The sequence below is a fragment of the Nerophis lumbriciformis genome, linkage group LG22, assembly GCF_033978685.3.
Source record: "Nerophis lumbriciformis linkage group LG22, RoL_Nlum_v2.1, whole genome shotgun sequence".
NCBI classification, from domain to species: Eukaryota; Metazoa; Chordata; class Actinopteri; order Syngnathiformes; family Syngnathidae; genus Nerophis; species Nerophis lumbriciformis.
Genome location: NC_084569.2, coordinates 38,465,565 through 38,609,743, shown reverse-complemented (window position 1 = coordinate 38,609,743; position 144,179 = coordinate 38,465,565). Strand labels below are relative to the sequence as shown.

The 144,179-nt window shown below is 38.6% G+C and overlaps 1 protein-coding gene across 1 annotated transcript; it reads left to right on the top strand.

Moving 5' to 3' along the window:
- The first annotated feature begins 26,608 nt into the window (after positions 1-26,608).
- On the top strand, positions 26,609-108,708 carry pdgfbb (platelet-derived growth factor beta polypeptide b). Its single transcript, XM_061973357.1, has 8 exons — positions 26,609-26,865; positions 62,149-62,245; positions 69,405-69,458; positions 84,165-84,358; positions 87,195-87,377; positions 87,452-88,169; positions 103,498-103,649; positions 108,120-108,708. The coding sequence occupies exons 1-7, from the start codon at positions 26,800-26,802 to the stop codon at positions 103,629-103,631; spliced, it is 1,446 nt and encodes a 481-aa protein (XP_061829341.1). The 5' UTR covers positions 26,609-26,799; the 3' UTR covers positions 103,632-103,649; positions 108,120-108,708.
- Positions 108,709-144,179: the final 35,471 nt, after the last annotated feature.

The following is a 144,179-nucleotide window of genomic DNA, read 5'->3' as shown; positions in this document are numbered from 1 at the left end:
ATATATATATATATATATATATATATATATATATATATATATATATATATATATATATCAAATAAAACAAATGGCTTATTGATAAGCCATTTTTTATTTATTTATTTATTACAACGACAAACAAAACAAAACTGTCAGGGACAAGCCTGACAAAGCCATTTAAAAAAACAAAAAACGTTTTAATATTTATATGTATCATTATTCTCCTACTCACCTTTCTAGTAGAAGCCTCTCCTCTCTCACTTTCTGTGCTCCTCTGCCCTGACTCCTACAGGTCAATAGCGGTTGTGGAGTGATTATCATTATTATCTACTGATGATAGTCATATGTGAATGAGCTCAGCTCCTGTTCTCCTCCATGTGTAAAGTGAGAAACACAGCTGATGCTCCAGAAGGAAGTAACCCCAAAGATAGCAAATGGTAAAAAAAGAGTGCACATTTAACTTGATAAATAACCAGGACCTTCATGATGCATTTCAGGCTAACTAGCTAACTAAATAGCAGCATTGTTTTAGAGCGAGAATGTAACTTTTTGTCAAACACAGACCTGGTGTAAAGTGGAGCTAATACATTTTACTACAAGCAGTGATGAATACTTACTTTCTTGAAAAAGTTTCTTATGTCCATTTTGCGTTCATTCACGTTCTTGTTCTGCAGTGCTGTGTGCTAATGTGCTTCGTACACCTGCAGGACCGCAAGCAAGGTCGCAGAGAAAATGCGGACTGGATTTTGAGTGACGTGGGCATTTTCTATATGAACAAGTCCAAGGACCGCAAGCAAGATCGCGGAGAAAATGCGGACTGGATTTTGAGTGATGTGGGCATTTTCTATATGAACAAGTCCAAGGACCGCAAGCAAGATCGCAGAGAAAATGCGGACTGGATTTTGAGTGATGTGGGCATTTTCTATATGAACAAGTGGAATGGATTGGATACCGACGCACTAAAGTGGGCATTTTCTATATGAACAAGTCCAAGGACCGCAAGCAAGATCGCAGAGAAAATGCGGACTGGGTTTTGAGTGATGTGGGCATTTTCTATATGAACAAGTCCAAGGACCGCAAGCAAGATCGCAGAGAAAATGTGGACTGGATTTTGAGTGATGTGGGCATTTTCTATATGAACAAGTCCAAGGACCGCAAGCAAGATCGCAGAGAAAATGCGGACTGGATTTTGAGTGATGTGGGCATTTTCTATATGAACAAGTGGAATGGATTGGATACTGACGCACTAAAGGGGCTCTCTACCTTACCCTATGAAGTGAGGGTAAACTGAGTGAATAATCACAGGTTATATGATTATTTATTTAAACTCATATTCGGGCCACTTTATAATGAATATGTCGGCATGTATTTGTAAAAAAGAATGATATTAATAATAATAATAAATATAACACCAAATTATTTAGGGGGGCTTAAGAATATTTTAGGGGTGCTTGAGCCCCCCCTAAAATAGGCCTGACAACGCCAATGCCGGTATTAGTTCAGTACTGCGATACTAATGAATCATATTCGGTACTATACCGGTCCGCCCCCACCTAAATCACTAATCCTCGCCTCAATGGCGACAAATAAAGTAAGTTTCTTTCAAGTATCATTATCACTGCAGGACGAGGAATAGCTAAACATGCTTCACTACACACCGTAGCTCTCCGGTGTCAACATGTAAACAAACGCCATTGGTGGATCTACACCTAACATCCACTGTAATGATACCAAGTACAGTAGCGTATCTGGTCGATGCCACTATAATTACGTTGATATTTTTAGGCATCACATCTTCTTTTGTTTTTTTTTAAAATTTATATTATGTTTATAAACTCAGGAGATACCTCCCTGGACACATGAGGACTTTGAATATGACCAATGTATGATCCTGTAACTACTTGGTATCGAATTGATACCCAAATTTGTGGTATCGTCCAAAACACAACAGATTGCATATAATCTATAAACAAAATTACATTTTCAGAATAAGCATTTTAGAACTTCCCATATATGTTTTTAATGTTTTTTTGGCATCATTCAAGAATATAACTTTCTAAAGTTAAAAAAATGCCAAATAAATGTTTTTAAAGAAAGTAATACAAAGTGAATATCTATTTCTGGCCTTAAAAATAAACCTTTTTCCCAAGTACTATAATTAAATTCTATGGGGCTAAGGTCAGGGGAGTTGGCGGGCCAATTTAGAACAGAAATACCATGGTCCGTAAACCAGGCACGGGTAGATTTTGCGCTGTGTGCAGGCGCCAAGTCCTGTTGGAACTTGAAATCTCCATCTCCATAGAGCAGGTCAGCAGCAGGAAGCATGAAGTGCTCTAAAACTTGCTGGTAGACGGCTGCGTTGACCCTGGATCTCAGGAAACAGAGTGGACCGACACCAGCAGATGACATGGCACCCCAAACCATCACCCAACCATGCAAATTTTGCATTTCCTTTGGAAATCGAGGTCCCAGAGTCTGGAGGAAGACAGGAGAGGCACAGGATCCACGTTGCCTGAAGTCTAGTGTAAAGTTTCCACCATCAGTGATGGTTTGGGGTGCCATGTCATCTGCTGGTGTCGGTCCACTCTGTTTCCTGAGATCCAGGGTCAACGCAGCCGTCTACCAGCAAGTTTTAGAGCACTTCATGCTTCCTGCTGCTGACCTGCTCTATGGAGATGGAGATTTCAAGTTCCAACAGGACTTGGCGCCTGCACACAGCGCAAAATCTACCTGTGCTTGGTTTACGGACCATGGTATTTCTGTTCTAAATTGGCCCGCCAACTCCCCTGACCTTAGCCCCATAGAAAATCTGTGGGGTATTGTGAAAAGGAAGATGCAGAATGCCAGACCCAAAAACGCAGAAGAGTTGAAGGCCACTATCAGAGCAACCTGGGCTCTCATAACACCTGAGCAGTGCCAGAAACTCATCGACTCCATGCCACGCCGCATTAACGCAGTAATTGAGGCAAAAGGAGCTCCAACCAAGTATTGAGTATTGTACATGCTCATATTTTTCATTTTCATACTTTTCAGTTGGCCAACATTTCTAAAAATCCCTTTTTTGTATTAGCCTTAAGTAATATTCTAATTTTGTGACACACGGAATTTTGGATTTTCATTTGTTGCCACTTCAAATCATCAAAATTAAATGAAATAAACATTTGAATGCATCAGTCTGTGTGCAATGAATAAATATAATGTACAAGTTACACCTTTTGAATGCAATTACTGAAAGAAATCAAGTTTTTCAAAATATTCTAATTTACTGGCTTTTACCTGTGTGTATATATATATATATATATATATATATATATATATATATATATATGTATGTATATGTATGAAATACTGGACTTGGTGAATTCTAGCTGTCAATATACTCCTCCCCTCTTAACCACGCCCCCGCCGTCAACCACGCCCCACCTCCCGAAATCGGAGGTCTCAAGGTTGGCAAGTATGGGCTAGGAGACCCCGAGAGTAACAAGCGCTTGCCTTGTTGCCTTTCCATTAAGAACAATTAACTATTTTTTAGTATAAGTTTGCTGGTTTCAAGAAATGTAATGCCAAGCGCATATCATTATGTCAAGATAATGGCACTAGCATTTACTTCATTTAACAATATTTTTCAACATATTGAGCAAAAAGGTCCCTTTTTTTTCTACCAAGAAAAGTGCACTTGTTATTAGTGAGAATATACTTATTTTAAGGTATTTTTGGGTTCATTGAGGTTAGCTAATTAGGGACCGCAATGTCCCTTTGGGACAAAGGACCCTATTGTATTTATAAGGTTTTATTATTATTATTCCGCCGCCTATTTGAGCTGTAATTTGACCCCCTTAACATGCTTCAAAATTCACCATATTTGACACACACATCAGGACTGGTAAAAATTGCTATCTAATGAAAAAACCAAACCCCAAAAGGAAGAAAACACAGACAAAACTGCCTATAACTTCCAGTAGAAATGTCATAGCGACATGAAACAAAAACTTGTATGTAGGTCTTACTTAGACCTACATTTCATACACTAACATCCTTCAGCAAAAATCAACAGGAAGTTGGCAATTCTCCCTTCAAAACAAAAGTCATTTTTGCCTCTTTGAGCTACAATTTGACCCCTTTAACATGCTTCAAAACTCACCAAACTGGCCACACACATCAGGACTGGCAAAAATTGCTAATAAATCTAATAAAAAAACCCAACCCCAAAACTCAAAATTGCGCTCTAGCGCTCCCTAGGAAGAAAACACAGACAAAACTGCCTGTAACTTCCAGTAGGAATGTCTTAGAGACATTAAACAAACAGTTTTATGTACCGTATTTTCCGCACTATTAGCCGCACCTAAAAACCACAAATTTACTCAAAAGCTGACAGTGCGGCTTATAACCCGGTGCGCTTTATATATGGATTAATATTAAGATTCATTTTCATAAAGTTTCGGTCTCGCAACTACGGTAAACAGCCGCCATCTTTTTTCCCCGTAGAAGAGGAAGTGCTTCTTCTTCTACGCAAGCAACCGCCAAGGTAAGCACCCGCCCCCATAGAACAGGAAGCGCTTCTTCTTCTACTGTAAGCAACCACCCGCCCGCGTAGAAGAAGAAGAAGCGCGCGGATATTACGTTTCATTTCCTTTGTGTGTTTACATCTGTAAAGACCACAAAATGGCTCCTACTAAGCGACAGGTTTCCAAGACGCAATCTCTCCATCCGCACACGGACTACTATTTCACAGCAACTGCCTAAAGACTTTCAAGAAAAGCTGGCTACTTTCCGTGCATATTGTAAAAACAAGATAGCTGAAAAAAAGATCCGGCCAGAGAACATTATCAACATGGACGAGGTTCCACTGACTTTTGATATTCCTGTGAACCGCACTGTGGATACAACGGGAGCGCGTACGGTGAATATTCGCACCACAGGGAATGAGAAGTCATCCTTCACTGTGGTTCTAGCTTGCCATGCTAATGGCCAGAAACTTCCACCCATGGTGATATTCAAAAGGAAGACCTTGCCAAAAGAGACCTTTCCAGCCGGCGTCATCATAAAAGCTAACTCGAAAGGATGGATGGATGAAGAAAAGATGAGCGAGTGGTTAAGGTAAGTTTACGCGAAGAGGCCGGGTGGCTTTTTTCACGCAGCTCCGTCCATGTTGATATACGACTCCATGCGCGCCCACATCACGCTGGTTTTTAATATATTATTAAAGTTTGACTGACCTATCTGACTGTTTTTTTGACATTCCTTTAGCGCAGTTAGATGCGGCTTATAACACGGGGCGGCTTATAGGTGGACAAAGTTTTGAAATATGCCGTTCATTGAAGGCGCGGCTTATAACCCAGGGCGCCTTATGGTGCGGAAAATAAGGTAGGTCTTACTTAGACCTACATTTCATGAATTGACAACTTCCAGCAAAAATCAACAGGAAGTTTGCAATTCCCCTTTCAAAACAAAAGTTTTGTAAAAACAGTCATTTTTGCCTCTTTGAGCTACAATTTGACCCCTTTAACATGCTTCAAAACTCACCAAACTGGCCACACACATCAGGACTGGCAAAAATTGCGATCTAATAAAAAAAACCAACCCCAAAACTCAAAATTGCGCTCTAGCGCTCCCTAGCAATAAAACACAGACAAAACTGCTCCTAGGAAGAAAACACAGACAAAACTGCCTGCAACTTCCAGTAGGAATGTCTTAGAGACATGAAACAAACAGTTTTATATAGGTCTTACTTAGACCTACATTTCATGAATTGACAACTTCCAGCAAAAATCAACAGGAAGTTTGCAATTCCCCTTTCAAAACAAAAGTTTTGTAAAAACCGGTCACCTTTATTCAAAGATTATCTCCTCCCAGCACGTTTGTCGTGTCGGCTTCAAACTAGCACAGGAGAGAGATTGAACCCTTCTGATTAAAAATTGACGAAAGAGTTTTAATTACTGCTCCGGTTTGGATTTTATGTGCCGTCAAAGTCGATCCCGTCCATCGCTGCTTGCAGCTTTAATTTGACTTGTTTTGGAAAGTCTTGACAAGCCACATTTTCTTGTTCTATTGGCAGATCATTTTGCTTAGTTCAAATAAAATACCCCTAATTTTTGTTTTTTTTTCTCTTGTTTTTGACCACTAACTTTTTGCAGTGTATTAACTTACATGTTTTTTATGTGCTTAGTTTTACAGTCACTTCATTTGGAGGCAATCAATAAACAACCTCAACCTGGAAGGACTTTTTTTTACCTATCGGCCAAACGAAATACCCACATTCCTGGAGGGCGGAATACCCCTTAAAACCAAACCCCCGGAGTAAGGTTTGTAAGTGTGGCGTGACGTTCCCTCCTTAATATTTGAAATGTACTTCATTACATCCTCAATTGTGAGAGGAATAGCAGATGACAGAGGGTGTCACATGCAGGATGCAAGCCTGTAAACAGGAATCAGAGGGAGGAGGTTTCCACCAAGACAGCAACAACGCACATTTTTAGTACACCGTTTATAAATACACCCGCAGTCCTCTTTAAAGGGGAACATTATCACAATTTCAGAAGGGTTAAAACCATTAAAAATCAGTTCCCAGTGGCTTATTTTATTTTTCGAAGTTTTTTTCAAACTTTTACCCATCACGCAATATCCCTAAAAAAAAGCTTCAAAGTGCCTGATTTTAACCATCGTTATATACACCCGTCCATTTTCCTGTGACGTCACATAGTGATGCCAACACAAACAAACATGGCGGAAAGAACAGCAAGCTATAGCGACATTAGCTCGGATTCAGACTCGGATTTCAGCGGCTTAAGCGATTCAACAGATTACGCATGTATTGAAACGGATGGTTGTAGTGTGGAGGCAGGTAGCGAAAACGAAATTGAAGAAGAAACTGAAGCTATTGAGCCATATCGGTTTGAACCGTATGCAAGCGAAACCGACGAAAACGACACGACAGCCAGCGACACGGGAGAAAGCGAGGACGAATTCGGCGATTGCCTTCTAACCAACGATTGGTATGTGTTTGTTTGGCATTAAAGGAAACTAACAACTATGAACTAGGTTTACAGCATATGAAATACATTTGGCAACAACATGCACTTTGAGAGTGCAGACAGCCCAATTTTCATCAATTAATATATTCTGTAGACATACCCTCATGTCAGCAGGCCAGGGAAGCTAGGGTCGATATTCATCTCTTGATCATCTTCGGTGGCATAAGGGACGGTGTGAGCCAAGACATCCAGGGGGGTTTAGCTCGCTCGTCTGCGGGAACAAACTGCCGCCATTGCTTGCCGTGCTAGCGAGGTCCTTTGTCCCTGAATTGCTCACACACTCCGGCAGATTCAATGGGGGTCTGGCGGCAGATTTCTTTGACTTTATGGTTGGAAATGCATCTGCTTTGAGTGTCGCAGGATATCCACACATTCTTGCCATCTCTGTCGTAGCATAGCTTTCGTCGGTAAAGTGTGCGGAACAAACGTCCAATTTCTTGCCACTTTCACATCTTTGGGCCACTGGTGCAACTTGAATCCGTCCCTGTTCGTGTTGTTACACCCTCCGACAACAAACCGACGAGGCATGATGTCTCCAAGGTACGGAAAACAGTCGAAAAAAACGGAAAATAACAGAGCTGATTTGACTCGGTGTTTGAGAAAATGGCGGACTGCTTCCCGATTGCTCCGAGAGCGAATAATAGAAAGGCGTTTAATTCGCCAAAATTCACCCATTTAGAGTTCGGAAATCGGTTAAAAAAATATATGGTCTTTTTTCTGCAACATCAAGGTATATATTGACGCTTACATAGGTCTGGTGATAATGTTCCCCTTTAAATTTGATACTAAGATGTTTATTGAAAAACGATTTTTGTGCACTGTTTCAATGGATGTTTTGAGGACTTAAAATGGCTGCCAGTCATGTATTTCCACCATCGAAATATTTTTTTGGAAGAAGAATTGTTGATTGATGACTGTGGTGTTCTTAGTGTCATAGTGTGTGTAGTTAGTATGTTCCAATAGCAGCAGAAGTGCATTTTTTGGAGAGCTGTGTTATTTTTTTGTTTTGTGCCCAAGGGACTGATTTTATTTAAAACTATATTATTATTTATACACCTATAGTGATCACAGAGACAGGTTGTTTTTGTGTTACTGTATATATTTGTTTTTCTGAAAAATCCCACTTAATATACTTTGGGTAACAACAGTCAATATTTTTTTTTTTTTTTTTTTTAGGGGGTTAACAGTCAATATTTATTTATTTTTATTTTCTTTCTTACTTATAAAATAAAAGTGAGCTTTTGTTAAACCAAATATTGTGTTTTTTTTCCCACATACAACAACCTATCTTGATTCGGTAAGAGAATCGATAAGGAATCGGTTCGATAAGAGGGTTTGATAATGGGCTCGAACTCGATAATTTCTTATCAAACATCATTCCTAACTCTGATACATTTTTTTATTACTTAAAAGAAATCTGTTTTTTTTACTAGAATTCCAAAGTCTTGTGACGTCATCGCTCCGAGAGCGAATAATAGAAAGGCGTTTAATTCGCCAAAATTCACCCATTTAGAGTTCGGAAATCGGTTAAAAAAATATATGGTCTTTTTTCTGCAACATCAAGGTATATATTGACGCTTACATAGGTCTAGTGATAATGTTCCCCTTTAAGTCATCATTTTATCATTTAACCCTTGCCATACCCATCTACCACCTCCTCTCTCACGCTCACTTTTTCCTGTCGCTGATTGTTTGCACAAAATCAAATACAGGGTTTACCCCAAGTCTCTGGAGAGGAGGCTACGCCGGACAGTTGAACCTCGGATTCAGGAGGAACAGTGTGGTTTTCGTCTTGGTCGTGGAACTGTGGACCAGCTCTATACTCTGGGCAGGGTCCTTGAGGGTGCATGGGAGTTTGCCCAACCAGTCTACATGTGTTTTGTGGACTTGGAGAAGGCATTCGACCGTGTCCCTCGGGAAGTCCTGTGGGGAGTGCTCAGAGAGTATGGGGTATCGGACTGTCTGATTGTGGCAGTCCGCTCCCTGTATGATCAGTGTCAGAGCTTGGTCCGCATTGCCGGCAGTAAGTCGGACACGTTTCCAGTGAGGGTTGGACTCCGCCAAGGCTGCCCTTTGTCACCGATTCTGTTCATAACTTTTATGGACAGAATTTCTAGGCGCAGTCAAGGCGTTGAGGGGATCTGGTTTGGTGGCTGCAGGATTAGGTCACTGCTTTTTGCAGATGATGTGGTCCTGATGGCTTCATCTGGCCAAGATCTTCAGCTCTCACTGGATCGGTTCGCAGCCGAGTGTGAAGCGACTTGGATGAGAATCAGCACCTCCAAATCCGAGTCCATGGTTCTCGCCCGGAAAAGGGTGGAGTGCCATCTCCGGGTTGGGGAGGAGATCTTGCCCCAAGTGGAGGAGTTCAAGTACCTCGGAGTCTTGTTCACGAGTGATGGAAGAGTGGATCGTGAGATCGACAGGCGTCTTCAGTAACGGCGTCTTCAGTAATGCGGACGCTGTATCGATCCGTTGTGGTGAAGAAGGAGCTGAGCCGGAAGGCAAAGCTCCCAATTTACCGGTCGATCTACGTTCCCATCCTCACCTATGGTCATGAGCTTTGGGTTATGACCGAAAGGGTACAAGAGGCCGAAATGAGTTTCCTCCGCCTGGTGGCGGGGCTCTCCCTTAGAGATAGGGTGAGAAGCTCTGCCATCCGGGAGGAGCTCAAAGTAAAGCCGCTTCTCCTCCACATGGAGAGGAGCCAGATGAGGTGGTTCGGGCATCTGATCAGGATGCCACCCGAACGCCTCCCTAGGGAGGTGTTTAGGGCACGTCCGACCGGTAGGAGGCCGCGGGGAAGACCCAGGACACGTTGGGAAGACTATGTCTCCCGGCTGGCCTGGGAACGCCTCGGGTCCCACAGGAAGAGCTGGACGAAGTGGCTGGGGAGAGGGAAGTCTGGGCTTCCCTGTTTAGGCTGCTGCCCCCGCGACCTGACATCGGATAAGCGGAAGAAGATGGATGGATGGATGGATGGATACCTACTCAGTGGCCTAGTGGTTAGAGTGTCCGCCCTGAGATCGGTAGGTTGTGGGTTCAAACCCCGGCCGAGTCATACCAAAGACTATAAAAATGGGACCCATTACCTCCCTGCTTGGCACTCAGCATCAAGGGTTGGAATTGGGGGTTAAATCACCAAAAATGATTCCCGGGCGCGGCCACCGCTGCTGCCCACTGCTCCCCTCACCTCCCAGGGGGTGATCAAGGGTGATGGGTCAAATGCAGAGAATAATTTCGCCACACCTAGTGTGTGTGTGACAATCATTGGTACTTTAACTTTTAACTTATACCCCAAGTCTCGCCCAAAAGCCAGCTGGGATAGGCTCCTGCTAGAATATGAATATTTCAAGCCACTAGAAAAAAAAAATACTGCATAGTTTTCTGTGTGTAAAAAAGAATAAATCAGCCTCTGGTGTCTGCACCTGTAGCCAAAACTGTTTGGTCTTTGCATCCAAGGCCACAACATTCCTGCACTTGGACTTAAGAAACCATAGAAGGGTTGAGGTTGAAGAGTCTGAGTTAATTCCCTATGACGCCATTCGGTCTTCTTGATCCTCTCTTATCTCCACGGGTTAATTGTCCCCCGCTTCTCGCCTGCCGTCCACCTACGAGCAGGCTGGCACACAAGGAGGCTCCACAAACCCCAACAGGACACGTACAGTAGATTCCTGTTTTGCATCCTCCACACCAGACTTGGGAGGGAACTCAGCTGTGTCAAATTAACCAGCGGAGCCCTTTCGGCCGACGTGAAATCAAATGCCGTCGTTGTTCAATTGAAGATTGGTTCAGGGTGTCGTGACCTTCTCCGGATCTTTGAAAACCTCTTAAATATTTGGGCGAGCGCTGTCATTTGTCACTCACTTGCCGAGCACAGAGGAGTCCTCTGTCCTCGGGGATGATTGTCAGCTTGCGACGGCGTTTGTGTCAGCCGACGCAAGAAGTGTGTTGAACTTTCATCGAGTCTTTGTACGAACACACGAATGTACAGTATATTCCGATTAGGGCTGGGCGACATGGCCTTTTATTAATATCTCGATATTCCTAGGCCATGTCACGATACACCATATACAGGTAAAAGCCAGTAAATTAGAATATTTTGAAAAACTTGATTTATTTCAGTAATTGCATTCAAAAGATGTAACTTGTACATTATATTTATTCATTGCACACAGACTGATGCATTCAAATGTTTATTTCATTTAATTTTGATGATTTGAAGTGGCAACAAATGAAAATCCAAAATTCCGTGTGTCACAAAATTAGAATATTACTTAAGGCTAATACAAAAAAGGGATTTTTAGAAATGTTGGCCAACTGAAAAGTATGAAAATGAAAAATATGAGCATGTACAATACTCAATACTTGGTTGGAGCTCCTTTTGCCTCAATTACTGCGTTAATGCGGCGTGGCATGGAGTCGATGAGTTTCTGGCACTGCTCAGGTGTTATGAGAGCCCAGGTTGCTCTGATAGTGGCCTTCAACTCTTCTGCGTTTTTGGGTCTGGCATTCTGCATCTTCCTTTTCACAATACCCCACAGATTTTCTATGGGGCTAAGGTCAGGGGAGTTGGCGGGCCAATTTAGAACAGAAATACCATGGTCCGTAAACCAGGCACGGGTAGATTTTGCGCTTTGTGCAGGCGCCAAGTCCTGTTGGAACTTGAAATCTCCATCTCCATAGAGCAGGTCAGCAGCAGGAAGCATGAAGTGCTCTAAAACTTGCTGGTAGACGGCTGCGTTGACCCTGGATCTCAGGAAACAGAGTGGACCGACACCAGCAGATGACATGGCACCCCAAACCATCACTGATGGTGGAAACTTTACACTAGACTTCAGGCAACGTGGATCCCGTGCCTCTCCTGTCTTCCTCCAGACTCTGGGACCTCAATTTCCAAAGGAAATGCAAAATTTGCATGGTTGGGTGATGGTTTGGGGTGCCATGTCATCTGCTGGTGTCGGTCCACTCTGTTTCCTGAGATCCAGGGTCAACGCAGCCGTCTACCAGCAAGTTTTAGAGCACTTCATGCTTCCTGCTGCTGACCTGCTCTATGGAGATGGAGATTTCAAGTTCCAACAGGACTTGGCGCCTGCACACAGCGCAAAATCTACCCGTGCCTGGTTTACGGACCATGGTATTTCTGTTCTAAATTGGCCCGCCAACTCCCCTGACCTTAGCCCCATAGAAAATCTGTGGGGTATTGTGAAAAGGAAGATGCAGAATGCCAGACCCAAAAACGCAGAAGAGTTGAAGGCCACTATCAGAGCAACCTGGGCTCTCATAACACCTGAGCAGTGCCAGAAACTCATCGACTCCATGCCACGCCGCATTAACGCAGTAATTGAGGCAAAAGGAGCTCCAACCAAGTATTGAGTATTGTACATGCTCATATTTTTCATTTTCATACTTTTCAGTTGGCCAACATTTCTAAAAATCCCTTTTTTGTATTAGCCTTAAGTAATATTCTAATTTTGTGACACACGGAATTTTGGATTTTCATTTGTTGCCACTTCAAATCATCAAAATTAAATGAAATAAACATTTGAATGCATCAGTCTGTGTGCAATGAATAAATATAATGTACAAGTTACACCTTTTGAATGCAATTACTGAAATAAATCAAGTTTTTCAAAATATTCTAATTTACTGGCTTTTACCTGTATATGTGGATATTTTGCCTTAGCCTTGAATGAACACTTGATGCATATAATCACACTTTTTGTACAGAACGCCATTACAATTGTTTAAAAGAAATAAAGTGCACTTTTGTGCATGATGTCACACAAGATATTTCAATAACTGTCAAAAAAAATGAGCTGCATAATAGGAAATCAAATAGTGTATGTCCTTCGCTATGTGGTAGGTTCCTGCGGACGTTATCTCCTTCTGTTGTTGACTATTTTTTTCATACGGTGTTGATCTGGAAACAAACACTTTTAAACAGACAAGAAGCAAGGAACCATGCAGAGACAGAGTTCAATTTAGCTCATGAGGAGAATGCATGGAGCTGCACACTTAGTCACAGTCTCGCCCTACGCTCTAATTCTATTTATTCAGGAGTTCCCTGGTCAACATCACTGAGGCCGCCTCTAAAAGGAGTGGTCACATATATCAGTGGTCCACAACCACCAGGCCGCGGTCCGGTACCGGTCCGCAAACCGATTGGTACCGGGCTGCACAAGAAAAAAAAATTAAATAAAAAAATTTAAAAAATTTAAAATAAAATAAAATATTTGTTTTTATTACATCAACATAAAAAACACAATATATACATTATATATCAATATAGATCAATACAGTCTGCAGGGATACAGTACGTAAGCACACATAATTGTATTTCTTTATGACAAAAAAATAAAAATAAAATAAAAAAATACCATAACCCCCCCAATCAATCCAATCCAATCCACTTTATTTATATAGCACATTTAAACAACAAAATGTTTCCAAAGTGCTGCACAATAATATTAAACACAATTAAAAACAATATAAAATAAATATTGCAAAGGGTAAAACCAATTAAAACAGTAAATAGAAAGCAAAGTTTTAAAAACACAGAGGACAACAGAGGAGCACACAACTCACGTAGTGTTAAAAGCCAGAGAATAAAAGTGGGTCTTAAGACGAGACTTAAAACACTCCACTGTGGGAGCAGTTCGAATATGGAGGGGCAGAGTGTTCCAGTGCTTAGGGCCGACCACAGAGAAGGCCCTGTCTCCCCTGGTTTTAAGTCTCGTCTTGGACACCACGAGCTGGAGCTGGCTCTCGGACCTCAGAGCGCGCGCAGGATTGTAAGTTTGGATGAGGTCCGAGATATACTGAGGTGCCAGTCCATGTAAAGCTTTAAAAACAAACAGCAAGGTTTTAAAATCAATTCTAAAATGAACCGGTCCGCAGCTACAAAAAGGTTGGGGACCACCGACATATATCATGCAAAGCAGGTCCAGGATGCAACAATACGTGACGGAATGTGCTGGGGGCCTTGTGATTTCGCCTTGTCTCTGCTTCGTCTGCGTGCTGTCGTCTTATCTGCGTTGAGGTCCTTGAAGTCCTTTGCTGTTAGCGGGATGAAACAAAGATAACATCTGCGGCTGAGGCCACCCCTCAGACAGGAAGTTTTGTCCTTGCACAGATACAAAAGTCTAACTTGAGCACAATAGCTAATAACTATAGCAACGGACTTTAAGCATACTAAAGTTGTGTGATAATATATATACATGATTGCTTGGGCATTTTGTGGGTGTGGCACCGAACGGAGATGTTGACATGCGGAGTTTCGAGCACTCTTCATTCTCAAGCGGGTGACTTTTCAAAAGCTACAAATTAGCAGCGCTGCTACTTTTTGTAGCAACGCTTTTGCCGCATACTTAACATATTTCGGTTGTCTGTTCGACATATTCCCGCTTGAAGCCAAACCACCGCCCCAGAACGTCTCGTTAAAAACGACATACTAAATGTCTCTATTCAAGATGTAGCGCAAGCCCAGCAGAAAGGGCAGACGGCAGAAAGGAACAGTCTTGCTCTCTTTTTCCCACCAGTCACGCACTTACGGTTTTCACGATAATGGCTTGTTGCGTCCAACTGTGCTAACGATTTATTGATCTCCAGAAAACCCGACATGTTGAAAGAGCCATATTGGACCAAAAAATACAAAAAAACAAATCTGTTTGGAGCCTCAAAAAATTAAAAGTCTTATTTAAGTGTTATAATGAAGGCAACGCATTAGGTAAGTGTCTCAGAGGGTGAGATAACTCCTGGAAATTACTGGCTTAAAACTGCCAAAGGTAATAGATGTGTGTGTCCAAGTTAAAGAAAAGGACAGGCTGTCTTCTTCTAATGGATTTATTACAATCTTTGCAAGCTGGGAAAAGTTTGCTGTGGTCTGGAACAACATGGTAACGTTTGCTGTGGTCTGGAACAACATGGCACACAATCAGAAATGCAGCCAATATTACATACAGATAATGTGTCATGAGGCATGCAAATATAAATAATTAAATACACAGAGGACATTGTCAGGTTCAAACACCGAAGGGGGAGGTGGTCATAAATAGCTGTTGCACTCGGTCATAAACAGTTCAAAGAAAAGGTGCCTGGAGCTGCGTCAGGTCCTGCTTCCTCTCTGCTTTGTAGATCTCGGGTCAGGACAAGGTCTTCCTGTGGCTGTCAATAGATCAAGGAAACCGTTTGCCGGGACGAGACACGTGGTTGGAGTTGGAGCCAGGGAGAGACACACGCCCAGAGACAAACGTATATTGCTGGAAAGCAAGCCACCCCCGGGGGTTTATGCAATATAAAAATACGTTGTTCAAACTGTCTACCGGTCAGGAGAACCTACCACAGGAGGGAAACCTTCACAAGATATTTCTTGGCGGCTCACAATTACAATCTTTGCAAGCTGGGAAAAGTTTGCTGTGGTCTGGAACAACATGGTAACGTTTGCTGTGGTCTGGAACAACATGGCACACAATCAGAAATGCAGCCAATATTACATACAGATAATGTGTCATGAGGCATGCAAATATAAATAATTAAATACACAAAGGACATTGTCAGGTTCAAACACCAAAGGGCAGGTGGTCATAAATAGCTGTTGCACTCGGTCATAAACAGTTCAAAGAAAAGGTGCCTGGAGCCCAACAGTGGGCCCTATGGCTAAGAAACACTGCACTAAAGCAAGCGAGGTCGCCTTTTTGTCCCCCATTTGATCGGGAAATGTGCACATTTTACTGAAGAACATGTTCAAAACAAATTCAACTCAACAAATAATATTTATTTTCGTAATTTTATTAAAGAAGTCTCATGATTTTGTTATGCAACGGTCTGGCTCGACCGATTGGACGTCGCAAAGTCACCGTCATTGTTTGAAAAATGTTCCCTAAACACGAGTGACTATCAGAAGGTCACAGCTCTTAGAATAACCCCCGTGATATTTACACACACCTTTATGTTCCTGGTAATTAGAGTCAGTCTCCAGGAATAGATGCCACGTATAACACGGCAAACTAAATACTGCACAGGGTCCGGAGCCGCAAAAAGTTAAACTCCTTATGTAAGTCTTATGATGAAGGCAACACTTTAAGTAAGTGTCTCAGAGGGTGAGAAAACTCCTGGAAATCAATCAATCTTATTTATATAACCCTAAATCACAAGTGTCTCAAAGGGCTGCACAAGCCACAACGACATCCTCTGTACAGAGCCCACATAAGGGCAAGGAAAAACTCACAACCCAGTGGGACGTGGATGTGAATGACTATGAGAAACCTTGGAGAGGACCGCAGATGTGGGTGACCCCCCCCTCTAGGGGAGACCGGATGCAATGGACGTCGAGTGGGTCTGACATAATATTGTGAAAGTCCAGTCCGTAGTGGATCTAACATAGTAGTGAGAGTCCAGTCCATAGTGGATCTAACATAATAGTGAGAGTCCAGTCCATAGTGGATCTAACATAATAGTGAGAGTCCAGTTCATAGTGGATCTAACATAATAGTGAGAGTCCAGTCCATAGTGGATCTAACATAATAGTGTGAGAGTCCAGTCCATAGTGGATCTAACATAATAGTGAGAGTCCAGTCCATAGTGGATCTAACATAATAGTGTGAGAGTCCAGTCCATAGTGGATCTAACATAATAGTGTGAGAGTCCAGTCCATAGTGGATCTAACATAATAGTGTGAGAGTCCAGTCTATAGTAGATCTAACATAATAGTGAGAGAGTCCAGTCCATAATGGATCTAACATAATAGTGAGAGTCCAGTCCATAGTGGATCTAACATAATAGTGAGAGTCCAGTCCATAGTGGATCTAACATAATAGTGAGTCCAGTCCATAGTAGATCTAACATAATAGTGAGAGTCCAGTCCATAGTGGATCTAACATAATAGTAAGAGTCCAGTCCATAGTGGATCTAACATAATAGTAAGAGTCCAGTCCATAGTGGATCTAACATAATAGTGAGAGTCCAGTCCATAGTGGATCTAACATAATAGTGTGAGAGTCCAGTCCATAGTGGATCTAACATAATAGTAAGAGTCCAGTCCATAGTGGATCTAACATAATAGTAAGAGTCCAGTCCATAGTGGATCAAACATAATAGTGAGAGTCCAGTCCATAGTGGATCTAACATAATAGTGAGAGTCCAGTCCATAGTGGATCTAACATAATAGTGAGAGTCCAGTCCATAGTGGATCAAACATAATAGTGAGAGTCCAGTCCATAGTGGATCTAACATAATAGTGAGAGTCCAGTCCATAGTGGATCAAACATAATAGTGAGAGTCCAGTCCATAGTGGATCTAACATAATAGTGAGAGTCCAGTCCATAGTGGATCTAACATAATAGTGAGAGTCCAGTCCATAGTGGATCTAACATAATAGTGAGAGAGTCCAGTCCATAGTGGATCTAACATAATAGTAAGAGTCCAGTCCATAGTGGATCCAACATAATAGTAAGAGTCCAGTCCATAGTGGATCTAACATAATAGTAAGAGTTCAGTCCATAGTGGATCTAACATAATAGTAAGAGTCCAGTCCATAGTGGATCTAACATAATAGTAAGAGTCCAGTCCATAGTGGATCTAACATAATAGTAAGAGTCCAGTCCATAGTGGGGCCAGCAGGAGACCATCCCGAGCAGAGACGGGTCAGCAGCGCAGAGATGTCCCCAACCAAGGAAAAGGCGAGCGGTCCACCCCGGGTCCCGACTCTGGACAGCCAGCACTTCATCCATGGCCACCGGACCTGTGCCCCCCCCGACCCACACCCAACAAGGGAGAGGGGAGCAGAAGAGAAAAGAAAAGAAACGGCAGATCAACTGGTCTAAAAGGGGGTCTATTTAAAGGCTAGAGTATACAAATGAGTTTTAAGATGGGACTTAAATGCTTCTAAAATTAGCAGTGTTTGTCCTCCTACAAAAACATTATTAAAACAACAAATATATTTCCCCCCCATTTTTGAAAAAGCTCCAGGGAGCCACTCGGGCGATGCTAAAGAGCCGCATGCGGCTTGAGAGCCGTGGGTTGCTGACCCCTGCTATGAGGAAATAAAGGAAACAGAATTGTTCACTTAAGTTGGATTTTAGTCGCTCAGCTGTGCCTAATAAAGTGTCCAGCGAGTGTACCTGTGAAGTCCACGCTATCAAGGCGACTTTGAGTGAAGCCGTTCTGTGAGTTACGACCTAAAAGCCCCGCCGTCACATCTTTGATTTCAGACTTGAACAGGCCTGTTTATTAAGTTCAGTCACTTTCTTTCCCCCAACTCAATCAATCAAAGTTTACTTATATAGCCCTAAATCACGAGTGTCTCAAAGGGCTGCACAAGCCACAACGACATACTCGGCTCAGATCCCACATCAGGGCAAGGAAGAACTCAACCCAATGGGATGACAAAGAAACCTTGGAGGGGACCCTTCTCTGGGATTTTATTCCCAGTTTTGATCTCGGACGTCTGGTCCCTTACAGCATATACTAATATTCTATTGCTGTAAAGCAAACCATGAATAATAAAACATGTGTCCTTTATCATAGCTACACATATGACAAAAAACGCGTGAAAATCAGTGGTATTCAGTGAAGTATCCATCCATCCATCCATCTTCTTCCGCTTATCCGAGGTCGGGTCACGGGGGCAGCAGTCTAAGCAGGGAAGCCCAGACTTCCCTCTCCCCAGCCACTTCATCCAGCTCCTCCCGGGGGACCCCGAGGCGTTCCCAGGCCAGCCGGGAGACATAGTCTTCCCAACGTGTCCTGGGTCTTCCCCGCGGCCTCCTACCGGTCGGACGTGCCCTAAACACCTCCCTAGGGAGGCGTTCGGGTGGCATCCTGACCAGATGCCCGAACCACCTCATCTGGCTCCTCTCGATGTGGAGGAGCAGCTGCTTTACTTTGAGCTCCCCCCGGATGGCAGAGCTTCTCACCCTATCTCTAAGGGAGAGCCCCGCCACCCGGCGGAGGAAACTCATTTCGGCCGCTTGTACCCGTGATCTTGTCCTTTCGGTCATAACCCAAAGCTCATGACCATAGGTGAGGATGGGAACGTAGATCGACCGGTAAATTGAGAGCTTTGCCTTCCGGCTCAGCTCCTTCTTCACCACAACGGACCGATACAGCATCCGCATTACTGAAGACGCCGCACCGATCCGCCTGTCGATCTCACGATTCACTCTTCCCTCACTCGTGAACAAGACTCCGAGGTACTTGAACTCCTCCACTTGGGGCAAGATCTCCTCCCCAACCCGGAGATGGCACTCCACCCTTTTCCGGGCGAGAACCATGGACTCGGACTTGGAGGTGCTGATTCTCATCCCAGTCGCTTCACACTCGGCTGCGAACCGATCCAGTGAGAGCTGAAGAACCTGGCCAGATGAAGCCATCAGGACCACATCATCTGCAAAAAGCAGAGACCTAATCCTGCAGCCACCAAACCGGATCCCCTCAACGCCTTGACTGCGTCTAGAAATTCTGTCCATAAAAGTTATGAACAGAATCGGTGACAAAGGGCAGCCTTGGCGGAGTCCAACCCTCACTGGAAACGTGTCCGACCTACTGCCGGCAATGCGGACCAAGTTCTGACACTGATCATACAGGGAGCGGACTGCCACAATCAGACAGTCCGATACCCCATACTCTCTGAGCACTCCCCACAGGACTTCCCGAGGGACACGGTCGAATGCCTTCTCCAAGTCCACAAAACACATGTAGACTGGTTGGGCAAACTCCCATGCACCCTCAAGGACCCTGCCGAGAGCATAGAGCTGGTCCACAGTTCCACGACCAGGACGAAAACCACACTGTTCCTCCTGAATCCGAGGTTCGACTATCCGGCGTAGCCTCCTCTCCAGTACACCTGAATAGACCTTACCGGGAAGGCTGAGGAGTGTGATCCCACGATAGTTAGAACACACCCTCCGGTTCCCCTTCAGTGAAGTAAGATGAATGAAATGCGCTGACAGTTCATTGTTCCTGCCGAATGAATTGCACTGAGTGGAGCGGATCACCACTCCAAGATGGCGGCCCCGCGTCTCGTCAGCGCCAGTAGGCAGTAGCGCTCCATGCTGCGTACCCTTAGAAGATTTATATGGATGCAGACCCTGAATAGGGGACACATTTGTGTCTGCCGCGTTATTTTCACCCGGAAACGCGGAATTTCCGCGATTTCGACCATAGAAATGATCAAAATATACAGGAACCACACTAAAATCACATAGAAAGTGACCTTTTCCTCCATGGAAATGCCTCCCTTTACCTCAAAGAACTGCTCACCCCCAAATCCTCCACACGACACCTCCACTCCGGACAGGCTAACCTCCTCCAAACTCTGAGGACAAAGCTACAAACAATGGGAGACCGGGCTTTCTGCTCCGCCGCTCCCAGTCTGTGCAACGCTCTCCCTGACCACCTGAGGGCACCACAGACTGTGGATGCTTTTAAAAAAAGGTTTAAAAACCCTTCTTTTTAAAAACGCCTTTTTTTAAAAAATATATGCATACCTGTTACAGATGCTTTAAAATGTAATATCGGAAATTAATTAAATAAATTAATTAATATTCTGTTTCCTACATTATATATCAATACAGTCTGCAAGGGATACAGTCCGTAAGCACACATGATTGTGCGTGCTGCTGGTCCACTAATAGTACTAACCTTTAACACTTAATTTTACTCATTGTCATTAATTACTAGTTTCTATGTAACTGTTTTTATATTGTTTTACTTTCTTTTTTATTCAAGAAAATGTTTTTAATTTATTTATCTTATTTTATTTTATTTTATTTTTTTAAAAAAGGACCTTATCTTCACCATACCTGGTAATAATGTGTTAATTCCACGACTGTTTATATCGGTATCGGTTGATATCGGTATCGGTAATTAAAGAGTTGGACAATATCGGAATATCAGATTTCAGCAAAAAGCCATTATCGGACATCCCTAATACTAGTTTTAGCTATTTGGCTGTTCTAGTTTTTATTTATTTTTTATTATCTTTTAATTTTTGAATTGTTTTAATACACTGTAGCACTTTGAGGTTGTTTACTCAATGTAAAGTGCTTTTTTACAAATAAAATCTATTATTATAATTATTATTATTATTATTAAAAAGCGTAGACCAAAAGAGAATATTAAAACGCATTTTGTTTTATTACTTACTGTAAATAATGCCTTTTACCCCACCTTCCGGACAGGCTAACCTCCTCCAACCTCCGAGGACAAAGCTACAAGCAATGGGAGACCGGGCTTTCTGCTCCGCCGCTCCCAGTCTGTGGAACGCTCTCCCTGACCACCTGAGGGCACCACAGACTGTGGATACTTTTAAAAAAGGCTTAAAACCCCTTTTTTTTTTTTAAAAAAAAGCCTTTTTTTTGTATATGCATACAAGTTTTAGCTAATTGGCTGTTCTAGTTTTTATTTATATTTATTTTTTATTATCTTTTTATTTTTTAATACACTGTAGCACTTTGAGGTTGTTTACTCAATGTAAAGTGCTTTTTTACAAATAAAATCTATTATTATTATTATTTTTATCATTAAAAAGCGTAGACCAAAAGAGAATATTAAAAAAAGTATTTTGTTTTATTACTTCGTTTTTGAACAACTGTAAATAATGCCTTTTACCCCACCTTCCGGACAGGCTAACCTCCTCCAACCTCCGAGGACAAAGCTACAAACAATGGGAGACCGGGCTTTCTGCTCCGCCGCTCCCAGTCTGTGGAACGCTCTCCCTGACCACCTGAGGGCACCACAGACTGTGGATGCTTTTAAAAAAGGCTTAGAAACCCTTCTTTTTAAAAAAAAGCCTTGTTTTTTGTATATGCATACTAGTTTTAGCTAATTGGCTGTTCTAGTTTTTATTTTTATTTATTTTTTATTATCTTTTTATTTTTTAATACACTGTAGCACTTTGAGGTTGTTTACTCAATGTAAAGTGCTTTTTTTTACAAATAAAATCTATTATTATTATTATTATTATTAAAAAGCGTAGACCAAAAGAGAATATTAAAACGTATTTTGTTTTACTACTTCGTTTTTGAACAACTGTAAATAATGCCTTTTACCCCACCTTCCGGACAGGCTAACCTCCTCCAACCTCCGAGGACAAAGCTGAAAACAATGGGAGACCGGACTTTCTGCTACGCCGCTCCCAGTCTGTGGAACGCTCTCCCTGACCACCTGAGGGCACCACAGACTGCGGATGCTTTTAAAAAAAGGGTTAAAAACCCTTTAAAAAAAAAAAAAAAAATAAGCCTTTTTTTTTTGTATATGCATACTAGTTTTAGCTAATTGGCTGTTCTAGTTTTTATTTTTATTTATTTTTTTATTATCTTTTTATTTTTTAATACACTGTAGCACTTTGAGGTTGTTTACTCAATGTAAAGTGCTTTTTACAAATAAAATATATTATTATTATTATTATTATTAGAAAGCGTGGATCAAAAGAGAATATTAAAACGTATTTTGTTTTACTACTTTGTTTTTGAACAACTGTAAATAATGCCTTTTACCCCACCTTCCGGACAGGCTAACCTCCTCCAACCTCCGAGGACAAAGCTACAAACAATGAGAGACCGGACTTTCTGCTCCACCGCTCCCAGTCTGTGGAACGCTCTCCCTGACCACCTGAGGGCACCACAGACTGTGGATGCTTTTAAAAAAACGGTTAAAACCCCTTTTCTTTTTTTTTTTTAAAAAAAAGCCTTTTTTTTTGTATATGCATACTAGTTTCAGCTAATTGGCTGTTCTAGTTTTTATTTTTATTTATTTGTTATTATCTTTTTATTTTTTTAATACACTGTAGCACTTTGAGGTTGTTTACTCAATGTAAAGTGCTTTTTACAAATAAAATCTATTATTATAATTATTATTATTATTATTAAAAAGCGTAGACCAAAAGAGAATATTAAATAAAGTATTTTGTTTTATTACTTCGTTTTTGAACAACTGTAAATAATGCCTTTTACCCCACCTTCCGGACAGGCTAACCTCCTCCAACCTCCGAGGACAAAGCTACGAACAATGGGAGACCGGGCTTTCTGCTCCGCTGCTCCCAGTCTGTGGAACGCTCTCCCTGACCACCTGAGGGCACCACAGACTACGGATGCTTTTAAAAAAAGGGTTAAAAACCGTTTTTTTTTTTTTTTTAAAAAGCCTTTTTTTTTGTATATGCATACTAGTTTTAGCTAATTGGCTGTTCTAGTTTTTATTTTTATTTATTTGTTATTATCTTTTTATTTTTTTAATACACTGTAGCACTTTGAGGTTGTTTACTCAATGTAAAGTGCTTTTTTACAAATAAAATCTATTATTATTATTATTACTAGAAAGCGTAGATCAAAAGAGAATATTAACACGTATTTTGTTTTACTACTTCGTTTTTGAACAACTGTAAATAATGCCTTTTACCCCACCTTCCGGACAGACTAACCTCCTCCAACCTCCGAGGACAAAGCTACAAACAATGAGAGACCGGGCTTTCTGCTCTGCCGCTCCCAGTCTGTGGAACGCTCTCCCTGACCACCTGAGGGCACCACAGACTGTGGATGCTTTTAAAAAAGGCTTAGAAACCCTTCTTTTTAAAAAAAGCCTTGTTTTTTGTATATGCATACTAGTTTTAGCTAATTGGCTGTTCTAGTTTTTATTTTTATTTATTTTTTATTATCTTTTTATTTTTTAATACACTGTAGCACTTTGAGGTTGTTTACTCAATGTAAAGTGCTTTTTTTACAAATAAAATCTATTATTATTATTATTATTATTAAAAAGCGTAGACCAAAAGAGAATATTAAAACTTATTTTGTTTTACTACTTCGTTTTTGAACAACTGTAAATAATGCCTTTTACCCCACCTTCCGGACAGGCTAACCTCCTCCAACCTCCGAGGACAAAGCTACGAACAATGGGAGACCGGGCTTTCTGCTCCGCCGCTCCCAGTCTGTGGAACGCCCTCCCTGACCACCTGAGGGCACCACAGACTGTGGATACTTTTAAAAAAGGGTTAAAAACCCTTTTTTTTTTTTTAAAAACCCTTTTTTTGTATATGCATACTAGTTTTAGCTAATTGGCTGTTCTAGTTTTTATTTTTATTTATTTTTTATTATCTTTTTATTTTTTTAATACACTGTAGCACTTTGAGGTTGTTTACTCAATGTAACGTGCTTTTTTACAAATAAAATATATTATTATTATTATTATTATTAGAAAGCGTGGATCAAAAGAGAATATTAAAACGTATTTTGTTTTACTACTTCGTTTTTGAACAACTGTAAATAAATGATAAATAAATGATAAATGGGTTGTACTTGTATAGCGCTTTTCTACCTTCAAGGTACTCAAAGCGCTTTGACACTACTTCCACATTTACCCATTCACACACACATTCACACACTGATGGAGGGAGCTGCCATGCAAGGCGCTAACCAGCACCCATCAGGAGCAAGGGTGAAGTGTCTTGCTCAGGACACAACGGACACGACGAGGTTGGTACTAGGTGGGGATTGAACCAGGGACCCTCGGGTTGCGCACGGCCACTCTTCCACTGCGCCACGCCGTCACTTTTTTTCTTTTACAAATAAAATCTTTAATTATTATTATTATTAGAAAGCGTAGACCAAAAGAGAATATTAAAACGTATTTTGTTTTACTACTTCGTTTTTGAACCTGACCACCTGAGGGCACCACAGACTGTGGATGCTTTTAAAAAAGGGTTAAAAACCCTTTTTTTAAAAAAAAAAAAAAAAAAGCTTTTTTTGTATATGCATACTAGTTTTAGCTAATCGGCTGTTCTGGTTTTTATTTTTATTTATTTTTTATTATCTTTTTATTTTTTAATACATTGTTGCACTTTGAGGTTGTGCTTTTTACAAATAAAATCTATTATTATTATTATTATTATTAGAAAGCGTAAACCAAAAGAGAATATTAAAACGTATTTTGTTTTACTACTTCGTTTTTGAACCTGACCACCTGAGGGCACCACAGACTGTGGATGCTTTTAAAAAAGGGTTAAAAACCCTTTTTTTTTTTAAAAAAAAAAAGCTTTTTTTTGTATATGCATACTAGTTTTAGCTAATTGGCTGTTCTGGTTTTTATTTTTATTTATTTTTTTATTATCTTTTTATTTTTTAATACATTGTTGCACTTTGAGGTTGTGCTTTTTACAAATAAAATCTATTATTATTATTATTATTATTATTATTAGAAAGCGCAGACCAAAAGAGAATATTAAAACGTATTTTGTTTTATTAAGGTGAGGCACTGCCTCACCTTGCCTCCCCTGACAGCACGTCATTGCAAGCAGGGCCGGCCCGTGGCATAGGCCGTATAGGCAAATGCTAAGGGCGCCGTCCATCAGGGGGCGCCACGCCAGTTCCACAAATGTTGGAGAAAAAAAAAAAAAAGTTGGTACTATTATTTCTAAATACAAAAAATAATCCCACGTCAATTAAAATGCAAAGTAAAGCCTATTTAATAGAAATATTATTTGTTACAACATTACGCACCCCCCTCCCTTCCCGTATCATGACTCTTTTTGGACGTCACCACATCAAAAAATCAACACAAGATGTCAAAACGGCCAAAACTGTCAGGTGCCCAGGGAAGAAAAAAGAGTAAAGAAGAGGAGGAGAAACGAGAAAAGACAGAGGTAGCAGGTAGGTAACGTTAGCCTACATGAAATTATTTGTCTGTTACAGAATGTGATAGTAACCTGGCTTTTTAGCATTAAGCTAATGTTACATGATTCGGCAATTGCTAATCAATAAATAGCTAGTTCTGTTTTAACGTCGGGTTAATATTGTGGAGGGGGCTAAATTGTTATGGAAAATAATGATGTAACGTTCGGTAATTACAGTACTCCCACCTTACATTCCTCAGGGACATTTGTATTAGATCTTTTAAGCAGGTGTTTTTTGTTTACATTGTTATTGCCTTCTGGTTAGCTAATGTTTGCCCTGCAGGTAATAGTCACTTTTCCACCCATTAGGTATAGTTGTATGCCTAGTTGTTAAAGTGCACATCATTAATGTTAATTAAGCAATATGTATGTAAAAAATATTGTATTTCATATATTCATTTTTTATTTTTTGCATTCATTTATTTATTCATATTTTTTTTAATCTTGTTAACTATTCTGATTGTTAATTTGCTTTCTTTAAGTAAAAAAAAGGTCAAAGACAAAGCTATTCGGTTTCTTGTGAGTATATACACTTCACTGCCGATGTGGGGGGGGCGCCACCTAAAATCTTGCCTAGGGCGCCAGATTGGTTAGGTACTGATTGCAAGTACTGTAAAATGGAATTACCTTGCTTTACACTGAGGGTGTATTGCATCATCAGGTGCGTTTGTTTTAATTGTCTTTGCATCATTCTGCATATGATTGCCATTGGCGGGGCAGGAGCAGGAGGGGGCGGGAGAGAAAGAGTGCAGCAGCAGCAGCAGAGCAGCGCCTCCTCCTACTCGCACTGTGCTGCCTGGTCCGGACGCGCTCGCACTGCCGCCAACAACCAGGATGGGAACTCGGACCGGATCACTTTTGGCTCACTTTCAGTTCGGCGCTGCAGGACTTGGATGTTAAAATTGTTTTGGGAACTTTAGAGTCGGACGTGATTGAAGCTCACTCATATTTGTGGATTTAAAAAAAACAAACAAAAATATTTTCCGTAAAATAAAAAATAAAAAACCTGGACTGTGCACCGTCTTCCTCTCCCTCATCTTCATCCAGCGTGCGAGGACCGCGGGCCTCCGGAGCCTCCATAAATGCTCGGCCCGTCGCAGAGGCTCCAGGCTGGGCGGCAAGATGAGCTCCACCGTGCAGCTGCTGCTCGCGTTACTGGCGACGTGTGTGCGACTTGGCGCCGCCGAGGTGAGTTTGACACGCATGGCAACTTTTTTATTTTTATTATTATTATTATTATTTTTTATCTCCACTTGCACCATCACTGCAATCTCACTCCGGTGCTGCATATTAAACAATATATTTATTTTAGCTTCATAACACTCCTGTTTATGGTGCATCCAGGGCCGTTCCTAGCTAAATTGGGGCCCTATGTAGAATTATTAAGAACATTCTTCACACGTTTTTATGCAAAAAAAACCAACAAAAGAATAAAAACAGTGCAGGTGGGATAGGTACCCAGAGAGGGACAAGCGGTAGAAAAAATGGATGGATGGATTGAAGTTTTATGCATGTTTTGTTCTAAAATCAATCAATTAATTAATCAATGTTTATTTATATAGCCCTAAATCACAAGTGTCTCAAAGGGCTGCACAGCGCCCACATAAGGGCAAGGAAAAACTCACAACCCAGTGGGATGTCGATGAAAATTAAAGTTAAAGTGATTGTCACACACACACGAGGTGTGGTGAAATTTGTCCTCTGCATTTGACCCATCCCCTTGTTCACCCCCTTGGAGGTGAGGGGAGCAGTGAGCAGCAGCGGTGCAATCATTTTTGGTGATTTTACCCCCAATTCCAACCCTTGATAATGAGTGCCAAGCAGGGAGGTAATGGGTCCCATTTTTATAGTCTTTGGTATGACTCGGCCGGGGGTTTGAACTCACAACCTACCCATCTTAAGGCGCACACTCTAACCACTAGGCCACTGAGTAGTAATGACTATATGAGAAACCTTGGAGAGGACCGCAGATGTGGGTAACCTCACCCCCTTTAGGGGAGACATGGGAGGCAATGGATGTCGAGTGGGTCTGACATAATATTGTGAGAGTCCAGTCCATAGTGGATCTAAGATAATAGTGAGAGTCCAGTCCATAGTGGATCTAACATAATAGTGAGAGTCCAGTCCACAGTGGATCTAACATAATAGTGAAAGTCCAGTCCATAGTGGATCTAACATAATATTGTGAATGTCCAGTCCATAGTGGATCTAGCATAATATTGTGAAAGTCCAGTCCATAGTGGAACTAACAAAATAGTGTGAGAGTCCAGTCCATAGTGGATCTAACATAATAGTGAGAGTCCAGTCCATAGTGGATCTAACATAATAGTGTGAGAGTCCAGTCCATAGTGGATCTAACATAATAGAGTGAGAGTCCAGTCCATAGTGGATCTAACATAATAGTGAGAGTCCAGTCCATAGTGGATTCAACATAATAGTGAGAGTCCAGTCCATAGTGGATCTAACATAATAGTGTGAGAGTCCAGTCCATAGTGGATTCAACATAATAGTGAGAGTCCAGTCCATAGTGGATCTAACATAATAGTGTGAGAGTCCAGTCCATAGTGGATCAAACATAATAGTGTGAGAGTCCAGTCCATAGTGGATCTAACATAATAGTGTGAGAGTCCAGTCCAAAGTGGATCTAACATAATAGTGATAGTCCAGTCCATAGTGGATCAAACATAATAGTGAGAGTCCAGTCCATAATAGTGAGAGTCCAGTCCATAGTGGATCTAACATAATATTGTGAAAGTCCAGTCCATAGTGGATCTAACACAATAGTGAGAGTCCAGTCCATAGTGGATCTAACATAATAGTGAGAGTCCAGTCCATAGTGGATCTAACATAATAATGACAGTCCAGTCCATAGTGGATCCAACATAATAATGAGAGTCCAGTCCATAGTGGATCTAACATAATAATGAGAGTCCAGTCCATAGTGGATCTAACATAATAGTGAGAGTCCAGTCCATAGTGGATCTAACATAATAATGACAGTCCAGTCCATAGTGGATCCAACATAATAATGAGAGTCCAGTCCATAGTGGATCTAACATAATAATGAGAGTCCAGTCCATAGTGGATCTAACATAATAGTGTGAGAGTCCAGTCCATAGTGGATCTAACATAATAGTGAGAGTCCAGTCCATAGTGGATCTAACGTAATAGTGAGAGTCCAGTCCATAGTGGATCTAACATAGTAGTGAGAGTCCAGTCCATAGTGGATATAACATAATAATGACAGTCCAGTCCATAGTGGATCTAACATAATAGTGAGAGTCCAGTCCATAGTGGATCTAACAAAATAGTGTGAGAGTCCGGTCCATAGTGGATCTAACATAATAGTGAGAGTCCAGTCCATAGTGGATCCAACATAATAGTGAGAGTCCAGTCCATAGTGGATCTAACAAAATAGTGAGAGTCCAGTCCATAGTGGATCTAACATAATAGTGAAAGTCCAGTCCATAGTGGATCCAACATAATAGTGAGAGTCCAGTCCATAGTGGATCTAACATCATAGTGAGAGTCCAGTCCATAGTGGATCTAACATAATAGTGAGAGTCCAATCCATAGTGGATCTAACATAATAGTGAGAGTCCAGTCCATAGTGGATCTAACATGATAGTGAGAGTCCAGTCCATAGTGGATCTAACATAATAGTGAGAGTCCAGTCCATAGTGGATCTAACATAATGGTGAGAGTCCAGTCCATAGTGGATCTAACGTAATAGTGAGAGTCCAGTCCATATTGGATCTAACATAATAATGAGAGTCCAGTCCATATTGGATCTAGCATAATATTGTAAAAGTCCAGTCCATCGTGGATCTAACATAATAGTGAGAGTCTAGTCCATCGTGGATCTAACATAATAGTGAGAGTCTAGTCCATCGTGGATCTAACATAATAGTGGGAGTCCAGTCCATAGTGGATCTAACATAATAGAGTGAGAGTCCAGTCTATAGTGGATCTAACATAATAGTGAGAGTCCAGTCCATAGTGGATTCAACATAATAGTGAGAGAGTCCAGTCCATAGTGGATCTAACATAATAGAGTGAGAGTCCAGTCTATAGTGGATCTAACATAATAGTGAGAGTCCAGTCCATAGTGGATTCAACATAATAGTGAGAGAGTCCAGTCCATAGTGGATCTAACATAATAGTGAGAGTCCAGTCCATAGTGGGACCAGCAGGAGACCATCCCAGCGGAGACAGGTCAGCAGTGCACAGATGTCCCCAACCGATGCACAGGCGAGCGGTCCACCCCGGGTCCCGACTCTGGACAGCCAGCACTTCATCCATGGCCACCGGATCTGTGTCCTCCCTCTCCCTTGAGGAGAAAATGAATTCATGGGTTGGGGAGGAGACCCTGCCCCAAGTGGAGGAGTTCAAGTACCTGGGAGTCTTGTTCACGAGTGAGGGAAGAGTGGATGGTGAGATCGACAGGCGTATCGTTGCGGACGCTGTATTGATCCGTTGTGGTGAAGAAGGAGCTGAGCCGGAAGGCAAAGCTCTCAATTTACCGGTCGATCTACGTTCCCATCCTCACCTATGGTCATGAGCTTTGGGTTATGACCAGAGGTGGGTAGTAACGCGCTACATTTACTCCGTTACATCTACTTGAGTAACTTTTGGGATAAATTGTACTTCTAAGAGTAGTTTTAATGCAACATACTTTTACTTTTACTTAAGTATATTTATAGAGAAGAAACGCTACTTTTACTCCGCTACTTTTATCTACATTCAGCTCGCTACTCGCTACTAATTTTTATCGATCTGTTAATGCACGCTTTGTTTGTTTTGGTCTGTCAGACAGACTTTCAAAGTGCCTGCCTTACTGGTGACGTTTCACTTCGTTCCACCAATCAGATGCAGTCACTGGTGACGTTGGACCAATCAAACAGAGCCAGGTGGTCACATGACCTGACTTAAACAAGTTGAAAAACTTATTGGGGTGTTACCATTTAGTGGTCAATTGTACGGAATATGTACTGTACTGTGCAATCTACTAATAAAAGTTCCAATCAATCAATCAAAAGTGTGAAGGAAAAAAGATACTTGTTTTATTTCAACCGTACCGTCAAAAGCCTCAAGACTGACCGCACATGAGGACGTTCCTGTCTTCACAATAAAAGTGCCGCGCCATCGCGCCTGCGCTTTCAAAACAAGAGTCTCCGAAAGCCAGCGTAAACAAGCCAGCAAGCTACGGAGTTTGACGCCAATGTATTTCTTGTAAAGTGTATAAAAACGAATATGGAAGCTGGACAAATAAGATGCCAAAAACCCACCACTTTCATGTGGTATTAGACAGAAAGGAGGAACTTTTCTTCTCCTCCATTTGAAAACGAGGACGTTATCATCACTACTGTCTGATTACAATCAACGCAAGTCATCAGAATCAGGTAATACACCAACTTATATTCTTGTCTTCATGAAAGAAAGGAATCTATATGTGTTAAACATGCATGTATATTCATTAAAACACCTTTAACATGTAAACAAAAACAGCAAAATAAATACTTATAAATTATATACTGTATATATCAATGTATATGTATGTATGTATATATATATGTATGTATGTATATATATATATATATATATATATATATATATATATATGATATGAGTGTGTATGTTACTCATCAGTTACTCAGTACTTGAGTAGTTTTTTCACAACATACTTTTTACTTTTACTCAAGTAAATATTTGGGTGACTACTCCTTACTTTTACTTGAGTAATAAATCTCTAAAGTAACAGCACTCTTACTTGAGTACAATTTCTGGCTACTCTACCCACCTCTGGTTATGACCGAAAGGACAAGATCACGGGTACAAGCGGCCCAGATGAGTTTCCTCCGCCGGGTGGCGGGTCTCTCCCTTAGAGATAGGGTGAGAAACTCTGTCATCCACCAAGCCGCTGCTCCTCCACATCGAGAGGAGCCAGATGAGGTGGTTCGGGCATCTGGTCAGGATGTCACCCGAACGCCTCCCTAGGGAGGTGTTTGGGGTATGTCCGACCGGTAGGAGGCCACGGGGAAGACCCAGGACACGTTGGGAAGACTATGTCTCCCGGCTGGCCTGGGAACGCCTCGGGGTCCCCCCGGGAGGAGCTGGACGAAGTGGCTGGGGAGAGGAAAGTCTGGGCTTCTCTGCTTAGGCTGCTATTTGTACAAAAGTGTTAACATTGAAAAAACATGACATATACGTGAACATAACAAAAAAGTTGTACTTTTTATATGTCAGGGCCCTATGCTGCATTGCATTTGCAAAAGACCAAATTAGCCAAGAGTCTGTCAGTCATTTGTGCACGATGGGGGCGTAGTATGATGCCACCATGGCTGAAAACTCGCTCCACTGGAGCACTGGAGGCAGGCACTGCCAAGACTCTCATGGCCACTCGGAACAGTGAAGGACGAGTCTTCATGTTCAATGCCCAGAACAAAAGGGGGGAGAGAGTTGTTTTGGGTTGGTGCACTACTTGTAAGTGTATCTTGTGTTTTTTATGTTGATTTAAATAAAAAATAAAAAATAAAAAATAAAAATTCTTGTGCGGCCCGATACCAATCGATCCACGGACCAGTACCGGGCCGCGGCCCGGTGGTTGGGGACCACTGAGGTAAACAACCAACAGTATGTCAGAAAGCTAGCTAAAACGGTACACATATTCATAATATAGTATACATTTTAACTGACCTTTATTTGACTATTTTTGTCTTTTTTTAGGTGGCTAAAATACGCGGTGCTGCTGACCGCCGTCTAACGTTACGTGTGATATATTGACTAACGTAACCCTGCTTAAAAAAAAATCACTGAACAAAAAGTATGAATAAGGTAGTGAACTGCAACAGATTCCCGTGTTTGCAATAACGTTATAACGTTAGCAGTGAGTTTACAGCCTCACTGATTGAACTACACAGCAAATAAAAGTCACGTTACTTAGCCAATAAACGTTATCTTACATTCAAAACTTACCGTTCTTTGTGCAACTTCAAATGCCGGACGAAGTTGGATGTTGTTGCCTCTCCATCAGTCATTTTCGAACCGCATGTGTTGCATACTGCAAACCGTTTTGTGTTGACCACCTCGTCATTTTTATACCCAAACAAAATTATTTTCGGTATCATTTTTTGTTCACTGGCGTGTGGTTTGGACATGTCTTCTTCCTGCAATTTGATTGGATGAATGCTGTGTGATGAAAACAAAGTAGATCTAATTTGATTGGCTGTTGTACTGAGAGCACACCAGCTGACACACGCAACGCTGATAGACGAGTACACGATGAAAAATACGGAGCGCTCCCGAATAACTTTTTCATCTTTGGGTTTTGGGGAAAGTAGCAAGTCATGTCAAGTCATGTCAAGTCAAAAGGCTCAAGTCCAAATGAAGTCACAAGTCATTGATGTTAAAGTCGAAGTCGAGTTGCAAGTCTTTTTACATTTTGTCAAGTCGAGTCTAAAGTCATCAAATTCATGACTCGAGTCCGAGTCATGTGACTCGAGTCCACACCTCTGGCTCCCAGTCCCTAAAATCAGTCAACGAAAGTTTATTTCATAGCCCTTAATCACAAGTGCCTCACGACATACCCACATCTGGGCAAGGAAAAACTCCAAAAGCCCCCAAAACGGGGAAAAAAAAAAAAAAAAAAAACATTACAAGAAAATACAAAACCTTGTGTGCTTTTTAATTGGCTTTAAGTGGCAATTTAGATCAATCAATCAATCTTTATTTATATAGCCCTAAATCACAAGTGTCTCAAAGGGCTGCACAAGCCACAACGACATCCTCGGTACAAAGCCCACATACGGGCAAGGAAAAACTCACCCCAGTGGGACGTCGATGTGAATGACTATGAGAAACCTTGGAGAGGACCGCATATGTGGGTAACCCCCCCCCTCTAGGGGAGACCGAAAGCAATGGATGTCGAGTGGGTCTGACATAATATTGTGAGAGTCCAGTCCATAGTGGATCCAACATAATAGTAAGAGTCCAGTCCATAGTGGGGCCAGCAGGACACCATCCCGAGCGGAGACGGGTCAGCAGCGTAGAGATGTTCCCAGCCGATGCACAGGCGAGCGGTCCACCCCGGGTCCCGACTCTGGACAGCCAGCACTTCATCCATGGCCACCGGACCTGTGCCCCCCCCTCAAGGAAAAGGGGAGCAGAGGAGAAAAGAAAAGAAACGGCAGATCAACTGGTCTAACAGGGGGGCTATTTAAAGGCTAGAGTATACAAATGAGTTTTAAGATGGGACTTAAATGCTTCTACTGAGGTAGCATCTCTAACTGTTACCGGGAGGGCATTCCATAGTACTGGAGCCCCAATAGAAAACGCTCTATAGCCCGCAGACTTTTTTTGGGCTCTGGGAATCACTAATAAGCCGGAGTTCTTTGAACGAAGATAGATGAAGTGTCTTGTTATTTCCAGGCTTTCGTGGGCCACATAACAGGATTTGTTTGATTAGGGTGTACCCAATCTTATGGCCAGTAACTCTATATTTCATGTTTAATTCGGAAATATACGCAGAAAAACGGTAAAGTGAACTAAGCTGGTGAACTATTACTGCCGCTATTAACAATTTATACTTGAAGGATTGATATGAGAGAGTCCTTGAACGCACCGCCTGCTTCGAATGTGCATTTAGGAGGACGCTGCTCCAGATGTTAAAACGAGCATAAACCGGTGAGCAGCATGCTGTGACCTCATTAACAGTAAAAAAAAAAAAAAAAAGATGTGTATTCTAATTGTAGACAAATATGAGGATGTTAGATCATGCGGAATAAAAGAAGCAGGATGCTTTGCACTGAGGTCACTCAGGAAGCATTTTAGAACGGAATTGTACATTGGGAAAACATTTTTTTTTTTTTTTTTACTGTGAATGCCATTTGTGTTCAAAATGCTTCGGAAGAACATGTACAAACCCCGTTTCCATATGAGTTGGGAAATTGTGTTAGATATTCGGTTGAATATGCTACAAAGACAACATATTTGATGTTCAAACTCAAACTTTTTTTTCTTTGTTGCAAATAATAATTAACTTAGAATTTCATGGCTGCAACACGTGCCAAAGTAGTTGGGAAAGGGCATGTTCACCACTGTGTTACATGGCCTTTCCTTTTAACAACACTCAGTAAACGTTTGGGAACTGAGGAGACACATTTTTGAAGCTTCTCAGGTGGAATTCTTTCCCATTCTTGCTTGATGTACAGCTTAAGTTGTTCAACAGTCCGGGGGTCTCCGTTGTGCTATTTTAGGCTTCATAATGAAATAAGCAGGGGCGTCTATGGTAACGTTGCTTGGATGGCAACATATGTCGCTCCAAAACCTGTATGTAACTTTCAGCATTAATGGCGCCTTCACAGATGTGTAAGTTACCCATGTCTTGGGCACTAATACACCCCCATACCGTCACACATGGTGCCTTTTACACTTTGCGCCTATAACAATCCGGATGGTTCTTTTCCTCGGACACGACGTCCACAGTTTCCAAAAACAATTTGAAATGTGGACTCGTCAGACCACAGAACACTTTTCCACTTTGTATCTTAGATGAGCTCAGGCCCAGCGAAGCCGACGCCGTCTCTGGGTGTTGTTGATAAACGGTTTTCGCCTTGCATAGGAGAGTTTTAACTTGCACTTACAGATGTAGCGACCAACTGTAGTTACTGACAGTGGGTTTCTGAAGTGTTCCTGAGCCCATGTGGTGATATCCTTTACACACTGATGTCGCTTGTTGATGCAGTACAGCCTGAGGGATGGAAGGTCACGGGCTTAGCTGCTTACGTGCAGTGATTTCTCCAGATTCTCTGAACCCTTTGATGATATTACGGAGCGTAGATGGTGAAATCCCTAAATTCCTTGCAATAGCTGGTTGAGAAAGGTTTTTCTTAAACTGTTCAACAATTTGCTCACGCATTTGTTGACAAAGTGGTGACCCTCGCCCCATCCTTGTTTGTGAATGAGTGAATGGGAAGTTGTGTTAGATGTAAATATAAACGGAATACAATGATTTGCAAATCATTTTCAACCCATATTCAGTTGAATATGCTACAAAGACAACATATTTGATGTTCAAACTCATAAACATTTTTTTTTTTTTGCAAATAATCATTAACTTTAGAATTTGATGCCAGCAACACGTGACAAAGAAGTTGGGAAAGGTGGCAATAAATACTGATAAAGTTGAGGAATGCTCATCAAACACTTATTTGGAACATCCCACAGGTGTGCAGGCTAATTGGGAACAGGTGGGTGCCATGATTGGGTATGAAAGTAGATTCCATGAAATGCTCAGTCATTCACAAACAAGGATGGGGCGAGGGTCACCACTTTGTCAACAAATGTGTGAGCAAATTGTTGAACAGTTTAAGAACATCGTTTCTCAAAGTGCAAGAAATTTAGGGATTTCAACATCTACGGTCCATAATATCATCAAAAGGTTCAGAGAATCTGGAGAAATCACTGCACGTAAGCGGCATGGCCGGAAACCAACATTGAATGACCGTGACCTTCGATCCCTCAGACGGCACCGTATCAAAAACCGACATCAATCCCTAAAGGATATCACCACATGGGCTCAGGAACACTTCAGAAAACCACTGTCACTAAATACAGTTGGTCGCTACATCTGTAAGTGCAAGTTAAAGCTCTACTATGCAAAGCCAAAGCCATTTATCAACAACACCCAGAAACGCCGCCGGCCTCTCTGGGCCCGAGATCATCTAAGATGGACTCATGCAAAGTGGAAAAGTGTTCTGTGGTCTGACGAGTCCACATTTCCAATTGTTTTTGGAAATATTCGACATTGTGTCATCCGGACCAAAGGGGAAGCGAACCATCCAGACTGTTATCGACGCAAAGTTGAAAAGCCAGCATCAGTGATGGTATGGGGGTGCATTAGTCCCCAAGGCATGGGTAACTTACACATCTGTGAAGGCACCATTAATGCTGAAAGGTACGTACAGGTTTTGGAACAACATATGCTGCCATCTAAGCGCCGTCTTTTTCATGGACGCCCCTGCTTATTTCAGCAAGACAATGCCAAGCCACATTCAGCACGTGTTACAACAGCGTGGCTTCGTAAAAAAAAAGAGTGCGGGTACTTTAGGGACGGCGTGGCGCAGTGGAAGAATGGCCGTGCGCGGCCCAAGGGTCCCTGGTTCAATCCCCACCTAGTACCAACCTCGTCATGTCCGTTGTGTCCTGAGCAAGACACTTCACCCTTGCTCCTGATGGGTGCTGGTTAGCGCCTTGCATGGCAGCTCCCTCCATCAGTGTGTGAATGTGTGTGTGAATGGGTAAATGTGGAAGTAGTGTCAAAGCGCTATACAAGTACAACCCATTTATCATTTATTTATTACTTTCCTGGCCCGCCTGCAGTCCAGACCTGTCTCCCATCGAAAATGTGTGGCGCATTATGAAGCGTAAAATACGACAGGACTGTTGAACGACTGAAGCTCTACATAAAACAAGAATGGGAAAGAATTCCACTTTCAAAGCTTCAACAATTATTTTCCTCAGTTCCCAATCGTTTATTGAGTGTTGTTAAAAGAAAAGGTGATGTAACACAGTGGTGAACATGCCCTTTCCCAACTACTTTGGCACGTGTTGCAGCCATGAAATTCTAAGTTAATTATCCATCCATCCATTTTCTACCGCTTATTCCCTTTGGGGGCGCTGGAGCCTATCTCAGCTACAATCGGGCGGAAGGCGGGGTACACCCTGGACAAGTCGCCACCTCATCGCAGGGCTAAGTTAATTATTATTTGAAAAAAAAAAGAAAAGTTTATGAGTTTGAACATCAAATATGTCGTCTTTGTAGTGCATTCAATTGAATATGGGTTGAAAAGGATTTGCAAATCATTGTATTCCGTTTATATTTACATCTAACACAATTTCCCAACTCATATGGAAACGGGGTTTGTACAATATTAATTGCTAAATGAAGAAAAAAAAAAAACAGCTCTGGTGAAAGTGTGCAGGTGTACCTTTGTAAGCAAAGGAACGTTCCATTGCGAAGCGCAGCGTCACCATTCAGACACTTGAAGGCATTTGTTCATGGTAATGGGGGTGTGTTTGAAGTCCGCCTTATTCCAACTTGAAATAGTTCAACGGTGGGATTTCCCCGCTTGTATACATCAAAGTTCCTTTTTAAACTTTCACTCACTTTCGCTGTCAGAGTGGAGATGTGCTGACATCCAAATGAGAGATGGCTTGCAAGTCATATATCAGAGAAGTTAGGTTTCACTTTTATGTCAGCCAGTCTTGAAGGAAATTGAGCTATTTGTTCACGGGTGCGATGAAACAGTCATTTCTGGCCCCCCGGGGGGTTGGAGTAATTCCCCTTTTTTTGAATGAAATGAGAGCTGATTGTATGCAGAGGAATCTCACCATATTAGGCTGACCATATAGTGAAGGCATATAGTGAGGCACTGACTTCATCACAGTCAGATTTACAAACATATGAACCCTAAAGAGTATCTTATTCACCATTTGATTGGCAGCAGTTAACGGGTTATGTTTAAAAGCTCATACCAGCATTCTTCCCTGCTTGGCACTCAGCATCAAGGCTTGGAATTGGGGGTTAAATCACCAAAAATTATTCCCGGGCGCGGCGCAGCCGCTGCCCACTGCTCCCCTCACCTCCCAGGGGGTGATCAAGGGGATGGGTCAAGTGCAGAGGACACATTTCATTACACCTAGTGTGTGTGTGACAATCATTGCTACTTTAACTTAACTTTAACTTTACACATACAAACTGTAGCACACAAAAAAGCACATTTAATAAAAAAAAAAAAACGTTATTATGGTCTTACCTTTACTTATAAATTAAGTCCATGCACCGCAACTAAAGCCCTCACTTCAACTTTCCACGTGCAAGATTGAATCTATTTAAAAAAAAGTGTAACCGAGGGTTTATAAATGTCGCCTATACTGTATGAAACTACAAAATAACAAACACGGAGGCTCCGGTTTACACGAGGACCACTTTATTTACCTTCTTTCAAAAACCTCCGCAACGTGTCATCACTTCCGCTCTTAGCGCCTTCAAAATAAGAGCTCAAGGCATATACTGTATAACGGCGCATAACAGGAACTTAACATCACAAAGAGGAAAGCCCATGAAAATAGGTTACAAAAGTTATTTAATAAGGAGCCAAAAAGTGCAAAAACAATAATGTTCGTGTTGGAGGAGTTGTGAATTAGGTACACCTGCAGTCTGCAGGTATACATAATGTTGTGTCCCTGCAGTCATTCACAACTCCTCCAACACCAACATTATTGTTTTTCCACTTTTTGGCTTCTTATGAAATAATTTTTTTAAATAGATTCAATCTTCCACGTGGAAAGTTTAAGTGTGGGCTTTAGTTGATATAACAATTCAACGGCGGGGGTGCAGGAGGCGAGCCTCAGCCAGTGCGTCTTTTGCAGCCGTTTTATGATTGCTCAGCACAATAAATACTTTACACACATACAGTTGTTGACAAAATACACTGTACATTATATACCTCAGCTAACTAAACTATGGAAATGTATAATATAATTCATATAGCAATACGGTCTCACTGCACAGCAGGCCAGCAGTTAGCCGAGTCCGGAATCCATGTTGAGGCACTGAGTGACGTGCCTCAACTGGCTGCTGTTCACCGCACCGTCTCTTCTCAGTATTTGAACGGCAAATGTGAAAATTCAGCGATTTTGAATAAAAATAATCTAAAACCGGTGAAGTTAAATGGAAAATAACTTTATAGTATAATCACTGGATACATATAACAATTTTTTTTTTTTTTCTTTTTACATTTTTTTTCTTTCCATGATGGCAGGTGAGGCCCTGCCTCACCTGCTTCTAGTGACTGCACGTCACTGGTGAAATCCCAAAAAGAGGACACATATATGCGTGCCAAGGCCGGGACTAGGTGAACATTTGCCAATGATACTCCAACTTGCTTTATAAATAATATATTTATTTAAATAAAGCGTTTTTTATCCTCTGTTGACAGCAGTGTTGGCGCTAGGAATTTTCTAAATGGGGTCCCAGGGACCCCATCAAGTCATAAAAATGGGGTCCCACAGTAAATTTTTGGGGTCCCACTTTTTTGTAAGCGTTTTGAAAACAAATGATAAACGTATGCATTATCCTGTTATATCTCACATTCTATATTGTGTTTTGGAAAAAGGTTGTCATAAACGTTACTTCATTCATTAAAAAAAATAATACAAAAGCAAACAAATGTGTATACATATGTAAATGTATTCAGTTATAAACACTTTCTTCTTTCCTTCATGGATCTAAACTAGAGATGCGCGGATAGGCAATTATTTCATCCGCAACCGCATCACAAATGTCGTCATCCATCCGCCATCACCCGAACCAACATTTTATCAAAACCACACCCGCCCGCACCCGCCCGCACCCGCCCGCACCCGCCCGCACCCGCCCGCACCCGCCCGTTGTTATATAACTAATATAGACGATGCAAGGCATTAGTGAGGTTAGAAAGCTTTTGCCTGTTAAAGAAAGGAGACTGATCCAATGTAGCAGAGACATTCAATGCGTGCCACGCATTAGTGGCTAAGAGATATTAATGCGTGATAATATTATTTATCATTATTATAATATTATTGTCATTTCCATTAAGAAAGTGTTGACTATTGTTGCCAATGCCCTCAGATCAGGAGTGCGTTCCTCACACTTTGTGTGCGCAGTTGCAGCAAGCAGAACGAGGCCTTTAAGAAGTTAAAAAAATGTTTTAGAAAGACTAGGCCTATATTTTCGTTAGGTAAAAAAAAAATTCTGAATTTATTTCAATGAATATTAACTTGTTAACGTTATAATGCTCAAATAGGGACGAGGGCGGGGTGCACAGTGAAACAGTGAACAATTTTGCGACAAAGATGAACCTTTATTGATTGATCTGCAGCCATGACAAAATATCAGACAATCTCCATTGTCAACAACAGGCAGGAAAATAAAGATAAACACATAGCCTATGTTGTAGGCATAGGCTCATATGTTTTTAAGTTGAAATAAAATTTTTAAAAAAAAAGTGCCTCATAAGCCTTAGGCTGTCAATCACGCGCACAAACTTAAATTATACAATAAGATATGTATGTCATCCCTATTTAAACAAAAATAAATTAAATAAATAATAATAATAAATTACTTGCAACTTATTGGCCAAGGCAAATAGCTGAAGGGAGGAAATCAAACCCATCAGACTGCACTTTATCATCAAACTTGAATTATAATGAAAATAGACGGTCGCGACAAACAAAGCAGGCTAAATATCCTTACATTGTCGCCAATCGGAGATGCGCTTCACTTGAAAGCGAGGCCAAATAATTAACACACATAGTAGTATATCTCGAATAGAAAAAAAAACACAATAAACAACGCAATTGCCTTAATTCCTTTGCATTGTAGTGCGCCCAAACAACACGTAACCATCAAAATTATTCAGCTGACCGAACTCAATATAGGTTAGACATGGGCTTATTTGGTATAGCCTATAGGTAACGTAGACTAATTCGTTTAACATATCCAACCGTATGTCTACTTACTTTTTCTTTTGTTAGCACTATGCAGGAATAAAATGGCATCTACAGTGCCAGGATTCATGCGAGAGCGCCTGGCCTCTAAAATCTGAAAGAGCGCTCACTTGCGGCACTTGTTGCTGGGACGCATAGGATTCTCTTGGCAAGGTGTTGTAGTCGTGGGAATGATTGTCCTTGTTTCCCCCAAAAGGAAAGTAGATTTTCCTCTGCTGATCCGTCGAGATGCAAGTTTGTCGAGGAATAATCCTCTACTTCATCAACGGGCACAGGTGTATCCTCCTCCCATTCTGTGAAGTCAATACTTTTCTTTTTCGGTGATGCACCATCAGCTCCACCTAAAGGACCGATAAAATCTATACGTTTTTCGTATGTGGGTAACAACATTTAACTATGTATATATATTTCCGAATTGGTTCAACTGCCAACCGCCCGCATCTATTTACAGTCTATTGTTTTCGTCATGTCACCCGCCCGACCCGCGGATTATCCGCGGACTCCGCGGTTGTGTCCGGAAACCGCGCATCTCTAATCTAAACTTTACCGCTGCTGCTAGTTTTTTTTATGTTTTTATTGAATAAGTTTTAGTGTATTTATTTCAGTATAAAAGTGTCAAAAGTGTTTTGCTTGGGTCATGAAATGATGATAATGGTGTGCCAAGGCATACATACATTTTATATTTAAATCTCTGGAGTCTACATCAACTTCATTCATTTCTAAATGTTTTAGTTTTTTTTATGTTTTTGTTTTTTTGTTTGATTTCCGCCCTTTTTTGTCAAACAAAACTATGTTTTAATGGCAAACACACAAAATATGCAAAATTTTCCACCAAAAATATTTTTCAAAGTGGAATATTTGATGTGACGTAATGGGAACCTTGGATAGGTCAATAATTCATAATAACATTGATTTTGATTCAATAAAAAAACAAACAGCTTTGTTTTATTAGTCAACATTGCAACTTTTTATAAATTACATTTTACCTTTAAGCTTTTTTATTTCACTTTTGTTATGTTTTTGTTTATTTTAATAGTATTTTTAGAATGTGCCGTGGGTCTTTAAAACATTAGCTGTGGGCCACAAATGGCCTCCGGGGCACACTTTTGACACCCCTGCTATAGATAATAAAAAATTAAATGTGGTAAATCTATGGATAAAAAGCAGAGCCTGGCGACGCATGCGCATTTATCATAACTCTCTCTCTCTCTCTCTCTCTGTTTCGAACATCATCCCTAATCAGAGCTGTCATTAATCTATTTTATGGAGAAATGTCGTTGATCAAATAACTGGCACCCAATGTTATTAAAAAATTTTTGATGAGAGAATCATTTTGAATGGACAATCGATTCTGAATCGAATCATTAACCCCCAAGAATCGAATCAAATGGAATCGTGTGGTGCCCCAAGATTCACAGTCTTAGTATCTGCACATTAAGTTCCATTTCTGGTTCTATGGTCAAGGTCAAGGTCAAGGTTCAACTTTATTGTCCCCGCGGGGAAATTTGTCTTGGGCACAGTGCATCATTGCTTTCTTAACATACCCAAAAACAACAGAACAAAAACACAAGCACAGACACAACCACAACCATACAACTAACATTTAAACATCAGAACATGGAGCTTGATAGACATAGGTGGCACTTTGATGTAGGCATAAAATCTACAGTATGGAGATAAAGATAAAGTACCAATGTGCATTGCACTAGAGCTCATGGATAAAGTGCTGTGTGCTAAAGTGCTTAGTTCTAAAGTGCTATGTGCTAAAGTGCTAAAAAAGTGCTAACCTATGTATTAAAATTCTATTGCACATTGTTGGTCAGCTTAATGGAGGCTGGAACAAATGATAATTTAAGGCGGTTAGATTTGCATAGTGGGACCCGGAGTCTTCTCCCTGATGGCAGGGTTCCATATTCAGGAAAGAGTGGGTGTTGTGAGTTGGAAATAATTTTCTTAGCTTTTTTCCTAACTGCCTGCTCATAGATGCTCTGTATAGGCTCATATTCTTTCCTCCCTACGATTTTCATTGCCGTTTTATGAATGCCCGGCCAGTTTGCTTTTTAGCTTAACGGTTAGGTTGCCAAACCATGAGGTGATCCCGTATCTAATGATGCTCTCTACAATGGCACGGTAGAAAATCATCATGATATGGCTGCTTAATCTTAATCTTCGCAAAAAATATAGCCTCTGTTGCAGTCAATATGTGTCTTCCAGCAGAGAAGATGATCAATATGAACCCCTAAATATTTATATGAGGATACCTGGGTGATTTCCTGATTTTTGATGACCACTGGCTCATGGGCAGTCACTTTCCTCGAATCCAAAACCATTTCCTGTGTCTTGGTCACATTTAAAATAAGATGGTTAGTGTCACACCACCTAATAAATAGGTCTATCTCGTCTTGGTACACAGAGGGGTCCGTATCCTTGTGTAGAAGGCTTAGGACAGCGTTTCTCAAAGTGTGGGGCGCGCCCCACTGGTGGGGAATAGAGACATGACAGGTGGGGCGCGAGAAACGGGAGGAAATTTCACTTTAAATTTTTTTTTAAATTATTATATTTTTAGATTATTTTTTTTTTACTATGCTTTCATTTTCTATACACACTGTAAATCACTTTGTGATTCTGTCTGTGAAATCCGCTATATAAATAAATGGAAATTACCGGTACTTATTTTTACTGTAGGCTTTATATTTCTCGGTAGGAGCGAAAGTTTGACAGACATAGCAACAGTAACTAATGGGGGCGGGGCTAAGCGGAACAAACTTTCGAGCGGATGGGTAGCAGGCTAATGTGTGGATCACAATTACACAAATATATACATTTGTGACTCACACCTCAAAGGTCGTCGAGCCAGAGCCAGCGCCTGCAGAGAAACAAAAATGTGACGGGCACACACTGTGTCATTCACCGGGAAGCACTCGCGTCAAGGCAGCTCAGCCCCGAACTCAATGAGGTTTTAACAGATGTTGTGAGCGCGGTAAATTTGATCAAAACACGACCACTGAAAGCGCGACTGTTCTCTGCACTGTGTGAAGAAATGGGAGCTGATCATACAGCCGTGCTGTTTCACAGTGAAGCAAGGTGGCTCTCCCGGGGAAAAGTGCTGTCACTTGCCCTGTCTTGCCAAATGCATAGCTCCTCCTTGTTTTGTTGCAAAGATTGCAAAGTGGCACTTTTATTGTATTTATTATTGAACTTGATGCAAGTTATTTGATTTATTATTGAACTTGATGCAAGTTACAACACTTTTTTTGATTTATTATTGAACTTGATGCAAGTTATAACACTTTTGTTTTATTTATTATTGAACTTGATGCAAGTTATAACACTTTTTTTGATTTATTATTGAACTTGATGCAAGTTATAACACTTTTTTTGATCTATTATTGAACTTGATGCAAGTTATTGGATTTATTATTGAACTTGATGCAAGTTATAACACTTTTGTTTTATTTATTATTGAACTTGATGCAAGTTATAACACTTTTTTTGATTTATTATTGAACTTGATGCAAGTTATAATACTTTTTTTGATTTATTATTGAACTTGATGCAAGTTATTGGATTTATTATTGAACTTGATGCAAGTTATAACACTTTTTTTTTATTTATTATTGAACGTGATGCAAGTTATAACACTTTTTTTTATCATTGAACTTGATGCAAGTTATAACACTTTTTTTGATTTATTATTGAACGTGATGCAAGTTATAACACTTTTTTTTATTATTGAACTTGATGCAAGTTATAACACTTTTTTTGATTTATTATTGAACTTGATGCAAGTTATAACACTTTTATTTGATTTATTATTGAACTTGATGCAAGTTATAACACTTTTTTGATTTATTACTGAACGTGATGCAAGTTATAACACTTTTTTGGATTTATTATTGAACTTGATGCAAGTTATAATACTTTTTTTTGATTTATTATTGAACTTGATGCAAGTTATTGGATTTATTATTGAACTTGATGCAAGTTATAACACTTTTTTGATTTATTATTGAACGTGATGCAAGTTATAACACTTTTTTTTATTATTGAACTTGATGCAAGTTATAACACTTTTTTTGATTTATTATTGAACGTGATGCAAGTTATAACACTTTTTTTTATTATTGAACTTGATGCAAGTTATAACACTTTTTTTGATTTATTATTGAACTTGATGCAAGTTATAACACTTTTATTTGATTTATTATTGAACTTGATGCAAGTTATAACACTTTTTTGATTTATTACTGAACGTGATGCAAGTTATAACACTTTTTTGGATTTATTATTGAACTTGATGCAAGTTATAACACTTTTTTGATTTATTACTGAACGTGATGCAAGTTATAACACTTTTTTGGATTTATTATTGAACTTGATGCAAGTTATAACAGTTTTATTTATTTATTATTGAACGTGATGCAAGTTATAACCCTTTTTTTTATTTATTATTGAACTTGATGCAAGTTATAACACTTTTGTTTTATTTATTATTGAACTTGATGGAAGTTATTTTATTTATTATTGAACTTGATGCAAGTTATACCACAGCTGCACAGTTATTTTATTTATTATTGAACTTAATGTTTGAGTTCGAATGTATACAACTTGATGTTCAATAAATTTGAAAATGTTAAAGCTTGGCATTAGCGTTCTGTTGGGGCGATGGGGGCAGGTGGGGCTTGAAAACTCCCCCTTGTCCAAAGTGGGGGATGACAAAAAAAAGTTTGAGAACCACTGGCTTAGGAGCACGGTATCGTCCGCAAATTTCACCATATAATAGTTAGTATAATGGTTATCATCGTACTCTTCCCTCACTGGTTGTTGGTCCTTTCGAGGCTCACTGAGCTGAAGTCTCGTTCCGATTCGCTTCACGTTTCGCAAGATTTGCGTCTCTTTTGGCAGCTGAAGTTGATAAAATTCCACATTTTCGAATGAGTTCTATTCAAGCCGAACGGAAGTGTTTATTCAACAGTTCCTGCTTGGAAATGCAAGTTTGATGACAGGAGGCAAAATAGGCCCGTGTGGGTCCTATAATTAACTTCACACACAATTATCCACGCAGGCAGGTTTGCTGTGTTGGCAGAGGAAGGAAATAATGACGACTCCTCAGGGGCATCTGCGGCTCGACAACAGAGATGTGAGCGCAATTTACGGCCGGCATTTCCCTGCCAAACTGTTTGAGAGTCGGAAAAAGGCGAACAAACAATGCAGGAAATGGCGTAGAGTTGTGTGGGCTCGGGCGGAATATCTGCTCGTGCATGGATGGATAGTTCCTTTGGCTGAAAGCTCGATAAAGATTTATTTGACTTCATCAATCAATCAATGTTTATCTATATAACCCTAAATCACAAGTGTCTCAAAGGGCTGCACAAGCCCCAACGACTTCCTCGGTTCAGAGCCCACATAAGGGCAAGGAAAAACTCACAACCCAGTGGGACGTCGATGTGAATGACTATGAGAAACCTTGTAGAGGACCGCAGATGTGGGTAACCCCCCCCTCTAGGGATGCAATGGACGTTGAGTGGGTCTGACATAATATTGTGAAAGTCCAGTCCATAGTGGATCTAACATAATATTGTGAAAGTCCAGTCCATAGTGGATCTAACATAATATTGTGAAAGTCCAGTCCATAGTGGATCTAACATAATAGTGAGAGTCCAGTCCATAGTGGATCTAACATAATAGTGAGAGTCCAGTCCATAGTGGATCTAACATAATAGTGAGAGTTCAGTCCATAGTGGATCTAACATAATATAGTGAGAGTCCAGTCCACAGTGGATCTAATAAAATAGTGAGAGTCCAGTCCATAGTGGATCTAACATAATAGTGAGAGTCCAGTCCATAGTGGGTCTAACATAATATTGTGAAAGTCCAGTGGATCTAACATAATATTGTGAAAGTCCAGTCCATAGTGGATCTAACATAATAGTGATAGTCCAGTCCATAGTGGATCTAACATAATAGTGAGAGTCCAGTCCATAGTGGATCTAACATAATAGTGAGAGTCCAGTCCATAGTGGATCAAACATAATAGTGAGAGTCCAGTCCGTAGTGGATCTAACATAATAGTGAGAGTCCAGTCCATAGTAGATCTAACATAATATTGTGAAATTCCAGTCCATAGTGGGTCTAGCATAATATTGTGAAAGTCCAGTCCATAGTGGATCTAACATAATAGTGAGAGTCCAGTCCATAGTGGATCTAACATGATATTGCATGTATTGACTGACATGTAGACCGACCAATGACTGTATTATGTCTCTAAAGTCGATGACAGGTGCAGGAATGTTTGACGTTTAAACTAGCCAATGACTGCATAGCCTTTCTGCAATTAAAGTCAATAGCGTGGCAAAAAACACTGTGGCATTGCATGTATAGACTGACATGTAGACTGGCCAATGACTTTTCAGAGATTCAACAGTCCAAGACCATGCAACAATGACTTAAAAGTAGACCAGCCATCGACTGTTGAGCCTTTCTAGAGTCAAATATATTGCAAAATAATGTCACGTAAAGTTGAATCCCAGGTATTTCATGTCATCACTGTAATGTAGACCGACCAATGACTGTATTATGTCTCTAAAGTCGATGACAGGTGCAATAATGCCTGACGTGTAGACAAGCCAATGACTGTATAGCCTTTCTACAGTTAGTCAATAGTGTGGCAAAAAAAAAATCACTGTGATATTGCATGTATTGACTGACATGTAGACCGACCAATGACTGTATTATGTCTCTAAAGTCGATGACAGGTGCAATAATGCCTGACGTTCAAACTAGCCAATGACTGTGTAGCCTTTCTGCAATAAAGTCAATAGCGTGGCAAAAAACACTGTGGTATTCCATGTATAGACTGACATGTAGACTGGCCAATGACTTTACAGACATTCAACAGTCCAAAACCATGCAACAATGACTTAAAAGTAGACCAGCCATCGACTGTTGAGCCTTTCTAGAGTCAAATATATTGCAAGATAATGTCACGTAAAGTTGAATCCCAGGTATTTCATGTCATCACTGTAATGTAGACCGACCAATGACTGTATTATGTCTCTAAAGTCAATGACAGGTGCAATAATGCCTGACGTGTAGACAAGCCAATGACTGTATAGCCTTTCTACAGTTAGTCAATAGTGTGGCAAAAAAAATATCACTGTGATATTGCATGTATTGACTGACATGAAGACCGACCAATGACTGTATTATGTCTCTAAAGTCGATGACAGGTGCAATAATGCCTGACGTTCAAACTAGCCAATGACTGTGTAGCCTTTCTGCAATAAAGTCAATAGCGTGGCAAAAAACACTGTGGTATTGCATGTATAGACTGACATGTAGACTGGCCAATGACTTTACAGAGATTCAACAGTCCAAAACCATGCAACAATGACTTAAAAGTAGACCAGCCATCGACTGTTGAGCCTTTTCTAGAGTCAAATATATTGCAAAATAATGTCACGTAAAGTTGAATCCCAGGTATTTCATGTCATCACTGTAATGTAGACCGACCAATGACTGTATTATGTCTCTAAAGTCAATGACAGGTGCAATAATGCCTGACGTGTAGACAAGCCAATGACTGTATAGCCTTTCTACAGTTAGTCAATAGTGTGGCAAAAAAAATATCACTGTGATATTGCATGTATTGACTGACATGAAGACCGACCAATGACTGTATTATGTCTCTAAAGTCGATGACAGGTGCAATAATGCCTGACGTTCAAACTAGCCAATGACTGTGTAGCCTTTCTGCAATAAAGTCAATAGCGTGGCAAAAAACACTGTGGTATTGCATGTATAGACTGACATGTAGACTGGCCAATGACTTTACAGAGATTCAACAGTCCAAAACCATGCAACAATGACTTAAAAGTAGACCAGCCATCGACTGTTGAGCCTTTTCTAGAGTCAAATATATTGCAAAATAATGTCACGTAAAGTTGAATCCCAGGTATTTCATGTCATCACTGTAATGTAGACCGACCAATGACTGTATTATGTCTCTAAAGTCGATGACAGGTGCAGGAATGCTTGACGTTTAAACTAGCCAATGACTGTATAGCCTTTCTGCAATTAAAGTCAATAGCGTGGCAAAAAACACTGGGGTGTATAGACTGACATGTAGACTGGCCAACGACTTTGTAGGTTGTGCATAGACAATCTATAGTAAAAAATCGGGCAGATAAGGTTCGGGTAATGGAACCAGAACTTTGTTGTAGTTGTTGTTAGGACTGTGATTCTCAAACTGGAATGCATCAAATAATCACTTCCCTACATAGAGGTTTTTGTTTCATGTCTCTACAACATTCATACCGGAAGTTACAAGCAGTTTTGTCTGTGTTTTTCCTAGGGGGCGGTAGAGCGTAATTTTGAATTTTGCGGTTTGTTTTTTTATTAGATGGCAATTTTCGCCAGTCCTGATGTGTGTGTCAAATATGGTGAATTTTGAAGCATGTTAAGGGGGTCAAATTACAGCTCAAAGAGGCGGCGGAATAATAATAATAAAACCTTACAATTACAATAGGGTCCTCTGTCCCAAAGGGACATTGCGGTCCCTAATTAGCTAACATCAATGAACCCAAAAATATCTTAAAATAAGTATATTCTCACTAATAACAAGTGCACTTTTCTTGGTGGAAAAAAAAAGAGACCTTTTTGCTCAATATGTTAAAAAATATTCTTAAATGAAGTAAATGCTAGTGCCATTATCTTGACATAATGATATGCGCTCGGCATTACATTTCTTGAAACCAGCAAACTTATACTAAAAAATAATTTATTGTTCTTAATGGAAAGGCAACAAGGCGAGCGCTTGTTACTCTCGGGGTCTCCTAGCCGCTCAGGCAAATCATATTGTCTAAAAATGCATTTTTCCATGGATAACATGACATCATCATGCCAAGTGCGTGCTCTTTCAGTCAATTCGTGCGCATATATACATATATACTTTTTTATTTATTGTAATTTTGAAGAATTTACCTGAATGTGCATGAACTATTTCTGTTCAAAATTGTTAGAAATGTCAAATGTTTAAATTTTAACTGTCAGTTTACTGTACTGTGCCAATTGTACTACTATATGAGTACGTGTTTTCTATTGTTTCATTGAAAATAAAACAGCAAAGTCCATTTGGCTGTCATCTGTTTTATTTTATGAGACACATTTGTTTCAAAATCATGATTTATAAAGAAATTATTTCGTTAAAAAAGTAGTTTTATACTTGTGAGTAAGGATGTCCCGATCCGATATTTGGATCGGATCGGCCGCCGATATTCGCAAAAAAATGCGTATCGGCAAGGCATGGGAAAATGCCGATCCAGATCCAGTTTAAAAAAAAACTCCGGTCCGTGTTATCCAACGCACCGATTTAAATACCGTATTTTCCGCACTATTAGCCGCACCTAAAAAACACAAATTTACTCAAAAGCTGACAGTGCGGCTTTTAACCCGGTGCGCTTTATATATGGATTAATATTACGATTCATTTTCATAAAGTTTCGATCTCGCAACTTCAGTAAACAGCCGCCATCTTTTTTCCCGGTAGAACAGGAAGCGCTTCTTCTTCTACGCAAGCAACCGCCAAGGTAAGCACCCGCCCCCATAGAACAGGAAGCGCTTCTTCTTCTACTGTAAGCAACCACCCGCCCGCGTAGAAGAAGAAAAAGCGCGCGGATATACCGTACGTTTCATTTCCTTTGTGTGTTTACATCTGTAAAGACCACAAAATGGCTCCTACTAAGCGTCAGGGATCCGGTTCATGAAAAGACGCAATCTCTCCATCCGCACACGGATTACTATTTCACAGCAACTGATATTCCTGTGAACCGCACTGTGGATACAACGGGAGCACGTACGGTGAATATTCGCACCACAGGGAATGAGAAGTCATCCTTCACTGTGGTTCTAGCTTGCCATGCTAATGGCCAGAAACTTCCACCCATGGTGATATTCAAAAGGAAGACCTTGCCAAAAGAGACCTTTCCAGCCGGCGTCATCATAAAAGCTAACTCGAAGGGATGGATGAAGAAAAGATGAGCGAGTGGTTAAGGTAAGTTTAAGTTTACGCGAAGAGGCCGGGTGGCTTTTTTCACGCAGCTCTGTCCATGTTGATATACGTATGTTTGTGATTGCACATTTGCGTACATTTTGGGAGTGAACAGAGTTGTTAGAACGCTGGTTTTTAATATATTATTAAAGTTTGACTGACCTATCTGACTGTTTTTTTGACATTCCTTTTGCGCAGTTAGATGCGGCTTACAACACCGGGCGGCTTATAGGTGGACAAAGTTTTGAAATATGCCGTTCATTGAAGGCGCGGCTTTTAACCCAGGGCGCCTTATGGTGCGGAAAATACGGTAATACATTCCACTTTTCTGCTGTTCCCTAACCTCCGTTCCGCATTTTCCAGCACACCTTCAACACATCCACATGTCTGTGGATTCTAACGCAGTTGCTTTTAGCTGCTGGCATTACACGACAGGCTCTTCTCACTCTTTCCTGTGTCTCCCTCTCACAGACAGCGAGCGCACCTTCTTACACACATCACATACTGTCACGACATACGTCACATACTGTCACGTCATACGTCACATACGTATACGTCCTCTCCCAGCAGAGAGCGAGGTAGCGGCATGGCTAACGTTAGCTGTGATGCTAGCGCAGCCGCTAAGGTGCGCGCCTGCTCAAACGTCCTCTGCGCACGGCAAAATCTATGCCACGCACAAAATCAAATAAAAAAAATAAGCGCATAACAATTTTCGACACACGGACACGACAGAGAAAACAGTTTTCGTCATCATTGTTCAAATATTGTAACGTCTGTCGAGACGCTTATCTCCATTCGGTGCCACACGTCCACACCATCAGAATGCCGAGGCAAACATTTCCACATCAACACAGTATGAAAAAAATAATGATTTTTTTTTAGTTGTGATTTCCTTCTCTGCATGAAAGTTTAAAAGTAGCATATATTAATGCAGTATGAAGAAGAATGTTTTAATGTAGACATGCAAGCCTTGAAAGAAAATGTTGAAAATGAAGACTACGTTTCCTGCAAATGGGTGCATTTCTACCCTATATTTTAACTTTAGATTTATTCTCATATCAAACTCTTTTGGCTGTCTTTTTGACACTTACATCTGGCGCCCCCCTCCACACCCTGGATTATAAATAATGTAAATAATTCAATGTGATTATCTTGTGTGATGACTGTATTATGATGATAGTATATATCTGATAGTATATATCTGTATCATGAATCAATTTAAGTGGACCCCGACTTAAACAAGTTGAAAAACTTATTGGGGTGTTACCATTTAGTGGTCAATTGTACGGAATATGTACTTCACTGTGCAACCTACTAATAAAAGTCTCAATCAATCAATCAAAACACATAGAATCATCATACTGCTGTGATTATATGCATCAAGTGTTCATTCAAGGCTAAGGCAAAATATCGAGATATATATCGTGTATCGCAATATGGCCTTAAAATATCGCAATATTAAAAAAAGGCCATATCGCCCAGCCCTATTTCAATGATGCCATTTCTGTTTGTCATGTATAATTTTGTCTATTTTGTGTTTATCCTTGAATAAACAGGTCAGTTTCTTGTTACCAACCATTGTGTATTATTCAAACTCCCCTAATTCAGCTGGCTAGTTGTTATCAAGAGTACTAAAACCCTTTTCAACATGATTCTGACAACTAAGTAGGCTAAATAACTTTAAACTTTAATACATGCTCGGATAGGCCAGTATCGGTCAGTATCGGTCAGTATCGGTATCGGATCGGAAGTGCAAAAACAATATCGGTATCGGATCGGAAGTGCAAAAACCTGGATCGGGACATCCCTACTTGTGAGTGTTGATGACACAACAGTTGATATTCTAGTTTCAAGCATGTTTTACTCAATATAGGTCATCAAATCTCAGCTACAAGCTGTAATATCTTACTGAGATCATTTAGGACCAAAACACTTAAAACAAGTAAAACACTCTAACATAAAATCTGCTTAGTGAGAAGAATGATCTTATCAGACAGAAAATAAGCAAATATCGCCCTTATTTGAGATATTTCATCTTACTTTGATTTTTCCAGTGTGCTGTAATTAATTAGTACCGTATTTTTCGGACTATAAGTCGCAGTTTTTATTCATAGTTTAGCCGACTTATATATGTTTTTTTTCCTTCTTTATTATGCATTTTCGGCAGGTGCGACTTATACTCCGGTGCGACTTATACTCCAAAAATACGATACTTTTAAATATAGTGTGTGACCGCTACTGTTTTTATGTTGTTATTCTACTTGTGTATGACATACTTGCCAACCTTGAGACCTCCGATTTCGGGAGGTGGGGGCGGGGGCGTGGTCGGGGGTGGGGCGGGGGGCGTGGTCGGGGGCGTGGTTAAGATATATATATATATATATATATATAAGAAATACTTGACTTTCAGTGAATTCTAGCTATATATATATATATATATGTCTTAATAAGGTTATCCAAAAAATAGTGCTCGATACCGTAGTAGAGCGCAATACTACGGTATCGAGCACTATTTTTTGGATACACATACATATATATATATATATATATATATATATAAATAAAATAAATACTTGAATTTCAGTGTTCATTTACAAACTACAACTCACAAACACTTTAGAGTTAGGCTCCACCATCAGAATGTGTACTTAAACTTATAAAGATCACATGGATATTATTCAGTGAGTTGATTCACCAAAACTAACCTGTTATACAGGAGGAAAAAGCACACAGGACGTTTCAATTGTTCACAGACTGGTCGCGCTCATCAGTATGACAAGACACTTCCGGTCTGCAGGTGATAGCATTCAATTGGGAAGAAACGCCCTACTGCCCCCTACTGACCAATGTGAATATTGATAAATGTGTAATGACAGCTCCAAAAACGAATTCAAACCACAAAATAAAATAAATAAATCAACACAAAAATGTGACACATTATGGGTGGGTCACATATGCATGTACAGTAGATGCAGGGCCGGTCCGTGGCATAGGCCGTATAGGCAAATGCTAAGGGCGCCGTCCATCAGGGGGCGCCACGCCAGTGCCACAAATGTTGGAGAAAAAAAAAAAAAAAAGTTGGTACTATTATTTCTAAATACAAAAAATAATCCCACGTTAATTAAAATGCAAAGTAAAGCCTATTTAATAGAAATATTATTTGTTACAACATTACGCCCCCCCACCCCCCAACCCCCGCACGGTGCGCCCCCTCCCTTCCCGTATCATGACTCTTTTTGGACGTCACCACATCAAAAAATCAACACAAGATGTCAAAACGGCCAAAACTGTCAGGTGCCCAGGGAAGAAAAAAGAGAAAAGAAGAGGAGGAGAAACGAGAAAAGACAGAGGTAGCAGGTAGGTAACGTTAGCCTACATGAAATTATTTGTCTGTTACAGAATGTGATAGTAACCTGGCTTTTTAGCATTAAGCTAATGTTACATGATTCGGCAATTGCTAATCAATAAATAGCTAGTTCTGTTTTAACGTCGGGTTAATATTGTGGAGGGGGCTAAATTGTTATGGAAAATAATAATGTAACGTTCGGCAATTACAGTACTCCCACCTTACATTCCTCAGGGACATTTGTATTAGATCTTTTAAGCAGGTGTTTTTTGTTTACATTGTTATTGCCTTCTGGTTAGCTAATGTTTGCCCTGCAGGTAATAGTCACTTTTCCACCCCTTTATATATTAGGTATAGTTGTAAGTAAAAAAAAAAAGGTCAAAGACAAAGCTATTCGGTTTCTTGTGAGTATATACACTTCACTGCCGATGTGGGGGGGGGGGCGCCACCTAAAATCTTGCCTAGGGCGCCAGATTGGTTAGGGCCGGGCCTGAGTAGATGGCAGTATTGTCCTGTTTAAAAGTGTCACGACATTGCTGTTTACGGCAGACGAACTGCTTTACGGTAGACGATGTTGTTGTGTGTTGTCAACACGTCACTCAGGTCCGCCTGAATTTCGGGAGTTTTTCGGGAGAAAATTTGTCCCGGGAGGTTTTCGGGAGAGGCGCTGAATTTCGGGAGCCTCCCGGAAAATCCGGGAGGGTTGGCAAGTATGGTGTATGACACCTGTTTTTGCGGCCCTCTGTTTAAATACAGCACAATTAATTGTATATTGTTTGTGTTCGGGTTCGTGAACGAAAAGTGCACAAACTTTTGGAAAACGTCATATTTGTATTTTTCGATTATTCTCCGACTTCCACATCATTTCCACGCGGCAAACAAAGCCACTCCGCCGCATTCTTACCCGTGCGAGCAAGCGCTGCGACCCACGTCTTATCCCTGTCCATTCGAACCCGCCTTTTGTTCATCCATTATCCCTCCTTCTTGACAGGCGCCTGCCTCCCTTCTCTTCTCCTCTCCGTATCACTCCATCCCCCACTTCCTGGCTCCTTCCTGACTCCTTTGACCCCTAAATGTTAGCAGATGAGAGGACACAACGCCAATAGTCATTCACCCGGCTCTTAGTGACCATTGTGTGTCTGCTTTGGTTAATACTCGGCCCCCTCAGCCGCCATCGCCACCCCTCTCTCGCCCATTAATGAGTGGGGGGGTTAAACCCACAGTCAGCTCATGATTACAACGCTGGTTCAATGCTGGCGGTAAAAGGAATAATTCAGTGTTATTCTAACTGTTTTTCGCCCGTGAGATACAGTCAGGTGTGCCGTGGATGATCTAATTTCACCTATTTGGGTTAAAAATATTTTTTGCAAAGCAGTAATTATAGTCTGCAAATGATGTGTTGTTGTTGTTGAGTGTCGGCAGAGTAACCGTGCAATACTCTTCCATATCAGTAGGTGGCAGCAGGTAGATAATTGCTTTGTAGATGTCGGAAACAGCAGGAGGCAGGGTGCAGGTAAAAAGGTAACTATTGCTTAAACCAAAAATAAACAAAAGGTGAGTGCCCCTACACTGCAAAAATTGAAATCTAAGTAAGATGAAATATCTCAAATAAGGGTGATATTTGCTTATTTTCTTCTAATAAGATAATTCTTCTCACTAAGCAGATTTTATGTTAGAGTGTTTTACTTGTTTTAAGTGTTTTGGTCCTAAATGATCTCAGTAAGATATTACAGCTTGTTGCTGAGATCTGATGACCTATATTGAGTAAAACATGCTTGAAACTAGAATATCAACTGTTGTGTCATCAACACTCACAAGTATAAAACTACTTTTTTAACGTAATAATTTCTTATTTCAAGCATGAAAAAAAAATCATGACTTTGACACAATTGTGTCTCATAATTAAAACAGATGACAGCCAAATTGACGTTGCTGTTTTATTTATCAATGAAACAATAGAAAATACGTACTCATATAGTAGTACAGTTGGCACAGTACAGTAAACTGACAGTTAATATTTAAACATTTAACATGTGACATTTCTAACATTTTTGAACAGAAATAGTCCATACACATTCAGATGAATTCTTCAAAATTACAATAAAACATTTTTTTGCCGGGGGCCGGGCTGTATATATGCGCACGAATTGACTGAAAGAGCACGCACTTGGCGCGATGATGTCATGTTATCCATGGAAAAATGCATTTTTAGACAACATGATTTGCCTGAGCGGCTAGGAGACCCCGAGAGTAACAAGCGCTCGCCTTGTTGCCTTTCCATTAAGAACAATAAATTAGTTTTTAGTATAAGTTTGCTGGTTTCAAGAAATGGAATGCCGAGCGCATATCATTATGTCAAGATAATGGCACTAGCATTTACTTTATTTAAGAATATTTTTCAACATATTGAGCAAAAAGGTCTCTTTTTTTCTACCAAGAAAAGTGCACTTGTTATTAGTGAGAATATACTTATTTTAAGCTATTTTTGGGTTCATTGAGGTTAGCTAATTTTACTTGTTTTGGAAAGTCTTGACAAGCCACATTTTCTTGTTCTATTGGCAGATAATTTTGCTTATTTCAAGTAAAATACCCCTCATTTTTGTATTTTTTTTTCTTGTTTTTGAACACTGACTTTTTGCAGTGTAAGAAAAGGCACTGAAACTTAGGGAAGGCTATGCAGAATGAAACTACAACTGAACTGGCTGCAAAGTATTTATTTTTATTTAGCCTTTATTTAACCAGGTAAAATCCCATTGAGATCAAAGATCTATTTTCCAAGGGAGACCTGGCCAAGAGGGCAGCAGCAAGGTTACATTAAAAACAGTAAATAACACATAAAACATCACATTTACAACATTAAAACTTGCTCACATAACATATATGCATACAGACAAGGTAGACTGCAGTCCTTTCACAGAAGCTTTAAACTCATTCAATGTAACTAGGCTTTGAAGTTGAATATTGGATTGTAGGTTATTCCAAGCCTTCGGTGCTGAAAATGCTTTCTTGCCCAGTTCAGTTCTTACTTTGGGGACAACAAATTGTAGAACACATCTCCATCATCAATTACAAGTAAAAAGGTTGTTTCCACCAATTTCTGTTTCACAGTAAAATAAAAGCAAGACTTGTTTCTATAATAAAATCCCAGTAAAAGTTTCAGGTTTTTTTTACAACATACTGAATGTGCTCCTTAAAACTCAAGTGGTCGTCAATTAAAAATCCTAAATATTTAAAAGAAGATACTAAAACAGAGAATGCTGGACGACAGCAAAGACTTACTGTGGAGCAAAGACGGCGTCCACAATGTACATCCGAACATGACATGACGATCAACAATGTCCCCACAAAGAAGGATAAAAACAACTGAAATATTCTTGAATACTAAAACAAAGTAGATGCGGGAAATATTGCTCAAAAGGAAGACATGAAACTGCTACAGGAAAATACCAACAAAACAGGAAAAGCCACCGAAATAGGAGCGCAAGACAAGAACTAAAACACGACCCACAGAAAAAACTTCAAAAACCTCCAAATAAGTCAGGGTGTGATGTGACAGGTGGTGACAGTACACCTACTTTGAGACAAGAGCTATAGTGATGCATGCTTGGTTATGTTTTAAAGTCATATTCAACAATTGTGACAACGACTTTTTACTGTCAACTGAATTTAGTTTTTTAGTAATTTCTGCTGGTGGTGTGCCTCCGCATTTTTTCCACGCAAAAAATGTGTCTTGGCTCAAAAGAAGGTTAAAAAACACTGTTCTAATTAATACAATCCATTTTTTAAAATCGTTATTTCATTGCGTTTAATTGTTTTCATTTATTATAATGCATTTGTTTTATTTTCCTCACCAAATGCTGACTTACAGAACACAATTAAAGACAATATGGAATAATAATGCAGTGGTTCTCATACTTTTTTTACCACCTGAGAAAAAACTAGGCTCTCCAAGTATGGCCGGCATCAAAATACAGTAGCGTAGTAGGCCTAAGTATTCATTAAAAACAAGGCCGAGGTTTTATTCAACAAGTTCATATTTTTGACCGCGCATTTTGAACAGTAACACCGTGTTTGACTATAAGGAAGTGACTATTTGACGCATACCAGTTTGAGAATATTTGTCCTAACAACAACAACTACAAAGAAGTACTGGTTCCATTACCCGAACCTTATCTGCCCGATTTTTCACTGTAAATTGTCTATGCACAACCTATAAAGTCATTGGCCAGTCTACATGCCAGTCTATACACCCCAGTGTTTTTTGCCACGCTATTGACTTTAATTGCAGAAAGGCCTCTATGCCGCCATTGGCTAGTTTAAACGTCACGCATTCCTGCACCTGTCATCGACTTTAGAGACATAATACAGTCATTGGTCGGTCTACATGTCAGTCAATACATGCAATATCACTGTGATTTTTTTTTGCCACACTATTGACTAACTTCAGAAAGGCTATACAGTCATTGGCTTGTCTATAAGTCAGGCATCATTGCACCTGTCATTGACTTTAGAGACATAATACAGTCATTGGTCGGTCTACATTACAGTGATGACATGAAATACCTGGGATTCAACTTTACGTGACATTATTTTGCAATATATTTGACTCTAGAAAGGCTTTACAGTCGATGGCTGGTCTACTTTTAAGTCATTGTTGCATGGTCTTGGACTGTTGAATCTCTGTAAAGTCATTGGCCAGTCTACATGTCAGTCTATACATGCAATACCACAGTGTTTTTTGCCACGCTATTGACTTTAATTGCAGAAAAGCCGCGAGTTTAAACGTCAAGCATTCCTGCACCTGTCATCGACTTTAGAGACATAATACAGTCATTGGTCGGTCTACATGTCAGTCAATACATGCAATATCACAGTGATTTTTTTTTGCCACACTATTGACTAACTTCAGAAAGGCTATACAGTCATTGGCTTGTCTATAAGTCAGGCATTATTGCACCTGTCATTGACTTTAGAGACATAATACAGTCATTGGTTGGTCTACATTAAAGTGATGACATGAAACACCTGGGATTCAACTTATTTTGCAATATATTTGACTCTAGAAAGGCTTTACAGTCGATGGCTGGTCTACTTTTAAGTCATTGTCGCATGGTTTTGGACTGTTGAATCTCTGAAAAGTCATTGACCAGTCTACATGTCAGTCAATACATGCAATATCACAGTGATTTTTTTTTTGGCCACACTATTGACTAACTACAGACAGGCTATAGAGTCATTGGCTTGTCTATAAGTCAGGCATTATTGCACCTGTCATTGACTTTAGAGACATAATACAGTCATTGGTTGGTCTACACTACAGTGATGACATGAAATACCTGGGATTCAACTTTACGTGACATTATTTTGCGATATATTTGACTCTAGAAAGGATTTACAGTCGATGGCTGGTCTACTTTTAAGTCATTGTTGCATGGTCTTAGACTGTTGAATCTCTGAAAAGTCATTGGCCAGTCTACATGTCAGTCTATACATGCAATAGCACTGTGTTTTTTGCCACGCTATTGACTTTAAATGCAGAAAGGCTACACAGTCATTGGCTAGTTTAAACGTCAAGCATTCCTGCACCTGTCATCGACTTTAAAGACATAATACAGTCATTGGTCGGTCTACATGTCAGTCAATACATGCAATATCACAGTGATTTTTTTTTGGCCACACAATTGACTAACTACAGACAGGCTATACAGTCGTTGGCTTGTCTACACGTCAGGCATTATTGCAGCTGTCCCTGACTTTAGAGACACAATACAGTCATTGGTCGGTCTACATTACAGTGATGACATGAAATACCTGGGATTCAACTTTACGTGACATTATTTTGCAATATATTTGACTCTAGAAAGGCTTTACAGTCGATGGCTGGTCTACTTTTAAGTCATTGTTGCATGGTCTTAGACTGTTGAATCTCTGTAAAGTCATTGGCCAGTCTACATGTCAGTCTATACATGCAATAGCACAGTGTTTTTTGCCACGCTATTGACTTTAATTGCAGAAAGGCTGCTTTACCGCCATTGGCTAGTTTTAATGTCAAGCATTCCTGCACTTGTCATCGACTTTAGAGACATAATACAGTCATTGGTCGGTCTACATGTCAGTCAATACATGCAATATCACAGTGATTTTTTTTTGCCACACTATTGACTAACTTCAGAAAGGCTATACAGTCATTGGCTTGTCTACACATCAGGCATTATTGCACCTGTCATGGACTTTAGAGACATAATACAGTCATTGGTCGGTCTACATTACAGTGATGACATGAAATACCTGGGATTCAACTTATTTTGCAATATATTTGACTCTAGAAAGGCTTTACAGTCGATGGCTGGTCTACTTTTAAAGTCATTGTTGCATGGTCTTAGACTGTTGAATCTCTGTAAAGTCATTGGCCAGTCTACATGTCAGTCTATACATGCAATGCCACAGTGTTTTTTGCCACGCTATTGACTTTAATTGCAGAAAGGCTATACAGTCATTGGCTAGTTTAAACGTCAAGCATTCCTGCACCTGTCATCGACTTTAGAGACATAATACAGTCATTGGTCGGTCTACATGTCAGTCAATACATGCAATATCACAGTGATTTTTTTTTGCCACACTATTGACTAACTGCAGAAAGGCTATATAGTCATTGGCTTGTCTACACGTCAGGCATTATTGCACCTGTCACTGACTTTAGAGACATAATACAGTCATTGGTTGGTCTGCATTACAGTGATGACATTAAAATATCTTGGATTCAACTTATTTTGCAATATATTTGACTCTAGAAAGGCTTTACAGTCGATGGCTGGTCTACTTTTAAGTCATTGTTGCACGGTCTTGGACTGTTGAATCTCTGTAAAGTCATTGGCCAGTCTACATGTCAGTCTATACATGCAATACCACAGTGTTTTTTGCCACGCTATTGACTTTAATTGCAGAAAGGCTATACAGTCATTGGCTAGTTTAAACGTCAAGCATTCCTGCACCTGTCATCGACTTCAGAGACATAATACAGTCATTGGTCGGTCTACATGTCAGTCAATACATGCAATATCACAGTTTTTTTTTTTGCCACACTATTGACTAACTGCAGAAAGGCTATACAGTCATTGGCTTGTCTACACGTCAGGCATTATTGCACCTGTCATCGACTTTAGAGACATAATACAGTCATTGGTCGGTCTACATTACAGTGATGACATGAAATACCTGGGATTCAACTTATTTTGCAATATATTTGACTCTAGAAAGGCTTTACAGTCGATGGCTGGTCTACTTTTAAGTCATTGTTGCATGGTCTTAGACTGTTGAATCTCTGTAAAGTCATTGGCCAGTCTACATGTCAGTCCATACTTGGAATACCAAAGTGATTTTTGCCACACTTTTAACTTGAACTGCAGAAAGGCTATACAGTCATTGGCTGTTTTTGACACGTCGTGGTCTTAGACTGTGAAACTCTGTGAAGTCATTGGTCGGACTAAGTGTCAATCATAACATCCGAACGTGTTTGTATGTTTTTCAGGGGGATCCGCTTCCTGCGGCCCTGGTGGAGCTGGTTAGACACAGTCCCATCTCGTCCATTGAGGACCTTCAGCTGCTTCTGCTCTCTGATTCCGTAGGTAAAGAACGGCTCATTTCAGTTGTACTTCTTAGTAAGTCAAGTGGATTATATTGTCTTCCTCGGGGCATCCAATGGATCACAACTGGACTGTTCAGTTTGTCTTAGAAGACGTTTCATTTGAGCAGGCTTCATCAGGTCATGCTCAGGTTGGTCAGATCATGTCCTACTCGTCGGACTAGATCTGACCAACCTACGTCATACTAATCAGACTAGATCTGACCAACCTAAGTCCTACTCGTCGGACGAGATCTGGCCAACCTAAGTCCTATTAACCAGACTAGATCTGACCAACCTAATTTCTACGAGTCGGACTAGCTCTGACCAACCCACGTCCTACAAACCGGACTAAATCTTACCAACCTAAGTCTTACTAACCGGACTATATCTGACCAACCTAAGTCCTACGAGTCGGACTAGCTCTGACCAACCCACATCCTACAAACCGGACTAAATCTTACCAACCTAAGTCCTACTAACCGGACTAAATCTGACCAACCTAAGTCCTACGAGTCGGACTAGCTCTGACCAACCTATGTCATACTAATCAGACTAGATCTGACCAACCTAAGTCCTACGAGTCGGACGAGATCTGGCCAACTTAAGTCCTATTAACCAGACTAGATCTGACCAACCTAATTTCTACGAGTCGGACTAGCCCTGACCAACCCACGTCTTACTAACCGGACTAAATCTTACCAACCTAAGTCCTACTAACCAGACTAGATCTGACCAACCTAATTTCTACGAGTCGGACTAGCTCTGACCAACCTAACTCCTACTAGTCGGACTAGCTTTGACCAACCAGGTTCTACTCGTCAGAGTAGCTCTGACCAACCCAAGTCCTACTAGTTGGACTAGATCTGACCAACCTACGTCCTACTAGTCGGACTAGATCTATCTGACCACCCTAAGTCCTACGAGTCTGACTAGCTCTGACCAACCTAACTCCTACTAGTCGGACTAGCTTTGACCAACCAGGTTCTACTCGTCAGAGTAGCTCTGACCAACCCAAGTCCTACTAGTTGGACTAGATCTGACCAACCTACGTCCTACTAGTCGGACTTGATCTATCTGACCACCCTAAGTCCTACGAGTCTGACTAGCTCTGACCAACCTAAGTCCTACTAGTCGGACTAGCGCTGACCAACCTAAGTCCTACGAGTCGGACTAGCTCTGACCAACCTAAGTCCTACTAGTGGGACTAGCTCTGACCAACCTAAGTCCTACTAGTGGGACTAGCTCTGACCAACCTAAGTCCTACTAACCAGACTAGGTCTGACCAACCTAAGTCCTACTAACAGGAGTAGACCTGACCAACCTAAGTCCTACGCGCCGGATTAGCTCTGACCAACCTAAGTCCTATGAGTCGGACTAGCGCTGACCAACCTAAGGCCTATGAGTCGGACTAGCTCTGACCAACCTAAGTCCTACGAGTTGGACTAGCTCTGACCAACCTAAGTCCTACTAACCAGACTAGGTCTGACCAACCTAAGTCCTACTAACAGGAGTAGACCTGACCAACCTAAGTCCTACGCGCCAGAATAGCTCTGACCAACCTAAGTCCTACTAGTTGGACTAGCTCTGACCAACCTAATTCCTACTAGTCGGACTAGCTCTGCCCAACCTAGGTCCTACTCATTGGACTAGATCTGACCAACTAAGTCCTACTAACTAGACTAGATCTGACCAACCTAAGTCCTACTAACCGGAGTAGATCCGACCAACCTAAGTCGTACTAGTGGGACTAGCTCTGACCAACCTAACTCCTACTATTCGGTCTAGCCCTGACCAACCCAAATCCTACTAGTCGGACTAGCTCTGACCAACCCAAGTCCTATTAGTCGGACTAGCTCTTACCAACTCAAGTCCTTCTAGTCGGACTGGATTTGACCAACTTAAGGCCTACGAGTCAGACTACCTCTGACCAACCTGACCTTGTAGTCGGACAAGAAAAGACCAACCCAAGTCCTATTAGTCGGACTAGCTCTGACCAACCCAAGTCCTTCTCGTCGGACTGGATTTGACCTACCTAAGTCCTACTAACCAGACTAGATCTGTCCAACCTAAGTCCTGCTAACCGGACTAGATCTGACCAACCTAAGTCCTACTCGTCGGACGAGATCTGGCCAACCTAAGTCCTATTAACCAGACTAGATCTGACCAACCTAATTTCTACGAGTCGGACTAGCTCTGACCAACCCACGTCCTACAAACCGGACTAAATCTTACCAACCTAAGTCTTACTAACCGGACTAGATCTGACCAACCTAAGTCCTACGAGTCAGACTAGCTCTGACCATCCTACGTCATACTAATCAGACTAGATCTGACCAACCTAAATCCTACTCGTCGGACGAGATCTGGCCAACTTAAGTCCTATTAACCAGACTAGATCTGACCAACCTAATTTCTACGAGTCGGACTAGCCTTGACCAACCCACGTCTTACCAACCGGACTATATCTTACCAACTTAAGTCCTACTAACCGTACTAGATCTGACCAACCTAAGTCCTACGAGTCGGACTAGCTCTGACCAACCTAACTCCTACTAGTCGGACTACCTTTCACCAACCAGGTTCTACTCGTCAGAGTAGCTCTGACCAACCCAAGTCCTACTAGTTGGACTAGATCTGACCAACCTACGTCCTAGTAGTCGGACTATATAATACATAAATAAATGGGTTATACTTGTATAGCGCTTTTCTACCTTCAAGGTACTCAAAGCTCTATCTCACCATCCTAAGTCCTACGGGTCTGACTAGCTCTGACCAACCTAAGTCCTACTAGGCGGAATAGCTCTGACCAACCTAAGTCTTATGAGTTGGACTAGCGCTGACCAACCTAAGTCCTACGAGTCGGACTAGCTCTGACCAACCTAAGTCCTACTAGTGGGACTAGCTCTGACCAACCTAAGTCCTACTAACCAGACTAGGTCTGACCAACCTAAGTCCTACTAACAGGAGTAGACCTGACCAACCTAAGTCCTACGCGCCGGACTAGTTCTGACCAACCTAAGTCCTATGAGTCGGACTAGCGCTGACCAACCTAAGGCCTATGAGTCGGACTAGCTCTGACCAACCTAAGTCCTACGAGTTGGACTAGCTCTGACCAACCTAAGTCCTACTAACCAGACTAGGTCTGACCAACCTAAGTCCTACTAACAGGAGTAGACCTGACCAACCTAAGTCCTACGCGCCGGAATAGCTCTGACCAACCTAAGTCCTACTAGATGGACTAGCTCTGACCAACCTAATTCCTACTAGTTGGACTAGCTCTGACCAACCTAGGTCCTACTCGTCGGACTAGATCTGACCAACCTAAGTCCTACTAACCAGACTAGATCTGACCAACCTAAGTCTTACTAACTGGAGTAGATCTGCCCAAACTAAGTCCTACTATTGGGACTAGCTCTGACCAACCTAACTCCTACTAGTCGGTCTAGCCCTGACCAACCCAAATCCTACTAGTCGGGCTAGCTCTGACCAACCCAAGACCTACTAGTCGGAATAGCTCTGACCAACCCAAGGCCTACTAGTCGGACTAGCTCTTACCAACCCAAGTCCTTCTAGTCGGACTGGATTTGACCAACCTAAGGCCTACGAGTCAGACTACCTCTGACCAACCTAACCTTGTAGTCGGACTAGCTAAGACCAACCCAAGCCCTACTAGTAGGACTAGCTCTGACCAATCCAAGTCCTTCTCGTCGGACTAGATTTGACCTACCTAAGTCCTACCAACCAGACTAGATCTGTCCAACCTAATTCCTACTAACCGGACTAGATCTTACCAACCTAAGTCCTACTAGTGGGAAAAGCTCTGACCAGCCTAAATCCTACTAGTGGGACTAGCTCTGACCAACCTAAGTCCTACTAACTAGACTAGGTCTGACCAACCTAATTCCTACTAACAGGAGTAGACCTGACCAACCCAAGTCATATGTGCCGGACTAGCTCTGACCAACCTATGTCCTACTAGTGGGACTAGCTCTGACCAACCTAATTCCTACTAGTCGGACTAGCTCTGACCAACCTAGGTCCGTCCTACTAACCAGACTAGATCTGACCAACCTAAATCTGACTAACCGGACTAGATCTAACCAACCTAAGTCCTACTAGTGGGCCTAGCTCTGACCAACCTAACTCCTACTAGTCGGTCTAGCCCTGACCAACCCAAGTCCTTCTAGTCGGACTGGATTTGACCAACCTAAGGCCTACGAGTCAGAATACGTACCTCTGACCAACCTAACCCCTTGTATTCAGACTAGCTAAGACCAAACCAAGCCCTACTAGTCGGACTAGCTCTGACCAAACCAAGTCCTTCTCGTCGGACTAGATTTGACCTACCTAAGTCCTACCAACCAGACTAGATCTGTCCAACCTAAGTCCTACTAGTGGGATTAGCTCTGACCAACCTAAATCCTACTAGTGGGACTTGCTCTGACCAACCTAACTCCTACTAATCGGAATAAATCTGACCAACCTAAGTTCTACTAGTCTGACTAGCTCTGACCAACGTAAGTCCTACTAGTGGGACTAGCTCTGACCAACGCAAGTCCTACTAGTGGGACTAGATCTGACCAATCTAGAGTAATCAATGAGCACGACTGATAAAGCCTGCAAAATGCCTTCCAAGACAAAACTGAACAGTCCAGTCGCGATCATCTGAACATGATTTGACTAATTATGAGCATTAATGGGTGATATGTACATTTTCAAATGTATTTGAAGCTATGTTAAGTCTACAAAATCAGCTCAATGGTTGTATGTAGACCCTTAACAGGGTCCTGGTCCCAGGATGCGTTGTTGCATAGTTTTCCCTGCAGTACTGTACTACAGTCATGTTTCATCGCTAACGTTATTTGTTTACTCACATTGGTTAGCTCACAACCTCTGAGGTCCATGAGTATGATGGCAAGTAACGGACTATTTGGATAACAATGCAGAACATTAGGAGTGTTTCATGTACAAGCTGGAGGTATTTTATTACAGTCTGTTCATGTTATTTGTTTATTTCATTGAATATGATTAGCACTCCACACACGTCAATAACATTAACAGAGCACACCTTTGTGCATTCATGCACAGCATAAAATGTTTGGTGGACAAATACAGACAAAGACGGAAAGTTGTACATGTAAACAAACTACGGTGCGTTCAAAGACTTCCGGTGGTTTTATTAGAGTGACCGTCATATGTCTGATTAGCACTACACACAAGTCAATAACATCAACAGAACTCACCTTTGTGCATTCACGCACAGCATAAAAGGTTTGGTGGACAAATAGAGACAAAGACGGAAAGTTGTACATGTAAACAAACTACGGTGCGTTCAAAGACTTCCGATGGTTTTATTAAAGTGACAGTCATATGTCTGATTAGCACTCCACACAAGTCAATAACATCAACAGAGCACACCTTTGTGCATTCACGCACAGCATAAAAGGTTTGGTGGACAAATAGAGACAAAGACGGAAAGTTGTACATGTAAACAAACTACGGTGCGTTCAAAGACTTCCAATAGTTTTATTAAAGTGACAGTCATATGTCTGATTAGCACTCCACACAAGTCAATAACATCAACAGAGCTCACCTTTGTGCATTCACGCGCAGCATAAAAGGTTTGGTGGACAAATAGAGACAAAGACGGAAAGTTGTACATGTAAATGAACTACGGTGCGCTCAAAGACTTCCGGTGGTTTTATTAAAGTGACAGTCATATGTCTGATTAGCACTCCACACAAGTCAATAACATCAACAGAACACACATTTGTGCATTCACGCACAGTATACAAGGTTTGGTGGACAAATAGAGACAAAGAAGGAAAGTTGTACATGCAAAAAAACTACGGTGCGTTCAAAGACTGCCGATGGTTTTATTAAAGTAACAGTCTGATTAGCACTCCACACAAGTCAATAACATCAACAGAGCTCACCTTTGTCCATTCACGCACAGCATAAAAGGTTTGGTGGACAAATAGAGACAAAGACGGAAAGTTGTACATGTGAACGAACTACGGTGCGTTCAAAGACTTTCGATGGTTTTATTAAATTGACATTCTAATGTCTGATTAGCACTCCACACAAGTCAATAACATCAACAGAGCTCACCTTTGTGCATTCACGCACAGCATAAAAGGTTTGGTGGACAAATAGAGACAAAGAAGGACAGTTGTACATGTGAACGAACTACGGTGCGTTCAAAGACTTCCGATGGTTTTATTAAAGTGACAGTCATATGTCTGATTAGCACTCCACACAAGTCAATAACATCAACAGAGCTCACCTTTTTGCATTCACGCACAGCATAAAAGGTTTGGTGGACAAATAGAGACAAACACTGAAAGTTGTACATGTGAACGAACTACGGTGCGTTCAAAGACTTCCGGTGGTTTTATTAAAGTGACAGTCATATGTCTGATTAGCACTCCACACAAGTCAATAACAGCAATAAAGCACACCTTTTTGCATTCACGCACAGCATAAAAGGTTTGGTGGACAAATAGAGACAAAGAAGGACAGTTGTACATGCAAACAAACTACGGTGCGCTCAAAGACTTCCGGTGGTTTTATTAAAGTGACAGTCATATGTCTGATTAGCACTCCACACAAGTCAATAACATCAACAGAGCTCACCTTTGTGCATTCACGCACAACATAAAAGGTTTGGTGGACAAAAAGAGACAAAGAAGGAAAGTTGTACATGCAAACATACTACGGTGCGTTCAAAGACTGCCGATGGTTTTATTAAAGTAACAGTCTGATTAGCACTCCACACAAGTCAATATCATCAACAGAGCTCACCTTTGTACATTCACACACAGCATAAAAGGTTTGGTGGACAAAAAGAGACAAAGAAGGAAAGTTGTACATGCAAACAAACTACGGTGCGTTCAAAGACTGCCGATGGTTTTATTAAAGTAACAGTCTGATTAGCACTTCACACAAGTCAATAACATCAACAGAGCTCACCTTTGTGCATTCACCCACAGCATAAAAGGTTTGCTGGACAAATAGAGACAAAGACGGAAAGTTGTACATGTGAACGAACGACGGTGCGTTCAAAGACTTCCGATGGTTTTATTAAAGTGACATAGAGAGAGCACTAGTAGGCCTTTCAGGATGTTTAACAATATTTGTGTTTTACTGCTCTGTCTCAGATGATGAGGGAAACTCGGCAGCAAATGGAGGTCACAGACTACCAAGAAGCCTCGGTAAGCACGCCCCCACCCCTCGACCCAGCCTCCTCCTCCTTCCAAACACGTGTCACTTGTGTGAAAGATTGTTTGCCTTTCTCGTATGCCGACCTGTCCAAAAAGGGAGGGAGGAGAGTCAGGTGTGCATGTCCTGATGAATGTAGGAAAGTTGGAGTGCTGGCATGGAGGATTCCTGATTTTCCTCATGAATGAAGACTTACTCCGTCATCATTAGGCTGCCTTTCCAGGGCTTGAGTAATGTGACAGATATAGTCTTAGGGACACGCTAAAATCATTACCTTTTTTTTTTTTGTGTGTTGGCAATCAACGGTAAAGCAGATGTCCACAACAGCTGGTGCAATGTGAAGCATTCCCTCTAGCAGGAGGAGACAAACGGCCTCAGGTTAAACCCCATTTTTTATACGTGGACGGCTGTTTTCCTACTTTACCCTGTAAAAAAAGCTAAAAAAGCTAATATGCTAAAGTTAGCAGCAAGTGCCAAAATATGACTCAGAATTGTATAGCTGCAAAAATATCAAAAAAAGCTATTGTATGGTAGCATGCTAACAGTAAACGTCAAATACTAAAATTAATATTTCTGGGGAGTATACCTGTAAAATGTTAAAAAAAAGGCTAGCATACATCAAGTACCAAAACGTATATGACTCTGAGGTATATCCCTGTAAAACTATATAAAAAAGCTAACACGCTAACGTGCATCAAGTACTAAAATACATGATTGAGGTGTATACCTGTAAATATAGTTAAAAAAGATAACATGCTAAAATCAGCAGCAAGTGCCAAAATATGACTCAGAATTGTATACCTGCAAAAATAGCTTAAAAAAGCTATTTTATGGTAGCATGCTAACAGTAAACGTCAAGTACTAAAATTAATATTTCTGAGGAGTATACCTGTAAAATGTTCAAAAAAGGCTAGCATACATTGAGTACCAAAACGTATGACTCTGAGGTATATACCTGTAAAACTATATAAAAAAGCTAACACGCTAACACTAACGTGCATCAAGTACTAAAATACATGATTGAGGTGTATACCTGTAAATATAGCTAAAAAAGCTAATATGCTAAAATCAGCAGCAAGTGCCAAAATATGACTCAGAATTGTATACCTGCAAAAATAGCTAAAAAAGCTATTGTATGGTAGCATGCTAACAGTAAACATAAACGTCAAGTACTAAAATTAATATTTCTGAGGAGTATACCTGTAAAATGTTCAAAAAAGGCTAGCATACATCGAGTACCAAAACGTACGACTCTGAGGTATATACCTGTAAAACTATATAAAAAAGCTAACACGCTAACGCTAACGTGCATCAAGTACTAAAATACATGTTTGAGGTCTATACCTGTAATAATTGCTAAAAAGCTAACATGCTAAAATCAGCAGCAAGTGCCAAAATATGACTCAGAATTGTATACCTGCAAAAATAGCTAAAAAAAAGCTATTGTATGGTAGCATGCTAACAGTAAACATAAACGTCAAGTACTAAAATTAATATTTCTGAGGAGTATACCTGTAAAATGTTCAAAAAAGACTAGCATACATCAAGTACCAAAACATAACTCTGAGGTATATCCCTGTAAAACTATATAAAAAAGCTAACACGCTAACGTGCATCAAGTACTAAAATACATGATTGAGGTGTTTCTCTGTAAAAATAGCTAAAAAAGCTAACATGCTAAAATCAGCAGCAAGTGCCAAAATATGACTCAGAATTGTATACCTGCAAAAATAGCTAAAAAAAAGCTATTGTATGGTAGCATGCTAACAGTAAACATAAACGTCAAGTACTAAAATTAATATTTCTGAGGAGTATACCTGTAAAATGTTCAAAAAAGGCTAGCATACATCGAGTACCAAAACGTACGACTCTGAGGTATATACCTGTAAAACTATATAAAAAAGCTAACACGCTAATGTGCATCAAGTACTAAATACATGATTGAAGTGTATACCTGTAGAAATTGCTAAAAAAGCTAACATGCTAAAATCAGCAGCAAGTGCCAAAATATGACTCAGAATTGTATACCTGTAAAAATAGCTAAAAAAAAAGCTGTTGTATGGTAGCATGCTAACAGTAAACGTCAAGTACTAAAATTAATATTTCTGAGGAGTATACCTGTAAAATGTTCAAAAAAGGCTAGCATACATCAAGTACCAAAACATATAACTCTGAGGTATATCCCTGTAAAACTATATAAAAAAGCTAACACGCTAACGTTAACGTGCATCAAGTACTAAAATACATGATTGAGGTGTATACCTGTAAATATAGCTAAAAAAGCTAATATGCTAAAATCAGGAGCAAGTGCCAAAATATGACTCAGAATTGTATACCTGCAAAAATAGCTAAAAAAAAGCTATTGTATGGTAGCAAGTGCCAAAATATGACTCAGAATTGTATAGCTGCAAAAATATCAAAAAAAGCTATTGTATGGTAGCATGCTAACAGTAAACATAAACGTCAAGTACTAAAATTAATATTTCTGAGGAGTATACCTGTAAAATGTTCAAAAAAGGCTAGCATACATCGAGTACCAAAACATATAACTCTGAGGTATATCCCTGTAAAACTATATAAAAAAGCTAACACGCTAACGTTAATGTGCATCAAGTACTAAAAGACATGTTTGAGGTGTATACCTGTAATAATAGCTAAAAAAGCTAACATGCTAAAATCAGCAGCAAGTGCCAAAATATGACTCAGAATTGTATACCTGCAAAAATAGCTAAAAAAAAGCTATTGTATGGTAGCATACTAACAGTAAACGTCAAGTACTAAAATTAATATTTCTGAGGAGTATACATGTAAAATGTTCAAAAAAGGCTAGCATACATCGAGTACCAAAACGTCCGACTCTGAGGTATATACCTGTAAAACTATATAAAAAAGCTAACACGCTAACACTAACGTGCATCAAGTACTAAAATACATGATTGAGGTGTATACCTGTAAAAATAGCTAAAAAAGCTAACATGCTAAAATCAGCAGCAAGTGCCAAAATATGACTCAGAATTGTATGCCTGCAAAAATAGCTAAAAAACGCTATTGTATGGTAGCATGCTAACAGTAAACATAAACGTCAAGTACTAAAATTAATATTTCTGAGGAATATACCTGTAAAATGTTCAAAAAAGGCTAGCATACATCAAGTACCAAAACGTATGACTCTGAGGTATATCCCTGTAAAACTATATAAAAAAGCTAACACGCTAACGTGCATCAAGTACTAAATACATGATTGAGGTGTTTCCCTGTAAAAATAGCTAAAAGAGCTAACATGCTAAAATCAGCAGCAAGTGCCAAAATATGACTCAGAATTGTATACCTGCACAAATAGCTAAAAAAAGCTATTGTATGGTAGCATGCTAACAGTAAACATAAACGTCAAGTACTAAAATCAATATTTCTGAGGAATATACCTGTAAAATGTTCAAAAAAGGCTAGCATACATCAAGTACCAAAACGTATGACTCTGAGGTATATACCTGTAAAATTATATAAACAAGCTAACACGCTAACGTTAACGTGCATCAAGTACTAAAATACATGATTGAGGTGTATACCTGTAAATATAGCTAAAAAAGCTAATATGCTAAAATCAGCAGCAAGTGCCAAAATATGGCTCAGAATTGTATACCTGCAAAAATAGCTAAAAAAAAAGCTATTGTATGGTAGCATGCTAACAGTAAACGTGAAGTACTAAAATTAATATTTCTGAGGAGTATACCTGTAAAATGTTCAAAAAAGGCTAGCATACATCGAGTACCAAAATGTACGACTCTGGGGTATATACCTGTAAAACTATATAAAAAAGCTAACATGCTAAAGCTAACGTGCATCAAGTACTAAATACATGTTTGAGGTGTATACCTGTAATAATAGCTAAAAAAGCTAACATGCTAAAATCAGCAGCAAGTGCCAAAATATGACTCAGAATTGTATACCTGCAAAAATAGCTAAAAAAGCTATTGTATGGTAGCATGCTAACAGTAAACGTCAAGTACTAAAATTAATATTTTTGAGGAATATACCTGTAAAATGTTCAAAAAAGGCTAGCATACATAAAGTACCAAAACGTATGACTCTGAGGTATATACCTGTAAAACTATATAAACAAGCTAACACGCTAACGTTAACGTGCATCAAGTACTAAAATACACAATTGAGGTGTATACCTGTAAATATAGCTAAAAAAGCTAATATGCTAAAATCAGCAGCAAGTGCCAAAATATGATTCAGAATTGTATACCTGCAAAAATAGCTAAAAAAAAGCTATTGTATGGTAGCATGCTAACAGTAAACATAAACGTCAAGTACTAAAATTAATATTTCTGAGGAGTATACCTGTAAAATGTTCAAAAAAGACTAGCATACATCGAGTACCAAAACGTACGACTCTGAGGTATATACCTGTAAAACTATATAAAAAAGCTAACACGCTAACGCTAACGTGCATCAAGTACTAAAATACATGATTGAGGTGTATACCTGTAAATATAGCTAAAAAAGCTAATATGCTAAAATCAGCAGCAAGTGCCAAAATATGACTCAGATTTGTATACCTGCAAAAATAGCTAAAAAAGCTATTGTATGGTAGCATGCTAACAGTAAACATAAACGTCAAGTACTAAAATTAATATTTCTGAGGAGTATACCTGTAAAATGTTCAAAAAAGGCTATCATACATCGAGTACCAAAACATATAACTCTGAGGTATATCCCTGTAAAACTATATAAAAAAAAGCTAACACGCTAACGTGCATCAAGTACTAAATACATGATTGAGGTCTATACCTGTAAAAATAGCTAAAAAAGCTAATATGCTAAAATCAGCAGCAAGTGCCAAAATATGACTCAGAATTGTATACCTGCAAAAATAGCTAAAAAAAGCTATTGTATGGTAGCATGCTAACAGTAAACGTCAAGTACTAAAATGAATATTTCTGAGGAGTATACCTGTAAAATGTTCAAAAAAGACTAGCATACATCGAGTACCAAAACATATAACTCTGAGGTATATACCTGTAAAACTATATAAAAAAGCTAACACGCTAACACTAACGTGCATCAAGTACTAAAATACATGATTGAGGTGTATACCTGTAAAAATAGCTAAAAAAGCTAATATGCTAAAATCAGCAGCAAGTGCCAAAATATGACTCAGAATTGTATACCTGCAAAAATAGCTAAAAAAAGCTATTGTATGGTAGCATGCTAACAGTAAAACGTCAAGTACTAAAATTTATATTTCTGAGGAGTATACCTGTAAAATGTTCAAAAAAGGCTAGCATACATCAAGTACCAAAACGCACAACTCTGAGGTATATACCTGTAAAACTACATAGAAAAGCTAACACGCTAACGTTAACGTGCATCAAGTACTAAAATACATGATTGAGGTGTATACCTGTAAAAAATGCTAAAAAAGCTAATATGCTAAATTCAGCAGCAAGTGCCAAAATATAACTCAGAATTGCATACCTGCAAAAATAGCTAAAAAAAGCTATTGTATGGTAGCATGCTAACAGTAAACGTGAAGTACTAAAATTAATATTTCTGAGGAGTATACCTGTAAAATGTTCAAAAAAGGCTAGCATACATCGAGTACCAAAACGTACGACTCTGACGTATATACCTGTAAAACTATATAAAAAAGCTAACACGCTAACGCTAACGTGCATCAAGTACTAAATACATGATTGAGGTGTATACCTGTAGAAATTGCTAAAAAATCTAACATGCTAAAATCAGCAGCAAGTGCCAAAATATGACTCAGAATTGTATACCTGCAAAAATAGCTAAAAAAAGCTGTTGTATGGTAGCATGCTAACAGTAAACATAAACGTCAAGTACTAAAATTAATATTTCTGAAGAATATACCTGTAAAATGTTCAAAAAAGGCTAGCATACATCGAGTACCAAAACGTATGACTCTGAGGTATATACCTGTAAAATTATATAAACAAGCTAACACACTAACGTTAACGTGCATCAAGTACTAAAATACATGATTGAGGTGTATACCTGTAATAATAGCTAAAATAGCTAATATGCTAAAATCAGCAGCAAGTGCCAAAATATGACTCAGAATTGTATACCTGCAAAAATAGCTAAAAAAAAGCTATTGTATGGTAGCATGTTAACAGTAAACGTGAAGTACTAAAATTAATATTTCTGAGGAGTATACCTGTAAAATGTTCAAAAAAGGCTAGCATACATCGAGTACCAAAACGTACGACTCTGAGGTATATACCTGCAAAACTATATAAAAAAGCTAAGACGCTAGTGTGCATCAAGTACTAAAACACATGATTGAGGTGTATACCTGTAAAAAAAGCTAAAAAAGCTAATATGCTAAAATCAGCAGCAAGTGCCAAAATATGACTCAGAATTGTATACCTGCAAAAATAGCTAAAAAAAGCTATTGTATGGTAGCATGCTAACAGTAAACGTCAAGTACTAAAATTAATATTTTTGAGGAGTATACCTGTAAAATGTTGGAAAAAAGGCTAGTTTATATCGAGTACCAAAATGTACGACTCTGAGGTATATCCCTGTAAAACTATATACAAAAGCTAATACACTAACGTTAACGTGCATCAAGTACTAAAATACATGATTGAGGTGTATACCTGTAATAATAGCTAAAAAAGCTAATATGCTAAAATCAGCAGCAAGTGCCAAAATATGACTCAGAATTGTATACCTGCAAAAATATCAAAAAAAGCTATTGTATGGTAGCATGCTAACAGTAAACGTCAAATACTAAAATTAATATTTCTGAGGAGTATACCTGTAAAATGTTCAAAAAAGGCTACTTTACATCAAGTACCAAAACGTACAACTCTGAGGTATATACCTGCAAAACTATATAAAAAAGCTAACATGCTAACGCTAATGTGCATCAAGTATTAAGTACATGATTGAGGTCTATACCTGTAAAAAAAGCTAAAAAAGCTAATATGCTAAAATTAGCATTAAGTGCCAAAATATGACTCAGAATTGTATACCTGCAAAAAAAGCTATAGTATGGTAGCATGCTAACAGTAAACGTCAAGTACTAAAATTAATATTTCTGAGGAGTATACCTGTAAAATGTTCAAAAAAGGCTAGCATACATCAAGTACTAAAACATATAACTCTGAGGTATATACCTGTAAAACTATATAAAAAAGCTAACACGTTAACGTGCATCAAGTACTAAAATACATGATTGAGGTGTATACCTGTAAAAATAGCTAAAAAAGCTAACATGCTAAAATCAGCAGCAAGTGCCAAAATATGACTCAGAATTGTATACCTGCAAAAATAGCTAAAAAAAGCTATTGTATGGTAACATGCTAACAGTAAACATAAACGTCAAGTACTAAAATTAATATTTCTGAGGAGTATACCTGTAAAATGTTCAAAAAAGGCTAGCATACATCGAGTACCAAAACGTATGACTCTGAGGTATATACCTGTAAAATTATATAAACAAGCTAACACGCTAACGTTAACGTGCATCAAGTACTAAAATACATGATTGAGGTGTATACCTGTAGATATAGCTAAAATAGCTAATATGCTAAAATCAGCAGCAAGTGCCAAAATATGACTCAGAATTGTATACCTGCAAAAATAGCTAAAAAAAAGCTATTGTATGGTAGCATGTTTACAGTAAACGTGAAGTACTAAAATTAATATTTCTGAGGAGTATACCTGTAAAATGTTCAAAAAAGGCTAGCATACATTGAGTACCAAAACGTACGACTCTGAGGTATATACCTGCAAAACTATATAAAAAAGCTAAGACGCTAGTGTGCATCAAGTACTAAAACACATGATTGAGGTGTATACCTGTAAAAAAAGCTAAAAAAGCTAATATGCTAAAATTAGCAGCAAGTGCCAAAATATGACTCAGAATTGTATAGCTGCAAAAATAGCTAAAAAAGCTATTGTATGGTAGCATGCTAACAGTAAACGTCAAGTACTAAAATTAATATTTTTGAGGAGTATACCTGTAAAATGTTGGAAAAAAGGCTAGCATACATCAAGTACCAAAATGTACGACTCTGAGGTATATCCCTGTAAAACTATATACAAAAGCTAATACACTAACGTTAACGTGCATCAAGTACTAAAATACATGATTGAGGTGTATACCTGTAAAAAAAGCTAAAAAAAGCTAATATGCTAAAATTAGCAGCAAGTGCCAAAATATGACTCAGAATTGTATACCTGCAAAAAAAGCTATAGTATGGTAGCATGCTAACAGTAAATGTCAAGTACTAAAATTAATATTTCTGAGGAGTATACCTGTAAAATGTTCAAAAAAAGCTAGCATACATCGAGTACCAAAACGTTCGACTCTGAGGTATGTACCTGTAAAACTATATAAAAAAGCTAACACGCTAACACTAACGTGCATCAAGTACTAAAATACATGATTGAGGTGTATACCTGTAAATATAGCTAAAAAAGCTAATATGCTAAAATCAGCAGCAAGTGCCAAAATATGACTCAGAATTGTATACCTGCAAAAATAGCTAAAAAAAAGCTATTGTATGGTAGCATGCTAACAGTAAACATCAAGCACTAAAATTAATATTTTTGAGGAGTATACCTGTAAAATGTTCAAAAAAGGCTAGCATACATCAAGTACCAAAATGTACGACTCTGAGGTATATATCTGTAAAACTATATAAAAAAGCTAAGACGCTAATGTGCATCAAGTACTAAATACATGATTGAGGTGTTTCCCTGTAAAAATAGCTAAAAAAGCTGACATGCTAAAATCAGCAGCAAGTGCCAAAATATGACTCAGAATTGTATACCTGCACAAATAGCTAATAAAAGCTATTGTATGGTAGCATGCTAACAGTAAACATAAACGTCAAGTACCAAAATTAATATTTCTGAGGAGTATACCTGTAAAATGTTAAAAAAAGGCTACCATACATCAAGTACCAAAACGTATGACTCTGAGGTATATACCTGTAAAACTATATAAAAAAGCTAACACGCTAACGTGCATCAAGTACTAAATACATGATTGAGGTGTTTCCCTGTAAAAATAGCTAAAAAAGCTAACATGCTAAAATTCGCAGAAAATGCCAAAATATGACTCAGAATTGTATACCTGCAAAAATAGCTAAAAAGCTATTGTGTGGTAGCATGCTAACAGTAAACGTCAAGTACTAAAATTTATATTTTTGAGGAGTATACCTGTAAAATGTTCAAAAAAGGCTAGCATACATCAAGTACCAAAACGTACGACTCTGAGGTATATACCTGTATAACTATATAAACTAGCTAACACGCTAACGTTAACGTGCATCAAGTACTAAAATACATGATTGATGTGTATACCTGAAAATATAGCTAAAAAAGCTAACATGCTAAAATTCGCAGAAAATGCCAAAATATGACTCAGAATTGTATACCTGCAAAAATAGCTAAAAAAAGCTATTGTATGGTAGCATGCTAACAGTAAACGTGAAGTACTAAAATTAATATTTCTGAGGAGTATATCTGTAAAATGTTCAAAAAAGGCTAGCATACATCTAATTCCAAAACATATAACTCTGAGGGATATCCCTGTAAAACTATATAAAAAAGCTAACACGTTAACGTGCATCAAGTACTAAAATACATGATTGAGGTCTATACCTGTAAAAATTGCTAAAAAAGCTAACATGCTAAAATCAGCAGCAAGTGCCAAAATATTACTCAGAATTGTATACCTTCAAAAATAGCTAAAAAAAGCTATTGTATGGTAGCATGCTAACAGTAAACGTGAAGTACTAAAATTAATATTTCTGAGGAGTATACCTGTAAAATGTTCAAAAAAGGCTAGCATACATCGAGTACCAAAACGTACAACTCTGAGGTATATACCTGTAAAACTATATAAAAAAAGCTAACACGCTAACGTGCATCAAGTACTAAATACATGATTGAGGTGTTTCCCTGTAAAAATAGCTAAAAAAGCTAACATGCTAAAATTCGCAGAAAATGCCAAAATATGACTCAGAATTGTATACCTGCAAAAATAGCTAAAAAAGCTATTGTATGGTAGCATGCTAACAGTAAACGTCAAGTACTAACATTAATATTTCCGAGGAGTATATCTGTAAAATGTTCAAAAAAGGCTAGCATACATCTAATACCAAAACATATAACTCTGAAGGATATCCCTGTAAAACTATATAAAAAAGCTAACACGCTAACGTGCATCAAGTACTAAATACATGATTGAGGTGTATACCTGTAAATATAGCTAAAAAAGCTAATATGCTAAAATCAGCAGCAAGTGCCAAAATATGACTCAGAATTGTATACCTGCAAAAATAGCTAAAAAAAGCTATTGTATGGTAGCATGCTAACAGTAAACGTGAAGTACTAAAATTAATATTTCTGAGGAATATACCTGTAAAATGTTCAAAAAAGACTAGCATACATCAAGTACCAAAACATATAACTCTGAGGTATATCCCTGTAAAACTATATAAAAAAGCTAACACGCTAACGTTAACGTGCATCAAGTACTAAATACATGATTGAGGTCTATACCTGTAATAATAGCTAAAAAAGCTAAAAACAGTGCGGACGTTAAAAGTTAAAAGATTTAACTGAAAGCTAAGGTGAACATCAAAGTTTTCAGTCTAGTTTTAAAAGTAGTCAGAGTTGGGGAAAGTCTGACATCTTCAGGAAGTTTATTGCAGCTATTTGTTGCATCGTGACTGAATGATGCTCTTCTTGATTTGACTTTACTCTGGGAACCGCTAACAGATTAGTCTCAGAAGATCTTAGTGATCTACAGGGCTTATTTAGTGGGAGCATATCGCTGATATACTTGGGCCTTAGACCATGTAGTGATTTATATGTGAGCAGGAATCAATTCTCTGATGTACAGGGAGCCAATGGAAGGATTTAAGAATTGCTGTAATGTGCTCACATGTTTTGGTTTCAAGCACTTTTCATTCTCTAGTGGGTGACTTTTCAAATGAAGCTACACATTAGCAGTAATGCTACTTTTTGTAGCAACGCTTTTGCCGCATACTTGACAAATTACGGTTGTCTGTTCGACATCTCGACTCTCACAATATTATGTTGGATCCACTATGGACTGGACTCTTACTATTATGTTAGATCCACTATGGACTGGACTCTCACTATTATGTTAGATCTACTATGGACTGGACTCTCACTATTATGTTAGATCCACTATGTACTGGACTCTTACTATTATGTTAGATCCACTATGGACTGGACTCTCACTATTACGGTATGTTAGATCAACTATGGACTGGACTCTCACACTATTATGTTAGATCCACTATGGACTGGACTCTCACTATTATGTTAGATCCACTATGGACTAGACTCTCACTATTATGTTAGATCTACTATGGACTGGACTCTCACTATTATGTTAGATCCACTATGGACTGGACTCTTACTATTATGTTAGATCTACTATGGACTGGACTCTCACTATTATGTTAGATCCACTATGTACTGGACTCTTACTATTATGTTAGATCCACTATGGACTGGACTCTCACACTATTATGTTAGACCCACTATGGAATGGACTCTCATTATTATGTTAGATCCACTATGGACTGGACTCTCACTATTATGTTAGATCCACTATGGACTGGACTATCACACTATTATGTTAGATCCACTATGGACTGGACTCTCACACTATTATGTTAGATCCACTATGGACTGGACTATCACACTATTATGTTAGATCCACTATGGACTGGACTCTCACACTATTATGTTAGATCCACTATGGACTGGACTCTTACTATTATGTTAGATCCACTATGGACTGGACTCTCACACTCTTATGTTAGATCCACTATGGACTAGACTATGGACTGGACTTTCACACTCTTATGTTAGATCCACTATGTAGTAGACTCTCACAATATTATGCCAGATCCACTATGGACTGGACTCTCACACTATTATGTTAGACCCACTATGGAATGGACTCTCATTATTATGTTAGATCCACTATGGACTGGACTCTCACTATTATGTTAGATCCACTATGGACTGGACTCTCACTATTATGTTTGATCCACTATGGACTGGACTCTCACTATTATGTTAGATCCACTATGGACTAGACTCTCACACTATTACTTTAGATCCACTATAGACTGGACTCTCACTATTATGTTAGATCCACTATGGACTGGACTCTCACTATTATGTTAGATCCACTATGGACTGGACTCTCACTATTATGTTTGATCCACTATGGACTGGACTCTCACTATTATGTTAGATCCACTATGGACTGGACTCTCACAACATTATGCTAGATCCACTATGGACTGGACTCTCACTATTATGTTAGATCCACTATGGACTAGACTCTCACAATATTATGCTAGATCCACTATGGACTGGACTCTCACACTATTATGTTAGATCCACTATGGACTGAACTCTCACTTTTATGTTAGATCCACTATGGACTAGACTCTCACAATATTATGCTAGATCCACTATGGACTGGACTCTCACTATTATGTTAGATCCACTATGGACTGGACTCTCACTATTATGTCAGACCCACTATGGACTGGACTCTCACTATTATGTTAGATCCACTATGGACTGGACTCTCACTATTATGTTAGATCCACTATGGACTGGACTCTCACAATATTATGTTAGATCCACTATGGACTGGACTCTCACTATTATGTTAGATCCACTATGGACTGGACTCTCACTATTATGTTAGATCCACTATGTACTGGACTCTTACTATTATGTTAGATCCACTATGGACTGGACTCTCACAATATTATGTTAGATCCACAATGGACTGGACTCTTACTATTATGTTAGATCTACTATGGACTGGACTCTCACTATTATGTTAGATCCACTATGTACTGGACTCTTACTATTATGTTAGATCCACTATGGACTGGACTCTCACTATTACGGCATGTTAGATCAACTATGGACTGGACTCTCACACTATTATGTTAGATCCACTATGGACTGGACTCTCACTATTATGTTAGATCCACTATGGACTGGACTCTCACACTCTTATGTTAGATCCACTATGGACTAGACTATGGACTGGACTTTCACACTCTTATGTTAGATCCACTATGTAGTAGACTCTCACAATATTATGCCAGATCCACTATGGACTGGACTCTCACACTATTATGTTAGACCCACTATGGAATGGACTCTCATTATTATGTTAGATCCACTATGGACTGGACTCTCACTATTATGTTAGATCCACTATGGACTGGACTCTCACTATTATGTTTGATCCACTATGGACTGGACTCTCACTATTATGTTAGATCCACTATGGACTAGACTCTCACACTATTACTTTAGATCCACTATAGACTGGACTCTCACTATTATGTTAGATCCACTATGGACTGGACTCTCACTATTATGTTAGATCCACTATGGACTGGACTCTCACTATTATGTTTGATCCACTATGGACTGGACTCTCACTATTATGTTAGATCCACTATGGACTGGACTCTCACAACATTATGCTAGATCCACTATGGACTGGACTCTCACTATTATGTTAGATCCACTATGGACTAGACTCTCACAATATTATGCTAGATCCACTATGGACTGGACTCTCACACTATTATGTTAGATCCACTATGGACTGAACTCTCACTTTTATGTTAGATCCACTATGGACTAGACTCTCACAATATTATGCTAGATCCACTATGGACTGCACTCTCACTATTATGTTAGATCCACTATGGACTGAACTCTCACTTTTATGTTGGATCCACTATGGACTAGACTCTCACAATATTATGCTAGAGCCACTATGGACTGGACTCTCACACTATTATGTTAGATCCACTATGGACTGGACTCTCACTATTATGTTAGATCCACTATGGACTGGACTCTCACTATTATGTTAGATCCACTATGGACTAGACTCTCACAATATTATGCTAGATCCACTATGGACTGGACTCTCACACTCTTATGTTAGATCCACTATGTAGTAGACTCTCACAATATTATGCTAGATCCACTATGGACTGGACTCTCTCACTATTATGTTAGATCCACTATGGACTGGTTTCTCACTATTATGTTAGATCCACTATGGACTGGACTCTCACTATTATGTTAGATCCACTATGGACTGGACTCTCACTATTATGTTAGATCCACTATGGACTGGATTCTCACTATTATGTTAGATCCACTGTGGACTAGACTCTCACAATATTATGCCAGATCCACTATGGACTGGACTCTCACTATTATGTTAGATCCACTATGGACTGGACTCTCACTATTATGTTAGATCCACTATGGACTAGACTCTCACACTATTACTTTAGATCCACTATAGACTGGACTCTCACTATTATGTTAGATCCACTATGGACTGGACTCTCACTATTATGTTAGATCCACTATGGACTGGACTCTCACTATTATGTTAGATCCACTATGGACTGGACTCTCACACTATTATGTTAGATCCACTATGGACTGGACTCTCACACTATTATGTTAGATCCACTATGGACTGGACTCTCACACTATTATGTTAGATCCACTATGGACTGGACTCTCACTATTATGTTAGATCCAAACTTTTAAAATGCAAGCGTACATACTCTTGTCTTCTCTGTGTCGTTCCTCAGTCGCCCAGCCAGCGCAGCAAGCTGTGTGTAAAGTTCGCACTGAGGTGGTGGAGATCACCAGGGCCATGTTAGACCGTAGCAACGCCAACTTCCTGCTCTGGCCGCCATGTGTGGAGGTGCAGCGCTGCTCCGGCTGCTGCAACACCAAAAGCCTGCATTGCGTCCCCGTGGTCACACACACCAGATACCTGCAGGTGAGCAATCCCAATCCCAAAGCACGACTCCATGTAAGCCACGCCCGCCTCAAACTTTGATTAGAAAACCAAAACAGAAATAGTGCGGCAGGGGAGTGCACAGGAAGCGCAAAGAAGAATCCTGATGAGCAACTAGGGACAGGTGTTTTCTGATTGCCAATCAGGGGACAGGTGAGGGATGTAGCGCTCTGTATAGAATAGTTTTCGCAGGAACTAAAAATAACTAGCGCTGGACTGGAAATAAAACAGATTACCAGAATTGAATAACTGTCATAAGAGATGATGACAGTGTCTTCTCCGTGATGAGAGTGAGTGCATAACTCGCTAAATGGCCGACTGGATGATTGTGTCAGTGCGTTTGATTTATTGTGAACGATTTTATAGGTCCACCGTGACCTGTTCGGCAATCAGGGATTTATTCTGATTATACATGGGTGAGATCGGCCAATACCAAAACCGATCACATGTATCAACTGTAAATCTTCCAATGTATTTATGGTGAGTGCTATTGACTGTTCAACAATATCAAGACAATATTATTGCTATAGTTCCTTTTCCCACAAAGTCAAAAGTAAACAATTCCTAAACAAAATCATAAACTATAATCCCCTACTCGCTGTGTAACATGTTTAGGCTCATTTTAAAACTTGATAACGATACATCAGTTATTAGAAAATTCAGATTATTATTAGTTTAGGGGATCTGTTCCACACTGTGTGTGGAGATACATAATTAGCTGCTGGCTTGTCAGCCGGAGGACTAAATACAGGCTCTAGCGCTGGACTGGAAATAAAACAGATTACCAAAATTGAATAACTGTCATAAGAGATGATGACAGTGTCTTCTCCGTGATGAGAGTGAGTGCATAACTCGCTAAATGGCCGACTGAATGATTGTGTCAGTGCGTTTGGTTTATTGTGAACGATTTTATAGAACCACCGTGACCTGTTCGGCAATTAGTAGAAATGTTGCGATCAGGGATTTATTCTTATTATACATGGGTGAGATTGACCAATACCGAAACCGATCACATGTATCAACTGTAAATCTTTCAATGTATTTATGGTGAGTGCTATTGGCTGTTCAACAATAGCAAGACAATATTATTGCTATAGTTCCTTTTCCCACAAAGTCAATAGTAAACAATTCCTAAACCAAATCATAAACTATAATCCCGTACTCGCTGTGTAACATGTTTAGCCTCGTCTTAAAACTTGATAATGATACATCAGTTATTAAGAAATTCAGATGATTATTAGTTTAGGGGATCGGCTCTACACTGTGTGTGGAGATACATAATTAGCTGCTAGCTTGTCAGCCGGAGGACTAAATACAGGCTCTAGCGCTGGACTGGAAATAAAACAGATTACCAGAATTGAATAACTGTCATAAGAGATGATGACAGTGTCTTCTCCGTGATGAGAGTGAGTGCATAACTCGCTAAATGGCCGACTGGATGATTGTGTCAGTGCGTTTGATTTATTGTGGACGATTTTATAGGTCCACCGTGACCTGTTCGGCAATTAGTAGAAATGTTGCGATCAGGGATTTATTCTGATTATACATCGGTGAGATCGGCCAATACCGAAACCGATCACATGTATCAACTGTAAATCTTCCAATGTATTTATGGTGAGTGCTATTGACTGTTCAACAATATCAAGACAATATTATTGCTATAGTTCTTTTTCCCACAAAGTCAATATTAAAAAGTCCTAAACCAAATCATAAACTATAATCTCCTACTCGCTGTGTAACATGTTTATTAGCCTCATTTTAAAACTTGATAATGATACATCAGATATTAAGAAATTCAGATTATTATTAGTTTAGGGGATCGGCTCCACACAGTGTGTGGAGATACACAATTAGCTGCTGGCTTGTCAGCCGGAGGACTAAATACAGGCTCTAGCGCTGGACTGGAAATAAAACAGATTACCAGAATTGAATAACTGTCATAAGAGATGATGACAGTGTCTTCTCCGTGATGAGAGTGAGTGCATAACTCGCTAAATGGCCGACTGGATGATTGTGTCAGTGCGTTTGATTTATTGTGGACGATTTTATAGGTCCACCGTGACCTGTTCGGCAATTAGTAGAAATGTTGCGATCAGGGATTTATTCTTATTATACATGGGTGAGATTGGCCAATACCGAAACCGATCACATGTATCAACTGTAAATCTTTCAATGTATTTATGGTGAGTGCTGTTGACTGTTCAACAATATCAAGACAATATTATTGCTATAGTTCCTTCTCCCACAAAGTCAATAGTAAAAAATTCCTAAACCAAATCATAAACTATAATCCCGTACTCGCTTAAAACTTGATAATGATACATCAGTTATTAAGAAATTCAGATTATTATTAGTTTAGGGGATCGGCTCTACACTGTGTGTGGAGATACATAATTAGCTGCTGGCTTGTCAGCTGGAGGACTAAATACAGGCTCTAGCGCTGGACTGGAAATAAAACAGATTACCAGAATTGAATAACTGTCATAAGAGATGATGACAGTGTCTTCTCCGTGATGTGGGTGAGTGCATAACTCGCTAAATGGCCGACTGAATTATTGTGTCAGTGCGTTTGATTATTTATTACTCACTGTGTAACATGTTTAGCATCATCTTAAAACTTGATAATGATACATCAGTTATTAAGAAATTCAGATTATTATTAGTCCAGAGGGGACCAGTGATCGGCATTGAGATGCTTTATGTACTTTTTCAGGAAAATCATCCGATACGGATGGGTTACGGTTTGAAAATGACGGTATATACAAAACATGTTTCAAGATACGAGTCTGTATAAGGTAAATTGTCTCAAATTCCATAGGTCATGAAGATCGAGTACATAAATAAAAGACCTACTTATGCCAAAGCCGTGGTGTCGGTCATCGACCACGTTGAGTGCCGATGTCAACCTGCTCCGCGACAGTCGGTGCTGAAGAGAAAGTCGTCTCGCCGCCATCACAAGGACCAGCATCGCAACCAGACACTAAGCCGAGGACATGAACATGTAGGTCTTGTTACGTACAGCCTTCTGTTTTGGACATTTTTTACTGTACATAATTCTTGAATGTTCCCATCAAGGTGAAAGTGCACACCAAGGATGAGCTTCATCAGTGGGATGAGCTGAAGCAGAACCAGGGTTCCCTCCTGGTGGACCTCCTGGAGCAACACTGGAGCCCGAGAGGAGACACTTTCACTCAGCCTGGAGAAGGCTACAGTATCGCAGGAGAGGAAGCATCTCGACCTGAGGAGGTTCTGTTTGGCCCGCAATGGACGCAAAACTCCACAGGGGTCATTGCGACTAAGAAGGAGATGACTTTAGGCAACAAGACCGGTTCTTCTGTGGATCATGTTGGCTCGGATAAGACACTGGGAGATGGAAAGGGATTGGGCAGTAATGAGGGCACCACGGGTGAAGGTCCTCAAACGCACAGCCCGTCATGGGAGGACGAACAAAACCCATTCTTAAAACCTGTTACTCAGAAACCTCAAGTTTCCAAGTGGAGTCCGCATGAGGAAACTGTGGCGAGGTTCGGGAGCAGGATGAGACCCACCAAAGAGCCAAACCCGGAGCCTCGGGAAGCGACCAGGCGGAGAGACAACAAGACGCCGGAGGAAGTGAGAATATTGCAGATGGCGGAGAAAAGCCTAAAGGAGGAGAGGAAGGAGCTGCTCCTCCTGCACAAGAGGTTGGACCAAGAGAAGGAGATACTAAAACAGCAGCAAAAGAAACGAGGGGAGGAAGAACAACACGCCCGTAGTCGACATCGGCATCTGCAGACTACCATGTCGTCGCCAGGTAAGACTAGAGGCTACACACTTCAAAGTGGCATCTCTTTCATTTTGATTTTTAAGTTTCACATTCGTACGATCCGTGTCAGAGCTTGGTCCGCATTGCCGGCAGTAAGTCGGAGCCGTTTCCAGTGAGGGTTGGACTCCGCCAAGGCTGCCCTTTGTCACCCATTCTGTTCATAACTTTTATGGACAGAATTTCTAGGCGCAGTCAAGGCGTTGAGGGGATCCGGTTTGGTGACTGCAGGATTAGGTCTCTGCTTTTTGCAGATGATGTGGTCCTGATGGCTTCATCTGGCCAGGATCTTCAGCTCTCACTGGATCGGTTCGCGGCCGAGTGTGAAGCGACTGGGATGGGAATCAGCACCTCTTAGTCCGAGTCCATGGTTCTCGCCCGGAAAAGGGTGGAGTGCCATCTCCGGTTTAGGGAGGAGATCTTGCCCCAAGTGGAGGAGTTCAAGTACCTCGGAGTCTTGTTCACGAGTGAGGGAAGAGTGGATCATGAGATCGACAGGCGGATCGGTGCGGCGTCTTCAGTAATGCGGACGCTGTATCGATCCGTTGTGGTGAAGAAGGAGCTGAGCGGGAAGGCAAAGCTCTCAATTTACCGGTCGATCTACGTTCCCGTCCTCACCTATGGTCATGAGTTTTGGGTTAAGACCGAAAGGACAAGATCACGGGTACAAGCGGCCGAAATGAGTTTCCTCCGCCGGGTGGCGGGTCTCTCCCTTAGAGATAGGGTGAGAAGCTCTGTCATCCGGGAGGAACTCAAACTAAAGCCGCTGCTCCTCCACATGGAGAGGAGCCAGATGAGGTGGTTCGGGCATCTGGTCAGGATGCCACCCGAACGCCTCCCTAGGGAGGTGTTTCGGACACGTCCGACCGGTAGGAGGCCACGGGGAAGACCCAGGACACGTTTGGAAGACTATCTCTCCCGGCTGGCCTGGGAATGCCTCGGGATCCCCCGGCAGGAGCTGGACGAAGTGGCTGGGGAGAGGGAAGTCTGGGCTTCCCTACTTAGGCTGCTGCCCCCGCGACCCGACCTCGGATAAGCGGAAGAAGATGGATGGATGGAGTTTAACATTTGTGATTGGATATGGGAAAAGTCATGATTAATAGACTTAATATTATTTTCAATTGGACGGGAGGATTTCTCTTTGAATGTTCTGAACTTCTGCTTCCATGCGAGTATCCAGAAAAATCATGCTTGCGTTATATGAAGCATTGGTCTTAATCGGACCTGAATCAACAGCGCCTCTACTGGTTGAAGCCGAGCAGCGCACTCTTTTTCACCTCAAGGCACACTTCCAGAAAATTCCGATTGTTCTAATTGATTACAACAAATGCCAACGTCACATAGAGATGGCAATGTTGTTTTCCATCCCACTGCCCTAAAAAATGACTGCAAAGGCTGTAATACCCATGCCAGGCCAGTAGTTGGCGATGTTTCTTTAAAAAGATGTATGCAAATAATGTAACTTTACACATTAATGCTGTAAATGTACACTTTGCTAGTCAGGCATTGCCAGTCACAGCTGTCACAACACTTAAATATGTACAACAACTTCATATCCATCAATTATACCTTTTTTTTTTTTTTTTGAGCAATGACAGGTTGGAAAAAAAAAAAAATCCCACTCAAATTTTTGGGGATCCAAAAGGGTCCCACTCATACAAGTGTTAAAAATGACCCATATATATATATATTTTTAACTGTCAACACCTAAATCTGTAGAACAACTTTATATCATTTCATCATTTATACATTTTTATTATTTTTTGAGCAATGACAGGTTGAAAAAAAATAAATCCCACTCAATTTCTTGGTTATTCAAAAGTGTCCCACTTATAAAATTGTTAAACATGAGTCATACTTATTTTTTTTATTTTTATTTTTTTTTAAACTGTCAACACTTAAATCTGTAGAACAACTTTATATCTATCTATATATCCATCAATTATACGTTTTTATTATTTTTTTGAGCAATGATGGGTTGAGAAAAACAAAAACCCACTAAAATTATTGGAGATCCAAAAGGGTCCCACTTATAAAAGTGTAAAAAATTTGTAATTTTTTTTTTTTTTAAACTGTCAACACTTAAATCTGTAGAACAACTTCATATCTAACCATCAATTATACATTTTTATTATTTTTTGAGCAATGACAGGTTGAAAAAAAAAAATCCCACTCAATTTCTTGGTTATTCAAAAGTGTCCCACTTATAAAATTGTTAAAAGTGAGTCATACTTTTTTTTTTAACTGTCAACACTTAAATCTGTAGAACAACTTCATATCCATCCATCAATTATACATGTTTATTAGTTTTTGAGCAATGTCAGGTTGAAAAAAACAAACAAAAAACACTCAAACTCAAAAGGAGTCAAATTTTTTTTTTTTTATTAAATAAAAAGAAAAGTATAAAAAGAAAAAGAAAAAATGAGTCATACTTTTTTTTCAAACTGTCAAAACTTAAATCTGTCAAACAACTTTATATCTATCTATATATCTATCAATTATACATTTTTATTATTTTTTTGAGCAATGACGGGTTGAGAAAAACAAAAACCCACTAAAATTATTGGGGATCCAAAAGGGTCCCACTCATAAAAGTGTAAAAAATGAGTAATACTTTTTTTTTTAAACTGTCAACACTTAAATCTGTAGAACAACTTCATATCTATCCATCAATTATACCTTTTTTTTTTAATTATTTTTTGAGCAATGTCAGGTTGAAAAAAACTAAATCCCACTCAAACTCTTGGTTATCCAAAAGTGTCCCATTCATAAAATTGTTAAAAAGGAGTCATACTTTTTTTTTTTTACTGTCAACACTTAAATCTGTAGAACAACTTTATATCTATCTATATATTATACGTTTTTATAATTTTTTGAGCAATGACAGGTTGAAAAAAAATAAATCTCACTCAAATTCTTGGTTATTCAAAAGTGTCCCACTTATAAAATTGTTAAACATGAGTTATACTTTTTATTTTTTTATTTTATTTTTTTAACTGTCAACACTTAAATCTGTAGAACAACTTTATATATATATTTATATATCCACCAATTATATGTTTTTATTATTTTTTGAGCAATGACGGGTTGAGAAAAACAAAAACCCACTAAAATTATTGGGAATCCAAAAGGGTCCCACTCATAAAAGTGTAAAAAAATAGTAATACTTTTTTTTTTTTAAACTGTCAACCCTTAAATCTGTAGAACAACTTCATATCCATCCATCAATTATACCTTTTTTTTTTTAATTATTTTTTGAGCAATGTCAGGTTGAAAAAAACTAAATCCCACTCAAACTCTTGGTTATCCAAAAGTGTCCCACTCATAAAATTGTTAAAAAGGAGTCATACTTTTTTTTTTTTGAACTGTCAACACTTAAATCTGTAGAACAACTTTATATTTATCTATATATTATACGTTTTTATTATTTTTTTGAGAAATGACGGGTTGAGAAAAACAAAAACCCACTAAAATTATTGGGGATCTAAAAGGGTCCCACTCATAAAAGTGTAAAAAATGAGTAATACTTTTTTTTTTAAACTGTCAACACTTACATCTGTAGAACAACTTCATATCTATCCATCAATTATACCTTTTTTTTAAATTATTTTTTGAGCAATGTCAGGTTGAAAAAAACTAAATCCCACTCAAACTCTTGGTTATCCAAAAGTGTCCCACTCATAAAATTGTTAAAAATGAGTCATACTTTTTTTTTAAACTGTCAACACTTAAATCTGTAGAAAAACTTTATATCTATCTATCTATACATATATATATATATATATAAATATATATATATATATATAAATATATATATATATATATATATATATATATATATATATATATATATATATATATATATATATATATACATACATATATATATATATATATATATATATTTATATATATATATATATATATATATATATATATATATATATATATATATGTATAGATAGATAGATATAAAGTTTTTCTACAGATTTAAGTGTTGACAGTTTAAAAAAAAAAGTATGACTCATTTTTAACAATATATATATATATATATATATATATATATATATATATATATATATATATATATATATATATATATATATATATATATATATATATATATATATATATATCAATTATACTTTTTTATTTTTTATTTTTTGAGCAATGATGGGTTGAAAAAAACAAAAACCCACTAAAATACTTGGGGATCCAAAAGTGTCCCACTCATAAAATTGTTAAAAATGAGTCATACTTTTTTTTTTTAAACTGTCAACACTTAAATCTGTAGAACAACTTTATATATATTTATATATCCACCAATTATACGTTTTTATTATTTTTTGAGCAATGACGGGTTGAGAAAAACAAAAACCCACTAAAATTATTGGGAATCCAAAAGGGTCCCACTCATAAAAGTGTAAAAAAATAGTAATACTTTTTTTTTTTTTAAACTGTCAACCCTTAAATCTGTAGAACAACTTCATATCTATCCATCAATTATACCTTTTTTTTTAAATTATTTTTTGAGCAATGTCAGGTTGAAAAAAACTAAATCCCACTCAAACTCTTGGTTATCCAAAAGTGTCCCACTCATAAAATTGTTAAAAATTAGTCATACTTTTTTTTTTAAACTGTCAACACTTACATCTGTAGAACAACTTCATATCTATCCATCAATTATACATTTTTATTATTTTTTAAGCAATGACAGGTTGAAAAAAACTAAATCCCACTCTAACTCTTGGTTATCCAAAAGTGTCCCACTCATAAAATTGTTAAGAATTAGTCATACTTTTTTTTTTAAACTGTCAACACTTACATCTGTAGAACAACTTCATATCTATCCATCAATTATACATTTTTATTATTTTTTAAGCAATGACAGGTTGAAAAAAAAAAAAAATCCCACTCAAACTCTTGGTTATCCAAAAGTGTCCCATTCATAAAATTGTTAAAAAGGAGTCATACTTTTTTTTTTTAAACTGTCAACACTTAAATCTGTAGAACAACTTTATATCTATCTATCTATACATATATCAATTATACGTTTTTTTTTTGTTTTTTTTTTGAGCAATGATGGGTTGAAAAAAACAAAAAACCACTAAAATACTTGGGGATCCAAAAGTGTCCCACTCATAAAATTGTTAAAAAGGAGTCATACTTTTTTTTTTAATCTGTCAACACTTAAATCTGTAGAACAACTTTATATCTATCAATATATCTATCAATTATACGTTTTTATTATTTTTTGAGCAATGACGGGTTGAAAAAAACAAAAACCCACTAAAATTCTTGGGGATCCAAAAGGGTCCCACTCATAAAAGTGTAAAAAATTAGTCATACTTTTTTTTTTTAAACTGTCAACACTTAATCTGTAGAACAACTTTATATATATCCATCAATTATACCTTTTTATTATTTTTTGAGCAATGTCAGGTTGAAAAAAAAAAAATCCCACTCAAATTTTTGGTCATCCAAAAGGGTCTCACTCATAAAATTGTTAAAAATTACTCGTCTTTTTTTTTTTTAACTGTCAACACCTAAATCTGTGGAACAACTTTATATCCATTCATCATTTATACATTTTTATTATTTTTTGAGCAATGACAGGTTGAAAAAAAAAAAATCCCACTCAAATTCTTGGTTATTCAAAAGTGTCCCACTTATAAAATTGTTAAACATGAGTCATACTTTTTTTTTTTTTAAACAGTCAACACTTAAATCTGTAGAACAACTTTATATCTATCTATCTATATATCCATCAATTATACGTTTTTATTATTTTTTGAGCAATGATGGGTTGAGAAAAATAAAAACCCACTAAAATTATTGGGGATCCAAAAGGGTCCCACTTATAAAAGTGTAAAAAATTAGTAATTTTTTTTTTTTAAACTGTCAACACTTAAATCTGTAGAACAAATTCATATCTATCCATCAATTATACATTTTTATTATTTTTTGAGTAATGACAGGTTGAAAAAAAATAAATCCCACTCAATTTCTTGGTTATTCAAAATGTCCCACTTATAAAATTGTTAAAAAGGAGTCATACTTTTTTTTTTAACTGTCAACACTTAAATCTGTAGAACAACTTCATATCTATCCATCAATTATACATGTTTATTATTTTTTGAGCAATGTCAGGTTGAAAAAAAACAAAAAAACACTCAAACTCAAAAGGAGTCATAATTTTTTTTTTTTTAATTAAATAAAAAGAAAAATGTAAATATAAAAAGAAAAAGAAAAAATGAGTCATACTTTTTTTTCAAACTGTCAACACTTAAATCTGTCGAACAACTTTATATCTATCTATACATCTATCAATTATACATTTTTATTATTTTTTTGAGCAATGACGGGTTGAAAAAAACAAAAACACACTAAAATTCTTGGGGATCCAAAAGGGTCCCACTCATAAAAGTGTAAAAAATTAATCGTACTTTTTTTTTTTAAACTGTCAACACTTAATCTGTAGAACAACTTCATATCTATCCATCAATTAAACCTTTTTTTTTTAGGTTGAAAAAAACTAAATCCCACTCAAACTCTTGGTTATCCAAAAGTGTCCCACTCATAAAATTGTTAAAAATGAGTCATACTTTTTTTTTTTAACTGTCAACACTTAAATCTGTAGAACAACTTTATATCCATTCATCATTTATACGTTTTTATTATTTTGTGAGCAATGACAAGTTGAAAAAAAATAAATCCCACTCAAATTCTTGGTTATTCAAAAGTGTCCCACTTATAAAATTGTTAAACATGAGTCATACTTATTTTTTTGTATTTTTTTTTTAAACTGTCAACACTTAAATCTGTAGGAAAATTTTACATCTATCTATATATCCATCAATTATACGTTTTTATTATTTTTTTGAGCAATGACGGGTTGAGAAAAACAAAAACCCACTAAAATTATTGGGGATCCAAAAGGGTCCCACTCATAAAAATGTAAAAAATTAGTAATACTTTTTTTTTTTAACTGTCAACACTTAAATCTGTAGAACAACTTCATATCTATCCATCAATTATACCTTTTTTTTTATTATTATTTTTTGAGCTATGTCAGGTTGAAAAAAACTAAATCCCACTCAAATTCTTGGTTATCCAAAAGTGTCCCGCTCATAAAATTGTTAAACATGGGTCTTTTTTTTTTTTTTTTTAACTGTCAACACTTACATCTGTAGAACAACTTCATATCTATCCATCAATTATACATTTTTATTATTTTTTGAGCAATGCCAGGTTGAAAAAAAAAGAAATCCCACTCAAACTCTTGGTTATTCAAAAGTGTCCCACTCATAAAATTGTTAAGATTGAGTCATACTTTTTTTTTTTAAACTGTCAACATATATCTGTAGAACAACTTTATATTTATCTATACATCTATCAATTATACGTTTTTTTTAAATTATTTTTTGAGCAATGACGGGTTGAAAAAAACAAAAACCCGCTAAAATTATTGGGGATCCAAAAGGGTCCCACTCATAAAAGTGTAAAAAATTAGTCATACTTTTTTTTTTTTAAACTCTCAACACTTAAATCTGTAGAACAACTTTATATCTACTAATCAATGATACGCTTTTATAATTTTTTTGAACAATGACAAGTTGAGAAAAACAAAAATCCACTGAAACTCTTGGTTATCCAAAAGTGTCCCATTCATAAAAGTGTAAAAAATTATTAGTACTTTTTTTTTTTAAACTGTCAACACTTAAATCTGTAGAACTACTTTATATCTATCCATATATCTATCAATCTTTTTTTTTTTTTTTTTTGGAACAATGACGGGTTGAAAAAAACAAAAACCCACTAAAATTCTTGCGGATCCAAACGGGTACCACTCATAAAATTGTTAAAAAAGAGTCATCCTTTTTTTTTTTTTTTAAACCGTCAACACTTAAATCTGTAGAACAACTTTATATCTATCTATATATCTATCAATTATACGTTTGTATTATTTTTTGAGCAATGACGGGTTGAAAAAAACAAAAACCCACTAAAATTCTCGGGGATCCAAAAGGGTGCCACTCATAAAAGTGTAAGAAATGAGTCATACTTTTTTTTTTTAAACTCTCAACACTTAAATCTGTAGAACAACTTTATATCCACTAATCAATGATACACTTTTATTATTTTTTTGAGCAATGACAAGTTGAAAATAAAAAAATCCCCCCAAATTATTGGGGATCCAAAAGGGTCCCAGTCCTAAAAGTGTAAAAAATAAGTCATATACATATATATATATATATATATATTTTTTTTTAAATTTATTTATTTATTTTTTAACATTCAACGCTTAAATATCTCGATCAATTTCAGAACTATCCATTAATTATACATTTTTAATTGTTTTTTTAAAAATTGTTTTTGTTTTGTTTAATGCCCTTTTTAGTCATTTAAATGGCAAACACAAAACAAATATGCAATATTTAGAAAGAAAAAAAAGGAGAAAAAAAAGAGATAAGAGATTTTTTTTTTTTAAATTCAGTTTAACTCGAAATTGTGAAAATGACAGACTTTTGAAAACAAACCACTAATTTTAACAAAGCCGGCCAGTGATTTTGGTTGTAATTTTGAGCAAGTGACATACTGTACCGGAAGTGAATTGGGACAAAATGTAATAAATAAATACATCTTTAAATATTTGCTTAAATGTGTCATTAATTATAATTGGAACTAAAAAACATAAATGTGTTATTAAATGTTCCATTAAATCATTGAATTTATTATAGTTAAATCATTTAGTTCATTATTGTTATAAATATTTTATGATTCAAACTTTTTTTCACGACTTAATTAATAAAATCCCAATTTATATTTCATAATTTAATGGTTTGTTTATTTATTTATATATCATAATTTATTGTGTCCGTCAAACTCCAGCCGTCAAAGTCAGTGGGCGAGTCCTAACTAACTTAGTAACTATTGGTTACTCGACACTTCCACTTGTTTGTGGAACTTTGACCAGAGAAGCGGAGGAGTGGAGGTCGATATCTTGGTGTGAAAGTGCGCAAATAACTTCACTAAATTCCTCTACTTTAACTGCCACGTGCTGTGAGGTCAGAAGGTCTCGTTTACAAATACTCCGCGAGGTCTAAAATAGCTACCATCAACTCCCCCCCAAAAAAGTATATTTTCCTTATTTTTAAAAGTTTTGCAAAGTTTCAAGTCTTCAGACCAAAGCAATGATTAGATTAGAGGTATGTTAGTCCCGCCCACTGACTTTGATAGCTGAATTTGACTTTTGACTCTAACCCTAACCCTAAAAAAATCATGAAATAACTAAATAGTTGTTGTAATTATGAATTAACTAATTAAATCATGTAATAATAGCTTTTGTTTTTACCTTTTTTTACTGTATTTAGCACATATAAACACATTAGACTTTAATGATCCACAAGGGAAATTGTTCCACACAGTAGCTCAGTTACAATGATGGAAAGTGTAAGGATGGAAAGGACAATGCAGGTATAAATAGACTAAATATAGCGATATAAAATATAACATATATATATGTAATATTTACATAATATGTGTACAGTATATTATATATACTGATATATTATATTATGTCTACAGGTAAAAGCCAGTAAATTAGAATATTTTGAAAAACTTGATTTATTTCAGTAATTGCATTCAAAAGGTGTAACTTGTACATTATATTTATTCATTGCACACAGACTGATGCATTCAAATGTTTATTTCATTTAATTTTGATGATTTGAAGTGGCAACAAATGAAAATCCAAAATTCCGTGTGTCACAAAATTAGAATATTGTGTAAGGGTTCAATTTTGAAGACACCTGGTGCCACAAACTAATCAGCTGATTAACTCAAAACACCTGCAAAGGGCTTTAAATGGTCTCTCAGTCCAGTTCTGAAGCCTACACAAACATGGGGAAGACTTCAGATTTGACAGCTGTCCAAAAGGCCACCATCGACGCATTGCACAAGGAGGGAAGGACACAAAAGGTTATTGCTGAAGAGGCTGGCTGTTCTCAGAGCTCTGTGTCCAAACACATTAATGGAGAGGCAAAGGGAAGGAAAAACTGTGGTCAGAAAAAGTGTACAAGCGATAGGGATCACCGCGCCCTGGTCAAGATTGTGAAAAAAAAAACATTCAAAAATGTGGGGGAGATTCAGAAGGAGTGGACAGCTGCTGGAGTCAGTGCTTCAAGATCCACCACCAAGAGACGCTTGAAAGACATGGGTTTCAACTGCCGCATACCTCGTGTCAAGCCACTGTTGACCCAGAAACAGCGCGAAAAGCGTCTCACCTGGGCTAAGGAAAAAAAGAGCTGGACTGCTGCTGAGTGGTCCAAAGTCATGTTTTCTGACGAAAGCAAATTTTGCATTTCCTTTGGAAATCGAGGTCCCAGAGTCTGGAGGAAGACAGGAGAGGCACAGGATCCACGTTGCCTGAAGTCTAGTGTAAAGTTTCCACCATCAGTGATGGTTTGGGGTGCCATGTCATCTGCTGGTGTCGGTCCACTCTGTTTCCTGAGATCCAGGGTCAACGCAGCCGTCTACCAGCAAGTTTTAGAGCACTTCATGCTTCCTGCTGCTGACCTGCTCTATGGAGATGGAGATTTCAAGTTCCAACAGGACTTGGCGCCTGCACACAGCGCAAAATCTACCCGTGCCTGGTTTACGGACCATGGTATTTCTGTTCTAAATTGGCCCGCCAACTCCCCTGACCTTAGCCCCATAGAAAATCTGTGGGGTATTGTGAAAAGGAAGATGCAGAATGCCAGACCCAAAAACGCAGAAGAGTTGAAGGCCACTATCAGAGCAACCTGGGCTCTCATAACACCTGAGCAGTGCCAGAAACTCATCGACTCCATGCCACGCCGCATTAACGCAGTAATTGAGGCAAAAGGAGCTCCAACCAAGTATTGAGTATTGTACATGCTCATATTTTTCATTTTCATACTTTTCAGTTGGCCAACATTTCTAAAAATCCCTTTTTTGTATTAGCCTTAAGTAATATTCTAATTTTGTGACACACGGAATTTTGGATTTTCATTTGTTGCCACTTCAAATCATCAAAATTAAATGAAATAAACATTTGAATGCATCAGTCTGTGTGCAATGAATAAATATAATGTACAAGTTACACCTTTTGAATGCAATTACTGAAATAAATCAAGTTTTTCAAAATATTCTAATTTACTGGCTTTTACCTGTATATCATATATACAATATATAACAATGACCTTATTACAGGATATGTGACAGCTGCAACATAAAATAGAGAATAAATCCAGCAGAAAATAGAAAATAGACATTAAAAACAAAGAGAAGTAGCTAACATAGAAGGTGTCAGGTAATAGACATGCAATATATTATGTATATATTCATTTATCATCACAGGCGGTAGGAAATGGCCGGATGGATCATTTTTAAGAATGTTCAAAGTTTATTTTTTTTTGTATAACCTGCGATAAAAAATAATTACATTTAAAATTTAAATCAGAAAATAATCAAATAATTAATTAAATGTTATTTAAATAGAAAAAGTCTGGGCTTCCCTGCTTAGGCTGCTGACCCCGCGACCCGACCTCGGATAAGCGGAAGAAGATGGATGGATGGAGTTTCACATTTGTGGTTGGATAGGGGAAAAGTCATGATTAATCGACTTAATATTATTTTTAATTGGACGGGAGGATTTCTCTTTGAATGTTCTGAACTTCTGCTTCCATGCGAGTATCGAGAACAATTTTGCTTGCTAATATGAAGCATTGGTCTTAATCGGGCCTGAATCAACAGCGCCTCTACTGGTGGAAGCCGAGTAGCGCACTCTTTTTCACCTCAAGGCACACTTCCAGAAAATTCCGATTGCTTTAATTGATTACAACAAATGCCAACTTCACATACAGGACTGTCTCATAAAATTAGAATATTGTGATATTTTCTGTTATGCAACTAAAAACATGAAAATGTCATACATTCTGGATTCATTACACATCAACTGAAATATTGCAAGCCTTTTATTATTTTAATATTGCTGATTATGGCATACAGCTTAAGAAAACTCAAAAATCCCATCTCAAAAAATTAGAATATTTCCTCAGACCAAGTAAAAAAATAAAGATTTATAACAGCAAAACAAAATCAAACATTTGAAAAGGTCAATTAATGCACTCAGTACTTGGTTGGGAATCATTTTGCACGGATTACTGCATGGGTCTGGTGTCTTTCAGCTTCTTCTTCACAATACCCCACAAATTCTCTATGGGGTTCAGGTCAAGGGAGTTGGCAGGCCAATGCTCCCGTCCAAAAGCAGAACCTAGTAACTCACTTCTAGCTGATTTTGATAAAACAAACGAAAACCAATCTATTTTATATTAAAGTCCCATCCATTCACAGAGATTTGATTTCTGCTTTGTTGATGTTAATTGGTATCCGCAATTCCAGCCTGCAATTTTCGCTCAGAATGTTCGGCATATCACCTAGTAACTCCAAAATTATTATCAGCTCAGTTTTGACCAAAATTGAGTTACTGGGTTTTGCCTTTGGACGGGAGAATGGAGGACAGTAATGCCATGGTCAGTGCACCAGTTACTGGTGGTTTTGGCACTGCTGGATCATGCTGGAAAATGAAATCATCATCTCCATAGAGCTTTTCAACACATGGAAGCATGTCGCCGTATTCCCACGGTCAAGCCACTCCTGAACTCAAGACAACGGAAGAAGCGTCTGACTTGGGCTATGGAAAAGAAGCACTGGACAGTTGCAGAGTGGTCCAGAGTCCTGTTTTCAGACGAAAGCAAGTTTTGTATTTCATTTGGAAGTCAAGATGCTAGAGTCTGGAGGAAGGCTGGAGAGGAGCAAAATCCAAGTTGCTTGAAATCCAGTGTGAAGTTCCCACAGTCAGCAATGGTTTGGGGAGCCATGTCAGCTGCTGGTGTTGGTCCACTGTGTTTCATCAAGTCCAGAGTCAATGCAGCTGGTGTACCAAGAGATTTTAGAGCACTACATGCTTCCATGTGTTGAAAAGCTCTATGGAGATGATGATTTCATTTTCCAGCATGATCCAACAGTGCCAAAACCACCAGTAACTGGTGTACTGACCATGGCATTACTGTCCTCCATTGGCCTGCCAACTCCCCTGACCTGAACCTCATAGAGAATGTGTGGGGTATTGTGAAGAAGAAGCTGAAAGACACCAGACACAATCATGCAAATGAGCTAAAGGCTGCTATTGAAGCATCCTGGGCATCCATAACACCTCAGCAATGCCACAGGCTGATTGCCTCCAAGCCACGCCACATTGATGCAGTAATCTGTGCAAAAGGATTCCCAACCAAGTACTGAGTGCATTAATTAACATTTTGAAATGTTTGATTTTGTTTTGCTGTTAAAATTCTTTATTTTTTACTTGGTCTGAGGAAATATTCTAATTTTTTTGAGATGGGATTTCTTTAGTTTTCCTATGCCACAATCAGCAATATTAAAATAATAAAAGGCTTGCAATATTTCAGTTGATGTGTAATGAATCCAGAATGTATGACATCTCCATGTTTTTAGTTGCATTACAGAAAATAAAGGACTTTATCACAATATTCTAATTTTCTGAGACAGTCCTGTAGAGATGGCAATGTTGTTTTCAATCCCATTGCTCTAAAAAACCTCGGATTCAGGAGGAACAGTGTGGTTTTCGTCCTGGTCGTGGAACTGTGGACCAGCTCTATCCTCTCGGCAGGGTCCTTGAGGGTGCATGGGAGTTTGCCCAACCAGTCTACATGTGCTTTGTGGACTTGGAGAAGGCATTCGACCGTGTCCCTCGGGAAGTCCTGTGGGGAGTGCTCAGAGAGTATGGGGTTTCGGACTGTCTGATTGTGGCGGTCCGCTCCCTGTATGATCAGTGTCAGAGCTTGGTTCGCATTGCCGGCAGTAAGTCGGACACGTTTCCGGTGAGGGTTAGACTCCGCCAAGGCTGCCCTTTGTCACCGATTCTGTTCATAACTTTTATGGACAGAATTTCTAGGCGCAGTCAAGGCGTTGAGGGGATCCGGTTTGGTGGCTGCAGGATTAGGTCTCTGCTTTTTGCAGATGATTTGGTCCTGATGGCTTCATCTGGCCAGGATCTTCAGCTCTCACTGGATCGGTTCGCAGCTGAGTGTGAAGCGACTGGGATGAGAATCAGCACCTCCAAGTCCGAGTCCATGGTTCTCGCCCGGAAAAGGGTGGAGTGCCATCTCCGGGTTGGGGAGGAGATCTTGCCCCAAGTGGAGGAGTTCAAGTACCTCGGAGTCTTGTTCACGAGTGAGGGAAGAGTGGATCGTGAGATCGACAGGCGGATCGGTGCGGCGTCTTCAGTAATGCGGACGCTGTATCGATCCGTTGTGGTGAAGAAGGAGCTGAGCCGGAAGGCAAAGCTCTCAATTTACCGGTCGATCTACGTTCCCATCCTCACCTATGGTCATGAGCTTTGGGTTATGACCGAAAGGACAAGATCACGGGTACAAGCGGCCGAAATGAGTTTCCTCCGCCGGGTGGCGGGGCTCTCCCTTAGAGATAGGGTGAGAAGCTCTGTCATCCGGGGGGAGCTTAAAGTAAAGCCGCTGCTCCTCCACATCGAGAGGAGCCAGATGAGGTGGTTCGGGCATCTGGTCAGGATGCCACCCGAGCGCCTCCCTAGGAAGGTGTTTCGGGCACGTCCGACCGGTAGGAGGCCACGGGGAAGACCCAGGACACGCTGGGAAGACTATGTCTCCCGGCTGGCCTGGGAACGCCTCGGGATCCCCCGGGAGGAGCTGGACGAAGTGGCTGGGGAGAGGGAAGTCTGGGCTTCCCTGCTTAGGCTGCTGCCCCCGCGACCCGACCTCGGATAAGCGGAAGAAGATGGATGGATGGATGCTCTAAAAAATTACTGCAAAGGCTGTAATACCCATGCCAGGCCAGTAGTTGGCGATGTTACTTTAGAAAGATGTATATAACATTTTTAAGAATGTTCAAAGTTTTGTTTTTTGTAAAACCTGCAATGAAAAATAATTAAAATTTAAATCAGAAAATAATCAAATAATTAATTAAATGTTATTTAAATAGAAACAAAAATATTATGTTAAATATATTAATGAAACATTAAAATTGTATTTAAATTATAATTAATAATTAACAATGCAAAAGTAATTATACAAATATTTATTTGTTTAATTCATGTTGTCCCATTTCACCCTGCATAGAGCTGTATCTTTAACACACATGTTCAGTGTCCCTGTTTCCACTTTTAAACACGTTTTTAATCCACTTTATGTATTAGAAAAACAGTATGAAATTGTAATCCATTATCTCTTCTATCCCGCAGAGTCGACGCCAATGGTCACTAAGCAGCATTCGTCAGCTCCGGCGGGGCCCGGACCTCCAGCGCATCCCAGGAAAAGGATGAGAAAGAATCGCAAACGGATGAGCAAGGCAGCTATGAGAGCGATGCTAATGTAAAAGGTTTTATGAATCCAGGTGAGTTTTTACCGGACCCTCCATGTATTTCCTAGAACGTAAACGTCACTGTGGGCCTGCTCTACTAAAGATTTGCGTGTATGAAATACTTATAGCACACGTAAAGCTGATCTATTAAAGTTTGCATTAAAGTCGAACAACTATAATTTAAAGTAGTAGCACAGCATTTACTTATATGACCCAGTTCAAACAACCTTTCCTAGTCATGCCGCAAAAGAAATGCAACCGACACAAAAAGTCAGCGCACACGGTCAAACATAACACGACCTGCCCACTGAACTTTGCAAATATTATAAATAACGTCCATGCACTATAAAGTAAAATCTGAATTACACCCAATTTAAATCCATGACAATGTATGATAGGACAAACACTCTCTCCACACTTGTCCATGTTTGGTGCATTTTAGCTGCTTGATATTTCTGATTGGTTACAAAACTTTAAGAAGAACACGATAGGAGTCCAACTTTCACATAATCTTAATATTCAATTAAATTAATTAAATATCAAAAGTATTAATATAATACCTACACATACAAACCCTGTTTCCATATGAGTTGGGAAATTGTGTTAGATGTAAATATAAACGGAATACAATGATTTGCAAACCATTTTCAACTCATATTCAGTTGAATATGCTACAAAGACAACATATTTAAATATCAAAAGTATTAATATAATACTTACACATACAAACCCCGTTTCCATATGAGTTGGGAAATTGTGTTAGATGTAAATATAAACGGAATACAATGATTTGCAAATCATTTTCAACCCATATTCAGTTGAATATGCTACAAAGACAACATATTTGATGTTCAAACTGATAATCATTAACTTTATAATTTGATGCCAGCAACACGTGACAAAGAAGTTGGGAAAGGTGGCAATAAATACTGATAAAGTTGAGGAATGCTCATCAAACACTTATTTGGAACATCCCACAGGTCCATCCATCCATCCATCCATCTTCTTCCGCTTATCCGAGGTCGGGTCGCGGGGGCAGCAGCCTAAGCAGGGAAGCCCAGACTTCCCTCTCCCCAGCCACTTCGTCCAGCTCCTCCCGGGGGATCCCGAGGCGTTCCCAGGCCAGCCGGGAGACATAGTCTTCCCATTGGTCCTGGGTCTTCCCCGTGGCCTCCTACCGGTTGGACGTGGCTTAAACACCTCCCTAGGGAGGCATTCGGGTGGCATCCTGACCAGATGCCCGAACCACCTCATCTGGCTCCTCTCCATGTGGAGGAGCAGCGGCTTTACTTTGAGCTCCCCCCGGATGACAGAGCTTCTCACCCTATCTCTAAGGGAGAGCCCCGCCACCCGGCGGAGGAAACTCATTTCGGCCGCTTGTACCCGTGATCTTGTCCTTTCGGTCATAACCCAAAGCTTATGACCATAGGTGAGGATGGGAACGTAGATCGACCGGTAAATTGAGAGCTTTGCCTTCCGGCTCAGCTCCTTCTTCACCACAACAGATCGATCCAGCGTCCGCATTACTGAAGATGCCGCACCGATCCGCCTGTCGATCTCACGATCCACTCTTCCCTCACTCGTGAACAAGACTCCGAGGTACTTGAACTCCTCCACTTGGGGCAGGGTCTCCTCCCCAACCCGAAGATGGCACTCCACCCTTTTCCGGGCGAGAACCATGGACTCGGACTTGGAGGTGCTGATTCTCATCCCATTCGCTTCACACTCGGCTGCGAACCGATCCAGCGAGAGCTGAAGATCCTGGCCAGATGAAGCCATCAGGACCACATCATCTGCAAAAAGCAGAAACCTAATCCTGCAGCCACCAAACCGGATCCCCTCAACGCCTTGACTGCGTCTAGAAATTCTGTCCATAAAAGTTATGAACAGAATGGGTGACAAAGGGCAGCCTTGGCGGAGTCCAACCCTCACTGGAAACGTGTCCGACTTACTGCCGGCAATGCGGACCAAGCTCTGGCACTGATCATACAGGGAGCGGACTGCCACAATCAGACAGTCCGATACCCCATACTCTCTGAGCACTCCCCACAGGACTTCCCGAGGGACACGGTCGAATGCCTTCTCCAAGTCCACAAAACACATGTAGACTGGTTGGGCAAACTCCCATGCACCCTCAAGGACCCTGCCGAGAGTATAGAGCTGGTCCACAGTTCCACGACCAGGACGACATCCCACAGGTGTGCAGGCTAATTGGGAACAGGTGGGTGCCATGATTGGGTATAAAAACAGCTTCCCAAAAAATGCTCAGTCTTTCACAAGAAAGGATGGGGCGAGGTACACCCCTTTGTCCACAACTGTGTGAGCAAATAGTCAAACAGTTTAAGAACAACGTTTCTCAAAGTGCAATTGCAAGAAATTTAAGGATTTCAACATCTACGGTCCATAATATCATCAAAAGGTTCAGAGAATCTGGAGAAATCACTCCACGTAAGCGGCATGGCCGGAAACCAACATTGAATGACCGTGACCTTCCATCCCTCAGACGGCACTGTATCAAAAACCGACATCAATCTCTAAAGGATATCACCACATGGGCTCAGGAACACTTCAGAAAACCACTGTCACTAAATACAGTTGGTCGCTACATCTGTAAGTGCAAGTTAAAGCTCTACTATGCAAAGCAAAAGCCATTTATCAACAACACCCAGAAACGCCGCCGGCTTCTCTGGGCCCGAGATCATCTAAGATGGACTCATGCAAAGTGGAAAAGTGTTCTGTGGCAAAGAAGTTGGGAAAGGTGGCAATAAATACTGATCAAGTTGAGGAATGCTCATCAAACACTTCAAACACAGGTGAACAGGCAAATTGGGAACAGGTGGGTGCCATGATTGGGTATAAAAGTAGATTCCATGAAATGCTCAGTCATTCACAAACAAGGATGAGGCGAGGGTCACCACTTTGTCAACAAATGCGTGAGCAAATTGTTGAACAGTTTAAGAAAAACCTTTCTCAACCAGCTATTGCAAGGAATTTAGGGATTTCACCATCTACGGTCCGTAATATCATCAAAGGGTTCAGAGAATCTGGAGAAATCACTGCACGTAAGCAGCTAATAATAATAATAATAATAACTGGGATTTATATAGCGCTTTTCTAAGTACCCAAAGTCGCTTTACATGTAGAACCCATCAATCATTCACACCTGGTGGTGGTAAGCTACTTTCATAGCCACAGCTGCCCTGGGGTAGACTGACGGAAGCGTGGCTGCAATTTGCGCCAACGGCCCCTCCGACCACCACCTATCATTCTTCATTCAATTCACCGGTGTGAGTGGCACCGGGGGCAAAGGGTGAAGTGTCTTGCCCAAGGACACAACGGCAGCGATTTTTGGATGGTAAGAGGCGGGGGGCGAACCTGCAACCCTCAGGTTTCTGGCACGGTTGCTCTACCCACTACGCCATGCCGCCCCAGCTAAGCCCGTGACCTTCCATCCCTCAGGCTGTACTGCATCAACAAGCGACATCAGTGTGAAAAGGATATCACCACATGGGCTCAGGAACACTTCAGAAACCCACTGTCAGTAACTACAGTTGGTCGCTACATCTGTAAGTGCAAGTTAAAACTCTCCTATGCAAGGCGGAAACCGTTTATCAACAACACCCAGAAACGCAGTCGGCTTCGCTGGGCCTGAGCTCATCTAAGATGGACTGATACAAAGTGGAAAAGTGTTCTGTGGTCTGACGAGTCCACATTTCCAATTGTTTTTGGAAACTGTGGACGTCGTGTCCTCCGGACCAAAGAAGAAACAAACCATCCGGATTGTTATAGGTGCAAAGTGGAAAAGCCAGCATGTGGGATGGTATGGGGGTGTATTAGTGCCCAAGACATGGGTAACTTACACACATGTGAAGGCACCATTAATGCTGAAAGGTACATACAGGTTTTGGAACAACATATGCTGCCATCTAAGCGCCGTCTTTTTTATGGACGCCCCTGCTTATTTCAGCAAGACAATGCCAAGCCACATTCAGCACGTGTTACAACAGCGTGGCTTCGTAAAAAAAGAGTGCGGGTACTTTCCTGGCCCGCCTGCAGTCCAGACCTGTCTCCCATCGAAAATGTGTGGCACATTATGATGCATAAAATACGACAGCTGTTGAACGACTGAAGCTCTACATAAAACAAGAATGGGAAAGAATTCCACTTTCAAAGCTTCAACAATTAGTTTCCTCAGTTCCCAAACGTTTACTGAGTGTTGTTAAAAGAAAAGGTGATGTAACACAGTGGTGAACATGCCCTTTCCCAACTACTTTGGCACGTGTTGCAGCCATGAAATTCTAAGTTAAAAAAAAATAAAGTTAATGAGTTTGAACATCAAATATGTCGTCTTTGTCGTGCATTCAACTGAATATGGGTTGAAAATGATTTGCAAATCATTGTATTCCGTTTATATTTAACACAATTTCCCAACTCATATGGAAACGGGGTTCGTAGCACTTGTTATTTGGATCCTGAGTGTGTATTCTCACATTTCTATTCCAGGTTCCAATCTGTGAGAAGCCATAACTCCGCCTGGATGGAATGAGGGGGAGGAAGAGAATTGGATATGAGTATTTTTTTTGTTTTTTTTAGCATACGTCGCAAGCAAGCAGCCAAAGACTTTAGAAAAAGAAAAGTGTGCTGAACCTCCTGCCTCCTGTGTGCAGAACTGGAGAGAGCAATGCATCTTCTCTACATGGACCCTTTTGTTGATGTCATTGCACTTAATGAAAAGGACTTGTAAATACGACTAAATGCAGTTTTCTAGCCCTCTGTAGCAATAGTAGGTGAGTCCGCTTTATTATGAGAGGGTTGGAGCCATTGAACGTTGACTAAAGACATCATTTATTTACCATTGATGACTTTTAGTTGCCATATTTAATTCCATCTAACACGTTGAAAACACTGGAATTGAACCGACAAGCCAAGTGAAAGGTGACCATGTTAGACCCCTTTTCTTATTTATTGACTTCTACTACTACTAAGGGTTCTACACCGATACTGAAAACAATGTAACAAGGTCATGCTTTTCGTTTGGTTTTATTGTTGTTTTTTTTTACAATGCCAAGTGTGTGTTTTCTTTGTACGTATCGCAGGCCTGGGCAATTATTTTGACTCGGGGGGGCCACATTTAGAGGAAAAAAAATGTGTCTGGGGGGGCCGGGGCGGTATATCTATTTTTAGGAACACTAATACAAAACCTCACAATAATGTCCGATTGAATGCTAAAAACGTTATTACAGATCACCTTAAAGAACGTAATGGAATTTTGCATTTTTCTATGAACGATAAAACACTGAATATTGACCAAATATGAACGTCACGCCCCCTTTCGATCGGCATATTTTACAATCAAGTGAAACGCAACAAAAATGCAACAAACAGTGACATATGAGCGCGAAGGGTACAAAATAAACCCATCTACAATCTGATGTATCTGATATATCACTAAGCTTTAGAACTTTGTTGTGAAAATCTCCTTCCGCGTCCGTGGAAACGCTTCCCGCCCACACTGCTTGGTGCCTCGTCTGAGCTGCTGTGACGTAGATTACCATAGTAACTAATTAGATGACCATAGTAACTAATTAGATTACCATAGTAACTACCGTATTTTACGGAGTATAAGTCGCTAAGGAGTATAAGTCGAACCGTGCCTGGTATGTTAACGTAACATATTATGGTAAGAGCATACTTGTCAAACCTCCCGGATTTTCCGGGAGACTCCCGAAATGCAGCGCCTCTCCCAAAAACCTCCCGGGACACATTTTCTCCCGAAAATCTCCCGAAATTCAGGCGGACCTGGAGGCCACGCCCCCTCCAGCTCCAGCTGGAGGGTCCGCATGGAGCAATGTTGTTGTAATATATTGAGTTGGAGGCAATAAACAGGCGAGGGGATGAAGTACGTCTCTTTACTGTAGACTTCAGAACAGACACTTGACGTCAGGTGCGCAACACCACGTAAATCGTTGGCCAACCAAAAAGTAACCACAGTACGCTATAGCCAACATTCACCAGGAGATGGCAACAGACAAACATAGATCACTCTATTACATTCCAGTCTCTCCATGTTTTCTCGCCATGGTAACATGTGATCCTCATGCACTGTGCGCTGTCTCTGTCCCTCTTGATATATATATATATATATATATATATATATATATATATATATATATATATATATATATATATATATATATATATATATATATGTATGAGAAAATACTTCACTTTCAGTGAATTCTAGCTATATATATATATATATATATATATATATATATATATATATATATATATATATATTTATATATATATATATAGCTAGAATTCACTGAAAGTGAAGTATTTTCTTATATATATATATATATATATATATATATATATATATATATATATATATATATATATATATATATATATATATATTTATTTTACTATATATATATATATATATATATATATATATATATATACAGTATATATATGTATATATATATATATTTATTTATTTTACTATATATATATATATATATACAGTATATATATGTATATATATATATATATATGAAATACTTGACTTGCTGAATTCTAGCTGTAAATATACTCCTCCCCTCTTAGCCACGCCCCCAACCACGCCCCCCCACCCCGACCACGCCCCCCCCCTCCACCTCCCGAAATCGGAGGTCTCAAGGTTGACAAGTATGGGTAAGAGTCATTGAAATAACTATAACATATAGAACATGCTATACGTTTACCAAACAATCTGTCACTCCTAATCGCTAAATCCCATGAAATCTTATACGTCTAGTCTCTTACGTGAATGAGATCAATAATATTATTTGATATTTTTACGCTAATGTGTTAATAATTAGAGATGTCCGATAATATCGAACTGCCGATATTATTGACCGATAAATGCATTAAAATGTAATATCAGAAATTGTCGGTATCGTTTGTTTTTATCATCGGTATGTTTTATTTTTTTATTTTATTTTATTTTATTTATTTTATTTAAAGGGGAACATTATCACCAGACCTATGTAAGCGTCAATATATACCTTGATGTTGCAGAAAAAAGACCATATATTTTTTTAACCGATTTCCGAACTCTAAATGGGTGAATTTTGGCGAATTAAACGCCTTTCTATTATTCGCTCTCGGAGCGATGACGTCACAACAATCCGCCATTTTCTCAAACACTGAGTCAAATCAGCTCTGTTATTTTCCGTTTTTTTCGACTGTTTTCCGTACCTTGGAGACATCATGCCTCGTCGGTGTGTTGTCGGAGGGTGTAACAACACGAACAGGGACGGATTCAAGTTGCACCAGTGGCCCGAAGATGCCAAAGTGGCAAGAAATTGGACGTTTGTTCCGCACACTTTACCGACGAAAGCTATGCTACGACAGAGATGGCAAGAATGTGTGGATATCCTGCGACACTCAAAGCAGATGCATTTCCAACGATAAAGTCAAAGAAATCTGCCGCCAGACCCCCGTTGAATCTGCCGGAGTGTGTGAGCAATTCAGGGACAAAGGACCCCGGTAGCACGGCAAGCAATGGCGGCAGTTTGTTCTCGCAGACGAGCGAGCTATCGACCCTAGCTTCCCTGGCCTGCTGACATCAACTCCAAAACTGGACAGATCAGCTTTCGGGAAAAGAGAGCGGATGAGGGTATGTCTACAGAATATATTAATTGATGAAAATTGGGCTGTCTGCACTCTCAAAGTGCATGTTGTTGCCAAATGTATTTCATATGCTGTAAACCTAGTTCATAGTTGTTAGTTTCCTTTAATGCCAAACAAACACATACCAATCGTTGGTTAGAAGGCGATCGCCAAATTCGTCCTCGCTTTCTCCCGTGTCGCTGGCTGTCGTGTCGTTTTCGTCGGTTTCGCTTGCATACGGTTCAAACCGATATGGCTCAATAGCTTCAGTTTCTTCTTCAATTTGGTTTTCGCTACCTGCCTCCACACTACAACCATCCGTTTCAATACATGCGTAATCTGTTGAATCGCTTAAGCCGCTGAAATCCGAGTCTGAATCCGAGCTAATGTCGCTATAGCTTGCTGTTCTTTCTGCCATGTTTGTTTGTGTTGGCTTCACTATGTGACGTCACAGGAAAATGGACGGGTGTATATAACGATGGTTAAAATCAGGCACTTTGAAGCTTTTTTTAGGGATATTGCGTGATGGGTAAAATTCTGAAAAAAACTTCGAAAAATATAATAAGCCACTGGGAACTGATTTTTAATGGTTTTAACCATTCTGAAATTGTGATAATGTTCCCCTTTAAATCAACATAAAAACACAAGATACACTTACAATTAGTGCACCAACCCAAAAAACCTTCCTCCCCCATTCACACTCATTCACACAAAAGGGTTGTTTCTTTCTGTTATTAATATTGTGGTTCCTACATTATATATCAATATATATCAATACAGTCTGCAAGGGATACAGTCCGTAAGCACACATGATTGTGCGTCCACTAATAGTACTAACCTTTAACACTTAATTTTACTCATTTTCATTCATTACTAGTTTCTATGTAACTGTTTTTATATTGTTTTACTTTCTTTTTTTATTCAAGAAAATGTTTTTAATTTATTTATCTTATTTTATTTTATGAATTTTTCTTATCTTCACCATACCTGGTTGTCCAAATTAGGCATAATAATGTGTTAATTCCACGACTGTATATATCGGTTGATATCGGTATCGGTAATTAAAGAGTTGGACAATTTCGGGATATCGGCAAAAAGTCATTATCGGACATCCCTATTAATAATTTCACACATAAGTCGCCCCTGAGTATAAGTCATACTTGCCAACCCTCCCGAATTTTCCGGGAGACTCCCGAAATTCAGCGCCTCTCCCGAAAACCTCCCGGGACAAATATTCTCCCGAAAATCTCCCGATTTTCAGCCGGAGCTGGAGGCCACGCCCCCTCCAGCTCCATGCGGACCTGAGTGAGGACAGCCTTTTTTTCACGACGGGAGGACAACAGGGTGACAAGAACTAAATCATCCAGACTAGAGATAAATTGTATTATTATGTATATCTTACCTAAAAATAAATATATTTATTAATTAAAAAAACAAAAACTAAATACAGTTTCACTATATTTTGCTAAAAACATCAAAATTAATTGTATTTTTATTTGTATTTTTTCGTGACTCCTTATTACATCCAGCCATAGAATTATACATTAAAAAAAACATATTTAAATTATCATAATAATTCATTTAAAATGACCATATTTAATTATAAAATAATTGCTCGTTTATCAATAACTTTAGCATTTTATTCATTACATTTTGAAACTCTCAGAAGCCAAGTTATGTTATATTCCTAAAGATTTATTTATGCAAGTTTGAAGTATCAATTATTTATCTAAACGCAGTTTTGTTTGCATATTTTCAGGATGTAGATTTTATATATATATATATATATATATATATATATATATATGAAATACTTGACTTGGTGAATTCTAGCTGTCAATATACTCCTCCCCTCTTAACCACGCCCCCAACCACGCCCCGCCCCGCCCCACCCCCGACCACGCCCCCACCCCCCACCTCCCGAAATCGGAGGTCTCAAGGTTGGCAAGTATGCCTTAAAGAATGTAATGGAATTTTAAATTTTTCTATGAACGATAAAACACTGAATATTGACAAAATATGAACGTCACGCCCCCTTTCGATCGGCATATTTTACAATCAAGTGAAACCAACAAAAATGCAACAAACAGTGAAATATGAACACGGAGGGTACAATATAAACCCACCTACAATCTGATATATCTGATTTATCACTAAGCTTTAGAACTTTGTTGTGAAAATCTCCTTCCGCGTCCGTGGAAACGCTTCCCGCCCACACTGCTTGGTGCCTCGTCTGAGCTGCTGTGACGTAGATTACCATAGTAACTAATTAGATTACCATAGTAACTACCGTATTTTACGGAGTATAAGTCGCTAAGGAGTATAAGTCGAACCGTGCCTGGTATGTTAACGTAACATATTATGGTAAGAGCATACTTGTCAACCCTCCCGGATTTTCCGGGAGACTCCCGAAATGCAGCGCCTCTCCCAAAAACCTCCCGGGACACATTTTCTCCCGAAAATCTCCCGAAATTCAGGCGGACCTGGAGGCCACGCCCCCTCCAGCTCCAGCTGGAGGGTCCGCATGGAGCAATGTTGTTGTAATATATTGAGTTGGAGGCAATAACCAGGCGAGGGGATGAAGTACGTCTCTTTACTGTAGACTTCAGAACAGACACTTGACGTCAGGTGCGCAACACCACGTAAATCGTTGGCCAACCAAAAAGTAACCCCAGTACGCTATAGCCAACATTCACCAGGAGATGGCAACAGACAAACATAGATCACTCTATTACATTCCAGTCTCTCCATGTTTTCTCGCCATGGTAACATGTGATCCTCATGCACTGTGCGCTGTCTCTGTCCCTCTTGATATATATATATATATATATATATATATATATATATATATATATATATGAGAAAATACTTCACTTTCAGTGAATTCTAGCTATATATATATATATATATATATATATATATATATATATATATATATATATATATATATATATATATATATATATATAGCTAGAATTCACTGAAAGTGAAGTATTTTCTTATATATATATATATATATATATATATATATATATATATTTATTTTACTATATATATATATATATATATATATATATATATATATATATATATATATACAGTATATATATGTATATATATATATATTTATTTATTTTACTATATATATATATATATATATATATATATATATATATATATATATATATATACAGTATATATATGTATATATATATATATATATATATATATATATATATATATATATATATATATATATATATGAAATACTTGACTTGCTGAATTCTAGCTGTAAATATACTCCTCCCCTCTTAGCCACGCCCCCAACAACGCCCCCCCACCCCGACCATGCCCCCCCCCCCCTCCACCTCCCGAAATCGGAGGTCTCAAGGTTGACAAGTATGGGTAAGAGTCATTCAAATAACTATAACATATAGAACATGCTATACGTTTACCAAACAATCTAATCGCTAAATCCCATGAAATCTTATACATCTAGTCTCTTACGTGAATGAGATCAATAATATTATTTCATATTTTACGCTAATGTGTTAAAAATTAGAGATGTCCGATAATATCGAACTGCCGATATTATTGGCCGATAAATGCATTAAAATGTAATATCGGAACTTATCGGTATCGTTTGTTTTTATTATCGGTATGTTTTTTGTTTTTTTTAATTAAAGTGGAACATTATCACCAGACCTATGTAAGCGTCAATATATACCTTGATGTTGCAGAAAAAAGACCATATATTTTTTTAACCGATTTCCGAACTCTAAATGGGTGAATTTTGGCGAATTAAACGCCTTTCTATTATTCACTCTCGGAGCGATGACGTCACAACGTGGCGTCACATCGGGAAGCAATCCGCCATTTTCTCAAACACCGAGTCAAATCAGCTCTGTTAGTTTCCGTTTTTTCGACTGTTTTCCGTACCTTGGAGACATCATGCCTCGTCGGTGTGTTGTCGGAGGGTGTAACAACACGAACAGGGACGGATTCAAGTTGCACCAGTGGCCCAAAGATGCGAAAAGTGGCAAGAAATTGGACGTTTGTTCCGCACACTTTACCGACGAAAGCTATGCTACGACAGAGATGGCAAGAATGTGTGGATATCCTGCGACACTCAAAGCAGATGCATTTCCAACCATAAAGTCAAAGAAATCTGCCGCCAGACCCCCATTGAATCTGCCGGAGTGTGTGCGCAATTCAGGGACAAAGGACCTCGGTAGCACGGCAAGCAATGGCGGCAGTTTGTTCCCGCAGACGAGCGAGCTATCGACCCTAGCTTCCCTGGCCTGCTGACATCAACTCCAAAACTGGACAGATCAGCTTTCAGGAAAAGAGAGCGGATGAGGGTATGTCTACAGAATATATTAATTGATGAGAATTGGGCTGTCTGCACTCTCAAAGTGCATGTTGTTGCCAAATGTATTTCATATGCTGTAAACCTAGTTCATAGTTGTTAGTTTCCTTTAATGGCAAACAAACACATACCAATCGTTGGTTAGAAGGCGATCGCCGAATTCGTCCTCGCTTTCTCCCGTGTCGCTGGCTGTCGTGTCGTTTTCGTCGGTTTCGCTTGCATACGGTTCAAACCGATATGGCTCAATAGCTTCAGTTTCTTCTTCAATTCCGTTTTCGCTACCTGCCTCCCAGGCCCGGCCCTAACCAATCTGGCGCCCTAGGCAAGATTTTAGGTGGCGCCCCCCCACATCGGCAGTGAAGTGTATATACTCACAAGAAACCGAATAGCTTTGTCTTTGACCTTTTTTTTTACTTAAAGAAAGCAAATTAACAATCAGAATAGTTAACAAGACCTGCGATGAGGTGGCGACTTGTCCAGGGTGTACCCCGCCTTCCGCCCGATTGTAGCTGAGATAGGCTCCAGCGCCCCCCGCGACCCCAAAGGGAATAAGCGGTAGAAAATGGATGGATGGATGGATAGTTAACAAGATAAAAAAAATATGAATAAATAAATGAATGCAAAAAATAAAAAATTAATATATGAAATACAATATTTTTTACATACATATTGCTTAATTTACATTAATGATGTGCACTTTAACAACTAGGCTTACAACTATACCTAATATATAAAGGGGTGGAAAAGTGACTATTACTTGCAGGGCAAACATTAGCTAACCAGAAGGCAATAACAATGTAAACAAAAAACACCTGCTTAAAAGATCTAATACAAATGTCCCTGAGGAATGTAAGGTGGGAGTACTGTAATTACCTAACGTTACATTATTATTTTCCATAACAATTTAGCCCCCTCCACAATATTAACCCGACGTTAAAACAGAACTAGCTATTTATTGATTAGCAATTGCCGAATCATGTAACATTAGCTTAATGCTAAAAAGCCAGATTACTATCACATTCTGTAACAGACAAATAATTTCATGTAGGCTAACGTTACCTACCTGCTACCTCTGTCTTTTCTCGTTTCTCCTCCTCTTTTCTCTTTTTTCTTCCCTGGGCACCTGACAGTTTTGGCCGTTTTGACATCTTGTGTTGATTTTTTGATGTGGTGACGTCCAAAAAGAGTCATGATACGGGAAGGGAGGGGGCGGGGGGGGGGGGCTTTACTTTGCATTTTAATTAACGTGGGATTATTTTTTGTATTTAGAAATAATAGTACCAACTTTTTTTTTTTTTCTCTCCAACATTTGTGGCACTGGCGTGGCGCCCCCTGATGGACGGCGCCCTTAGCATTTGCCTATACGGCCTATGCCACGGGCCGGCCCTGCTGCCTCCACACTACAACCATCCGTTTCAATACATGCCTAATCTGTTGAATCGCTTAAGCCGCTGAAATCCGAGTCTGAATCCGAGCTAATGTCGCTATAGCTTGCTGTTCTATGCGCCATGTTTGTTTGTGTTGGCTTCACTATGTGACGTCACAGGAAAATGGACGGGTGTTTATAACGATGGTTAAAATCAGCCACTTTGAAGCTTTTTTTAGGGATATTGCGTGATGGGTAAAATTCTGAAAAAAACTTCGAAAAATATAATAAGCCACTGGGAACTGATTTTTAATGGTTTTAACCATTCTGAAATTGTGATAATGTTCCCCTTTAAATCAACATAAAAAACACAAGATACACTTACAATTAGTGCACCAACCCAAAAAACCTCCCTCCCCCATTTACACTCATTCACACAAAAGGGTTGTTTCTTTCTGTTATTAATATTGTGGTTCCTACATTATATATCAATATATATCAATACAGTCTGCAAGGGATACAGTCCGTAAGCACACATGATAGTACTAACCTTTAACATTTAATTTTACTCATTTTTATTAATTACTAGTTTCTATGTAACTGTTTTTATATTGTTTTACTTTCTTTTTTTATTCAAGAAAATGTTTTTAATTTATTTATTTTATTTTATGAATTTTTTTTAAAAGGACCTTATCTTCACCATACCTGGTTGTCCAAATTAGGCATAATAATGTGTTAATTCCACGACTGTATATATCGGTTGATATCGGTATCGGTAATTAAAGAGTTGGACAATTTCGGGATATCGGCAACAAGTCATTATCGCACATCCCTATTAATAATTTCACACATAAGTCGCCCCTGAGTATAAGTCATACTTGCCAACCCTCCCGAATTTTCCGGGAGACTCCCGAAATTCAGCGCCTCTCCCGAAAACCTCCCGGGACAAATATTCTCCCGAAAATCTCCCGATTTTCAGCCGTGAGGACCTGAGTGAGGACAGCCTTTTTTCATGACGGGAGGACACCAGGGTGACAAGAACTAAATCATCCAGACTAGAGACAAATTGTATTATTATGTTTATCTTACCTAAAAATAAATATATTTATTAATTTTTTTTAAAATAACTAAATACATTTTTACTATATTTTGCGAAAAACATCAAAATTAATTGTATATTTATTTGTATTTCTTCTGACTCCTTATTACATCTAGCCATAGAATTATACATTAAAATAAACATATTTGAAATAATTAATTTTAAATTATCATAATGATTCATTTAAAACGACCATATTTAATTATTAAAATAATTGCTTGTTTATCAACAACTTTAGCATTTTATTCATTACATTTTGAAGCTCTCAGAAGCCAAGTTATGTTATATTCCTTAATATTTATTTATGCAAGTTTGAAGTATCATTTATCTAAACACAGTTTTGTTTGCATATTTTCAGGATATATATGTATATATATATATATATATATATATATATATATATATATATATACATATATATATATATATATGTATGTGTGAAAAAAAATCACAAGACTACTTCATCTCTACAGGCCTGTTTCATGAGGGGTTCCCTCAATCATCAGGAGATTTTAATGGGAGCATTCACATACCATGGTTTATATAGGGCACAGAGTGGGTGGGTACAGGCTGGCGTAGGGGCGTGGTGATTGGCTCATGTGTTACCTAGGAGGTGTTTCCGTCTGTGGCGGCATGCTGTTACAATTTCGCTGCGCTTGTTGAGGGATGACAGGTCTGGACGGTAAATAATAAACAGTTTCTCTTTCAAGCATAGGTTGCATCTTTTATTACCACTATTGTAAGGTGTGCTGGATGCAAGAATTTGCCATGTTATTGAATATTCAACATTATTGTCTTTGAGGTCCCAAATGTGTTTGCTGAGTTCTGTGGTATTCCGCAGGTTTTGGTTCCTGAAAGAAGCCTTGTGATTGTTCCATCTGGTTTTAAACTCTCCCTCGGTTAATCCTACGTATGTGTCGGATGTGTTAATGTCCTTGCGTGTTACCTTAGATTGGTAGACAACTGATGTTTGTAAGCACCCCCCGTTGAGAGGGCAATCAGGTTTCTTGCGGCAGTTGCAGCCTTTGTTGGTTTTGGGGTCGCTCTGTCCGGGGGCCGACGGCTCATTTGCAATTGTTTTGTTGTGGTTTGAGATGATTTGTCGTATATTGTTCATGCAGCTGTAGCTCAATTTAATGTTGTTCTTGTTGAATACTTTTCTTAGGGTGTTGTCTTTGGGAAATTGTTTGTCAATCAGATTGAGGAATTTGTGTCCAATGTTAGTTGAGACGTTTTTGCTGTATGGGGGGTTGTACCAGATGATGTCGTTTCGTTTTCTGTTCTTTTTTGGCTGGTTTCCTGGCGTGGGTTCATAGGTGAGGGTGAAATTGTATCCGCTTTCATCAAGGGCTTTTTGGTACGGGGGGGTTGCTTGGTCAAATTCAGCTTTGCTAGATGACAGCATCGATAGCCTTTTATTAATTCCGGTAGGTATTCTTTTCGTGGTGGTGGGTGGGTGGTTGCTGTCATGGTGCACGTATTGGAGTGTTCTGTTGGATTTCGTGAATGGTTGGTAGCTGTTATTTCTCAGGTTGAAAGTGACGTCAAGGAAGTTGACGGTTTGCTTGTTGGCTTCAATCGTGATCCGTAGGCCGTTCTCTTTGAAAATTTGGCATATGCGCTTCTGGTATTCTCGCTGCTCCTTGGCGAGGCGCGACACACTGCCAGTCCGTCATCACGGTAAACACCAAGGTTCAGGTTGAGGCTAGCGAGCTGGGAGAGGAGGAAACTCCCAACGAGTTCAAACGTTTCTGCTCCGTCAAAACTTCCCATAGTGACGTCAAATGTTGCATTGTTCTATATATATATATATATATATATATATGTTTGTATATATATATATATATGTATGTATGTATATATATATATATATATATATATATATATATATATATATATATATATATATATATATATATATATATATATATATATATGAAAAATATATATATATATATACATATGTATTAAATACTTGACTTGGTGAATTCTAGCTGTCAATATACTCCTCCCCTCTTAACCACGCCCCCAACCACGCCCCGCCCCACCCCCCTACCACTCCCCCCACCCCCCACCTCCCGAAATCGGAGGTCTCAAGGTTGGCAAGTATGGTATAAGTCGCACAAACTATGAAAAAAACTGTGATTTATAATCCAAAAAATATGGTAATTAGATTAGCATAGTAACTGGTATATCATCCATAAGCGCAGATTCCAACCATTGGAATACTTTGTATAGTAGAAGACTTACGATCATTAGAAAAGATGAGTGCACATCATAATGGCAGCTACACTTTACATCTTAAACATCTAAAAAAAAATATTTGGGACAGATTGAAAAGCTTAACGGGCCCCCATGTGGCCCCCGGGCCCTAATTTGCCCAGGTCTGTTTTATCAGCTGCCTTCTCATTTCAAACGTTTTTGCTTGAACCAAACACATTCCGTATCGATAAAAACAACAACCAACTGTCATTTGTGTGTTTTGACTGTGGTTGACCTCTCATTTTTTAGAAAAGGAGTAGACGTCCGGTCGCTTTGTACGGTTCGTGTTTCCATCGGTGATGGCGGTAAGAAACGCACTGTTGTTATTATTCTGTGCTTACAAAAACACAACAACTTAAGTTATTGAAAAAAGTATGTATGTCCTTTAGTTTCAACTCACAACTGATTTTGTCTCTTCTATTATGAGTTTGGAGAAAAACTAATGATAAAAACAAGTGCCAAACATATTGTAGTGTTTGTCCTTTTTTCACGACATGTCTGTAATTAGAAGTTAAATGCACTCATTTTGGGGGTATGAACAGCAGCAGAACGTAGACAGACGGACGACAAGGCACGGGAGAAGCAGGAGACAACCAGCTCCCAAGTCAGTGAGAGACCAAATCCCAGGCAAGCAGAAGGATGGGACCCTGGTATGAACTTCATTAATTTGGGGGCCTGAACTGTTCTTTTTCCAGGGTGGAGGATAATACAACGTACCTACTCAATTATTTTTAAAAACAACAACTGGTTGCACAGGTTTACTTTAGGTTGGCTGTCATATACCAAAGTGTAAATACAGGCTGGAATATATATACATACACTCCCTGTACTACTGGAATTTGAATTAAATTAGCTCCACCCCACAGGATGTTCAATTGGAATTACAGGAAGTAGAATTAAATTCCTTGCAATTTACAAGTAACAAGGTTTTGGCTTAAATACTAAATATACTCTACAAAGACTAAAATCAAACTCAAATTCATTCCATTTTGAACTTGGATATTTGGATAAAGGATATAATTCTGGTATTTTCCCAACATTTTCCATTATTTGAAAGTTATAACACATCAAATAAAATGATTAGTTAAAAAAAATGATTTTTTTTTTTTTTCTAAATTGTTGATTTTTTTTATAGGGTTAATATTTCTATGAAAAAAAGTGAAACAATCATGCATTAAAAAAAAGTCAGTATTTCCTACCTCCTATGCTGTGCAGGCTTTTATTTTGGATTAAATATGTAAATAAATATGGCAAATATTGTCCAGTTGGCGTGTAATCGCTGATTGCACAGTCCTGGATCGTGATTGACTGGTGGCTTCCTCGTGTTGCAAGTGAGGGAGTTTTTATTTTTTCTATTATTATTATTATTATTATTATTATTATTTTTATTTATTTTTTTAATTTTTTTTTATTTAATTTTATTTTTTTATTTATTTTTTTATTTATTTATTTTTTTAAATTTTTTTGAAAGATGGTGAAATTCCTAAATTCCTTGCAATAGCTGGTTGAGAAATGTTGATCTTAAACTCATGCATTTGTTGACAAAGTGGTGACCCTCGCCCCGTCCTTGTTGGTGAATGACTGAGCATTTCATGGAATCTACTTTTATACCCAATCATGGCACCCACCTGTTCCCAATTAGCCTGTTCACCTGTGGTATGTTCCAAATAAGTGTTTGACGAACATTTCTTCAACTTTATCAGTCTTTTTTGCCACGCGTGCCAGCTTTTTTTTTTTTTTGAAACATGTTGCAGGCATCAAATTCCAAATGAGCTAATATTTGCAAAAAATAACAACGTTTTCCAGTTCGAACGTTAAATATCTTGTCTTTGCAGTCTATTCAATCGAATATAAGTTGAAAATGATTTGAAAATTATTGTATTCTCTTTTTATTTAACGTTTGTACATTTGTATGGTTTCACTTTTACAAGCAAGTTTGACACCCCTGGATAGGTGAAGTTTATGGGATTGCACGATATGTCAAGAGGTCAACGTGTCGCTGAACTCTGGCGCACACACACACACACACACACACACACACACACACACACACACACACACACACACACACACACACACACACACACACACACACTCTTGTATTTGTTACCTTTTTGAGACCTACGAAAAATGCCTACCTCTTTAGGACCACCCTTTCTAGATATATAAAGATATGTATTTACAACATTAATAATATATACATACTATGTAAATGTCAAAAAGCTTGTTTTGAAAAATGAATTGGAATTTTACGAGAAAAACTTAGAATTTCGACACTGTTATGATAAAAGTCGTCATTTTACTCAACGCAAGTCAAAATTTTACAAGAAAAACTGAACATTTGTGTAATATTATGATGAAAGTTGGAATTTTACTCAATTTTACAAGAAAAAGCTTATATTTTGGGCAATTTTATGAAAAGAGTCGTAGTTTTGCTCGACAAAAAAAATCACAATTTTATAAAAACACTTATAAGAAAAATGTGGGCAATATATAATAATAATCTGAATTTTACTTGGCAAAATTATGACAAAAGTCATAATTTTACTCAAATTTTTTTATTTTTTACAAGAACTATTTTTTATTTTACAAGAACAACAAAAAATATTGGCAATATTACGATAAAGGTCAGAATTTTATATGACAAATGTCGCAATTTTGCAAAAAAAAAAGTAATAATTCTACATTAAAAAAAGTAATATTTTACGAGAAAATATTGCAATATTACAGAAAAAGAAAGAATGTGAGAAATTGTTGCCAGTTTTATAAGAAAAAAGTCGACACATTGTGAGAAAAAATGAGAAAAACAATTGTATTTAAAAAAAAAAAAAAAAATTGTAATTGGTTATTAAATTTCATTATTTACTTCAAGTCATTAGAGTATGTCATTAGGAGGAAATGTGTTATAAGCCACACTATAATGAACACACACGCACACACACACGCACACACACACGCACACACACACACACACACACACACACACACACACACACACACACACACACACACACACACACACACACACACACACACACATTCTTGTATTTGTTACCTTCTTGAGACCTACGAAAAATGCCTACCTCTTTAGGACCACCCTTTCTAGATATATAAAGATTTGTATTTACAACATTAATAATATATACATACTATGTAAATATAAAAAAGATTGTTATGAAAAATGAATTGGAATTTTACAAGAAAAACTTAGAATTTCGGCAGTGTTATAATACAAGTCATTATTTTACTCAACGCAAGTCAAAATTTTACAAGAAAAACGGAATATTTGTGCAATATTATGATGAAAGTTGGATTTTACTCAATTTAACAAGAAAAAGCTTATATTTTGGGCAATTTTATGAAAAGAGTCGTAATTTTGCTCGACAAAAAAAATCACAATTTTATAAAAACACTTATAAGAAAAATGTGGGCAATATATAATAATAATCTGAATTTTACTGGGCAAAATTATGACAAAAGTCATAATTTTACTCAAAATTTTTTATTTTTTACAAGAACTATTTTTTATTTTTTATTTTACAAGAACAACAAAAAATATTGGCAATATTGCGATAAAGGTCAGAATTTTATATGACAAATGTCGCCATTTTGCAAAAAAAAAAGTAATAATTCTACATTAAAAAAAAGTAATATTTTACGAGAAAATATTGCAATATTACAGAAACAGAAAGACTATGAGAAATTGTTCCCAATTTTATAAGAAAGAAGTCGACACATTTTGAGAAAAAGTGAGAAAAACAATTGTATTTAAAAAAAATGTTTTGTTTATACATTATAAAATATATTAATATTATGATGAAAGTTGGAATTTTACTCAAATGCAATTCAAATTTTACAAGAAAAAGCTTAAATTTTGGGCAATTTTATGAAAAGAGTCGTAGTTTTGCTCGACAAAAAGTCACAGTATTATATGAACATTTATAAGAAAAATGTGGGCAATATAATAATAATCTGAATTTTACTTGGCAAAATTATGACAAAAGTCATAATTTTACTCAAAAAAATTCACTATTTTACAAGAACAACAAAAAAAATTGGCAATATTGCAATAAATAAATTTTATATGACAAATGTCGCCATTTTGCAAAAAAAAGTAATAATTCTACATTAAAAAAGTAATATTTTACGAGAAAATATTGCAATATTACAGAAAAAGAAAGAATATGAGAAATTGTTGCCAATTTTATAAGAAAGAAGTCGACACATTGTGAGAAAAAATGAGAAAAACAATTGTATTTAAAAAAAATGTTTTGTTTATATATTATAAAATATATTAATATTATGATGAAAGTTGGAATGTTACTCAAATGCAGTTGACATTTTAAAAGAAAAAGCTTAAATTTTGGGCAATTTTATGAAAAGAGTCGTAGTTTTGCTCGACAAAAAGTCACAATATTATATGAACATTTATAAGAAAAATGTGGGCAATATAATAATCTGAATTTTACTTGGCAAAATTATGACAAAAGTCGTTATTTTACTCAAAAAAATTCGCTATTTTACAAGAACAACAAAAAAAATTGGCAATATTGTGATAAAGGTCAGAATTTTATATGACAAATTTCGCCATTTTGCTAAAAAAAAAAAGTAATAATTCTACATTAAAAAAGCAGTATTTCACGAAAAAATATTGCAATATTACAGAAACAGAAAGAATATGAGAAATTGTTTCCAATTTTATAAGAAAGAAGTCGACACATTGTGAGAAAAAGTGAGAAAAACAATTGTATTTAAAAACAAAAGTTTTGTTTATATATTATAAAATATATTAATATTATGATGAAAGTTGGAATTTTACTCAAATGCAGTTGAAATTTTAAAAGAAAAAGCTTAAATTTTGGGCAATTTTATGAAAAGAGTCGTAGTTTTGCTCGACAAAAAGTCACAATATTATATGAACATTTATAAGAAAAATGTGGGCAATATAATAATAATCTGAATTTTACTTGGCAAAATTATGACAAAAGTCATAATTTTACTCAAAAAAATCCACTATTTTACAAGAACAACAATAAAAATTGGAAATATTGCGATAAATAAATTTTATATGACAAATGTCGCCATCTTGCAAAAATAAAAAGTAATAATTCTACATTAAAAAAAGTAATATTTTACGAGAAAATATTGCAATATTACAGAAAAAGAAAAAATATGAGAAATTGTTGTCAATTTTATCAGAAAAAAGTCAACACATTGTGAGAAAAAGTGAGAAAAACAGTTGTATTTAAAAAAAAAAGTTTTGTTTATATATTATAATATATATTAATATTATGATGAAAGTTGGAATTTTACTCAAATGCAGTTGACATTTTACAAGAAAAAGCTTAAATTTTGGGCAATTTTATGAAAAGAGTCGTAGTTTTGCTCGACAAAAAGTCACAATATTATATGAACATTTATAAGAAAAATGTGGGCAATATAATAATAATCTGAATTTTACTTGGCAAAATTATGACAAAAGTCATAATTTTACTCAAAAACATTCACTATTTTACAAGAACAACACAAAAAATTGGCAATATTGTGATAAAGGTCAGAATTCTATATGACAAATTTCGCCATTTTGCTAAAAAAAAAAAGAAGTAATAATTCTACATTAAAAAAGCAATATTTTACGAAAAAATATTGCAATATTACAGAAAAAGAAAGAATATGAGAAATTGTTGCCAGTTTTATAAGAAAAAAGTCGACACATTGTGAGAAAAACAATTGTATTTAAAAAAAAAATGTTTTGTTTATATATTATAATATATATTAATATTATGATGAAAGTTGGAATTTTACTCAAATGCAGTTGAAATTTTACAAGAAAAAGCTTAAATTTTGGGCAATTTTATGAAAAGACTCATAGTTTTGCTCGACAAAAACTCACAATATTATATGAACATTTATAAGAAAAATGTGGGCAATATAATAATAATCGGAATTTTACTTGGCAAAAGTATGACAAAAGTCATAATTTTACTCAAAAAAATTCACTATTTTACAAGAACAACAAAAAAAATTGGCAATATTGTGATAAAGGTCAGAATTTTATATGACAAATTTCGCCATTTTGCTAAAAAAAAGAAGTAATAATTCTACATTAAAAAAGCAATATTTTACGAAAAAATATTGCAATATTACAGAAACAGAAAGAATATGAGAAATTGTTGCCAATTTTATAAGAAAGAAGTCGACACATTGTGAGAAAAAGTGAGAAAAACAATTGTATTTTAAAAAAAAATGTTTTGTTTATATATTATAAAATATATTAATATTATGATGAAAGTTGGAATGTTACTCAAATGCAGTTGACATTTTAAAAGAAAAAGCTTAAATTTTGGGCAATTTTATGAAAAGAGTCGTAGTTTTGCTCGACAAAAAGTCACAATATTATATGAACATTTATAAGAAAAATGTGGGCAATATAATAATCTGAATTTTACTTGGCAAAATTATGACAAAAGTCGTTATTTTACTCAAAAAAATTCGCTATTTTACAAGAACAACAAAAAAAATTGGCAATATTGTGATAAAGGTCAGAATTTTATATGACAAATTTCGCCATTTTGCTAAAAAAAAAAGTAATAATTCTACATTAAAAAAGCAGTATTTCACGAAAAAATATTGCAATATTACAGAAACAGAAAGAATATGAGAAATTGTTTCCAATTTTATAAGAAAGAAGTCGACACATTGTGAGAAAAAGTGAGAAAAACAATTGTATTTAAAAACAAAAGTTTTGTTTATATATTATAAAATATATTAATATTATGATGAAAGTTGGAATTTTACTCAAATGCAGTTGAAATTTTAAAAGAAAAAGCTTAAATTTTGGGCAATTTTATGAAAAGAGTCGTAGTTTTGCTCGACAAAAAGTCACAATATTATATGAACATTTATAAGAAAAATGTGGGCAATATAATAATCTGAATTTTACTTGGCAAAATTATGACAAAAGTCGTTATTTTACTCAAAAAAATTCGCTATTTTACAAGAACAACAAAAAAAATTGGCAATATTGTGATAAAGGTCAGAATTTTATATGACAAATTTCGCCATTTTGCTAAAAAAAAAAGTAATAATTCTACATTAAAAAAGCAGTATTTCACGAAAAAATATTGCAATATTACAGAAACAGAAAGAATATGAGAAATTGTTTCCAATTTTATAAGAAAGAAGTCGACACATTGTGAGAAAAAGTGAGAAAAACAATTGTATTTAAAAACAAAAGTTTTGTTTATATATTATAAAATATATTAATATTATGATGAAAGTTGGAATTTTACTCAAATGCAGTTGAAATTTTAAAAGAAAAAGCTTAAATTTTGGGCAATTTTATGAAAAGAGTCGTAGTTTTGCTCGACAAAAAGTCACAATATTATATGAACATTTATAAGAAAAATGTGGGCAATATAATAATAATCTGAATTTTACTTGGCAAAATTATGACAAAAGTCATAATTTTACTCAAAAAATGTCACTATTTTACAAGAACAACAAAAAAAATTGGCAATATTGCAATAAATAAATTTTATATGACTTATGTCGCCATTTTGCAAAAAAAAGTAATAATTCTACATTAAAAAAAGTAACATTTTACGAGAAAATATTGCAATATTACAGAAAAAGAAAGAATATGAGAAATTGTTGCCAGTTTTATAAGAAAGAAGTCGACACATTGTGAGAAAAAGTGAGAAAAACAATTGTATTTAAAAAAAAAATGTTTTGTTTATATATTATAATATATATTAATATTATGATGAAAGTTGGAATTTTACTCAAATGCAGTTGAAATTTTAAAAGAAAAAGCTTAAATTTTGGGCAATTTTATGAAAAGAGTCATAGTTTTGCTCGACAAAAAGTCACAATATTATATGAACATTTATAAGAAAAATGTGGGCAATATAATAATAATCTGAATTTTACTTGACAAAATTATGACAAAAGTCATAGTTTTACTCAAAAAATTCACTATTTTACAAGAACAAACAAAAAAAATTGGCAATATTGTGATAAATAAATTTTATATGACAAATGTCGCCATTTTGCAAAAAAAAGTAATAATTCTACATTAAAAAAGTAATATTTTACGAGAAAATATTGCAATATTACAGAAAAAGAAAAAATATGAGAAATTGTTGCCAATTTTATCAGAAAAAAGTCGACACATTGTGAGAAAAAGTGAGAAAAACAGTTGCATTTAAAAAAAAAAATGTTTTGTTTATATATTATAATATATATTAATATTATGATGAAAGTTGGAATTTTACTCAAATGCAGTTGAAATTTTACAAGAAAAAGCTTATATTTTGGGCAGTTTTATGAAAATAGTCGTAGTTTTGCTCGACAAAAAGTCACAGTATTATATGAACATTTATAAGAAAAATGTGGGCAATATAATAATAATCTGAATTTTACTTGGCAAAATTATGACAAAAGTCATAATTTTACTCAAACAAATTCACTATTTTACAAGAACAACAAAAAAAATTGGATATATTGCGATAAATAAATTTTATATGACAAATGTCGCCATTTTGCAAAAAAAAGTAATAATTCTACATTAAAAAAGTAATATTTTACGAGAAAACATTGCAATATTACAGAAAAAGAAAGAATATGAGAAATTGTTGCCAATTTTATAAGAAAAAAGTCGACACATTGTGAGAAAAAATGAGAAAAACAATTGTATTTAAAAAAAAAATGTTTTGTTTATATATTATAAAATATATTAATATTATGATGAAAGTTGGAATTTTACTCAAATGCAGTTGAAATTTTAAAAGAAAAAGCTTAAATTTTGGGCAATTTTATGAAAAGAGTCGTAGTTTTGCTTGACAAAAAGTCACAATATTATATGAACATTTATAAGAAAAATGTTGGCAATATAATAATAATCTGAATTTTACTTGGCAAAATTATGACAAAAGTCATAAGTTTACTCAAAATTTTTGATTTTTTACAATAATTATTTTTTATTTTACAAGAACAACAAAAAATATTGGCAATATTGGGATAAAGGTCAGAATTTTGTATGACAAATGTCGCCATTTTGCAAAAAAAAAAGTAATAATTCTACATTAAAAAAGTAATATTTTACGAGAAAATATTGCAATATTACAGAAAAAGAAAGAATATGAGAAATTGTTGCCAATTTTATAAAAAAAAGTCGACACATTGTGAGAAAAAGTGAGAAAAACAATTGTATTTAAAAAAAAAAGTTTTGTTTATATATTATAATATATATTAATATTATGATGAAAGTTGGAATTTTACTCAAATGCAGTTGAAATTTTACAAGAAAAAGCTTAAATTTTGGGCAATTTTATGAAAAGAGTCATAGTTTTGCTCGACAAAAACTCACAATATTATATGAACATTTATAAGAAAAATGTGGGCAATATAATAATAATCTGAATTTTACTCAGCAAAATTATGACAAAAGTCATAATTTTACTCAAAAAAATTCACTATTTTACAAGAACAACAAAAAAAATTGGAAATATTGCGATAAATAAATTTTATATGACAAATGTCGCCATTTTGCAAAAAAAAGTAATAATTCTACATTAAAAAAGTAATATTTTACGAGAAAATATTGCAATATTACAGAAAAAGAAAGAATATGAGAAATTGTTCCCAATTTTATAAGAAAGAAGTCGACACATTGTGAGAAAAAGTGAGAAAAACAATTGTATTTAAAACATTTTTTTTTTGTTTATATATTATAATATATATTAATATTATGATGAAAGTTGGAATTTTACTCAAATGCAGTTGAAATTTTACAAGAAAAAGCTTAAATTTTGGGCAATTTTATGAAAAGAGTCGTAGTTTTGCTCGACAAAAACTCACAATATTATATGAACATTTATAAGAAAAATGTGGGCAATATAATAATAATCTGAATTTTACTTGGCAAAATTATGACAAAAGTCATAACTTTACCCCCAAAAAATTCACTATTTTACAAGAACAACAAAAAAAATTGGCAATATTGTGATAAAGGTCAGAATTTTATATGACAAATTTCGCCATTTTGCAAAAAAAAAAAGTAATAATTCTACATTAAAAAAGCAATGTTTGACGAAAAAATATTGCAATATTACAGAAAAAGAAAGAATATGAGAAATTGTTCCCAATTTTATAAGAAAGAAGTCGACACATTGTGAGAAAAAGTGAGAAAAACAATTGTATTTAAAACATTTTTTTTTTGTTTATATATTATAATATATATTAATATTATGATGAAAGTTGGAATTTTACTCAAATGCAGTTGAAATTTTACAAGAAAAAGCTTAAATTTTGGGCAATTTTATGAAAAGAGTCGTAGTTTTGCTCGACAAAAAGTCACAATATTATATGAACATTTATAAGAAAAATGTGGGCAATATAATAATAATCTGAAATTTACTCAAACAAATTCACTATTTTACAAGAACAACAAAAAAAATTGGCAATATTGTGATAAAGGTCAGAATTTTATATGACAAATTACGCCATTTTGCTAAAAAAAAAAAAAAGGAATAATTCTACATTAAAAAAAGTAACATTTTACGAGAAAATATTGCAAAATTACAGAAAAAGAAAAAATATGAGAAATTGTTGCCAATTTTATCAGAAAAAAGTCGACACATTGTGAGAAAAAGTGAGAAAAACAGTTGTATTTTTTTTTTGTTTATATATTATAATATATATTAATATTATGATGAAAGTTGAAATTTTACAAGAAAAAGCTTAAATTTTGGGCAATTTTATGAAAAGAGTCGTAGTTTTGCTCGACAAAAAGTCACAATATTATATGAACATTTATAAGAAAAATGTGGGCAATATAATAATAATCTGAAATTTACTCAAACAAATTCACTATTTTACAAGAACAACAAAAAAAATTGGCAATATTGTGATAAAGGTCAGAATTTTATATGACAAATTACGCCATTTTGCTAAAAAAAAAAAAAAGGAATAATTCTACATTAAAAAAAGTAACATTTTACGAGAAAATATTGCAAAATTACAGAAAAAGAAAAAATATGAGAAATTGTTGCCAATTTTATCAGAAAAAAGTCGACACATTGTGAGAAAAAGTGAGAAAAACAGTTGTATTTTTTTTTTGTTTATATATTATAATATATATTAATATTATGATGAAAGTTGAAATTTTACAAGAAAAAGCTTAAATTTTGGGCAATTTTATGAAAAGAGTCGTAGTTTTGCTCGACAAAAAGTCACAATATTATATGAACATTTATAAGAAAAATGTGGGCAATATAATAATAATCTGAATTTTACATGGCAAAATTATGACAAAAGTCATTATTTTACTCAAAAAAATTCACTATTTTACAAGAACAACAAAAAAAATTGGCGATAAAGGTCAAAATTTTATATGACAAATTTCACCATTTTGCTAAAAAAAAGAAGTAATAATTCTACATTAAAAAAGCAATATTTCACGAAAAAATATTGCAATATTACAGAAACAGAAAGAATATTGGAAATTGTTTCCAATTTTATAAGAAAGAAGTCGACACATTGTGAGAAAAAATGAACACACACACACACACACACACACACACACACACACACACACACACACACACACACACACACACACACACACACTCCTTCAGTTTTCTTGTTCCACATCCCACCCAGCGAGCAGCCCGACACAAATCATGCAAAAGATGCAGAAGTCGGCACATGTGCGAGTCACATGCGACCCCCTGAGCCTCCTTCCCCCGTCGCCCTACCGTCAAACTCACACACACGCACCACTTCTAAACAGCGGAGCGTCTCGAAATTCATCACGGAGGTGGAGAACCCGGGGCACCCCCGCTCAACGTCAAACGGGGAGGCGGGAGGAGGAGAATGGCGGAGTGTCCTCGTCGGCTGTGAGAAGCACACACACGAGGATGTCCGACGGCACACGGGGGGTTGGGGGCTACGGAAATGTGGGCTTGTCTCTCTAAGGAGCTGGGATGGTTCAAAGCTGACTAGCTGACCTTAAAGGATGATATGCTTTGTTGGCTCGCAACAAAACTATGACCTAACCACTGAACATCCGCTGGGAAAATATAATGAAGCCTCATTATCATCCACACGGCTTAATGGCCGTCTTTACCATTCGCTACAACGGTGTTTTTTCCACTAGTGTGCCGTGAGAGACTATTTAGTTCCACCTATTTGGGTTAAAGATATTTTTTTCAAACCAGTAGTTATAGTTTGCAAATGACGTGTTGTTGTTGAGTGTCGGCAGAGTAACCGTGTAATACTCTTCCATATCAGTAGGTGTCAGCCGGTAGCTAATTGCTTTGTAGATGTCGGAAACAGCGGGAGGCAGTGTACAGGTAAAAAGGTATCTAATGCTTAAACCAAAAATAAACAAAAGGTGAGTGCCCCTAAGAAAAGGCATCGAAGCTTAGGGAAGGCTATGCAGAACGAAACTAAAACTGAACTGGCTGCAAAGTAAACAAAAACAGAATGCTGGACGACAGCAAAGACTTACTGTGGAGCAAAGACGGCGTCCACAATGTACATCCGAACACGACATGACAATCAAAGCCCCCACAAAGAATCAATCATCAATCAATCAATGTTTATTTACATAGCCCTAAATCACAAGTGTCTCAAAGGGCTGCACAAGCCATAAAGACATCCGTGGTTCAGCGCCCACATAAGGGCAAGGAAAAACTCACAACCCAGTGGGACGTCGATGAGAATGACTATGAGAAACCTTGGAGAGGACCGCAGATGTGGGTGACCCCCCATCCCCCCTATAGGGGAGACCGAATGCAATGGACGTCGAGTGGGTCTGACATAATATTGTGAAAGTCCAGTCCATAGTGGATCTAACATAATAGTGAGAGTCAAGTCCATAGTGGATCTAACATAATAGTGAGAGTCCAGTCTATAGTGGATCTAACATAATAGTGAGAGTCAAGTCCATAGTGGATCTGACATAATAGTGAGAGTCCAGTCCATAGTGGATCTAACATGATATTGTGAAAGTCCAGTCCATAGTGGATCTAACATAATAGTGAGAGTCCAGTCCATAGTGAATCTAACATAATAGTGGGAGTCCAGTCCATAGTGGATCTAACATAATAGTGAGAATCCAGTCCATAGTGGATCTAACATAATAGTGAGAGTCCAGTCCATAGTGGATCTAACATAATAGTAAGAGACCAGTCCATAGTGGATCTAACATAATAGTGGGAGTCCAGTCCATAGTGGATCTAACATAATAGTGAGAGTCCAGTCCATAGTGGATCTAACATAATAGTGAGAGTCCAGTCCATAGTGGATCTAACATAATAGTGAGAGTCCAGTCCATAGTGGATCTAACATGATAGTGAGAGTCCAGTCCATAGTGGATCTAATATAATAGTAAGAGTCCAGTCCATAGTGGATCTAACATAATAGTGAGAGTCCAGTCCATAGTGGATCTAACATAATAGTGAGAGTCCAGTCCATAGTGGATCTAACATAATAGTGAGAGTCCAGTCCATAGTGGATCTAACATAATAGTGAGAGTCCAGTCCATAGTGGATCTAACATAATAGTGAGAGTCCAGTCCATAGTGGATCTAACATAATAGTGAGAGTCCAGTCCATAGTGGATCTAACATGATAGTGAGAGTCCAGTCCATAGAGGATCTAACATAATAGTAAGAGTCCAGTCCATAGTGGATCTAACATAATAGTGAGAGTCCAGTCCATAGTGGATCTAACATAACAGTGAGAGTCCAGTCCATAGTGGGGCCAGCAGGAGACCATCCCAAGCGGAGATGAGTCAGCAGCGCAGAGATGTCCCCAACTGGTGCACAGGCGAGCGGTCCACCCCGGGTCCCGACTCTGGACAGCCAGCACTTCATCCATAGCCACCGGACCTGTGCCCCCCCCCCCCCTCCACAAGGGAGAGGGGGGCAGAGGAGAAAAGAAAAGAAACGGCAGATCAACTGGTCTAAAAAGGGGGTCTATTTAAAGACTAGAGTATACAAATGAGTTTTAAGATGGGACTTAAATGCTTCTACTGAGGTAGCATCTCTAACTGTTACCGGGAGGGCATTCCATAGTACTGGAGCCCCAATAGAAAACGCTCTATAGCCCGCAGACTTTTTTTGGGCTCTGGGAATCACTAATAAGCCGGAGTTCTTTGAACGCAGATTTCTTGCCGGGACATGAAGAAGGACCAAGAAGGATAAAAACAACTGAAATATTCTTGATTGCTAAAACAAAGTAGATGTGGGAAATATCGCTCAAAGGAAGACATGAAACTGCTACAGGAAAATACCGATAAAAGAGAAAAAGCCACCAAAATAAGAGCGCAAGACAAGAAGTAAAACACTACACACAGGAAAACAGCAAAAAAGTCCAAATAAGTCAGGGTGTGATGTGACAGGTGGTGACAGTACACCTACTTTGAGACAAGAGCTATAGTGATGCATGCTTGGTTATGCTTTAAAGTCATATCCGACAATTGCGACAACGACTTTTTACTGTCAATATCGGCTGCTGAGTTTCATTTGTTTATGTTTTCTGCTGGTGGTGTGCATCCGGATTTTTTCCGTGAAAAAAATGTGCCTTGGCTCAAAAAAAGGTTGAAAAACACTGTGCTACACAAAAATAACTAACGTATGCTTGGCTTAATCCCACATTTCCCTCAGAACAAAAAACAAAAACAGAATGCTGGACTACAGCAAAAACTTACAGCGTGTAGAGCAGCAGACGGCGTCCACAAAGTACATCTGTACATGACATAACAACAACAAAATAAGAGCGCAAGACAAGAACTAAAACACTAAACACTGGAAAACAGAAAAAAAGGCCAAATAAGTCAGGGGGTGATGTGACAGGTGGTGACAGTACACCTACTTTGAGACAAGAGCTATATTGATGCATGCTTGGTTATGCTTTAAAGTCACATCCAACAATTGCGAGAACGACTTTTTGTCGTCAATATCGGCTGCTGAGTTTCATTTTTTTATGTTTTCTACTGGTGGTGTGCCTCCGGATTTTTTCCGTGAAAAAAATATGCCTTGGCTCAAAAAAGGGTTGAAAAACCCTGCGCTACACAATAATAACTAACGTATGCTTGGCTTAGTCACACATTTCCCTCACGACTCTCTGCACAGCATTGAAGCTCAGGGAAGGGAAACTAAAACGGAACTGGCTGCAAAGTAAACAAAAACAGAATGCTGGACGACAGCAAAGACTTACTGTGGAGCAAAGACGGCATACGTCCCGTACATGACATGACAACAACAAAATAAGAGCGCAAGACAATAACTAAAACACTACACACAGGAAAACAGCAAAAAAGTCAAAATAAGTCAGGGAGTGATGTGACAGGTGGTGACAGTACACCTACTTTGAGACAAGAGCTATATTGATGCATGCTTGGTTATGCTTTAAATTCATATCCAACAATTGCGAGAACGACTTTTTACTGTCAATATCGGCTGCTGAGTTTCATTTTTTAATGTTTTCTGCTGGTGATGTGCCTACGGGTTTTTTCCGTGAAAAAAATGTGCCTTGGCTCAAAAAAGGTTGAAAAACACTGCGCTACACAATAATAACTAACGTATGCTTGGCTTAGTCCCACATTTCCCTCACAACTCTCTGCACAGCATTGGAGCTTAGGGAAGGGAAACTAAAACGGAACTGGCTGCAAAGTAAACAAAAACAGAATGCTGGACGACAGCAAAGACTTACTGTGGAGCAAAGACAGCGTACGTCCCGTACATGACATGACATGACAACAACAAAATAAGAGCGCAAGACAATAACTAAAACACTACACACAGGAAAACAGCAAAAAAGTCCAAATAAGTCAGGGAGTGATGTGACAGGTGGTGACAGTACACCTACTTTGAGACAAGAGCTATATTGATGCATGCTTGGTTATGGTTTGAATTCACATCCAACAATTACGAGAACGACTTTTTGTCGTCAATATCGGCTGCTGAGTTTCATTTTTTAATGTTTTCTGCTGGTGGTGTGCCTCCGGGTTTTTTCCGTGAAAAAAATGTGCCTTGGCTCAAAAAAGGTTGAAAAACACTGCGCTACACAAAAATAACTAACGTATGCTTGGCTTAGTCCCACATTTCCCTCACAACTCTCTGCACAGCATTGAAGCTCAGGGATGGCTATGCAGAATGAAACTATAACTGAACTGGCTGCAAAGTAAACAAAAACAGAATGCTGGACGACAGCAAAGACTTACTGTGGAGCAAAGACGGCGTACAACTTTTTACTGGCAATATCGGCTGCTGAGTTTCATTTTTTTAATGTTTTCTGCTGGTTGTGTGCCTGCGGATTTTTTTCAACGCAAAAATTGTGCCTTGGCTCAAAAAAGGTTAAAAAACACTGGTTTAGAAGACCATCTTTTCGACCCGTTGATGCTACATGCAGACTGATAGAATAACAACATTAATAATACAACAGCAACACTGAGCAATCACATCCGGAACCTGGCAGCTCCCTGATGTGCGGAGTAGGAAAGAAGTGGGGCTGCAACAGGACACGCGTCCACGTGACACCTGGTGGAGCTTTTATTTTCCTGTAATGCACCGACGAGTAACGGTGAAGCCAGCACACACTTTGCTGAAGCACCCTCCTTTTGCTGGGAACAATAGCCTAGCTGCTGCTGACTGGGAAACCTGGAATGTGTTTCTTTTTTCTTTTTTTTTTTTTCTTTTTTTTTTTTTGGTTTAAAAAAGAATGGAATGCTAAAAAAAAATAAAAAAAAAATAAAAAAAAAATAAAAAAATCTAATAAAATGTTCCTTCCCTTCCATTATAATAGGCAAGTCCAACACGTCTTCTCGTGCGTGTGCTGTCAAACTGTTCCTCAGTCTTAGCAGACAGGAAGTCTTACCTCGCCATGGTCTGGAAACACAGGAAGTGCATATGAACACGCCTGGAATTTGTACTGCTCTTTTCTTGTTAATGGGCTCCTCTAATGCTGACAACATTGGCACTTATTTCATAGTTCCATCCATCTATTTTCTACCGCTTGTCCCCTGTTAGGGTCGCGGGGGCCTATCTCAGCTGCATTCGGGCGGAAGGCGGGGTACACCCTGGACAAGTCGCCACCTCATCGCAGGGCCAACACAGATAGAAAGACAACATTCACACTCTAGGGCCCATTTAGTGTTGTCTTTGGAGGTGGGAGGGGCCTATCCCCAGGTGCATGTCTTTGGAGGTGGGAGGGGCCTATCCCCAGGTGCATGTCTTTGGAGGTGGGAGGGGCCTATCACCAGGTGCATGTCTTTGGAGGTGGGAGGGGCCTATCCCAAGGTGCATGTTTTTGGAGGTGGTACAGGCCTATCTTCAGGTGCATGTCTTTGGAGGTGGGAGGGGCCTATCCCCAGGTGCATGTCTTTGGAGGTGGGAGGGGCCTATCCCCAGGTGCATGTCTTTGGAGGGTGGAAGGGGCCTATTCCCAGGTGCATGTCTTTGGAGGTGGGAGGAGCCTATCCCCAGGTGCATGTTTTTGGAGGTGGGAGGAGCCTATCCCCAGGTGAATGTCTTCGGAGGTGGGAGGAGCCTATCCCCAGGTGAATGTCTTTGGAGGTGGGAGAAGCCTTCCCCCAGGTGCATGTCTTTGGAGGTGGGAGGGGCCTATCTTCAGGTGCATGTTTTTGGAGGTGGGAGGGGCCTATCCCCAGGTGCATGTTTTTGGAGGTGGGAGGAGCCTATCCCGAGGTGCATGTTTTTGGAGGTGGGACAGGCCTATCTTCAGGTGCATGTCTTTGGAGGTGGGAGGGGCTTATACCCAGGTGCATGTCTTTGGAGGTGGGAGGAGCCTATCCCGAGGTGCATGTTTTTGGAGGTGGGAGGAGCCTATTCCGAGGTGCATGTTTTTGGAGGTGGGAGGGGCCTATCCCGAGGTGCATGTTTTTGGAGGTGGGACAGGCCTATCTTCAGGTGCATGTCTTTGGAGGTGGGACAGGCCTATCCCCAGGTGCATGTCTTTGGAGGTGGGAGGGGCCTATCCCCAGGTGCATGTCTTTGGAGGTGGGAGGGGCCTATCCCGAGGTGCATGTTTTTGGAGGTGGGACAGGCCTATCTTCAGGTGCATGTCTTTGGAGGTGGGAGGGGCCTATCCCCAGGTGCATGTCTTTGGAGGTGGGAGGAGCCTATCCCCAGGTGCATGTCTTTGGAAGTGGGAGAAGCCTTCCCCCAGGTGCATGTCTTTGGAGGTGGGAGGGGCCGAACCCCAGGTGCATGTCTTTGGAGGTGGGAGGGGCCTATAACCAGGTGCTTCTCTTTGGAGGTGGGAGGGGCCTATCCCCAGGTGCATGTCTTTGGAGGTGGGAGGAGCCTATCTTCAGGTGCATGTCTTTGGAGGTGGGAGGAGCCTATCCCCAGGTGCATGTCTTTGGAGGTGGGACAGGCCTATCCCCAGGTGCATGTCTTTGGAGGTGGGAGGGGCCTATCCCCAGGTGCATGTCTTTGGAGGTGGGAGGGGCCTATCCCCAGGTGCATGTCTTTGGAGGTGGGAGGAGCCTATCCCTAGGTGCATGTGTTTGGAGGTGGGAGGGGCCTATCTTCAGGTGCATGTCTTTGGAGGTGGGAGGAGCCTATCCCCAGGTGCATGTCTTTGGAGGTGGGAGGGGCCTATCCCGAGGTGCATGTTTTTGGAGGTGGGACAGGCCTATCTTCAGGTGCATGTCTTTGGAGGTGGGAGGAGCCTATCCCCAGGTGCATGTCTTTGGAGGTGGGAGGGGCCTATCTTCAGGTGCATGTCTTTGGAGGTGGGAGGAAGCCGGAGTACCCGGAGGGAACCCACGCAGTCACAGGGGAGAACTTGCAAACTCCACACAGAAAGATCCCGAGCCCGGGATTGAACTCAGGACTACTCAGGACCTTCGTATTGTGAGGCACATGCACTAACCCCTGTGCCACCGTGCTGCCCTATTCCATAGTTATGGACCTAAATATTAAGTTAATCACACACACACACACACACTAGGTGTGGTGAAATTACCCTCTGCATTTGACTTGTTCTACCCCCTGGGAGGTGAGGGGAGCAGTGAGCAGCAGCGGTGGCCGCGCTCGGGAATTATTTTTGGTGATTTAACCCCCAATTCCAACCCTTGATTTTGAGTACCAAGCAGTGCGGTAATGGGTCCTTTTTGTATAGTCTTTGGTATGACTCGGCCCGGGGTTTGAACTCACGACCTACCAATCAGTAGGGATTGTTTTCTAATGAGTTTCAGCACATTTTGGAACGCCCCACTCTCAGCTCCAAAATGGAGGAGTCTGACGTTCAGAGTTGAACAAGGTTTTATTAACCATCAATTGTTTTACGCTATTTGACTTTTCAGTCCGTGTTCTTCCTCTCCAACTCTCCCAAGCCCTCTTCCCCCTGCTGTTCCCGGCCGCTACTGTTAAAGACAACAGCTGATCAGACAACTCGTACCACCTGGGAAATCTAATCACCTGCCAGCTGTGTCTCGCTGTCAGCACTGGTGCTCTGTCCTCAGCACCATGGACAGAGGCGGTGACCTTTGCTCCTGCAGGCAGCGCTGGCCACACCTCCCTCCACAGTGATTGTTTTATTTTTTTGTTGGCTCTCATAAAGTCTGCAATGAGTAATAATCAGTGATGAAGAAAAAAAAAAGCAAACGATCAAAATACGTAAATATTAAATGTTATTATAAATATGCCTGTTACTTTATTATATTTATACTTACATATTGTATATAAAACATTAATGGGGGTGTTTTTTTATGGGCTTTATAAGCAGAATAGAGCGGCTCCTATAGGCTCCAATGTAAGCAGACTTTTGATGAAATATATTTCATATTTAGAATCCATTAAATACAAATCCATCCGTCACATCTCTCATAATGATTGTGAACGATAGGCAAAATGTCAAAAAAAGTGCAGTCCCCCTTTAAGTTCATATACAAACCCCGTTTCCATATGAGTTGGGAAATTGTGTTAGATGTAAATATAAACGGAATACAATGATTTGCAAATCCTTTTCAACCCATATTCAGTTGAATATGCTACAAAGACAACATATTTGATGTTCAGACTCATAAACTTTATTTTTTTTTTGCAAATAATAATTAACTTAGAATTTCATGGCTGCAACACGTGCCAAAGTAGTTGGGAAAGGGCATGTTCACCACTGTGTTACATCGCCTTTTCTTTTAACAACACTCACTAAACGATTGGGAACTGAGGAAACTAATTGTTGAAGCTTTGAAAGTGGAATTCCTTCCCATTCTTGTTTTATGTAGAGCTTCAGTCGTTCAACAGTCCGCTGTCGTATTTGACGCTTCATAATGCGCCTCACATTTTCGATGGGAGACAGGTCTGGACTGCGGGCGGGCCAGGAAAGTACCCGCACTCTTTTTTTTTACGAAGCCACGCTGTTGTAACACGTGCTGAATGTGGCTTGGCATTGTCTTGCTGAAATAAGCAGGGGCGTCCGTGAAAAAGACGGCGCTTAGATGGCAGCATATGTTGTTCCAAAACCTGTATGTACCTTTCAGCATTAATGGTGCCTTCACAGATGTGTAAGTTACCCATGTCTTGGCCACTAATACACCCCCATACCATCACACATGCTGGTGTTTCAACTTTGCGTCGATAACAGTCTGGATGGTTCGCTTCCCCTTTGGTCCGGATGACACGATGTCGAATATTTCCAAAAACAATTTGAAATGTGGACTCGTCAGACCACAGAACACTTTTCCACTTTGCGTGAGTCCATCTTAGATGATCTCGGGCCCAGAGAAGCCGGCGGCGTTTCTGGGTGTTGTTGATAAATGGCTTTCGCTTTGCATAGTAGAGCTTTAACTTGCACTTACAGATGTAGCGACCAACTGTAGTTACTGACAGTGGTTTTCTGAAGTGTTCCTGAGTCCATGTGGTGATATCCTTTAGAGATTTTTTTGATACAGTGCCGTCTGAGGGATCGAAGGTCACGGTCATTCAATGTTGGTTTCCGGCCATGCCGCTTACGTGGAGTGATTTCTCCAGATTCTCTGAACCTTTTGATGATATTATGGACCGTAGATGTTGAAATCCCTAAATTTCTTGCAATTGCACTTTGAGAAACGTTGTTCTTAAACTGTTTGACTATTTGCTCACGCAGTTGTGGACAAAGGGGTGTACCTCGCCCCATCATTTCTTGTGAAAGACTGAGCATTTTTTGGGGAAGCTGTTTTTATACCCAATCATGGCACCCACCTGTTCCCAATTAGCCTGCACACCTGTGGGATGTTCCAAATAAGTGTTTGATGAGCATTCCTCAGCTTTATCAGTATTTATTGCCACCTTTCCCAACTTCTTTGTCACGTGTTGCTGCCATCAAATTCTAAAGTTAATGATTATTTGCAAAAAAAAAAAAAAGTTTATGAGTTTGAACATCAAATATGTTGTCTTTGTAGCATATTCAACTGAATATGGGTTGATAATGCAAATCATTGTATTCTGTTTATATTTACATCTAGCACAATTTCCCAACTCATATGGAAACGGGGTTTGTATATATACAGGTAAAAGCCAGTAAATTAGAATATTTTGAAAAACTTGATTTATTTCAGTAATTGCATTCAAAAGGTGTAACTTGTACATTATATTTATTCATTGCACACAGACTGATGCATTCAAATGTTTATTTCATTTAATTTTGATGATTTGAAGTGGCAACAAATGAAAATCCAAAATTCCGTGTGTCACAAAATTAGAATATTACTTAAGGCTAATACAAAAAAGGGATTTTTAGAAATGTTGGCCAACTGAAAAGTATGAAAATGAAAAATATGAGCATGTACAATACTCAATACTTGGTTGGAGCTCCTTTTGCCTCAATTACTGCGTTAATGCGGCGTGGCATGGAGTCGATGAGTTTCTGGCACTGCTCAGGTGTTATGAGAGCCCAGGTTGCTCTGATAGTGGCCTTCAACTCTTCTGCGTTTTTGGGTCTGGCATTCTGCATCTTCCTTTTCACAATACCCCACAGATTTTCTATGGGGCTAAGGTCAGGGGAGTTGGCGGGCCAATTTAGAACAGAAATGCCATGGTCCGTAAACCGGGCACGGGTAGATTTTGCGCTGTGTGCAGGCGCCAAGTCCTGTTGGAACTTGAAATCTCCATCTCCATAGAGCAGGTCAGCAGCAGGAAGCATGAAGTGCTCTAAAACTTGCTGGTAGACGGCTGCGTTGACCCTGGATCTCAGGAAACAGAGTGGACCGACACCAGCAGATGACATGGCACCCCAAACCATCACTGATGGTGGAAACTTTACACTAGACTTCAGGCAACGTGGATCCTGTGCCTCTCCTGTCTTCCTCCAGACTCTGGGACCTCGATTTCCAAAGGAAATGCAAAATTTGCATGGTTGGGTGATGGTTTGGGGTGCCATGTCATCTGCTGGTGTCGGTCCACTCTGTTTCCTGAGATCCAGGGTCAACGCAGCCGTCTACCAGCAAGTTTTAGAGCACTTCATGCTTCCTGCTGCTGACCTGCTCTATGGAGATGGAGATTTCAAGTTCCAACAGGACTTGGCGCCTGCACACAGCGCAAAATCTACCCGTGCCTGGTTTACGGACCATGGTATTTCTGTTCTAAATTGGCCCGCCAACTCCCCTGACCTTAGCCCCATAGAAAATCTGTGGGGTATTGTGAAAAGGAAGACGCAGAATGCCAGACCCAAAAACGCAGAAGAGTTGAAGGCCACTATCAGAGCAACCTGGGCTCTCATAACACCTGAGCAGTGCCAGAAACTCATCGACTCCATGCCACGCCGCATTAACGCAGTAATTGAGGCAAAAGGAGCTCCAACCAAGTATTGAGTATTGTACATGCTCATATTTTTCATTTTCATACTTTTCAGTTGGCCAACATTTCTAAAAATCCCTTTTTTGTATTAGCCTTAAGTAATATTCTAATTTTGTGACACACGGAATTTTGGATTTTCATTTGTTGCCACTTCAAATCATCAAAATTAAATGAAATAAACATTTGAATGCATCAGTCTGTGTGCAATGAATAAATATAATGTACAAGTTACACCTTTTGAATGCAATTACTGAAATAAATCAAGTTTTTCAAAATATTCTAATTTACTGGCTTTTACCTGTATATATTTTATAGTATTTTCAGAAAAAAGCTGAAATGTGAGATGCTGTGAGACACCTCCATGTTTTCACAAGGTTGTGACTGCTGCTGTTTGAGTATCATCACAAGGTCGAGAACATACTTCATGTACTCAGCGAGCGCCAGGCTCCGACACTTTGACAACAAGTCACAAAAACGCACACCTTTGTGCAAACATGCATATGTGACCACATGGCAAACATGGCAGCTGGTAAACATACATATGTTTTTTTTTTTAATTCCAATGAAAGAACTTCAGTACTTCACTCTTAGGCTTTTTAGGGAAGCATTATATAAATATGCAATGTGGGCATAAACACTATATATTGGCCACCTATGAACTTGAAGTGTCATCCCATTCCTAACCCATAGGGTTCAATATGACCTTTTGCAGCTATTACAGCTTCAGCTCTTCTGGGAAGGCTGTCCACAAGGTTGCGGAGTGTGTTTATAGCAATTTTCCACCATTCTTCCAAAAGCGCATTGTTGAGGTTTCACCAATCGAAAAGGCCTGGCTCTCAGTCTCCGTTCTAATTCATCCCAAAGGTGTTCTATCGGGTTCAGGTCAGGACTCTGTGCAGGCCAGTCAAGTTCATCCACACCAGACTCCGTCATCCATGTCTTTACGGACCTTGCTTTGTGCACTGGTGCACAGTCATGTTGGAATTGTTTTA

Coding starts and splice junctions, on each gene's coding strand:
- pdgfbb (XM_061973357.1), top strand. CDS start 26,800: ATGAGCTCCACCGTGCAGCTGCTGCTCGCGTTACTGGCGACGTGTGTG. Junction 26,866..62,148: donor TGCGACTTGGCGCCGCCGAG/GTGAGTTTGACA, acceptor TATGTTTTTCAG/GGGGATCCGCTTCCTGCGGC. Junction 62,246..69,404: donor TCTGCTCTCTGATTCCGTAG/GTAAAGAACGGC, acceptor GCTCTGTCTCAG/ATGATGAGGGAAACTCGGCA.